This window comes from Lathyrus oleraceus, chromosome 3, assembly GCF_024323335.1.
Source record: "Lathyrus oleraceus cultivar Zhongwan6 chromosome 3, CAAS_Psat_ZW6_1.0, whole genome shotgun sequence".
Lineage (NCBI taxonomy): Eukaryota > Viridiplantae > Streptophyta > Magnoliopsida > Fabales > Fabaceae > Lathyrus > Lathyrus oleraceus.
Genome location: NC_066581.1, coordinates 308,447,718 through 308,591,896, shown reverse-complemented (window position 1 = coordinate 308,591,896; position 144,179 = coordinate 308,447,718). Strand labels below are relative to the sequence as shown.

The following is a 144,179-nucleotide window of genomic DNA, read 5'->3' as shown; positions in this document are numbered from 1 at the left end:
TCTGAAGTGTGTAAACCCAAGAAGTATGGGGTCTGGGAGTTAAAGATCTTAGACTAGAAAATCTATCTCTTCTTCCCATATGGACGTGGAGCCTCCCAGCTCCTCTGGTCTTTGGTAGGACATTCTATCAGACGGTTATGGTGCTTCTTATGTGTTCTCCTAGTGTGGGGGTAGGTCTTCAAGGAACTGTTCATGTTCTACCTAGTGGAGAGGAGTGACACTGCTTGGATCGAAGAAGGAAGATCCTCTAAATTGATTTGAGGAGGCATTCTATAAGAAGGTTGAATCAGGTTATTCTACCTCCTTTTATAAAGATCCCTGGCTTGGTAGTACTCAACTTATGGTTAAATTTCATAAACTTTTCCTTATCTCCAAAATTTAAGATAGGTTTGTGTTTGAGGTTGGAAGGTTGGAAGGTTGGATCATGGGCTATAATTTGGGATCCCAGATGGAGCTCTTCTTTTTTTGTTCACGAAGAACCTCTGGTTGTTGAGTTGTTCTCTTCCTTTCAAGAGGCGTGTCTCTCAGCGGAGCATGAATATTGGATATAGAGACATGCTAGAGATGACTCTTTCTCAATGACATCTACTTATCAAGCCCTTGCTGAGAGATATTCTTCACCTATTGAGAGTGTTGAGTTTGAGCTCTTAGGACATTCTATTATTTGGGATAGTTGGGGCCCCTTAAGGTACATGTTTTCTCTTGGCATATTCTACGAGATAAATTCCCCTTTAAAGAAAAATTATTTAAGCATAACGTTATTACTGATCTTGGTGAGAATTTGTGTACTTTTTATGGGGATCATGTATAGTTGACATATCATTTATTTTTGACTTATAATCTAGTTGATAATTCTGGTATATGACATTTAGGTGGTTAGGTGTGCATTTGGATCTTCCTAGGGATCTTTTTCTTGTCTTTGAGTTTCTTCTCTCATTGCATCCTAGGGATAAGGTGAGGAGTAAGTTTATTTTGATATCGCATGTTGTGGTGTAGACAATTTAGTTGGCTCGTAATGATAACCTTTTCACCTATGTATCATTTAATATGAAAGAGTTGGAAGATAAATGTATTTTGTTGTCTTGGAATTGACTCCACCATAAGTCCTAGCTGAACTCTTTATCATTTAATGACTGACTTCAGAATCCTATCATGCGACTAATCCAATAACGGATCGAGATTCTTGGCTTAGCTCCACGATTTTATGTGGCTGGTATTATTTTCGGTGGCTATGATTCTACTTTCGGTAGATCAGTGGTTTGGGATCAAGCTTAGTCCTATTGGGGTGGTTTGTTGATATGCAGTTGGTGTGGTTTCTCTCTGCTTTTTGTTTGCTAGTTTTGGTTGTGATTTATTATGGTGTACTTTTCTCTATTTTGTTGTTGGTTGTTGTTGGTTTGACAATAGTTTTATAACCTGGTACTTCATGTGCCCTTGTTCTCCTTATACTTTTATGTAGGCTCTATCCTTTTAATATTATATTATTTTACCATTAAAAGAAAATAGTTTCAACAAGAAGCCTAGGTTCCTTGGAAAGAACCATGTGCCACCCTAACCGATTAAAAATCCTAATAAGATAAAATGTCAAACTTAGCACAATTACACCTCTCAATAATTTATTATAAGATAAATAAAATCAATTCGACCATTGAATTGAAAGATATTCTCAAGTATATAAAGTTTATAAAATTTTATAGAATTTAAAAAATTATTTGATATTCTATCACATTAATTTAATTCTACTAATAATATGTTATTTGAAATATATGTAAATATCATCTACTAGAATATAAAGCAACGTTTAAATTGTTTGAAATTTAACATACATGGTCAGCATGATAATATTAGTATAATACCCTAATTTTGTTCAGGAAATTAAAATAAATCAAAAAAAAAAAAATATATATATATATATATATATATATATATATATATATATATATATATATATATATATATATATATATATATATATATATTTCATGTTTTTATTTTATTTTATTTTATTCATTTTAAAAGAATTCAAAAATATCTAAAAAAAAAAGGTTGCTTTTTGTCTTCTAATTTGACTTGTTGTTACATTTACTTATTTTCCTTCATAATTAAAAAAGAAACAATACACACTAGTTTATTATTTCTTTTTTGTTAAAGTTATTTTATTTTTTGGTGTGTTTTTATATGTGTGGCAATTTTTTTATTGTGATTAAATTTTGTTTGAATTTTCAAATTTTGACCACATATGAAAGAAGGGAAGAAAGGATTTTCACCTCCATGTCGAAGGATGTCATCTTTGTGCGTGACCTCCGTCAACAACCTATGCCAACACTTATCTACAGACTATGGTGTTTGGTCCTCAGTATGTTCTATACTTTCGATGAATTACCACCACTATGCACAACCCTCTATCTCGTAGTTATACTTGCGTTTACGATTCTCTTTCCCTCTTTTTTTGTATTTACGGTTTCTTTTTTCTTCTATGAGAAGTGAGAACAACAAGGTTTCTTTTTTCTTCTATGAGAAGTGAGAACAACAAGCCCACTCATTTTCTTTTGTGCGTTCACATTACTGCTTACTTAGGAATGTTATTATTAGTGATGTCAGTCAGCCATCATGTAATTTTACAAGAATTTTCATGTATTTTGAGGTGTTATTTATCAAGAAATTCATAGCTTTAGAGGAAAATTGAGCATTATTTAAGAAATGGAACAAAGTTGACGAAGGTTTGAAATCTAATAAAATTTGTTAAGATTTTGAATATTTTGCTACTAGAAAAATCGTGACACGATTTTGGCAAATTTCATAAATCACAATGCAATTAATTTATGCAATTTTTTAATTTGTGGGAAAATTTCAAACTGATTTATCTTTATCTTTCCTTAAACACTTCTTAAACTCAACCCATAATTTATTCCCTTTTTCATTCATACGGAAAAAAAACAACAGACGAATATATAGTTTATACACAGAAACAACGACTTGAGAGACAACTGTTTTGGACCAACCATAAAGGTTCTCAATCAACCATTCTGGAAAAGGGACAATCCATCTAACACCCTGTCAGCACGCAAGAGTTAACCCGCAGTTGAGTAAAAATGATCCAAGTCCTAGATACATCGTGTTGGACTCCTAACAAATAATATGTTGTTAAAACTTCTCTTTTATATATACCGAAAGGTGAATATTTTAATAGTATTTCATGATAAAGTTGAATGAACTTTTAATATCCATTTTTTTAAATAGAATATTTTTGCTTAAAGAAAAATATAAAACTTAAAAACCAATTATAAAAATTCTAAATTAATAATTAAATTGGTTATTAATATAATCGATTTTGAAAAAAATCCTATTATAAAAATATATTTATTATTCTTCCAAAATAATATTTAATAATTAGTTATAATAAATGAATCATAAATGATTATTATGTTAAATCGTCTATAATCAATCATATACTAAACTGTTTTCAAACTCCTAAAAAGGACAAACCTCATCAAACTTGTTTTTGTGTCTTTGTGCGCTTTTCTTTTCAGAGTCTTTTTTGAAAAGATTGACATTAGTCTATTCTTGTAGTGATACAAACCACTATACTACTACAATATGTTGAGAAATGATTGACATTTTCCACTTGAATATTGAGACATGCTTGTGAGAAAGTTTAAGTAAAAATCTTTCATATCAAGATGATGCAAATGTTCATTTCCTCATACTTGTGCATAGTAAATTGAGTTTTCCACTCGAATACGACTAAATGTCTTTTCAAATTAAAATCAATCAAATAAATGAACCAGCTTTTTCATAAAACACAGATTTGCAATGGAGTACCATAGATGTGACGGGTGTTAATATATTCCCCTTGCATAACCAACCCCCATATCCAGATTTCCCTTTTGTTTTACCTTTTTTCTATTTTGATTGACCTTTTTCCCTCTCCCTTTGGAAATAATAAAGTTTGTCGTGACTCTTGCTTTTCTGAGTTAAGTTAATCAATAGCTTAATCTCAAATATTTCCCGCCACGACAATAATAGTATTATAATATTAGTTATAAGAGTTTTAAAAACAATTAAAATATAATAAATTAAAATACCGAAAATGAGTTTCAAATGTTGTTAACATGTTATTATCCCTGGCAACATGAAGCTATTAAAATTCATTTCTAGTTAACCGCTTTTCATTATTTCATAGATAAACCTTCACATATGTTTCCTTTTTAATAGTATTATTCGACAAGTTTGATTCATATTCATTTATGCAATTTTTTAATTTGCGGCAAAATTTAAAACTAATTTATCTTTAATAAAGTTTCAGAGAGAGAGAGAGAGAGAGAGAGAGAGAGAGAGAGAGAGAGAGAGAGAGAGAGAGAGAGAGAGAGAGAGAGAGAGAAAACAACGGGAAAGGGTGCTTCTTGAAGATCGGAAGCTGGGTTCGCACCAATCATTGGAAAATCACGATTGAGGCATGTATATCTTTATTCTTCTCTTTGTATCTGGCTACCATGGGTAGATAAATCCCTTTCTTGTTGGGATTGGATGTAAGTTCGTCGTAACAGTATGTATTTTTATTGATCATGGCGTTGTATACAACCTCTTTATGAATCTATATCGATGTTATCTTTGTTTTCATGTTATTCTTATGATTTGAATTGATATTGAGAAATATGGTTCGAATCTTGATCTAAGATGATCATCTATTAGATTCTAAACTCTAGACATAGATTTAGGTTTAGAATTCACTTGAGTATCGAGTCTTAATGCTACCGCATTATTTATAGGCTGAGAGGCCGTCGGTTCAACAATACGGTTGAACTCTCGTCAGGAGTTTAGACATAAACACTGCCGACGAGCGATACATAATGATATTGATAAATCTTTAGATTGTGTATAAATGATTGATAAAATACATATTCTATCGATGGATCAAATCCAATCCTGACAAGCTCTCATCTCTCTGAAACTTTATTCACTACGCCAAAAACTGGAATAGACAGCGCACCTTAGAGGGCGCTTTCTTAAAGAAGCGCACTCTAAAGTGAAGAGAAAAATAAGGAGGAATAGACAACGCACTTTAGAGGGCGCTTTTGAAACAAAGCTGTAGTACCTCAAATTTGCACCCTACCATTTGTACATACATTTTCATATTAGGTCATTAACATAACATAGTTCATTGCATAACATTGCATGGCCATTTGCCCAAGTGCAAGTTCCTCAGACAAATTAGGTCAGACTGATCAGGAGAATCAGTCAATCAAGCAAGGGAGTGCCATTTTCATTGGGACAAGGCCCTAGGGTTGATTTATCAAGCTCATATGGTCCAAGGATCATTTTGAAGTGGTTTGGCCAAAGGTTGGATGCTCAGAAGTCACCAGTCATTGTTCAGTCAACCAGAAACCCTAGAAAGTCAACTGTGGTCAACTGTGCCCGATTTTATGGATTGGAAGGTGGGAAATGGTTTGAAAGGCCTCATTCATGTCCATATGAGTCTCATTTGACATATCAAAGACCAAGGTTGAAGATTTGGAGGTCAGACAGAAAGTTTCCAAAAATAGCAGGTGACCTGTAATTTCAGCTGCCCAAAATGGAAACTTTTTCCCCTCAAAATAACTTCATCCTACAAGCTTCAAATGGAATTTTGTCCAACATGAAAGTTGAAGAGCTTGACCTCACCTTTCCAAAAAGTCCAAGAACTTGAAAATCCAATGCATGGTTGGAAAATTAGGGCTCAGTGAATTTCAGAAATGACCCATAATCAGGAGGCCATAATCTCCACATGGTTTGTCCAAATTACAAGTTCTTTATATGCACAAACTCCATTTGACATGTACTTTCATGGTGCATAATTGGATTTCTTCAAAAGTGGCCAGTGCAAAAAGTCAAATTTCAACTGGACAGTTAAATGAACCAGGGGCAAAATTGTCCAACTTGTGAAATAATTGGAATTTTTGAGTGGGGATTTTTGCTACACCTCACAAATGGTATTTGAAACTTGTTGGAATCATCATTATATGGCTAGGCTTCATGGTTTGGAAATTGGCTTGTGGAATGAAATTGCAAAAATGGACAAAGTGCAATTACATGGTGAAAATGAGAAATATGCATCCAATGAGAGTGAAACAAGTTGCAACAGCTCACACATGTCATTTTGAGAGTGTGTGAGCTGTCAATGAGCTGGCATTGGCTTATGTGTGAAAGTACCATTTTGTCCCTTACTTGAAAATTAACCATTTCACTAATCATTCAATTTGGTTAATTAGCATGGTTAAGTGGTGATTAAGCACTCATATATAAACCTAATCCCATTCTAATCATAACAGAATACACACTTCCCAAAACTAGATCTGAAAATTCATCACATTCTCTCAAAATCTCAAGAACACCAAAACCTTCAACTTCATCAAACTTCATCAATTGTTGATCAATCTTCGAGTTTCTTTTTGATTTGAACTCCTCTCATCATCATCTCCAACTGTTTGTGAAGATTGGAAGGCAAGGAGTGTGGAATCGTGACTGTACAAGGATTCATCATCAATGGAAAATCGTGATTATGAGCACTAGGAGTGGAATCAAGCAAATCTGAACGCATCATTCACCTTCCTGAGGATTATGCTACATCTGTTTGAAGCCAAAACACACGAATCCATCCAATTCCAGCGCTGCAATTTCCAGGTTTTGCAATTTTTCGAATCTCAAGATTTGTTTAATGCTTATGTGCGTCTTAAAGTTCATTTCATGTAGAGCATCGTGATGCTTTCAGTTTTGCGAATAAATGACTGTAGCTCATGAAATCTGGAATTTAAGTTTCGAACCAAAACCCTAGGTTGATCGATTTGCAAGATTTAGGAACTTTTAGATGAAATTAAGTTGATATTCGAGATCCTCGTGCTTAGACGAGTCCAACGGCTATCCATTTGCTCATTTTGGTTAAGATTGATTGATCATCGATTTCTTGAATTTCTGGAATTTTGCTGAGTTGAAAACGATGAAGAGAGTGTGTTTGATCTGAAATGCTGTTTGAATTTTTGAATAATGTGTTTCCCGCTCCCGCGCCATGTATTTACAGGAATGCCACTGGATATTTTTAATTAATTATATTAATTCTAAAAATTCTAAAAAAATCATTAACATGTTAAAAAATTCATAAAAAATCATAGAAAAATCATAAAAATGTGTGGATTTTTTCTTTGACTTCCTTGTTGACTGTAGGATTTTTTTGACCTATTGGTTGAAGTTGTGCATGGTAGAAATTATGTGTGACCTAGGGTTCTTTAACATGTGCTACATTTTGATACCTTGTGCCAAATCCAATGTGAAATTCTCATGCTTACAAATAAATGTCTGAAAATTTTTGTGGTGATTCTAGACATATCAATGGAGATTTACATGTGCATTTTATGAATTTTGGATTCCTGGTCATTGAGTTACGAATTTTGGAACTTAGGTGTGACAATTTGTGTCACACCTCATTATGTCAATTTGCTGGATTTTTTTGAGTGACCTATACTTGTTGGATTAATGTGAAATTTTGCATGATTGTTGATTAACATGTTAAGAGGTTATGTGAATTTTTGTGGAATTTTATGTGGTATTTTCAATTTGATTGCTATTTTTCATCTCTGATGGTTGATTGTGCAAATTCATGTGACACATGTTTGAATATTTGATGTGAAATGCTCATATGGTATTGAATGATCATGAAACTTGGTATGCTTGTAATAGACACATGATGGAACATCCCTGTTTTGGTCCCATGCATTTCTTTATTGTTTTCATTGAGTTGTGAATTTTTGAAGTGAATGCATGTGTTGATGTTGTGATTTGGAGCATGTAATTGTGTCTGTTTTTGTTGATTTTCATTGACATAGTTCCCTTGGTCCAATTAGGCTAAAATTTGACATGCTAGACCTGGAATATCCCCTGTTTAGGTGTAAATTATTTGAGAATTTTTAGAATTGTTGTGATATGGATTTGAATGCAATAGTTCTGTTTGGATGTTTGGTGCTTCATTTGAACTAGTTTGCCTTGTTTGGTGCATGAAATAAATATAATGAATGATATGAACATGGGACTAATTGTGTTGGCTCTTGTTTGACATTAATTTGAGTTTGGTTAGAGATACCTTGCTGTTTAGGAATTTTTCTTGCCTTTGGACCCTAGGCTTGGCCTAGTGGTCTAGTTGCTAACATTTGATTGATTTTTCAGGATGAAAAGGTGTAATGTGAATGGAGAATGATCCAAGTCAATTCAATTGATGTTGTTTGATGTTTGTACACTAATATAACTTTGTTTTGTAGGTTGTGAAGTTTGGGATTAAGCTTTGAGCTTGCTTTGTTATGCATTAGTTTGTATAGTCTGGATGATTAATACTTGCTGTTTATCTTTGTCTGTCTGAGTACTAACTGTGTTTGATTGTTTCCAGGTACTTTTAGTTGCTCAGTTCCTTGTGAACTTTTGCTTTGCTTTGCTTAAGCAACTTGCATTGAGGTATAACTTCCTAACTTCATGTAGTCTGGAGACCCGGTCTGTTATTTGACCGGGCAAACTGTCTGAAGTCCTCCTTAAGAGGCGATGCTTGTGTATGTTTACATTTGTCCCAAGCAGGAAAAGTCCTTTAAAGAAGGCAATTGGTGGAAGGTAGGGATAAGCAATCTATCCCCCACTATTCTTAGAGTCTTCTCCTTGCTCCCATTACATGGTTGTAGCATTGAGATCCAAGCCCAAGATCTTGTGCAGTGCACATTGTGTCAGAGTCTCTGAGTATAGAAGGGTTCCCCCATTCTGGACCCATGCTCATTTGTCAGAAGCTCTCCCTGGTCAGGGATAAGAGCTGTGAGGTCTGATCCTCACTTCATCCTTTCATCTGCTTCACCTTAGCCCCTCAATGGCAAGGTTAAGAGCAAAAACAGCCTGTACAGATGACTTGCTGAGGCAGTCAAACCTATTGATTGAGCCCCCTTGTTTGGTTATAGCGTGTGTTATGTGGATATCTGATTGACATGCTTGTTTGAGATGCTTGTTCTCATTTGATGTGTGCTTGCTTCTTTCGTGCTTAGGATAGGTTGGTCCGTGTGCCAGTTAGCTAGAAACCTTAACTTAGGGTTGACTTTGCATGACAACATCTAGGCTCGAGTCGTAGTCTCCCTAATGTTGTGTCTCCCTCTGTTATCTGGTTAGGCTAGATCCTTGTCCCTGCGTAGGGGGACTACATCGCCCTGATCTTCACACCAGATGAAGTATGTAGGCAGGAGATTGAGCTGATCTCTCCGGGCGCCTTTTTCTTTTGTGTGTGTTGCTTGACAAAGGCTAGGCTCGAGTCCCTGACTCCTTAGCCAGTTATTGTTTGTTTGTTTGCTTGATTGTATGTTGTTTGGTGTTTTGGGTTCGGATGCTGACGTAAGTCCAGTGATTGGCTGTCGGGCTCCAGGTTCGCCCTTTTGAGTGTGTTTTGGTTCGGATGCCGACATAATTCCATCAATTGGTTGTCGGGCTCCATGTTTGCCCTTTTGAGTGTGTTTTGGTTCGGATGCCGACATAATTCCATCAATTGGTTGTCGGGCTCCATGTTTGCCACCCTTGTTTGTCTGTGTGTTCTGTGTTGTTTGGCGTGCGTAAGCCGAACTACAGCGGCTCTGATTCTTGTTCCAGACAAGATATGTAGGCATAAGGTGCGATACCTTATCGAGCTCTTTCCTCTTAATCCCACCTGCGTTCCTCGTGTGTGTTTGAGCAGTGTTTTTAGCAACCGTTTTCCTTCCTATTGTGCGTGGATCCCGTCGAGTACGACGGATGCGTAGGGGTGCTAATACCTTCCTTTCGCATAACCGACTCCCGATCCCATTCTCTCTGGTCGCGAGACCATGTTCTTTCCAGGTTTACTCTGAGCGTTTCCTTTCCCTCTTTTGGGATAAATAACGCACGGTGGCGGCTCTGTTGTTCTTCGTTTCCCGCCGGTTTTTCGCGTAATGCGACAGCTGGCGACTCTGCTGGGGATAAAGAGAAGTTGACCTGTGCTGGTCCTTCTTCCCTAAGCGAGTCTCTCCTAGCGCTCTCTAGGATTAGGATGTTGGTTGCTATATGCTGCTTTACTTATTGCATTCATTTCATTTACTGTTTGCATTCAATGTGTGCATTAATGTTTGCATTCATTCATTTCATCTGCTGTGCTGGCTGTGTGTTCTCTGATTGGGGGTGGGTGATACTCGAGGTAAAAGGCCCAATACCTAGGCTATGAGCGCAATCTAGGAAACCTAGGAATAGAGTGAGTCATGGGAAGCGGGTGGTATGCGCCACTTAGCGGAACATGGACGTCACGAGCGGTTCAGACCCTGGTGGGGTATCATCGTTGCATACTTCAGGTGTGTATATGATGGTATTCTGCGAAAGGTTATTTATGCTGCGTTTCTTTCGACTTTACCCTGGCCTAGATGACACCCGTGAGTGGGGAGGGAATGATCATTTTAACAGGTACAGATGGTGACTGTTGGTGACTCAGTGTGTTCCTGTTGGTGACTCAGTTTCTCAGATTGGGTTCAGATAACAGTTGATCAGTTGACTTTGGGTTTCAGATGAATTGTTGTTCAGAATTCGAGCCGAAGTTTCGATCCTGTGTTCAGAGATGCACAGCTTGCCAGTCATGTCTGCATTATGTGCATCATAGCATGTTTATTTTTCAAAAGAAATGCAATGAAAAAAAAAAACTAAAAAAAAAAAAGAAAAAGAAAAGACTAATCCCTGCATGCATATCATTTCTCAGGTACATTCCAGAGCTTGATTCATTGATAGAGATGGCAACAGTTCCCGAGCCGAAGCGGAAGACCTGTTCCTATAGCTTTCACCGTGAGCCTCTGACGTCTCTGATTGAGTTGAGCAGTTTTGTGACCAGTGATCATCTGAAGGGGTTCATTGATAAGTATGGGGATATTCTGACTCTGTTGAAGATGGTAGTCGACCCAGTGCCGTTGCAGACTCTTCTTCAGTTTTACGACCCAGAGCTTCGATGTTTCACTTTCCAGGACTATCAGTTGGCGCCTACTCTCGAGGAGTACTCCATCCTGTTGGGTGTCCCGATTCAGCATCAGATTCCTTTCTTGGACGTCCCGAAGGAAGCCGATTTCAGGGTTATTGCTAGAGCTCTTCATCTGAGTATCAGAGAGATCAGTGACAGTTGGAAGACCAGTGGAGATGTTGTGGGTCTACCTTTGAAGTTTCTGCTGAGAGTTGCTAGAGGAGAGGCGGAGAAGGGGAATTGGGAAGCTTTTCATGCCCAGTTTGCTGTCATGATCTATGGGATCGTTCTGTTTCCGAGTATGCCCAACTTTGTTGACTATGCTGCAGTCTGCATCTTTATTGGAGGGAATCCAGTTCCTACTCTGTTAGCTGACACTTACTATGCTATCCACAGTAGACATGGTAAGGGTGGGGCCATCAGGTGTTGTCTCCCATTGTTGCTCAGATGGTTCATGTCTCTCCTACCAGTCAGTGGGCTGTTTGTTGATGCTCAGAGCACTTATAGGTGGACTCAGAGGGTGATGTCTCTTACGTCATATGACATCAGATGGCATTCTTACCGGATGGATGTGCGAGATGTTATTATGAGTTGTGGAGAATTCCGGAACGTGCCACTTGTGGGGACCAAGGGTTGCATCAATTACAACCCAGTTCTTTCTCTTCGCCAGTTGGGGTTCATTATGAGTAGAAGGCCACTTGAAGCTGAAATAGCTGAGAGTGTGTATTTTGAGAAGCGTACTGACCTTGTTAGATTGGAGCAGATTGGGAGAGCTTGGAAGTCTATTGGTGTCAGAGACGGATCCGTTTTAGGGAAGAAGTTTGCCATTGCTATGCCTGATTACACTGATTGGGTGAAGAAGAGAGTGGAAACTTTGCTGTTGCCCTATGACAGGATGAACCCATTGCAAGTGCAACCACCCTTGATTCTTGCTGATACTGTGTCTGCTGAACAGTATAAGCAAGCTCTGATGGAGAATCGCCGCCTGAAAGAGAAAGAGCAAGATGCCCAGATGGAATTGTATCAAGCCAAAGCTGATAGGCTAAGTCTGACTCATCAACTCAGAGATGCCCAGAGTGCAAGTGTTGGTGGGGTGAGAAGCAAGAAGAGATCTTATGCAGAGATGGAGAATTTGCTAGATGCAGAGCACAGAGAGTGTTTGAGATTGCAGAGAGCTGAAGCCAGTTATCTGAAGAAGATCAAAGACTTGGAGAAGCAACTCAGAGCCAAAGATATCCAGATGAAGAAGGAAGTCGACCAGAGACTTGCATCAGAGACCCAGCTTGGGGCAGAAGTTGTCGAGCTTAGAAGACAGTTGAAGGAGAAGATCACTCCCTTGCCAGAATGTTCAGAGTGTGAACTGTTGATAGACCAGTGTCACTACTTGAAGACGCTCATTCCTGGAAGTAACTTGTCTTAGCTTGTATTTCCTGATGTTTATGTTGAGAATCACCCCCAGGCTTGTTGGGTGGGATTCTTTGTTGTACCTTGTTGGATATTTGGATCTTTGTTGTATGATTCAGTTGCTCATTTATAGATGAGATTTTTGGTTTCTCTTTACTCAGTACCCTGTTGTATGATGATGCTGTATCTCCCTGTTGCTTGGTGTTGTTGCAGGTTGTCATTTCTTGAGATGAATCAGGCTCCTTGAATGCCTGAGAAATGATCATTATCATGTGCATCATATGCATTAGCATCATAATCATAACATTTACATTTGCATAACAGGTGTTCTTGTGCCGACTTCTCACTCTGGTTCCTGTGTCAGGCAGGATAGCGGATCAGCGACCTCACCAGTATCCTACAAGACTAAATCAGCGAAGAAGTATGGATCAGGTTCAGACTGAACTAGCTGAGATGAGGGCGAACATGGCCCAGTTTTTGACTATGATGCAAGGGGTTGCTCAGGGTCAGGAGGAGCTCCGCGCTTTGGTTCAGAGACAGGAAACGGTTATTCAGGCGTCTAACCGTGGTTCACCTATTGCTCCACCTGGTTTCGAAACTGTTAATGTCAATGTTGCTGCTGCTCCTGGTCATGGTTATGCTACGGGAGAAGAACTCCAAGGCATAAGGATCAATGGTCAGCCTCTTGCTGCAGAGGTCAATGCCAGAGCTACCAGGGCTCCGGCACGTCATCCAGCTCCTCTTGTCGACAGACAAGAGGACATGTTCACAATGATGAGTGAGGACGATGGTGATGTTGCCAGAATGGAGGATAGGGATCGTAAGGTCGATGCCCTAGCTGAAAAAATCCGGGCGATGGAATGCCAGAACTCTCTTGGGTTCGATGTCACTAATATGGGGTTGGTCGAAGGTCTGAGGATTCCCCACAAATTCAAAGCGCCCACCTTTGACAAGTACAACGGTACTTCTTGCCCCCGCACTCATGTGCAGGCTTATTATCGGAAGATCTCGGCATATACAGATGACGAGAAAATGTGGATGTACTTCTTTCAAGATAGCCTATCTGGGGCATCTCTGGATTGGTACATGGAACTCAAGCGAGATTCTATCCGATGTTGGAGGGATCTGGGAGAAGCTTTTATCAGACAATATAAACACAACATGGACATGGCACCGAGCCGGACTCAGCTGCAGAGTCTGTGCCAGAAAAATAATGAGAGTTTCAAAGAGTACGCCCAGAGGTGGCGTGAGCTTGCTGCCAGAGTTCAACCCCCTATGCTGGAAAGGGAGTTGACGGATATGTTCATTGGCACACTTCAGGGAGTGTTCATGGACCGAATGGGGAGTTGCCCATTCGGAAGCTTCTCTGATGTGGTGATCTGCGGTGAAAGGACCGAGAGTTTGATCAAAGCTGGAAAGATCAACGATGTGGGTTCCTCTTCATCAAAGAAACCTTTCTCTGGGGCACCTCGCCGTAGAGAAGGTGAAACCAATGCTGTTCAGCACCGCCGAGGTCAGAACAGAAATCAGCATCAGTACAGACAGGTTGCTGCAGTGACCATTCCTGCACCGCAACAACGTCAACCTCCGCAACAACCCAGACAACAACAACAGCAGCAACGTCCTTATCAGCCGAGGCAGAGGCTGCAACCGGATAGAAGTTTTGACCCGTTGCCCATGTCGTATGCTGAGCTTCTACCTGAGTTGCTCAAATTGGGTTTCGTAGAATTGAGAACGATGGCTCCGCCAACTGTTTTGCCACCTGGGTACGATGCAAATGTCCGGTGTGATTTCCATTCCGGAGCACCCGGGCATAATATAGAGAAATGTCGGGCTTTTCAGCATAAAGTCCAAGATCTGATCGATTCTAAGGCGATCAATTTCTCCCCTGTGCCGAATGTTGTTAACAATCCCATGCCCGCGCATGGCGCTCACCGGGTAAACTGTATCGAAGGGGTTGAATCTGAAGATCTGGTGATCAGTGTGGATGAGATTCAGACTTCTCCGTTGGTTGTCAAAGACCGTTTGCTGAGAGCTGGTGTTCATCCAGGTTGTGCTGAAACTTGTTTGGGCTGTGCAGAGTCAGAGAATGGGTGTGAACTACTGAGGGCTGGTATCCAGGGTTTGATGGATCGAGGCTGTATTCAGTTTGGTAGGGCCGATAACAGAGATCATGGGGCAGTGTCTACTGTCACCATCTTTTTCAAGCCATCTGAAGGGCGTACGCCTACCACTAGTGGTAATCCAGTTACCATTTCCGCACCAGTTGCTGCCAACACTCCTACAACAATCGTCCCTCCGGTCAGAAGAGCCGAGAATAATAATGCTGTGCCTTGGAGGTATGATAATGCCTACCGAAGCAACCGGAGGGCTGAGAACAGGGTCAAGCCTTCGAATCAAGCGCCCGTGACAATTTATGCACCTGCTAGTAAAGCTCCGGTCTTTGCGAGTCCTGCTGTGGACAATGTGGGTGGACCAGGAGGCTTTACCCGTAGTGGTCGGTTGTTTGCGCCTCAACAGTTGAGGGATGCCAATGCTGAGGCATCTGTTAAAGCTAAGGGCAAACAGGCCGTTGTTGATGAAGTTCCTGCTCAAGCGAATGTGCCTGGTGGCTCGTTTGAAAAGGATGTGGAAGAATTTATGAGGATAATTAAAAAGAGTGACTACAAGATTGTAGATCAGCTCAATCAAACTCCCTCCAAAATTTCTATCCTGTCTCTGCTGTTGTGTTCTGAGGCACATAGAGACGCCTTGCTGAAGATGTTAAATATGGCGTATGTACCTCAGGAGATTTCGGTCAATCAACTGGAAGGTGTAATAGCTAATGTGAGTACCCGACACGGCGTGGGGTTCACAGATCTTGATTTGACACCCGAAGGTCGGAATCACAACAAGGCCTTGCACATCACCATGGAGTGCAAGGGGGCCGTACTATCTCATGTCTTGGTGGACACCGGATCTTCATTGAACGTGCTGCCGAAGCAGATCTTGAAGAAGATACCGATTGAAGGGGTTGTGCTGACGCCGAGTGACCTAGTGGTTCGTGCATTTGATGGATCCAAGCGTTCTGTCTTTGGTGAAATCACTTTGCCTATAAGGATAGGTCCGGAGGAGTTTGACATTGTCTTCTATGTCATGGACATCCAGCCTGCTTACAGTTGTCTTCGGGGACGTCCGTGGATACATGCAGCGGGAGCAGTCTCATCGACTCTCCACCAGAAGCTCAAATACGTCTGGAACGGTCAGATTGTGACCGTATGCGGTGAAGAGGACATCTTGGTGAGTCATTTATCCTCGTTCAAATATGTCGAGGTGGATGGCGAGATCCATGAGACTTTGTGCCAGGCGTTTGAGACTGTGGCGCTTGAGAAGGTAGCCTATGCTGAGCAGAGGAAGCCAGGTGCTTCGATCACTTCTTACAAGCAGGCTAAGGAGGTGGTTGACTCTGGTAAGGCCGAGGGCTGGGGCAAGATGGTGGACTTGCCCGTCAAAGAAGACAAATTTGGCATTGGTTATGAGCCTCTCCGAGCAGAGCAGGTGGCAGCAGGTCCTAGTACCTTTACCAGCGCTGGGCTGATGAATCATGGAGACGTCTTTGCAACCGATGTGGAAGATGTCGACAGTGATTGTGATCTCGACTGCTGGGTCCGCCCGAGTGCGCCAGGGGAGGTGATCAACAACTGGACTGCAGAGGATATAGTCCAAGTTACTATTCAGACAGAGTAATTTTCTTTTGTTTTTTTCATTCTGCATAAAACCCTACGTTCTGCCCAAGGCGTAGTGGTTCATTGTAGGGCCTCATGTTTTCAATGATTATCATTAATAAAGGACGTTTTGCAAACAATTTTGTGATCCCTGTCTTTCTATTTGTTTTTAATTTTCAAAAAAATAAAAATGGCAATGTTTTTGTTTTTGTGACTTTCTTGAACTCTTTTTCTAAAATAAAGCATTAACATGCAGAATTGATATGGCATCCACTATGAACAAATCTGTTATGGCTCAGTATGATTTCGACAATCCCATCTACCAAGCTGAAGAGGAGAGTGATGAAGACAGTGAACTCCCGAAAGAATTGGCTAGATTGTTGAAGCAAGAGGAAAGAGTCATCCAACCTCACCAGGAGGAATTGGAAATTGTGAATCTTGGTACTGAGGACGCCAGAAGGGATATCAAGATTGGGGCTGCTTTGAAACCTGAGGTCAAGAGCAGGTTGATTGAAATGTTGAGAGAGTATGTGGAGATATTCGCCTGGTCTTATCAAGATATGCCAGGGCTGAATACTGATATTGTGGTTCATAGACTACCTCTCAGAGATGATTGTCCTTCGGTTAAGCAGAAGCTTCGTAGAACGAGTCCTGATATGGCAGTAAAGATCAAGGAAGAGGTTCAGAAGCAGTTCGATGCTGGGTTCTTGTCAGTAACAACTTACCCGCCGTGGGTTGCCAACATCGTTCCTGTGCCGAAGAAGGATGGCAAAGTCAGGATGTGTGTCGATTACCGGGATTTGAACAGAGCGAGTCCGAAAGATGATTTCCCATTACCTCACATTGATGTATTGGTTGATAACACGGCTCAATCCTCGGTATTCTCTTTCATGGATGGTTTCTCGGGCTATAATCAGATCAAGATGGCGCCAGAGGACATGGAAAAGACGACATTCATTACACCTTGGGGCACGTTCTGCTATAAGGTGATGCCATTTGGGCTGAAGAATGCCGGTGCTACCTATCAGAGGGCAATGACGACTCTCTTTCATGACATGATGCACAAAGAGATTGAAGTGTATGTGGATGATATGATTGCGAAGTCGCAGACAGAAGAGGAGCACCTGGTAAATCTGCAGAAGTTGTTTGACAGGTTGGTCAAGTTCAAACTGAGGCTGAATCCGAACAAGTGTACGTTTGGTGTGAGATCAGGGAAGCTGTTAGGCTTCATTGTCAGTGAGAAAGGGATTGAGGTTGATCCAGCAAAAGTCAAGGCTATTCAGGAGATGCCTGAACCGAGAACAGAAAAGCAGGTTCGTGGGTTTTTAGGGAGACTGAACTACATTGCAAGGTTCGTATCTCACCTAACTGCCACGTGTGAACCAATATTCAAATTGCTTAGAAAGAATCAGGCGATCAAGTGGAATGATGATTGCCAGAAAGCTTTTGACAAGATAAAAGAGTATTTACAGAAACCGCCAATCCTGATCCCTCCCGTCCCAGGGAGACCACTGATAATGTACCTTTCAGTCACCGAGACTTCAATGGGGTGCGTATTGGGACAGCATGACGAGTCTGGTCGAAAAGAGCATGCCATATACTACCTTAGCAAAAAGTTTACCGACTGTGAAATCAAATATTCACAGCTTGAGAAAACTTGCTGTGCTTTGGCCTGGGCTGCTCGCCGACTGAGGCAGTATATGTTGAACCATACTACCTTGTTGATTTCTAAGATGGATCCAGTGAAATACATATTTGAGAAGCCGGCTCTCACTGGACGTGTTGCCCGTTGGCAGATGATCTTAACTGAGTATGATATCCAGTACACGTCTCAGAAGGCTATCAAAGGTAGTGTTTTGTCAGACTATCTCGCCGAACAACCGATCGACGACTATCAGCCTATGATGTTTGAATTCCCTGATGAAGACATCATGTATCTAAAGATGAAAGATTGTGACGAGCCGCTTGTCGAGGAAGGACCGGATCCTGATGACAAGTGGACATTGATGTTTGATGGGGCCGTGAATGTGAATGGTAATGGTGTTGGTGCAGTATTGATCAATCCTAAAGGTGCTCATATACCTTTTTCGGCCAGATTGACGTTTGATGTCACCAACAATGAAGCTGAGTATGAGGCTTGTATCATGGGAATAGAGGAAGCCATTGATTTGAGAATCAAAACTCTTGACATATTTGGAGATTCCGCTCTAGTGATCAATCAGGTCAATGGAGACTGGAATACAAACCAGCCGCATTTGATTCCGTATAGAGATTACACCAGAAGAATACTGACGTTCTTCAAAAAGGTGAAGCTGTATCATGTCCCCCGGGACGAGAATCAGATGGCTGATGCCTTGGCTACTTTATCCTCTATGATAAAAGTTCATTGGTGGAATCATGTGCCACATGTTGCAGTGAATCGACTCGAGAGGCCTGCGTATGTGTTTGCAGCCGAGTCTGTTGTTGCGATTGATGAGAAGCCGTGGTACTATGACATCAAGAACTTCCTCAAAACTCAAGAATATCCTGAGGGTGCATCGAAGAATGACAAGAAAACCCTGAGAAGGCTAGCTGGAAGCTTTTATTTGAATAAGGATGATGTGTTGTACAAGCGGAACTTTGACATGGTCCTGCTCAGATGCGTGGATAGACACGAAGCAGACATGTTGATGCAAGAAGTGCACGAGGGTTCGTTTGGTACCCATGCTGGTGGTCATGCGATGTCAAAGAAATTGTTGAGAGCCGGTTATTACTGGATGACTATGGAATCCGATTGTTTCAAGTACGCTCGGAAGTGCCATAAATGCCAGATCTATGCTGATAAGGTGCATGTACCACCAAGCCCGTTGAATGTCATGAATTCGCCGTGGCCGTTCGCCATGTGGGGCATTGATATGATCGGGAAGATTGAGCCTACTGCTTCGAACGGACATCGCTTCATTTTGGTTGCGATTGATTACTTCACCAAATGGGTGGAAGCAGCTTCCTTTACTAATGTTACCAAACAAGTGGTTGCCCGGTTCATCAAGAAAGAAATCATATGTCGTTATGGAGTTCCTGAGAGGATCATCACTGACAATGGTTCGAATCTCAATAACAAGATGATGAAAGAGCTTTGCAGAGATTTCAAGATTGAACATCACAATTCTTCTCCTTACAGACCGAAGATGAACGGTGCTGTAGAGGCAGCTAACAAGAATATCAAGAAGATTGTGCAGAAGATGGTCGTTACGTACAAGGATTGGCACGAGATGCTGCCTTTCGCTTTGCATGGGTACCGTACCTCAGTGCGTACGTCGACCGGGGCAACCCCGTACTCCCTTGTGTATGGTATGGAAGCAGTCCTGCCTGTTGAAGTGGAGATTCCTTCTCTGAGAGTATTATTGGATGTCAAGCTGGACGAAGTCGAGTGGATTCGTACAAGGTTTAATGAGTTAAGCCTTATCGAAGAGAGACGGCTAGCCGCTGTGTGCCATGGGCAGTTGTATCAGAGAAGGATGAAGCGGGCCTTTGATCAGAAAGTGCGTCCTCGGATATTTCAGACTGGTGATCTAGTTTTGAAGAGGATCCTTCCTCCCGGTACAGATAACAGGGGCAAGTGGACTCCTAATTACGAAGGTCCATATGTTGTGAAGAAGGTTTTCTCCGGTGGAGCCTTGATGCTTACAACAATGGATGGTGAAGATTTTCCGTCCCCTGTTAACTCAGATGTAGTCAAAAAATACTTCGCATGAATTGACCCGCTGGACAAAAAGAATAAAAGAGTCCAGGCAAAAAAGGGCATCCCGGCGAACCAAAAAACAGAAAGAAAAGGTTCGGGCAAAAGTTAGGGAATAAAATGAAAAGAATTTGTACACCTGGTAAGTCGAAAACCCGCAAGGGCGGCTTAGGCAAAAATGGGTATCCCGGTGGATTGAAAACCCGAAAGGGCGATCCAGCCAAAAGAGGGATTAAAGCGAAGACTACAGTCTGAGTTATCTGTACTTCATTGCGCTTCGTCAGCTGCCATCTTGAAAGATGTGATCGGTCCAGTCATTCTTCTCAGAAAGCAAGGAGTTGGGAGGAAAACTGATGATCTGTGGGTTATAACAGAATTGGGAAATAGTGGATGCCGTATTTACATTGCCATTAGGATAGTTTATTTTCCTTTTGTGCGCAATTACCTCTTTCTAGGAATTGCTTCCCAATGTATTTGCCTTTTCAGGCACATTTTCAATCAATAAAAGTCGTTATTCAGATAAATAGCTCTCTTGTTTTTATTTTTACTGTTTTGTTTGCAAAAACGTCCGAATTTTTGATAAACATTGCATATAATAAAACATGAAGGCTTAACAATAACTTGCAGGAGGATAAAACATTTGAGAATCATTTTGAATGTTGAGGACACTTGAGCATATCTTGTCCATGTACCCCTGGGGCATTGTGTTGTGCTGTCTTGCAGGTCGTCTTCTGTGATCATCTCCCCAGCAGGACCTTCTCAGAGCAAGTTTGAGAGCTGTCAGAGCTGTGTTCCCCTGCAGAGGTGCCTGTGGATGGTATCTTCTTTCCTCAGCAGGTCTAAGGATTGCCTACCTCTAGCAGGCTTGTGTTGGCAGGTTTCCCCAGATGAGATCCCCAATGAGTGCCTGGCAGACGTTTCCCCAGGAGTTCCCCCGGCGGAGTTTGTCATGAGAATGTTGTTCCCCATCAGTTGGGTTTGTGATATGTTATCCCCAGCACGGTCGTGAGTACTTCTGCCAGCAGGGTTGTGAAGGTCTATCTCCAGTATGATATGATGTGTTATCATCCCCACCAGAGTTGTTCTCCTCAGCAGAATGGTGTGGGTTTGTTCTTCAGCAAGTTCCCCGAGTGGAGCGGGTTTCGAAGAAATATTTCTCCAGCAGAGTTCATCCTACTTGTGGATTGGTTGAGTTCCCGTGGCAGATCAGTATTGGCATCCCCAGCTGAGTTTAGTCTACCTAGGGATTGTGTGGGTCGTCCCCAGTGGAGAAGAAGATATTCCTCAAAGCAGAGTGGTCCTACCTGAGGTTTGGTTAAGTCTTCCCCCAGCAAAGTGGTATATCATTCCCCAGTAAAGTGATCTTGTTACTCCTCAACGAGTGTCATCCCCGAAGAGTTGCTTGGTGTTATCTTCCCCAGCAGAGTATTGAGTGCTTCCCAAGCCGAGTCCCCGAGTGGATTGGATCCTGTGAAGGATATTCCCAGCGAAGTCTATCCTATTCCCGGCAACAGTTTTGTTTCTCCAGCATGAGTGAGAGGTCGGTGCTTTCTCCGCAAAGCATTCCTAGATGAGGGGTCTCCCCGCAAAGTTGGAGTACCTGATCTTTTGGCTCCGTAGCCAGGGTGCATTTGCATTTTGCATGTAGTAATCATTGCATCCTCAAAACGCGTAGCATTTCCATTCAATGTGGAGCATTACGCCATAGAAAAATTCAAACATATGCATTCATGTGTTCAAAACCCAATCAGACCGTATCCCCGGCAGAGGCGGATGTTTGTTCAACCTGTACGGCACGTTTGCTACAGTTGCTCCTGACAGCATTCAGGATTAATAATCCCCACAGAGGTTTATTTCCTCATCCGTTGGTGAAAGGAAAGCCTGTTTCTCTCCAGTGAGATCCCCTGCAAGTGTCAAGTCTCGCCCTGTCATTTGGTAAATTTCAGTAGCCTGTCAGCACCCGCGTGTGTTATTTTCTTTGGTGTCGGTAAACACCGTCTTTCGGTGATTTCCAGTCATGCGTAAGTGTCTGGTCTTCTTTGGTGTCGGTAAACACCATCTTTCGGTGCTTTCCCAGTCATGCGTAGTGTCTGGTATTCTTTGGTGTCTGTAAACATCATCTTTCGATGTTCGTAACGTCGTCCCTTCCCTAGTGAAGTTACTCCTCTTCGTTGGTGTCGATAAACGTCGAGTTTTTCCTATGCGTCCGTTGGCATATAGTTGATGTCTTTCCCCACAGGGTCATCCCTAGTGATTTTCCTCCTCTCCGTTGGTGTCGATAAACGTCGAGTTTTTCCTATGCGTCCGATGACGTCTAGTTGCTTATTCCCCGCAGATCATTTGGTAAGGCCAGATGATTCCCCTCAGAGTCTCCTCCTCTCCGTTGGTGTCGATAAACGTCGAGTTTTTCCTATTCGTCCTATGGCGTATAGTTGTACCCTTCCCCAAGTGGATCTACCTCCCCGTTGGTTTCGATAAACGTTGTGTTTTTCTCATTCGTCCGCGAACGTTTGATTGTGTACCCTATTCCCATTCATTCATTAATGTCTGGTTGATTTCCCAACCAGAATTCCTAGTAGACGTCCTATTCGGTTTCCGGTTGTGGTGCCTTTCCCTCGTGAAGTGGCTTTCTCCTTCTCCCTTTCGTCCTATGACGTCTGGCTGAGTTTTCTCCTTCTCCCTTTCGTCCGATGACGTCTGGTTGAGTCTCCCTTTCGTCCGTTGGCGTCTGGTTGAGTTTTCTCCTTCTCCGTTGGTGTCGATAAACGTTGAGTCTCCCTTTCGTCCTATGACGTCTGGCTGAGTTTTCTCCTTCTCCGTTGGTGTCGATAAACGTTGAGTCTCCCTGTCGTCCTATGACGTCTGGTCGAGTCTTCCCATTCATCCTATGATGTCTGGTTACCTCTCCGTTGGTCTTGGTAAACGTTGAGTTTTTCCCCATTACGTCCGCTGACGTATGGTTGTATCTCTCTTTCCATTCATCCTATGATGTCGGGTTACCTCTCCGTTGGTCTTGGTAAACGTTGAGTTTTTCCCCATTACGTCCGCTGACGTATGGTTGTATCTCTCTTTCCATTCATCCTATGATGTCTGGTTACCTCTCCGTTGGTCTTGGTAAACGTTGAGTTTTTCCCCATTACGTCCGCTGACGTATGGTTGTATCTCTCTTTCCATTCATCCTATGATGTCTGGTTACCTCTCCGTTGGTCTTGGTAAACGTTGAGTTTTTCCCCATTACGTCCGCTGACGTATGGTTGTATCTCTCTTTCCATTCATCCTATGATGTCGGGTTACCTCTCCGTTGGTCTTGGTAAACGTTGAGTTTTTCCCCATTACGTCCGCTGACGTATGGTTGTATCTCTCTTTCCATTCATCCTATGATGTCTGGTTACCTCTCCGTTGGTCTTGGTAAACGTTGAGTTTTTCCCATTACGTCCGCTGACGTATGGTTGTATCTCTCTTTCCATTCATTCATTAATGATTGGTTACCTCTCCGTTGGTTTTGGTAAACGTTGAGTGTTTCCCATTGCGTCCGCTGACGTATGGTTGTATCCTTTCCTGGTTATCCCTAGTAGAGTTGATTTACCTCTCCGTTGGTCTTGGTAAACGTTGAGTTTTTCCTAGTTGTCCGCTGGCATCTAGTTGAGATGTATGTTCCATTCATCGTGTGTTGATGTATGGATGTGGTTGTGCTTTTGAAAGAAGAAAAACAGAAAAGAGACGAATCCCAGCAGTGTGCAAATTTCTACGGTTCTTGGTATTCAATCCCTGTTTACCCTGAAAGTCTGACAGCCGTTGCTCTCATCCCTTCGGGTTCCCAGTTGATTGAATAGGGGCAGCTGTAGTACCTCAAATTTGCACCCTACCATTTGTACATACATTTTCATATTAGGTCATTAACATAACATAGTTCATTGCATAACATTGCATGGCCATTTGCCCAAGTGCAAGTTCCTCAGACAAATTAGGTCAGACTGATCAGGAGAATCAGTCAATCAAGCAAGGGAGTGCCATTTTCATTGGGACAAGGCCCTAGGGTTGATTTATCAAGCTCATATGGTCCAAGGATCATTTTGAAGTGGTTTGGCCAAAGGTTGGATGCTCAGAAGTCACCAGTCATTGTTCAGTCAACCAGAAACCCTAGAAAGTCAACTGTGCCCGATTTTATGGATTGGAAGGTGGGAAATGGTTTGAAAGGCCTCATTCATGTCCATATGAGTCTCATTTGACATATCAAAGACCAAGGTTGAAGATTTGGAGGTCAGACAGAAAGTTTCCAAAAATAGCAGGTGACCTGTAATTTCAGCTGCCCAAAATGGAAACTTTTTCCCCTCAAAATAACTTCATCCTACAAGCTTCAAATGGAATTTTGTCCAACATGAAAGTTGAAGAGCTTGACCTCACCTTTCCAAAAAGTCCAAGAACTTGAAAATCCAATGCATGGTTGGAAAATTAGGGCTCAGTGAATTTCAGAAATGACCCATAATCAGGAGGCCATAATCTCCACATGGTTTGTCCAAATTACAAGTTCTTTATATGCACAAACTCCATTTGACATGTACTTTCATGGTGCATAATTGGATTTCTTCAAAAGTGGCCAGTGCAAAAAGTCAAATTTCAACTGGACAGTTAAATGAACCAGGGGCAAAATTGTCCAACTTGTGAAATAATTGGAATTTTTGAGTGGGGATTTTTGCTACACCTCACAAATGGTATTTGAAACTTGTTGGAATCATCATTACATGGCTAGGCTTCATGGTTTGGAAATTGGCTTGTGGAATGAAATTGCAAAAATGGACAAAGTGCAATTACATGGTGAAAATGAGAAATATGCATCCAATGAGAGTGAAACAAGTTGCAACAGCTCACACATGTCATTTTGAGAGTGTGTGAGCTGTCAATGAGCTGGCATTGGCTTATGTGTGAAAGTACCATTTTGTCCCTTACTTGAAAATTAACCATTTCACTAATCATTCAATTTGGTTAATTAGCATGGTTAAGTGGTGATTAAGCACTCATATATAAACCTAATCCCATTCTAATCATAACAGAATACACACTTCCCAAAACTAGATCTGAAAATTCATCACATTCTCTCAAAATCTCAAGAACACCAAAACCTTCAACTTCATCAAACTTCATCAATTGTTGATCAATCTTCGAGTTTCTTTTTGATTTGAACTCCTCTCATCATCATCTCCAACTGTTTGTGAAGATTGGAAGGCAAGGAGTGTGGAATCGTGACTGTACAAGGATTCATCATCAATGGAAAATCGTGATTATGAGCACTAGGAGTGGAATCAAGCAAATCTGAACGCATCATTCACCTTCCTGAGGATTATGCTACATCTGTTTGAAGCCAAAACACACGAATCCATCCAATTCCAGCGCTGCAATTTCCAGGTTTTGCAATTTTTCGAATCTCAAGATTTGTTTAATGCTTATGTGCGTCTTAAAGTTCATTTCATGTAGAGCATCGTGATGCTTTCAGTTTTGCGAATAGATGACTGTAGCTCATGAAATCTGGAATTTAAGTTTCGAACCAAAACCCTAGGTTGATCGATTTGCAAGATTTAGGAACTTTTAGATGAAATTAAGTTGATATTCGAGATCCTCGTGCTTAGACGAGTCCAACGGCTATCCATTTGCTCATTTTGGTTAAGATTGATTGATCATCGATTTCTTGAATTTCTGGAATTTTGCTGAGTTGAAAACGATGAAGAGAGTGTGTTTGATCTGAAATGCTGTTTGAATTTTTGAATAATGTGTTTCCCGCTCCCGCGCCATGTATTTACAGGAATGCCACTGGATATTTTTAATTAATTATATTAATTCTAAAAATTCTAAAAAAATCATTAACATGTTAAAAAATTCATAAAAAATCATAGAAAAATCATAAAAATGTGTGGATTTTTTCTTTGACTTCCTTGTTGACTGTAGGATTTTTTTGACCTATTGGTTGAAGTTGTGCATGGTAGAAATTATGTGTGACCTAGGGTTCTTTAACATGTGCTACATTTTGATACCTTGTGCCAAATCCAATGTGAAATTCTCATGCTTACAAATAAATGTCTGAAAATTTTTGTGGTGATTCTAGACATATCAATGGAGATTTACATGTGCATTTTATGAATTTTGGATTCCTGGTCATTGAGTTACAAATTTTGGAACTTAGGTGTGACAATTTGTGTCACACCTCATTATGTCAATTTGCTGGATTTTTTTGAGTGACCTATACTTGTTGGATTAATGTGAAATTTTGCATGATGGTTGATTAACATGTTAAGAGGTTATGTGAATTTTTGTGGAATTTTATGTGGTATTTTCAATTTGATTGCTATTTTTCATCTCTGATGGTTGATTGTGCAAATTCATGTGACACATGTTTGAATATTTGACGTGAAATGCTCATATGGTATTGAATGATCATGAAACTTGGTATGCTTGTAATAGACACATGATGGAACATCCCTGTTTTGGTCCCATTCATTTCTTTATTGTTTTCATTGAGTTGTGAATTTTTGAAGTGAATGCATGTGTTGATGTTGTGATTTGGAGCATGTAATTGTGTCTGTTTTTGTTGATTTTCATTGACATAGTTCCCTTGGTCCAATTAGGCTAAAATTTGACATGCTAGACCTGGAATATCCCCTGTTTAGGTGTAAATTATTTGAGAATTTTTAGAATTGTTGTGATATGGATTTGAATGCAATAGTTCTGTTTGGATGTTTGGTGCTTCATTTGAACTAGTTTGCCTTGTTTGGTGCATGAAATAAATATAATGAATGATATGAACATGGGACTAATTGTGTTGGCTCTTGTTTGACATTAATTTGAGTTTGGTTAGAGATACCTTGCTGTTTAGGAATTTTTCTTGCCTTTGGACCCTAGGCTTGGCCTAGTGGTCTAGTTGCTAACATTTGATTGATTTTTCAGGATGAAAAGGTGTAATGTGAATGGAGAATGATCCAAGTCAATTCAATTGATGTTGTTTGATGTTTGATCGGTCACCATTTCTATTGAATTCCCGCCGTTAATCCGACGTATTTTCATCACTCTGGTAAGATTTATGTTTGTCTTTAGTTGCATTTGAGTCAAGTATCAAGTTTTGTTGGTTTGGTATTACATTACATTCGATTACGAGTTTAAGTCAAAAAGACCTTGTTTATGCTTCGTTTGGGTAGTGTCATTGTTCCAGGTTTAAAAAGCAAGAATGGTGAAGTTCGGGACACTCTGAAGGACGAAAATATGACAGAACAGCAGGTCAACACGGCCACCCGTGTGCCACCACACGGCCGTGTTGTTGGTCAAGCAGAGAAAAAGATGAAGCAGAAAACAGGGATCAACACGGGCACCCGTGTGTACACACACGGCCGTGTTGATTAAAACAGTGCATCTACACGGGCACCCGTGTGTAGGGACACGGCCCGTGTTGTTGCTACTGTAACAAATGCTGAAATTAATTAATGCAGGAGAAAAAACACGGGCGCCCGTGTGTACACACACGGCCGTGTTGATTGCACGCAGCTTGGAAAACCTAATTTTTCCTTGTGAACCGATTCTGATCATTAAGGGCAGTATGGACCTTTTGCTTAGAGAGGAGGCATATGAAACTATAAGAAGGCTTGGAAGAGAAGAAAAAAGGGACCTTTTGACAGACGAACGAAAGCATTACAGTGGAGAAGATAGCGAATACAACGGATTCGAAGACGGCGAGATTCAACGGTAGCCACCATTGAAGATCAAATTCTCCTAATTCTTTGTAATGTCTAATCTTTACTTTATGAATTCTTTAAGTACTATGAGAGGCTAAACCCCCTGATGCTAGGGGGTGGTCCTGATGTTATCGTATGTTATGAATGTGAACCAATGATTCCTTGATTACTATGTTATGTCTTTCAATTTAATTGTGTGATGTTATTATGCTTTTGTATCGGACAAATACAAATTAATCTATGACTTCCAATTACAGGACTGTGATTGGTAGGGTTTTCACACAATTGGGTTTATGAATGCATCATCTAGGACTAGTAACTTTCATAAATTACCGTAAACCTTGATATATTGTATGATTAAAACCAATGATTAATTGAATGGACATTTGAGTAAGAATTGGTAGTTTAATAGTTTCTCACTTAAGGACTTAAGTAAGAACATTCTGAGGTTAGGTGATTGAATGTATCATAGGCATTAAGGAAATCGGGATAAATTCATAACGGGCTAACTCAACCACTTACCCTAGCATCTTTTATCTTAATCAGTTATTTTTACTATCTTTGTGTCACTATTCGCAATTCCAAAACAAACCAACCATTATCTTTTTGTTTGAATAGAATCGAATTGAAATAAGTAATTCCTACGCAATCCTCGAGATCGATACTGGGAAATAAACTCCCTATTACTACATCGGTGAAAATAGTACACTTGCTATTTTTCCGATCAAGTTTTTGGCGCCGTTGCCGGGGAATGCCAAACTACATATTTTAATTTTCATTCTATCGAAATTTTGTTGTTTACCAACTAAAATTTATCTGTGACAATTTTGTGATTCAATTCTAATCGTTGTCTAACTTGTTTATGCGAGGTAAGGCCTCAGCTGATTTTCATTTTGACGCAGAACCAGAGAGAACATTGCGGGCAAAGCTCAGAGAAGCTAGAAGAAAGAAACTGGCAAACTCTGACAGCGAAGAACCGGCCACACCGAGAACACCAGCTTCTGTTCACTCCGAAAAATCTGAGTCAAACACAGATTCACATCCAGACACTGTTAATATGGCTGCAGACCCACCTCCACCAGAAAGACTTTTAGGTGACTATGGCAGACAGAATAATCCAGCAGTGCGGTTGACCATTGTGAATCAACCTGTTAATGTTGCTCACTTCCAGTTGCACCCGTCTACTATCCGCCAGTTAGAAAGCAAACCTTTTGCAGGAAAGATCAATGAGGATGCAAACAAGCATCTGCAGAGGTTTCTGACTATGACTACATCATTGAAAATTGATGGGCATTCTGAGGAAGCAAAGAGATTGGTCATGTTTCCATTCACGTTATCTGAGGACGCTGAGGAATGGTTTTATTCCCTACCTGCAGGAAGCATTACTACATGGCAACAAATGGAAACAGCATTCTTGAATGAGTATTTTCCTGCTTCTGTGTATATCCGTAAGAGGTATGACATTGTGAATTTTAAACAGAAAGAAGGAGAGACACTTGGAGATGCCTACAAAAGATTCAAAAGATGTTTAGTTGCATGTCCTACACATAATCTGGATGAAACTGAACAAATGCAGAATTTTGTGAATGGGCTGAAGATGAGAACTAAGCAACTCATTGATACAGCTGCTGGTGGCTCGTCTAATTTTTCTACAGCAACCGGTATCAAAAAAATCATCGAAGCTATTGCAGCAAATGAGCATTTGGAATTGTATGACCGTACTGTAAATCAGCCGGAGGGAAAAATTGACTTGAAATTAGCAAATCAGGTAGTGAAAATGGAAGACCAGATTGCTGCTGAGGTTGAAAGGAGATTGAAAGCTATGAATTTAGGTACCCAGACTGTTGCTCAAGTTCAGCCGGTTCCGACCATGATTTGTGAAATTTGTAGTGGACCACACTTTGCCATGCATTGTGTTGCAACCGCAGAACAAGTGCAAGCTATAAATTACCTGAGGCAGAATAATCCCTATTCAAATACATATAATCCGGGGTGGAAAAATCATCCTAATTTCTCTTGGAAAGATCAGCAACAGGTACCTCAGAAGGCAGATTGGGAGATTGCAATTGAAAAGATGGCAGCTCAAAATATGCAATTTGAAGAAGAGACTAGAAACAATCAGAAAAACACCACCGCCTCCCTAAGGAATCTCGAAGTTCAGCTGGGGTAGATAGCACAACAACTGTCAAGTTCTAGAACACCAGGTTCCCTACCAAGTGAAACAGCGCAAAATCCGAGAGGTCAGGAGAATGTTAACATTGTCACGACGACAGAGAAAGAGGTTGCTAAGAAGAAAAAAATTATATCACCGAGCGAGCCGACTAAAGAAGAAACTACAAAAGGAACTAAACCGGTGATTAAGTTGCCCTACCCTCAGAGAGTGACAAAGAAGGAACCTAGTGAGTCAGACTTCGAGAAATTCATAAAAATGTTTAAAAGGATTGAGGGTCATATGACTTTGTTTGAAGCACTTGAAAGGATGCCCATGTACAAGAAATTCGTGGAAGAGGTAATGGCTGAAAAGAAACCAACCACTGAAGAACAGGTATCTGGTAAGGAACAATATAATGCAAACTCCCTGGAGCATAACATTCCTAACAAACAAAAGGATCCAGGAACCGTCACAGTACCGTGCACAATCAAAGAAAGAACCTTCAAAAAGGTACTAATAGATTCGGGAGCCAGTGTGAACCTGATGCCATTATCGGTCTATCACAGGTTGGGTATTAAAAATATTAGTGATATAAAGACCAATCTGAAGTTTGCGGATCACTCAAGGAAAGATGCATATGGTATAGCTGCAGATGTGCTGGTAACAATAGCGGACTTGACTTTCCCAGTTGATTTTGTAATCCTAGACATACCTGAAGACAATGAGGCAACCATTATTCTGGGTCGACCTTTCATGAAGACGAGTCGATGCAAGCTCGACATGGATGAGTGCACGCTAACCTTGAAAGTTCACAACAAGGAAATAACATTGAATGCTATTGAAAATCAGGAGATGGAAGAAGATACAAAATCTCAGTATCAAGTAGGCTTAATCAAGACATTGAATACTATCAAAGGCTCACCACTGCCAGTAGCCACCCGAAATGGAAAGATTCCTAACACTGGAAGGATAGTTAAAAAGGAATCGTGGTACAAAGGAGTCCACACTGATAAAAGAGACAATTTCCGTGTTGTGGACAAGAGGTGCAACAAGGTTTTGAACCTGAAATACCCCCCATGATAAGGGAAATGAACCGTCGAGCCATGCGACGTTAAACGAAGCGCTTCGTGGGAGGCAACCCACGCGTTTGATTTCTAATTTATTTCGTTTTTATTTTTTGGTGTGCTAAAATTTTGTGTAGGGGAGGAGGAGAATTAAAAGGGCAAAGTTACAAACACCTCCAAGTGGAAGGAAATTACACAAGTGCAGTAAACCAACAGTAGTCGCTGTGAGTCCCCTTTGTATCTGGATTTAAACATTGAGGTCAATGTTTAGTTCAGGTGTGGGGAGGTTTTTCCTTTCATGTTTTATTTCCATCGCTTTTGTTTTTGTTGTTGTCGTATTGTTTTTGTTTGTTTTCGTTGTTTACTTGTGTGTACAGAGTGATGAGAAATGGTTGGACGAATCCGGGATCAATGGTAGTGGATGAATGACACCCCTCATACTTATTCTGATATGGCACCCCGGAAGTTGATGCAACCATGAGAAGGTAAAGTCGGACACAATTTGGTGACACTAGACCAAGAGAGCGGTATGGAAAGACCAAGTCAGGAAAGAACCACATAACACGAAGAGACTTCAGAGCTTGCAAGCTAACCAACATGGTGAGATCACAAAAAGCCAAACACGAAACATCAATATGAGAGTTCAGCCAGGTATAACTTTATCACTCTGATTTTGCGTATGTTCTGTTGACACGTCACAGCATGACGACACACACTGAGGCAAGTTGTTTGTTTAGCCAGGGCCTTTCTAGCCATCCCTATATGTATGTTTCCCTTCGTAAAACCCCGTTGAGCCTTAGCCATTTGTTCATTGTAAACCCCATGCTAACGTCAAGCATTATTCCTCATAAATCCATGTTAACTTTTAATTATCCATTCCCTTTTGTGTCATAACTCGGTATGATTGTGTGAATTGCAAGATGTGCAATGAAAATAAGTTTGGGGTGAAAATTTTGAAAGGGAAGGCAAGTGCATAAGATGAGATCATACAAAAAGAAAAACAGTATGTATGTCCTTTATAAGAAAAAAAATAAGAAAAGAAAAAAAATGCACTTGCCGAGACCTTAGAGATATGAAAGGCTCGGAAAGAGAAAAAAAAAAGAAAATAAGAAAAGAAAAAATGCACTTGCCGAGACCTTAGAGTCCAACAGATATGAAATGCTCGGAAAGTTGAGTAGAAAAAGAGTCAAAAAAGTTTTTACCCAAAAAAAATATATGTGATGCACAGGAAAAGAAGAAAAAGTACACAATATGATTACCGAGTTCAAAACCCTTTGTTACCCATTTTTTTTGTTTATCCCACCGTACCCAAGCCCCGTTACAACCTAAAAAGACCTCAAAAAGTGTGTGAAATTTGTTGTGGTAATGACATTAGAATGTGTTCAAAGTTAAGAGTCTGATACTGTATACTGTGCTGTGAGTGTACACACCTAACCCCGAGAGATATTGTGAGTGAGTGAAAAGCTTGCAGGTGAAGAGGTTTCTGATGTGGAAATATGGTAAACTGCCTGAATTGGAGAGACCTGAAACTCGATTGGAAAGGAAGAACACAAATGGTGAAAGACTAGGTTGCATTGTGGAAAACGAATTCGGAGGTGACCTTTGTTTGGACTCAATACATCACTTGAGGACAAGCAATGAGACAAGTTTGGGGTTGTGATCGGTCACCATTTCCATTGAATTCCCGCCGTTAATCCGACGTATTTTCATCACTCTGGTAAGATTTATGTTTGTTTTTAGTTGCATTTGAGTCAAGTATCAAGTTTTGTTGGTTTGGTATTACATTACATTCGATTACGAGTTTAAGTCAAAAAGACCTTGTTTATGCTTCGTTTGGGTAGTGTCATTGTTCCAGGTTTAAAAAGCAAGAATGGTGAAGTTCGGGACACTCTGAAGGACGAAAATATGACAGAACAGCAGGTCAACACGGCCACCCGTGTGCCACCACACGGCCGTGTTGTTGGTCAAGCAGAGAAAAAGATGAAGCAGAAAACAGGGATCAACACGGGCACCCGTGTGTACACACACGGCCGTGTTGATTAAAACAGTGCATCTACACGGGCACCCGTGTGTAGGGACACGGCCCGTGTTGTTGCTACTGTAACAAATGCTGAAATTAATTAATGCAGGAGAAAAAACACGGGCGCCCGTGTGTACACACACGGCCGTGTTGATTGCACGCAGCTTGGAAAACCTAATTTTTCCTTGTGAACCGATTCTGATCATTAAGGGCAGTATGGACCTTTTGCTTAGAGAGGAGGCATATGAAACTATAAGAAGGCTTGGAAGAGAAGAAAAAAGGGACCTTTTGACAGACGAACGAAAGCATTACAGTGGAGAAGATAGCGAATACAACGGATTCGAAGACGGCGAGATTCAACGGTAGCCACCATTGAAGATCAAATTCTCCTAATTCTTTGTAATGTCTAATCTTTACTTTATGAATTCTTTAAGTACTATGAGAGGCTAAACCCCCTGATGCTAGGGGGTGGTCCTGATGTTATCGTATGTTATGAATGTGAACCAATGATTCCTTGATTACTATGTTATGTCTTTCAATTTAATTGTGTGATGTTATTATGCTTTTGTATCGGACAAATACAAATTAATCTATGACTTCCAATTACAGGACTGTGATTGGTAGGGTTTTCACACAATTGGGTTTATGAATGCATCATCTAGGACTAGTAACTTTCATAAATTACCGTAAACCTTGATATATTGTATGATTAAAACCAATGATTAATTGAATGGACATTTGAGTAAGAATTGGTAGTTTAATAGTTTCTCACTTAAGGACTTAAGTAAGAACATTCTGAGGTTAGGTGATTGAATGTATCATAGGCATTAAGGAAATCGGGATAAATTCATAACGGGCTAACTCAACCACTTACCCTAGCATCTTTTATCTTAATCAGTTATTTTTACTATCTTCGTGTCACTATTCGCAATTCCAAAACAAACCAACCATTATCTTTTTGTTTGAATAGAATCGAATTGAAATAAGTAATTCCTACGCAATCCTCGAGATCGATACTGGGAAATAAACTCCCTATTACTACATCGGTGAAAATAGTACACTTGCTATTTTTCCGATCAATGTTTGTACACTAATATAACTTTGTTTTGTAGGTTGTGAAGTTTGGGATTAAGCTTTGAGCTTGCTTTGTTATGCATTAGTTTGTATAGTCTGGATGATTAATACTTGCTGTTTATCTTTGTCTGTCTGAGTACTAACTGTGTTTGATTGTTTCCAGGTACTTTTAGTTGCTCAGTTCCTTGTGAACTTTTGCTTTGCTTTGCTTAAGCAACTTGCATTGAGGTATAACTTCCTAACTTCATGTAGTCTGGAGACCCGGTCTGTTATTTGACCGGGCAAACTGTCTGAAGTCCTCCTTAAGAGGCGATGCTTGTGTATGTTTACATTTGTCCCAAGCAGGAAAAGTCCTTTAAAGAAGGCAATTGGTGGAAGGTAGGGATAAGCAATCTATCCCCCACTATTCTGTGAGTCTTCTCCTTGCTCCCATTACATGGTTGTAGCATTGAGATCCAAGCCCAAGATCTTGTGCAGTGCACATTGTGTCAGAGTCTCTGAGTATAGAAGGGTTCCCCCATTCTGGACCCATGCTCATTTGTCAGAAGCTCTCCCTGGTCAGGGATAAGAGCTGTGAGGTCTGATCCTCACTTCATCCTTTCATCTGCTTCACCTTAGCCCCTCAATGGCAAGGTTAAGAGCAAAAACAGCCTGTACAGATGACTTGCTGAGGCAGTCAAACCTATTGATTGAGCCCCCTTGTTTGGTTATAGCGTGTGCTATGTGGATATCTGATTGACATGCTTGTTTGAGATGCTTGTTCTCATTTGATGTGTGCTTGCTTCTTTCGTGCTTAGGATAGGTTGGTCCGTGTGCCAGTTAGCTAGAAACCTTAACTTAGGGTTGACTTTGCATGACAACATCTAGGCTCGAGTCGTAGTCTCCCTAGTGTTGTGTCTCCCTCTGTTATCTGGTTAGGCTAGATCCTTGTCCCTGCGTAGGGGGACTACATCGCCCTGATCTTCACACCAGATGAAGTATGTAGGCAGGAGATTGAGCTGATCTCTCCGGGCGCCTTTTTCTTTTGTGTGTGTTGCTTGACAAAGGCTAGGCTCGAGTCCCTGACTCCTTAGCCAGTTATTGTTTGTTTGTTTGCTTGATTGTATGTTGTTTGGTGTTTTGGGTTCGGATGCTGACGTAAGTCCAGTGATTGGCTGTCGGGCTCCAGGTTCGCCCTTTTGAGTGTGTTTTGGTTCGGATGCCGACATAATTCCATCAATTGGTTGTCGGGCTCCATGTTTGCCCTTTTGAGTGTGTTTTGGTTCGGATACCGACATAATTCCATCAATTGGTTGTCGGGCTCCATGTTTGCCACCCTTGTTTGTCTGTGTGTTCTGTGTTGTTTGGCGTGCGTAAGCCGAACTACAGCGGCTCTGATTCTTGTTCCAGACAAGATATGTAGGCATAAGGTGCGATACCTTATCGAGCTCTTTCCTCTTAATCCCACCTGCGTTCCTCGTGTGTGTTTGAGCAGTGTTTTTAGCAACCGTTTTCCTTCCTATTGTGCGTGGATCCCGTCGAGTACGACGGATGCGTAGGGGTGCTAATACCTTCCCTTCGCATAACCGACTCCCGATCCCATTCTCTCTGGTCGCGAGACCATGTTCTTTCCAGGTTTACTCTGAGCGTTTCCTTTCCCTCTTTTGGGATAAATAACGCACGGTGGCGGCTCTGTTGTTCTTCGTTTCCCGCCGGTTTTTCGCGTAATGCGACAGCTGGCGACTCTGCTAGGGATAAAGAGAAGTTGACCTGTGCTGGTCCTTCTTCCCTAAGCGAGTCTCTCCTAGCGCTCTCTAGGATTAGGATGTTGGTTGCTATATGCTGCTTTACTTATTGCATTCATTTCATTTACTGTTTGCATTCAATGTGTGCATTAATGTTTGCATTCATTCATTTCATCTGCTGTGCTGGCTGTGTGTTCTCTGATTGGGGGTGGGTGATACTCGAGGTAAAAGGCCCAATACCCAGGCTATGAGCGCAATCTAGGAAACCTAGGAATAGAGTGAGTCATGGGAAGCGGGTGGTATGCGCCACTTAGCGGAACATGGACGTCACGAGCAGTTCAGACCCTGGTGGGGTATCATCGTTGCATACTTCAGGTGTGTATATGATGGTATTCTGCGAAAGGTTATTTATGCTGCGTTTCTTTCGACTTTACCCTGGCCTAGATGACACCCGTGAGTGGGGAGGGAATGATCATTTTAACAGGTACAGATGGTGACTGTTGGTGACTCAGTGTGTTCCTGTTGGTGACTCAGTTTCTCAGATTGGGTTCAGATAACAGTTGATCAGTTGACTTTGGGTTTCAGATGAATTGTTGTTCAGAATTCGAGCCGAAGTTTCGATCCTGTGTTCAGAGATGCACAGCTTGCCAGTCATGTCTGCATTATGTGCATCATAGCATGTTTATTTTTCAAAAGAAATGCAATGAAAAAAAAAACTAAAAAAAAAAAGAAAAAGAAAAGACTAATCCCTGCATGCATATCATTTCTCAGGTACATTCCAGAGCTTGATTCATTGATAGAGATGGCAACAGTTCCCGAGCCGAAGCGGAAGACCTGTTCCTATAGCTTTCACCGTGAGCCTCTGACGTCTCTGATTGAGTTGAGCAGTTTTGTGACCAGTGATCATCTGAAGGGGTTCATTGATAAGTATGGGGATATTCTGACTCTGTTGAAGATGGTAGTCGACCCAGTGCCGTTGCAGACTCTTCTTCAGTTTTACGACCCAGAGCTTCGATGTTTCACTTTCCAGGACTATCAGTTGGCGCCTACTCTCGAGGAGTACTCCATCCTGTTGGGTGTCCCGATTCAGCATCAGATTCCTTTCTTGGACGTCCCGAAGGAAGCCGATTTCAGGGTTATTGCTAGAGCTCTTCATCTGAGTATCAGAGAGATCAGTGACAGTTGGAAGACCAGTGGAGATGTTGTGGGTCTACCTTTGAAGTTTCTGCTGAGAGTTGCTAGAGGAGAGGCGGAGAAGGGGAATTGGGAAGCTTTTCATGCCCAGTTTGCTGTCATGACCTATGGGATCGTTCTGTTTCCGAGTATGCCCAACTTTGTTGACTATGCTGCAGTCTGCATCTTTATTGGAGGGAATCCAGTTCCTACTCTGTTAGCTGACACTTACTATGCTATCCACAGTAGACATGGTAAGGGTGGGGCCATCAGGTGTTGTCTCCCATTGTTGCTCAGATGGTTCATGTCTCTCCTACCAGTCAGTGGGCTGTTTGTTGATGCTCAGAGCACTTATAGGTGGACTCAGAGGGTGATGTCTCTTACGTCATATGACATCAGATGGCATTCTTACCGGATGGATGTGCGAGATGTTATTATGAGTTGTGGAGAATTCCGGAACGTGCCACTTGTGGGGACCAAGGGTTGCATCAATTACAACCCAGTTCTTTCTCTTCGCCAGTTGGGGTTCATTATGAGTAGAAGGCCACTTGAAGCTGAAATAGCTGAGAGTGTGTATTTTGAGAAGCGTACTGACCTTGTTAGATTGGAGCAGATTGGGAGAGCTTGGAAGTCTATTGGTGTCAGAGACGGATCCGTTTTAGGGAAGAAGTTTGCCATTGCTATGCCTGATTACACTGATTGGGTGAAGAAGAGAGTGAAAATTTATTTTGAAAAATAAATAAAATTATTAATGATAAGTTTCTAATAAATTCAATACACATTTTCTAAGAATTTGTTTCTATATTCATCTCTTAACTTGTGCCCTTGGGGAACAAGTTAGCATTACCCAAAAAATAATATTCTGCTAAAATGTATTACGAAAAATAATATTATGAAAAATAATATTATGAAAAATAACATATTTTAATAATATATTATGAAAAATAATATTTTGTTTTTGAAAAAAATCTGTTTAAATTTATTGATAAATTAATTTTGGATTACCTATATATTTATTTTAATAAAATTCTGTTTTTTTATATATTATCCTACAATAACAACAACCAACAACTCAATATATATTTAAATCTGGAAAAAAATTGCTTAAACACCTGAATGGAGATAAAAATAAATTTGAATCTTGAAGCTTGAAAATTCTTTTTAACAGTGTTAGTTATAAAATAAAAAAATCAACACAATATTTAACAAATAAAAAACGAAAAACGAAAATGCAAAATTTGAGATGTCTTAAAATACATTTTAATTTGAAGATGAAAATTGAAAGCTGAAATTTGAGAAAGAAATAGGAAAATGTTGGAGGAGGAAAAATGTTAGAAGAGGAAAAATGGTGTGTACACATATTGACTTGAGCGTTGAAGTTTTAATCTTGCTGATCATCTCTTCCCCTTTGCACCAGAAACTCAAATCGTAATCCTCCATACTCACCGGTCACTACTCCATATCTGGTTTCGTGACAAAATAATATATATTGAAATTATTTAATTTTATAATTAATTTAATAATTTTATTATTATTTCATAATAAAGTTGAATGAACTTTTAAAATCCATTTTTCTAAATAAAATATTTTTGCTTAAAATCAATTTTAAAACTAAAAATTGATTATAAAAATTTAAAAATAATAATAAAATTGGTTATAATTACAACCAATTTTGAAAAAAAAATCCTATTATGAAAATATATTTATTATTCTTCCTAAAAAATATTTAATAATTAATTATAATAAATGAATCAGAAATGATTATTATGTTAAACCGTCTATAATATACTAAACACTCATAGTAGAAGTTGACTTTCATAGCTATGAGGACAAAACTTATTTAGCATTGCATGATTGATTTTTTCTTTCTTATTTACCATAAAAGGTTCAAGAGGTAAATAAAAATCTCCGTATATGCAAAGAGTCAATAAATCACGTTAAGCACTTAATTACGACACATGTAGTTTTTTTGATAATATGTTTGAAAATGACTGAATCCATCCTTATTAATGTGCAATGAGCATAAAAGGACCAGCATGACACTAAATGCGCATGATAGCCTAATTCATATCTACTTCTTTATTTCTATTTATTTTTAATGGTTATTTTTTGGTTTTTTATATTTAGATAATCAATACATTTTGTCCTGCTAGTTAGATGGTTAGAAAATGTAAAATAGGTATCTAAACATTTGTCGTGGTAGATGTTTGAGGTGGAAAAAAGCTAATTGAAACTCAAGTTGAATGGTATCTATAAATAGTCCTTAGGTATGCACCATAACACACTCATTCACATAATCGAAGTGCGAAGTTTTGGAAATCAATCATGGCTAACACAATGTTTGTGAAAGTTATTTTGTTGGCTATGACATGCTTCGTTTTAAGCAGTCCCTTAGCCAATGCAGCCCTTTCATGTGGTCAGATACAACTCAGTATAACACCATGCATTGGGTACCTTAGGAGCCCAACTCCAACTGTCCCTGCTCCATGTTGCAATGGAGTTAGAAATTTAAATAACCTAGCTAAAACTACCCCTGATCGTCAAGGTGCTTGTAGGTGTCTCAAATTCACTGCCACCCGCTTTCCTGGACTCAATCTTCCCGCTCTTGCTGCTCTTCCCACCAATTGTGGTGTCAACTTGCCCTATAAAATTAGTCCATCCATTGACTGCAACATGTATATCTCTTTTTCATATTATATCTGATTTAGAAAATGTGAAGTTTTCATACATATTTGTTTTTCATAGAAAACTAATGTCAACTTCATTTTGCAGAGTGAAGCACTGAGCAGCTTGCAGGTCATGCGCTTGATGAATAAGTATTTATTGGTTTGTGATGATAACCAAGAAGGAATAAAGATGTCTTCACTTATCTTGTTGCAACCGAATCCCCTATAGGGGATCACTATGTTTACTTTGTATTTCAATAATAATTAAAATAAAATCTATAATGTTTAATTCAAAATATTCATTATCCACTATCACATTTGGATTACAATAGCACTTTAATATGATCTTGAAGCTCCCACAGTTAAATGTTTTGATTTACTATAATATTTTAAGCGCTGTTATAATAATAGATATGGGAAACAACCTAACAAAATACATAACAAAGGTATTTATATATGCCAGTGAGGGGTCCCTAAAACAAAGAAGATAGCTAGATGGTCTACACAAACAACCTGAAAAATAAAAAGTGAACACAAATACCATGCTAACAGAAGATACTAACAACAAAATCCTCGTCCCATAATGAAAACTTTCTAGAACTCAAGCCACCTCAATCACCATCAACAGAAACAAGGATTTTCAAGAGTGACACCAAAACCACGATCAAATTTAAAACCAAGTCTTCAGAATCACCATCTTTAGAAACAACATTACAACAAAAATATATGTTATGTCAAACACGAATGAAAATTTACTTTGGTGATGTAAGTCAGGTAACGAAAGACGTTATAAAAATTTATCCCCTTTACCCCTCAATTTCTGAATAGTCGAGGAGATATTTGAAATGTTTATTGATTTGATCCGCAACAAAAACATTTTTTATATTTTCAAAACTCGTGTCACATACCTCTCGATTTATGATCAAAATCGAGAAAAAATATTTGTTAATACAAATTAAATTGTTTACATAGAATATTAAATTAAATTTCTAACAAATTATATTATTTACACAAAATATTATATTACATTGTTTAAGAAGAATATTAAAGTAAAAGTATATAATAAATTTTGAATTTGATTCATCGTCATCACTGTAGGTGAAGAACAAATGTTGGATCATCATTTCATTGAATCTTTGGGAATATCAAATATTGGATCTTTTATGCATTTTTTCGGATATAAAATAAAAAAGGGTTAGATAAATAAAATAAATATTTTGTTATATGATTATTTAAGAATATAAACGTTAAACCCAAATATTTGATCCTTAAACCCAAATATTTTTCCTGTATTTCAATCCATAATAGAAAACAATGTTTCAATGTTTCTAATATAAAACAAATAAGTTTCAATAATTTTATGACAAATGCTTTCATGATCAATTTTTTATATTCATAATGCTTTTATAATGTGAATATCTTTTAGGTTTTATGTGTATCACTAATGAGGGTGTCTTGAGCGTTGATACTCACTAAATAGACGACATAGATTTGTTTAAGGATTATGAAGAAACTCTATAAACACACTTATATTTCTCTTCGGTTTTAATCTCGGTTTCTAAGTATTTATTGGTTTGTGATGATAACCAAGAAGGAATAAAGATGTCTTCACTTATCTTGTTGCAACCGAATCCCCTATAGGGGATCACTATGTTTACTTTGGATTTCAATAATAATTAAAATAAAACCTATAATATTTGGTTCAAAATATTCATTATCCACTATCACATTTGGATTACAATAGCACTTTAAAATAATATTCAAGCTCACACAATTAAATGTTTTGATTTACTATAATATTTTTCGCGCTGTTATAATAATAGATATGGGAAACAACCTAACAAAATACATAACAAAGGTATTTATATATGCCAGTGAGGGGTCCCTAAAACAAAGAAGATAGATAGATGGTCTACACAAACAACCTGAAAAATAAAAAGTGAGCACAAATACTATGCTAACAGAATATAATAACAATAAAAACCTCATCCCATAATGGAAACTTTCTAGAACTCAAATCACCTCGATCACCATCAACATAAACAAGGATTTCCAAGAGAGAGGTCAAAACCATAATCAAATTTAAAACCAAGCCATCAGAATCACCATCAATAGAAACAACACTACTACAAAACATACATGTTGCACCAAACATGAATGAGATTTTACTTCGGTGATACAAACGATGTAACGAAGGACGTCATAAAAATTTGCTATTTTATCCCTCAATTTCTGAATAATCGAGAGGATATTTGAAATGGTAATAGATTCGATCCCCAACAAAAATATTTTTTATATTTTTAAAACTTATGCCATATACTTCTCGATTTATGGCCAAAACGAAGGAAAAATATTTTTTTAATATAAATAATATTTTTAATACAAATTAAATTAATTTATTACAAACTATATATATTTTGAGGAAGATCAAATGTTGGATATTTTATGCATTTTTTCTGATATAAAAAAAAGGTAAGATAAATGGACGATAAAGATTTGTTTAAGGCTAGCGAAGAAACTCTATAAATACACTTATTTTTCCTTTCGGTTTTAACATCGGTTTCTAAAAGAAACAAGGTAATTGATGACTTCTATTGCCAAAAAAATAGTGAATGGAAAAAAATGAAGTAACATGTATTGTTTACTTTTTAATAATCATTCACCAACTTCTTTGTGCGTTGCAATATGATTAAGAATAAATTTCTCAATGTTGTCAACCGAAGAAATCAATATATATTATAGAAAGTTTTCTTTGATTAACAACATTGAAAAGTTATTCCATTAAATATTGACGTGAACAACAACAATAACAACAACAACATTATTACGTGAGATAAATTGTAAGAATAGAAAAATGATTTGTTAAAGGTTAGGTTTAGCATAAAACTTAGTGAAGAAATCCTTTTATAATAAAACATGTGTATGATACCCCTCGGTTATTTGAGAAACTGAGAGAATATAATATTTAATAAAAAAGCTTAAGTAATAAGAACACTACAACAAATAACGCTTTTCATGACAAAACTTTCATCATGAAAAATATAAAACCGAGGTTGTATGTAACTTAGCTGAAGAATTTGAAGATCTCAAGCCAGACGCTGACCTGGTCAAGGTTCTCACTGAAGATTCTGATTTCAGCTTTGTGTTTCTTATCTTCATGCTTCATCAACTTTTCATCAAAAACCAATGAATTTGAAGATAAGATCAAAGTTGATACATGATCAAATAATACATAGTACAAATCAAAAATATTTTTTCCATCTTTGAAAACATCGACGAAGGACAATATTATTCATCATACATTTCACTAATTCGTTAGTTGACAACTTCTTTTAGGTATCCCAGATTTGCCCCCCAACGGTCTCTTTCTTATGCTATATAGGTAGGACTTGGAGACTAGAAGAAAATGCTAATGCTGCTACAACATTTTACAAGATTATTTCTACGTGAAAAGCTCTTTAATTTATGCATACTTTTCTTTAAGTGATTGCATTTCATTTGTGTAAAATATGCTTTTGTAGAAGCAACTTGTAACACAAAATTTGTATTCAAACTTGTTTGTTTCATTTCCTTAAGGAGACTAAGTTATATTTGGATACCTGAGAAGACAAAGAAAATTGTTCTTCGTGATTTCTTTAAGGAGACTAAGTTATAGTCAGATCCTTGAGAAGACAAAGAAAGTTGTTCTTTGTGATTTCATTAAGGAGACTAAGTTGTAGTCGGGTCCTTGAGAAGACAAAGAAAGTTGTTCTTTGTTATTTTTGTAATTTGTTTGTTTATAGTGGATTAAGTAATTGTGTATAAGGAGAAATAACCTTGGTAGGTGGACTGGAGTAGCTTTGATTTCAAGCAAACCAGGATACAAATCCTTGTGTCTTTCTCTCTTTGTTCTTTTGATTATGTGGGTTTTTTGAGTTGGAGAAAATATTTTGTTTTTTAAAACCCAATTCACACCTCCTTTCTCGTATTTTTTACACCTTTAACTCCCTTCACGTGGATGTCAAATGTCTTCTATTCCTGAGGTGCTCTCACCGCTAAGAAGGTTGTCACTATTGTCTCGGTGCTCAGAATATTCCTGAGTGGGAGAAGATGGAACTCGTCTCCGAAATTACTCAAAGTATGTTCAAGGACGCTTCTTTATTTTCCCTTGTTTCTGCTAGAAGGCCATACGTCTTGGCTTCAATTAATCCAACCAAGGAAAGATACACTTGGAAAGGGAAATGTGAAGCTATGGAAATGAGGTGATATACTCTATAGGAATAGCTTTTTGCACTGTAGGAGAAGGTCAAGGTTGTTGATTTTTTGCAAGAGGAGGTAAAAATTCATGGCTCCCCTAATACTTTGGTTTCTCGGGTAAATAAGCTAGACGATTCCCTCCAATTGGTGGAGAAGCGGTACCAAGACGCTTTTGATGTTGTTGAAGAGAAGGCTCGACAAGCAGATGAACATGTTGAGACCCGGAAAGCCCTTAAAGACGAAATTGCTGATATGAAGCAGGTGCTCTAGGATTCCCTTCAGTGGACTATGTTGGTCGTTCCTGGGATTCATGATAGGGTAATAGGGCAAGCATGGAAGTTTTTTCCTAATGTAATAATTTCAATCGAGGCAATTAACTTATTTCAGCCTGCTCTCGAGGTGACTCAGAAGGGTGATCCTGGTACCCCGGCTTTAGAAGCTTCAACTTGACTTTATTTTTACTTTGTATTTTTTAATTTCTTTCAACATTTCCCGGGATTTTGTGCCTTGGTTTTAATAATTATTAACATTTATATAAATTTTGCCTCATTGATTGATACATTCTTTATCTTAGAGCCCTGCTCTTGGCTCCATTTTATTATTATTTGTTATATTGCACTTTGGTTGTTTATAAATTACTCTGAAGCCGAGGCTTGCCTATTATCCTTGCAACACAAAGTTTGTGTGTCCCGACGGTATCACCAATGTTTATTGGGGTAGCCTTGAGTCCGCTCCATGATAGTTTTAAGGTGATGTGAACTTTTATGAATAGCAAATAAAATAAGAGAATTTTATTGCAACGGATTTACAAATGTGTTCTCTCAGATTTTCTGATTTTTGATTTGTAATTTGGCATACTTTATGATGTTAGCTACCATTTTTGGTTTCTATGTTTTTTTTTTTTTTTTTTATATAAAACAGAGCAAAGTTAAATCCCTAAGTCCTTGAAATGGTTAGTACAATGTTATGATGTCATGATGTTATGATGTTATGATGTTATGAGGTTAAATAAATAACAGGCACAAGCAAGTCACACAACCATCATTCCTAGGTTTTAAGGCTTGCATGAGTTCCATAGGTAAGTACCCTCCCCACTGAAGTTTGGTTGGTTCAACCTGTCCTAGAATAGTAACCGGTTTCTATAAGGATCTCAGATCATCGACCTTTCTTTAAGTCCGCTTCAGTGCAACACCGAGTGGTTGACCGAAGCTTCCCTAAAGTCCAATCTCAAAGAGTGTAGTATCGAGTCTCAACCAACTCCAGTCGGAACCGAAGCCAGTTATCTCACTACTTTCTAATGGCCAGGATGAGTCAATTAGGGTTCTAAAGGTCTGGTTAATGCTTTTATGACACCACGCGAATGCCAAATATTTCCTCAACTAACATGAGGAACATCAGGACATCCAAAGTGCCACATTAACCGTAGCCATCATTTTGACCATTCCAGTATACGCCGGACAGTCGCGATGATCTCTTGCTACTTACCTAAGGTACACTAGATCCGGGTGTAGGATCTTTCACTCAAGCATAACATACCCAAGCAATCCCTTAAAAGTAAATCAGACAATTTTAAATAAGTGATCTTGTTTTTTAAGGTAACCTCTCTTTTTAAAGAGTCCCCAGCAGAGTCGCCAGTTCTGTCATACGGTGAACTGACTTGGGGTTTTGCTTTTTATCGCAATGTCGCGGATAGCAAGAGTCGCCACCGACTTTTCTTTTATCCAATAAGGAAAGGTGGAAAAGAACAGGAAAGACCTCAATAGATTTTGGGTTCGGGAGGTACATTATACAAAGGGAAGGTATTAGCACCCTTTGTATCCATGGTTATCCATGGGCTCTTAATTGCTGGATCACTTATATTTTTGTCTGAAAAAAGTGTTGGTGAATTGCTTAAAAAAATGTTTGAAAGAGAGTTTAACTTTGTAATGATTCTCGTATGAATGTATACGAAGTATTTATCTCGTTTGATTTTGAAAGCGGTTTAGAAAAGGTTTTGAAAAGAGAGTTTAACTTTGTAATGATTCTCGTATGAATGTATACAAAGTGTTTATCTCGTTTGATTTTTGAAAACGGTTTAGAAAAATGTAACTTGGTAATGATTCTAGTATGAATGTATACCAAGTGGTGATTTTCTAGGATTTGCAAAGTGTGAGGGGTGGAAAAGGTTTTAGGTTATGATCCAGCAATTGAGAGTTATACCTTCCTAAGGTCGTTATGGGCTTTTCCTATCCTTATGAGGGTAAAACTGTCCTTACTATTGAGAAGTAAGTAGTTTTATCCTTTGGATGTTTAAGGGTCATCGTAGGGTCATCGATTGGTCATTGAAGGCAACAGTTATGAGGATACCTTAGCATTCGAAGGGACGATCATCATTTAACCGTAGGCTACACCGAAGGGTCATCGAGGGACAAAATCGTATTTCCGAAGGCAACATCCGAGGGACCATGATTTATTTTATGATGATTTAACCGAAGGGTCTTTGCTAAGTGTATCCCTACATTCGCGGGACATGACCGTTATACCGTAATGTCGTAAGGCAAAAAAGAGGTCCAAGATCACATATTTAAAGGCCATATTTTAAAGTTAAGTAGGTAATTAGGATGAGCCTCCACATTAAAATCAATACATTAAAATTACATTAAAATTAATTATTAAAATTAACACATTAAAATTAATTATTAAAATTAACACATTAAAATTAATTAGGCAATTTAGGGTGAGCCTCCACAATGGTATCCCACAAATAAAGTGGAAGACCTAACGGCAATCTTTTCCTGGGCCATATGAACCTTTGCAAAATTCAACAAACGGGTTAGTATACCAAAGCAGGGTGTAATCGAGGAGTTGCACCAAAGCAGTAATAGTATCAGGTAAACAAAGCATGGTTATAATAAAACAGGTCAGAAGGGCAAAGATCAAAACAGAACGAAAAAACAGCGGCATCCATTACAACAATTCAAGGTATCCAGGCATACTTAAGTCTACATACAGAACCTCAAATATATTTATGAATTCAATTATAATATCACATGGGAATCCGGAACGTAAAGCGGCGATAGTAACGCAAACCTGTTTGCAATTGAATTGTAACCTTGAATTGGCACTCTTAGGGTTGATGCCGGATTGAGTTGAGCGGTGCCGCCGGCTTTTCCTTCAGGGTTTCCTTTAAACAACAAATTAAAACGAAGGAAATAAACTAAATCCTAACGTAAGGTTAGATTCGGTAGAAAGGTGCACAATAGTTTCCGTTGCAGAAACTATTGTGCGAAAAGAATTAACTAAATGCTAAAAAGGGAATGGGAACTTGCAAGGGGAGCAGTGTAGAACTCGTAATAAACAATGACTAAGCTACTGGAAAAGAAACTATGCAAAAGCAAAAACGGCCAAAGGAAACAAAATGTGGAAAAGCCCCCCTCTCTAGGTTTTCTTCGTGGCTATTTATATATGCTTCAGTAACCCGTTGCCAAAAGGTCTTCAACGTGCGCGTGGATATAGGGCCCAACATTCCTCAAGTCTCTTCAAGTCTCTGAGGCGTTACTGGCGCCCAAAAAGTAGGGGAATGGTGTGACGTTCGTCACACCATGTGTGACGTCCGTCACAGGGATGCGCAAGGCGTGACGCTCGTCACAGCCTCTGTGACGCTCGTCACAGGTGCAATACCTGAGTTCTTGTATTTTGGGCTGGGCCTTGCTATTTGGTTCGTTTTTCCTCCTTTTTGTACCTCTTTTCCTCCAATTCTACTTGTGTTTCCAAATAAGCCACCTGAGACAAATAGGAAGAAAATACCGCGTAATATCCAATAATATAAAGTGACCTGAAATAAATGATGATAAAATTTAATTGAATTAAGCCTTAAAATATGATATAATTTCATGTTATCACTAGGCGAGCGTGTAGCGAACAGGCCAGTTTGGGCCATTTTCATTCGTGAGCTGGGCCTTCGTTCCTTTGAGATCAGTGTCATAAAAATGATTCGGCATGCCTTGAAAAGTGTCTTGAAATATTAATGGGCAAATTTTGGGGTATGACAGCTGCCCCTGTTCAATATTCTTGAACCGAGAGAGTAGAATGGTATGTGCACCATTCGTGGTCTGGAGGTGGAAGATTATTGAACACTAGAATGCCCCGAAAATTTGCGCTTGTCAATTGGTCTTGATGGAGATGGGCTTAAAGATGCCATCCAGGAAGTTTGATGATGGGAGCTTCAGACTGTGTCGTACGTTAGACGATATCTGAAGACATGGGTGTCATACCGGGTCATACGCTAGACCGTATGGTGAGTCATCCATTAGGCTGTCGACTTCGCCGGGGAGTCGGAGTATGCTATATACTGCTGGGGATAAGGGATCAGAATGGATCATACACTGGACCGTATCTGAATACCAGAGTGAGCTGTTCGTTAGGCAGATGACTTTGCCGAGGATGAAAAATCAGAACGGATCGTACGCTAGATCGTCTCTGAGTAGACTGGGCCGTCCATTAGGCTGAATCTGATGATAAAAGGGGGTAGTCGTACACTAGACTACACTTCAGAAATGTACCGTACACTAGGTAGCATCTGAGCAAGGGAGTAGCCGTATACCCGACTACCATTCAGGAATCTACCTGTCCGAAGGTAGCACCTGAGCAAGGGAGTAGCCGTATACCAGACTACCATTCAGGAATGTACCTGTCCGAAGGTAGCACCTGAGCAAGGGAGTAGCCGTATACCAGACTACCATTCAGGAATGTACCTGTCCGAAGGTAGCACCTGAGCAAGGGAGTAGCCGTATACCCGACTACCATTCAGGAATGTACCTGTCCGAAGGTAGCACCTGAGCAAGGGAGTAGCCGTATACCAGACTACCATTCAGGAATGTACCTGTCCGAAGGTAGCACCTGAGCAAGGGAGTAGCCGTATACTAGACTACCATTCAGAAATGTACCTGTCCGAAGGTAGCACCTGAGCAAGGGAGTAGCCGTATACCAGACTACCATTCAGGAATGTACCTGTCCGAAGGTAGCACCTGAGCAAGGGAGTAGCCGTATACCAGACTACCATTCAGGAATGTACCTGTCCGAAGGTAGCACCTGAGCAAGGGAGTAGCCGTATACTAGACTACCATTCAGAAATGTACCTGTCCGAAGGTAGCATCTGAGTAAGGGAGTAGCCGTATACCAGACTACCATTCAGGAATGTACCTGTCCGAAGGTAGCACCTGAGCAAGGGAGTAGTCGTATACTAGACTACCATTCAGAAATGTACCTGTCCGAAGGTAGCATCTGAGTAAGGGAGTAGCCGTATACCAGACTACCATTCAGGAATGTACCTGTCCGAAGGTAGCACCTGAGCAAGGGAGTAGTCGTATACTAGACTACCATTCAGAAATGTACCTGTCCGAAGGTAGCATCTGAGGAGATAAAGGTCTAACTTGGTCGTACATTAAACCTTATCTGAGTTGTCCGAGGACTTGACGGTCTAACTTGGTCGTACACTAGACTGTCACTGAGCAGAATCCGGTCTAACTTGGTCGTACATTAGACTGTATCTGCAGAATCTGACTTGAAGGTCTAACTTGGTCGTACATTAGACTGTCACTAGGCAGAATCTGGTCTAACTTGGTCGTACATTAGACTGTATTTGAGTGGTATTTGAAGATTTGAAGGTCTAACTTGGTCGTACATTAGACTGTCTTTGAGTTATTAAAGGTCAGAATGGATCGTACGCTAGATCGTATCTGAGTTGAAGGAGTCATGTGTTGAGATGAATCAGGATGGACCGTATGCTAGGCAGTACCTGAGAAGTGAAGGTCCAACTGGGTCGTACATTAGACCGTGTTGGGAGTAGTTGAAGATCAGAATGGATCGTCCGTTAGATCGTATCTGAGTGGAAGGAGTTATATGTTGAGCTGAATCAGAATGAACCGTATGCTAGGCTATATCTGATAGTATTTGTATATGTAGTATTTGCAATGAATATTTGGGATGGGCTTATAGATGCCATCGTTAGGAGGATGTCAGAATGAATGTTGTCATGGAGTGCATCTGAAAGATGTAGTTGAATCCTGAATGTAATTGATAAGGATGTCCGTCTGAATGGACCTTTGTTTTGATTGTATCAAGAGGATAATTAACCTGAAAAATAAAGTTAGCTTCATGCTATGTCATGATGCATGAGATGCAAATGTTGTATGCATGCGTGTGCTGTGAAATGATGTAATGAATGAATTATGCGTCTGAAATAACTGCGAACATTGTATGCATGTATAGGTTATGAAATGATGTAATGTATGCACTATGCGTCTGAAACGTTCTTCCAGGGAACTCTACTGGGGAGATAAGTCTCAGTCTGCTGGTCGGAGACATTGGTATTGATGACCCGGTCTCGGCTGGGGGATACTTGATTTCTGTCTGACGATGGAAACACTCAACAGAGCCTGGCTGGGGGTGGAAGAGATGACTAGTCTGTCTGGTGATGCCAACCTCTTATGGGGAATAATTGGCGTTGCCGGGGAATCGAATTAGCAACGGATTCATTGGAAAGCATGGTTAGACCTTCTCCTCGATCCTGAAGTCGTGTAGTAATTGTCATTGTTATTTTATGCATGTATTTTGATAAACATTGATCATATTCAAATGCATATATCAATTCAAGTTAAATCAATGGACGTTTACGCAATCAAAACAGAGAGGGTAAAAACAAAAGCATCTTTTTGGAAATGAAATTGTATTGATTTTGAAAGAGAGCCTATAAACAGGCAATTTGAACACAAGGAGACAGAAATCCTAGTAAGAGGAAATTGTCAGGCAAGCAAAGAGAAAGCTATGCAGAAAAAGTCCTATCGATTCTAATTCCACCACTGTCATTATGTCTTCAAGCATCTCATCTCCTGTTGTCGGATAAAAGTGATTGGCTTGTTCAGTCCCTTGAACTTGGTTGAAGCTGACAGAGAACGGGACATAGTCATACGCTTTAATCCCTAATTTTTGCCTGGACCACCTTTTCAGGTTTTCAGTCCACCGGGATACCCCTTCTTGCCCAAGCCGCCTTTTCAGGTTTTCGACTTGCCGGGTGTACGTCTTTATATATTTATCCCTAATTTTTGCCCGAACCCTTTTGGTTCGCCGGGATGCCCTTACTTTTGCCTAGGTACGTCGACCTAGCGGGTCTCTGTTATGCGTAGTATTTTTTGACTATGTCCGCGTTCACAGGATGCGGGAAGCCTTCGCCATCCATTGTAGCAAGTATCATGGCTCCACCGGAGAATACCTTCTTAACTACAAGTGGCCCTTCGTATGTGGGAGTCCATTTGCCCCTGGGATCACCTTGTGGTAGAATGATACGCTTTATTATCAAGTCGCCAATTTGATACACCTGTCTCTTGATTCTTTTGTTAAATGCCTGAGTCATGCGCTTCTGATATATCTGCCCATGACAAACAGCCGCAAGCCTTTTCTCCTCAATCAAATTTATCTGATCGAGTCGAGTCTGAATCCAATCCTCTTCATCTAAGCCCGCCTCTTTCATGATTCTTAGAGAGGGAATCTGAACCTCCACTGGTAAAACGGCTTCCATTCCATAGACTAAAGAGAAAGGGGTTGCCCCTGTCGAAGTGCGGTAACCATGAAGAGCAAGAGGTAACATCTCATGCCAGTCTTTGTACGTTATGTCGTTTTTTGTATGATCTTCTTGATATTCTTATTAGCAGTCTCCACGGCGCCGTTCGTCTTTGGCCGGTACGGAGAAGAGTCATGGTGCCTAATTTTGAACTGCGTGTAGAGTTCAGTTTAGTACCATTATCAGTGATAACTCTCTCAGGAGACAGCAGGTTTCTCAGATGTATATTTGATAGAATCCATCTTAGAAATCAATAAAGTGGTATGATTCAACATATACTGTCTTAGTCGGCGAGCAACCCAGGCCAAAGCGCAACAAGCTTTCTCGAGCTGTGAGTATCTTGTTTCACAGTCGGTACCTTTTGCTAAGGCAGTGTATGACATGCTCTTTTCGACCAGACTCGTAATGTTGCCCCAGCGCACCTTATTGAATTTTCTAACACGGCCAAATACATGATTAGAGGTCTTCCTTCAACTGGCAGCATCAGAATTGGAGGTTCTTGGAGATACTTCTTGATTTTATCATTCATCATTCCATACCATCTCTTGATTTTTCTTTTTTTAGTAATTTGAAGATGGGTTTGCAAGTTGCAGTCAAGTGCGGGATGAATCGGGCAATGTAACTCGAGTGCCCCCAAGAAACCTCTGACTTCTTTCTTGTCTATTTCAGTACCCATTGCAATTTCAATTGATTCCTCCTTCGGCTGTATGGTCTTTTATTCTTGTAGTAACAGTCTGGCAAGTTCTCCAGGGACTTTACAACCTTCCTCCCTTCCATCCTCGGCTTGGTAGATCGGATTTTCAAAGTCATAATGAACAGTAGTAGAACTATTATCAACAGGATCCAGAGTGGATATGGATCGACAAATTGTTACGTGGGTGTGTGCAAGAAAACATAACTTGTTTGAAAAATGACAGGAAAGATAAAGAGCGCAATATTTGAATGCAAAAAGTCCATTGATTTATTGAATATGAATATGCTTATGAAAATGACAAAACCCTTAACAAATTAGCTATTGTGCCCCGGGCATAGACACAATGCTTTGAACCACAAAAATAGCAATAATAATTACTCCTGACTAAAGGAAATCGGGATAATGTCTTCAGCCTTCCGATTATTGAGTCTGTCACCAATTGTTGGGAAAATCTAGCTATCCAAGTCATAATCATTATCAGTATCTTCCACAGCATTGACAGTCTTGTCATGATTAGGCAGAGGGGTAGTGATGACATTAGGAGTCTCCGGAGGCTCGAACTCAATTTCCCCAGCGTCGATCATGTCCTGAATTTTGTTCTTCAACAACCAACAATCGTTTGTATCGTGCCCGGGGCTATCGGAGTGATATGCACACCTGGCATTGGGATTATAACGAGGCGAAGCAGTGTTGACATTTGCAGGAGGACCTCTGAGAGTGATTAAGTTTACCTTTAGCATACTTTGCAGTGCTTGTGCTAAAGTCATATTGAGCTTGGTAAACTGCCTTCTTGGTCTGTCTGGTCTTTGCTGGAAGTTTTGAGCTGGCGGGGCGGCGATTGTCACTGCTCCAACGGCATGATCACCATTTTTCTTGTTATGATTCTTTTGACCATACACAGCATTCGATTCATTCTTCCCATGGTAGGACTTTTTACTGCTTGTAGAAGTAGCTGCCTGTAACTTTCCACTTCGAATGCCGCTCTCTACCCGTTCACCTGTCAGTATAAGTTCAGTGAAACCTGATGAAGAACTCCCCAGTAGATGGCTGTAGAATGGGCCAGTCAGGGTACCCATGAACATGTCCACTAATTCTCGGTCAGTTATAGGGGGTTTGACTCTGCCAGCCAAATCTCTCCATTTCTGAGCGTACTCTTTGAAGCTTTCTTTGGATCCCATAGTCATATTTTGCAACTGTAGCCGAGTAGGCGCTAATTCAGAATTGTACTGGTACTGCTTATAGAAAGCTGTTGCTAAATCAGTCCAGGTGCGGATGTCAGAGCTCTCGAGCTGATAATACCATTCCAACTGAGTGCCAGACAGACTTTCTTGGAAGAAATGGATCCATAGTTTCTTATCAGTGGTATGCGGCTGGATCTTTCTCACATAAGCCCTTAAATGCATCTGAGGACAGGATGCACCATCGTACTTAGTGAAAATGGGGATTTTGAATTTGCGGGGAATGGTCACATCGGAGACCAGGCCCAAACTTTCGAAATCTAGACCAGGCGCCTTCTGACCCTCCATGGCTAGCATGCGTTCTTCCAGCAACTTGTACTTATCATCTCTCGGAGAGTATTGTTCATTTTCATAGTTCTCATCGTCATCCTCAGGGTTGGAGAAATCAGCGTTCTCTTCCTCTGAGTCATTCTCCGCCCCCTCCTCTGGACCATTCGGGATTCCAAATTTGATTCCCGTAGCCTGTCCTTTACGCCTTCTTCCTGGGTTAATGAAACTCACAGCTTTCTTGTCTTTCTTCTTTTCGACCAGAAGAGCCTTCAGTTCCTCCTGCCCCTTGGATAAGCTTAGCATCATCTCCTTGAATTGAGCATTCTGAGTCTGGAGATCTTTGACAGTTTGTTCGAGATCCATTTTTCTGTTTGGAGGAAAACCGTGAGAACACTGATCCCTTTAGAGTACCTGTTATGCAATGTTATGTTATGATATGCAATGTATGAAATGTTTTCAAGGACTTTTGGAATTTAACTTTGCATAAACTACCAAAACGGGAAACTTTTTTTTTTTTTTTTTTTTTTTATATAAAACAGAGCAAAGTTAAATCCCTAAGTCCTTGAAATGGTTAGTACAATGTTATGATGTCATGATGTTATGATGTTATGATGTTATGAGGTTAAATAAATAACAGGCACAAGCAAGTCACACAACCATCATTCCTAGGTTTTAAGGCTTGCATGAGTTCCATAGGTAAGTACCCTCCCCACTGAAGTTTGGTTGGTTCAACCTGTCCTAGAATAGTAACCGGGTTCTATAAGGATCTCAGATCATCGACCTTTCTTTAAGTCCGCTTCAGTGCAACACCGAGTGGTTGACCGAAGCTTCCCTAAAGTCCAATCTCAAAGAGTGTAGTATCGAGTCTCAACCAACTCCAGTCGGAACCGAAGCCAGTTATCTCACTACTTTCTAATGGCCAGGATGAGTCAATTAGGGTTCTAAAGGTCTGGTTAATGCTTTTATGACACCACGCGAATGCCAAATATTTCCTCAACTAACATGAGGAACATCAGGACATCCAAAGTGCCACATTAACCGTAGCCATCATTTTGACCATTCCAGTATACGCCGGACAGTCGCGATGATCTCTTGCTACTTACCTAAGGTACACTAGATCCGGGTGTAGGATCTTTCACTCAAGCATAACATACCCAAGCAATCCCTTAAAAGTAAATCAGACAATTTTAAATAAGTGATCTTGTTTTTTAAGGTAACCTCTCTTTTTAAAGAGTCCCCAGCAGAGTCGCCAGTTCTGTCATACGGTGAACTGACTTGGGGTTTTGCTTTTTATCGCAATGTCGCGGATAGCAAGAGTCGCCACCGACTTTTCTTTTATCCAATAAGGAAAGGTGGAAAAGAACAGGAAAGACCTCAATAGATTTTGGGTTCGGGAGGTACATTATACAAAGGGAAGGTATTAGCACCCTTTGTATCCATGGTTATCCATGGGCTCTTAATTGCTGGATCACTTATATTTTTGTCTGAAAAAAGTGTTGGTGAATTGCTTAAAAAAATGTTTGAAAGAGAGTTTAACTTTGTAATGATTCTCGTATGAATGTATACGAAGTATTTATCTCGTTTGATTTTGAAAGCGGTTTAGAAAAGGTTTTGAAAAGAGAGTTTAACTTTGTAATGATTCTCGTATGAATGTATACAAAGTGTTTATCTCGTTTGATTTTTGAAAACGGTTTAGAAAAATGTAACTTGGTAATGATTCTAGTATGAATGTATACCAAGTGGTGATTTTCTAGGATTTGCAAAGTGTGAGGGGTGGAAAAGGTTTTAGGTTATGATCCAGCAATTGAGAGTTATACCTTCCTAAGGTCGTTATGGGCTTTTCCTATCCTTATGAGGGTAAAACTGTCCTTACTATTGAGAAGTAAGTAGTTTTATCCTTTGGATGTTTAAGGGTCATCGTAGGGTCATCGATTGGTCATTGAAGGCAACAGTTATGAGGATACCTTAGCATTCGAAGGGACGATCATCATTTAACCGTAGGCTACACCGAAGGGTCATCGAGGGACAAAATCGTATTTCCGAAGGCAACATCCGAGGGACCATGATTTATTTTATGATGATTTAACCGAAGGGTCTTTGCTAAGTGTATCCCTACATTCGCGGGACATGACCGTTATACCGTAATGTCGTAAGGCAAAAAAGAGGTCCAAGATCACATATTTAAAGGCCACATTTTAAAGTTAAGTAGGTAATTAGGATGAGCCTCCACATTAAAATCAATACATTAAAATTACATTAAAATTAATTATTAAAATTAACACATTAAAATTAATTATTAAAATTAACACATTAAAATTAATTAGGCAATTTAGGGTGAGCCTCCACAATGGTATCCCACAAATAAAGTGGAAGACCTAACGGCAATCTTTTCCTGGGCCATATGAACCTTTGCAAAATTCAACAAACGGGTTAGTATACCAAAGCAGGGTGTAATCGAGGAGTTGCACCAAAGCAGTAATAGTATCAGGTAAACAAAGCATGGTTATAATAAAACAGGTCAGAAGGGCAAAGATCAAAACAGAACGAAAAAACAGCGGCATCCATTACAACAATTCAAGGTATCCAGGCATACTTAAGTCTACATACAGAACCTCAAATATATTTATGAATTCAATTATAATATCACATGGGAATCCGGAACGTAAAGCGGCGATAGTAACGCAAACCTGTTTGCAATTGAATTGTAACCTTGAATTGGCACTCTTAGGGTTGATGCCGGATTGAGTTGAGCGGTGCCGCCGGCTTTTCCTTCAGGGTTTCCTTTAAACAAAAAATTAAAACGAAGGAAATAAACTAAATCCTAACGTAAGGTTAGATTCGGTAGAAAGGTGCACAATAGTTTCCGTTGCAGAAACTATTGTGCGAAAAGAATTAACTAAATGCTAAAAAGGGAATGGGAACTTGCAAGGGGAGCAGTGTAGAACTCGTAATAAACAATGACTAAGCTACTGGAAAAGAAACTATGCAAAAGCAAAAACGGCCAAAGGAAACAAAATGTGGAAAAGCCCCCCTCTCTAGGTTTTCTTCGTGGCTATTTATATATGCTTCAGTAACCCGTTGCCAAAAGGTCTTCAACGTGCGCGTGGATATAGGGCCCAACATTCCTCAAGTCTCTTCAAGTCTCTGAGGCGTTACTGGCGCCCAAAAAGTAGGGGAATGGTGTGACGTTCGTCACACCATGTGTGACGTCCGTCACAGGGATGCGCAAGGCGTGACGCTCGTCACAGCCTCTGTGACGCTCGTCACAGGTGCAATACCTGAGTTCTTGTATTTTGGGCTGGGCCTTGCTATTTGGTTCGTTTTTCCTCCTTTTTGTACCTCTTTTCCTCCAATTCTACTTGTGTTTCCAAATAAGCCACCTGAGACAAATAGGAAGAAAATACCGCGTAATATCCAATAATATAAAGTGACCTGAAATAAATGATGATAAAATTTAATTGAATTAAGCCTTAAAATATGATATAATTTCATGTTATCACTAGGCGAGCGTGTAGCGAACATGCCAGTTTGGGCCATTTTCATTCGTGAGCTGGGCCTTCGTTCCTTTGAGATCAGTGTCATAAAAATGATTCGGCATGCCTTGAAAAGTGTCTTGAAATATTAATGGGCAAATTTTGGGGTATGACACATTTCATCCATTCTACAAGTGAAGGTTTGGTTTTGAACTTTGAACTTGTGAATCTTTGGCTTCATCTACAAGCATAACCCATAATCATCCAACAAAGAATCAAGGCTTGTTTTCTATCAAGGTTTACTCATTTTATTTTCAATCAATCATCGTGGTGCCTTTTAAATATAGAAACATCAAATTTGCATTTTTAGGGCATGTTGGTTGGTCATGTTTTGGCAAGTTTGGCCTACCATTTGGTCCAAACCCCATAACTTTTTCATATTTTAACCTTTTAAGGATCTTCTTTTAGCCGAATATCCTAAATGAACTCCTATTCAACTTTTTTTCAAGGCCCAAGACCTAATTCATTGCTCAAGGACCTCAAATTGTGGATTGTCCAAGCTGGTCAAGTTGCCTAGTCAGGCCTAAAAACATGTTCATGACCTCCACTTTACACCAGTGCCATTTCCATATAACAACTCCTTTTGACCTGGTTCTTTTGCAATGTGTTAAGGGTATGGCAAAGTCTAATTGGCCTAAGTTTTACTCAAAATGCACAAGCCTATTTTAATTGGCCCAAGTGCAAAGTTGAGGTTTCACCATGATGTACACAACCAGACCACTCCAATCAGATCATGCATAATCATGCACCAGACCTCTAACCAATGTTGTTTCACTTCCTCATTATCCCAAACACATGTGGTGACACTTTGTGACACATTTTCAATCCAACTCGAGTGTAACCAAGGGACATGGGAGAAAACCGAGGAAAAGTCAAGACAAACCCACCTCAGCATATGTTGGAACCATCATGCTTCACCATAAGCATGCTAATTGTAAAGCAAATTGGAGGGAGGCGAATTTCTGACCAAACACAAGCCACACTTAGCTAACAAGGTTTCACTTTTGTCATTTTTCGGGCTCAAGTGAAATCTGACCTTTCCCCCCTAAAGCTCCAAGCCAACCATTCCATCACCTTCCCTATAAATAGATGTTCATATTCACTTCATTTTACAAGCTCCCAAGCCAGAAAAACCATGCGGAGATTACCCTCCACCTCCCTCAAAAATAGAGTTATCGTGTTTGAACTTGGAGCCATTTCCAGCACAACAAAAGCATACAAACACCTTCACCCAACATCCCTGAAGCTAACTGGAACCTTGGAACCATCTGCAACAACCTCACCTGAGCTACCTGAATCCATCAGAATCACCAACTAAAACCGATTCTGACGAGGTAGTAACACTCTCATTTCCATCCAAACAAGTTACCATTCCATTCCTTATGATCCACTGATGCTAAGACTCGAGGTTTGAGCTCCAATCATTTAGTATACACAATTTAATTTAATTTTTAGGGTTGACTATTCGTTCGAGTTCATGTGAAATACTACATACTCAGAGCCAATAAATGGATCATGAGTATAGATAAGGCAACGATGACTCAAGTTAGGGTGGAATCCATGTTTGATTCCAGCAAAAACTTCGAGTTGCAGAGGTTTAATTTCTGAAAATCCAAGGTTGAAGACGATGAACTCGTCATTGCTTCATGCGTTATTTTATTTTTAAATTTTAAAAAATGTGTTATTGTGTTCTCCTTGGTTGTTATGTATGACTGGACTCCTTATGTGTGTGTGTTCCCCCAAGTCAATGCGCGTTGATGCGCTTCATGATCAGAACCTTTCATTTTGATTACTTTCATTAAGTGACTAGATCCAAGGGTTGGGCTTTGCGCGCATGTTATTTCTGATTGGATTTTATTATTTATTTTTATGAAGCGCATTTGTTAACACCAAGGGCGCTTAGCCCAATGGTAAAGGGGTTGAACCTTGACTCTAAGGTCAGGGGGGTCAACCCCCAGTGCCCCCCCATTGTTCTTTTCTTTTTCTTTCTTTTCCATTTTATTCCTTATTTTCTTTTGTTTTATTTATTTTCTTTTAATTTTAATTTCTTTTCCATATTTTTTTATTTTAGCCAAATATTTTGTAAATACACTTCATCATAATATTCTTTTTATTTTATCCATTATTCATTTTTATTTTTTTATCATTTTTATTGGCATTTTTACCCTTGTTTTTGATTCGTGGTTGATGACATTCTATTTTATCATGGTAATGGATTTTAGGGTTGATAAAATCTTCAACATTTTAAATATGTTAATGAATGATCAATGGATCGTGCATGACAATTTAGGGTGTTGATAAATTACCCCTATTTGAACATGTTTAAACCATTCGATGCATATATGAGACCCTCACTTGTTGATCCTTACTTATTTGATCCTATTTGGTTATATTGTATCCATTTACCACTAACCATTAAACACTTAGACTTGAATGCTTAACTTGTATATGTTCAACTTTTAACTTGTAGATATTTTGGTGATATAATCTTCCACTTTTCAAATCATTAATAGATGGACTTGGGGTTGTATAACTTTCTTTGATCCAAATCTATTGTTAGATGATCATAGATCATCTTCAATACTTTGTGTCAATGATAAGTTATCCCTTTATGCACCATATTTTGAGTCCTTTGACTTATGGATAGGTAATCCCTAAGGTAGTTACCTTATGCAAATTGATTACTAACCATTAACTTTCATTGCTACCCATTTGATTCTTGTTGACCTAATTTGTAATTTGTCATTTACTTTTCTTGTCAATTTATTATATTATCATTTAATTTCAATCACCCATCATCATATTTATCATTGTAGCGGGGTATTCGTTACCATTAGAGATATTGACTAAATCTAAGGTAAACCATACAAGTCGAGTCGCCACCGCACTTCTATTTATCCAAAGGAATGGTTAGAAAGCGAACAAAAACCTAAAAGTTTTATCAAATCAAAAACTAGTAAAAATGTCAGAGATCTGGGTAAGGGGGTTGGTTATGCAATGGGAAGGTTTTAAGCACCCGAAACATCCTAGGTACTCCTAGGGAGCCCTTCTCATATTTGTTGTAAGGCTGGTATTTTGTGAAAATTTATTTGTGCAAACATGATTGAAGAGATGAGAAGAGAATATACAAGTTATTTACAATTTTTTTGTGTTTGAATGGATAAACCCATTGCCTACGTACCACCTTAAAAGAGATTAGGATCAAAACCTCGTAGTTCGGGGTAAAAATCTCAAAATGAGTTGGTGAATTGATTGGTCCAAAAGCCTTAAGGTCTTTTGTCATCCAAGGGAGAAAACTCAACCCAAAACCACAAATCCACCATGTGAGGATAACTTCAACATGCTAGTGAGGGGTTAACCCTATAATAAGCATGGAAGACTCATTGTCCATCACTAAGGATATAGGTGAGTGTTACATCTACCTCAAGGATAACTCAAACCTAATAGCTAAAGGTTATGAAAATTTTTGATTAAGGAAGTGGCCATTGAAACCACAAAAAGACATTTGAATGGGTTATATTTACCAATGAAAGGTATGTACAAAATATGGTCAAAGTTGACTTAAAAGTTCAATTCAAAATAAGTGTTATGAAAAGAAAGTTTGAAAATCAAAAGCATAAGGCTTAGGTTTCTAATGTTTGAAAACAAGTGTTAAATGTTTGCACAAAAGTTTTGGCTTGGGTTAGAGTGGAGGGAAGAAGAAGAATGACTAAAGTCCTAATCATGCAAGAGATAAGGGATAAGAAGTAAGACCACAAATGGAGTTCCTCTCTTGAGATCATATTGATGATCCAAGTAGCTCTCATCCTTTGGAATATGCAAGCAAGATAATAGTAAGCTCAAGCAAGCAACACAATCTAACAAGCTCTTGGAGAATTCCTCAATGGTTCTTAGATCTCTCCCTCTTAGAAGCTTATGGAAATGGTTCCTCAATTTGGCTCAATGTTGGAATTCCTAGCACAAGAACACACATATCAAAAAGTTCTATCAAACAAACAAAGAATGAACAAGAAGGAGTTTAGAGATTTGTCCTTTCAAAGTCCTCTTCAACATTCATGGCATTCTAAAGGCTCAATTGCTTAGTTGCTCTTTGACTTTTATAGCATTCTAAAGGCATGAGGCCTAGTTGCTCTTTAACTCCAAATTTGCATAGGGAAAGTCCTAAAGTCTAAGTCCACTTGTCCATTTCTTTGCATTTGGTCCACAACAATCAAAATAAAACACAAACACAATGATATATACACAATTATGTGCTCAAGTGAGCAAAAGGCAAATTGCATTAACATAAACATGTGCTCAAGTGAGCAAAGAAAAAAGCAAATGGATAATATGTACAAGAATAATAAATTGCATAAATGTAAAGAGCAAAAAGTAAATGTTAATAGTTAATGATTAGTGTTAGTGGTTAGTGTGTCATAAGGCAAATTTAGCGCTATGTTAAGCAATCGTAATTGGACTTATGTAGAAGTCACAACTATCTGAGGCCGGTCAATAATAATGTAGGGAATAACACAAGTTAGAAGTCTTGATTAGTGAACCAAGTTCCAACAACTTGCCATGCCAAAAAGAAGATGAGAAATGATCTTGTATTGGTTTAAGTCCTTTGCATGATTTAAGAAGCAATCTATCCTTAATGCAAAGTCATTCACTTGATCAATTGATCAAGATGAATTAGATTTGAATCAAGGAAGATTAAACCTCCCTAATCAATGCTAACTATCAACCTTTAACTCATTGATCAAAGAGTAAAGAAGAAGGAGAAAAAGATGGATAATGGAAATGAAGAAAATAAAGTGCATTAAGTGAAATGGAATGTACCAATCCACAAATGTTGACCAAAGATAGGGAAGATCAAGGTCAAACCATAAAAAACAGAAATGAGATGAAGATTGGAAGTCAAGAAATAAACAAAATATTTTTTGCATTTTTAACATTTGAAAATAAACTTGAATTAAAATATTAAAGAAATGTCAAACTTCAAATTCACTTCAAATCAACTTTGAAAAGTCCAAGTGAATTATCCCAAGTTCAACAAGGTCAAACAAAGTTTGACAAAAAATTTCAGCATTTTTAAAAGTCAGAAACTATTTTTTAATCAATTAAAAATGAAGAAAAATAACCTAATTGAACTAAAATCTCAAATAAATCTCAAATTAATTAATAAATTGATGAGAATATTTTTCATAGATCCATCATCATTCAAAGAAGTTAGAAAAATATTTTTGTATTTTTTGAATATCAAAAACTATTTAAAATGAATTAAAAATAACCAGAAAAGAGAAAATTATTAAAAAAATAGCAAATGATAAAATAAAAAATATTAAAAATAATTTTTAGAAACTAGAAATTAAAAGAGAAATAATGCAATTGGTCCCATATTTTTTGGACCAATAATAAAAGAGATATGGATTTTAGAAAATGAAATGTAATTAAAAAATGAAATAGAAAATAAAATCAGAATTAAAAAATGGAAAAAGCACGAGCCCTTGGATCTGAGCTCATTAATTGAGCTGGCAGATCCAAGGATCCACAAGCGCGCGCCTAGTGTAGTCCACAGTCAATGCAACCACATGGATACTAAGAAAAAGTCATAACAATGGAGCATGGAGATTAAATCTGGAAAATGCATCGTGTGGCTCAGATTGGATCTGGCAAACAGACGGTGGCCAGCGCCACCGTCTTCTCCGGTGAGCTCCGGTGGAGACCAAAAAATGCAGAGTTTCAAATGTTAACTAAAATGCACGATCCATGCACCATTCGAAAGGTGAAGTGATGTACATCACTCCTATGCCACTCAATTCCACTCCAGATTCCTATTAAGAGAGAAATCAGAGATGGAAGTTTGGTGGTGTTCAACTGAACTTACTCGATTCCAACAATTAAACACACAATAATGATGTCTCTATAGAGAGGACTTTAGACAACACAAGATCAAGGCAAATGGAGCAAAGTATAATGAGATTCGAAGCAAATTTCAGTCGAGCAAAACCTTTGGATTGTGAAGAAATGAGTCACTCTTTTTGGTTCCTTTTGCAAACAGAAGCTTCAATGGATCAAATGATGAAGGTCTAGGAACTTAAGATCTTAAAATTCAACCAAATGTAATTGAATTTCAGATCTGAAAATTTGGAGAAAAATGGAGTTGTTCCTTTAGGTATGGCTAGGGATTCAATCTTGCAGCACTTCAGGCGCCTTCAGGTTACCTTTCAAGTGAAGTAATGCATTCTATTTATAGCTGGAGCTGCAAGGAGAGTGTGATGAATCCGTGTGCATGGGAATTGGGTCCTCCATGCATGGGCCTGTACAGGCGTATGTGAGGCCCAAAATCAAATGGTTTGCATGCTGAACTCAAATGAATCAACTTTGGACGTGTAAATTGAAAGGCATTGGCTTGTGCATGAAGATTCATCATGAAATGCATAAATGGTCACAAAACTTCAAGTCTTCGAAAATCCCTTTTGCAAAATGGAAACATAGGCATGTGGGTAATGGTTGGAAAGGTCTTGGCATAAGGAGCAAATGTTATGTTGGACAAAAACTCATTTGGAGTGTGGAATTTTATGAAAACATGCCATGAAGTTCAATGTACAAAATATGCCTTTGAGAATTTTTGTCAAAATGAACCACCTTCAAGCCCTTCTGTTTTGATGATGCATGCTTCAAATGGAAAAGCCTCCAACATCAAAGTTGTATATCTTTTCAAGAAAATAAATTTGGACTTAAATTTTGCATCATTTGGATTTTTGATGAAGAGGTTATGGGCACTTGAAGTTGGACTTTTTCACATTTCAATGCATTTGGTCCAAAGTGACCTATAATGTTTTGCATTATCACATGTATTTATTTTGGGATTATGAAATTTTACCCAACATAACACTTGAAGTAGACATCTTAAGCTTTCCAATTAATTTGGTCCCACCTCAAAATCATAAAAAATGAATGAGTTATGTTCTTGGGAAGTTGACCCAAAACTAGGGTTTTAGTCAAAATGACCTATAATGTCTTGGAATGGAAGATGACCTTCCAAGCTTCAAATCAAATTTTTCTGAACATGAAAGTTGTTCATATTGTCCCGAAGAACATTTTTTCTCTTGGGGTCATCTCCATTTGACCAACACATAAAAAGTTAGGTCTCAGTACATTTCAAGATAGTCAGATGGATTGACTGATTAACTTCTCAAGTCCACAACTCGTATCTTGATGAATTGATGATTGAGGGCACTCAAATAAGTTAAAATATGCATGAAATGATGAATTATAGAACTTTCCTTGATTTTATTTGACCATGGGTTGAGGTTGCTTAAAGAGCAAGGCACAATTGATGAACAAATGAATTAGGGTTTCCTTTGGAAACAAACCTCAAACCCCTTGACTTGCTTTGATCAAAAATGATGAATTTAGATACTTGGGAGGCATATTTTATGGATGAGAGATTTGGGAACCATTACCATTCTTGCTTTCATCTTCTCTTGACCATATCAATGCACATAAGATCTCCTAGAAACTTTGGATCTTGTGACTGCTCAAGCTACAAACAAAAGATGTTAGTGACATATTTTTGTGCTTTTGGTTAGTGAATAAAATGAGAAAAGCAATAATATACAATTCAAGCATGCTTAGTGATCTCAAACCATTCACAAGGGATCTCATCCAAAGGCAAAGGGAACCAAGATGCTTAGGATCCTTGAGGCTATGCAAATGCAATGTTATGATGCCATGAGGGATCTTAGGGTCAAAATTGGGATCTTACAATCATCATTGTACATATATCTCTCATGCATCCTTTATCATTTGTCATTTACTTATTGCCATTACATAATCATCAAAAACAACAAAAACATGATAAAATCAAAAGACAAAAAGATGCATTCATCCGTGATCAACTGTTGGACTTAAAGGATTTCATTAGGACCCTTGCATGTGGACTTTTCCCTAATTCTTGACCAAATGCACCAAATTGGATTTTCATCTATAACTTGCAGTTTTTATTGTAAGAATGGAATTCATGGCACTACCCTAGGGAGACATGCTTTTAAGACCATTATCCACTTGTTAGCATAGGTCACTTTGCACACACAAAGCTTTCTCTTGGGCTACCTTATAATGAGACCCTTTATTTCTTGCTTTGTTATCTTGTGAATATCCATGTATATCACCATTTTAAAATCAAAAGTAATAAACCATTGATCCAATGTCAAGTGGCATTTTCTTAATCAAACTCAAAAACACTATAAAAATATCATTAGAATTGTGCACCACAAGCCTTAAGTGGTGGGGAATGAGTAAGGATGGAGCTTTCCTACCCTTACTCTGAGTATTTTGGACACAAGACGCTTGGCTTGTTTGTTTGAAATATTTGCCTTCGCCCATAGTCTTTAGTGCAATTCTAATAAAAAACATCTCTTTTCAAAAAAACCTAAAACAAACACAACCCCATCAAGCCTTATTTTTGCGCCTTAGGGCATCACTCCGAAAACCCTTCTTCAAGGTAAAATCAACCAACACACAAATATTTTCTACTCCGAACAACGCAACTCTGATTCTTCATCCCCCGATGAATGATACATAGGCACAAGGGCCCTAATCCATGGAGAGCACAATAATAAAAAATCCAATCTCATTTTTCCCCATTTTTAATAATGATAAAGATAAACTTAAAAAAAAGATAAATACTCACGCACGCAGATATCTTAAATGGTTCCTATGGAGTACCATGGACGTGAGGGGTGTTAATACCTTTCCTTTCTGTAATCGACTTTCGAACCCATATTTGGTTGTGAGACCAATCGTTTTCCATATACATTTCTTTGTATTATCTATAACTATATATAAAGGGGATAGGTGATTTTGGTATGGCCTTTTTTTTTCTTCCAATTTTATCCTTTATCAATTGTTACAATTACTATCAATTATTAAATTAAAAAAAATACAAAAAAAAAACTCATTTATTAAATATGTAACCTCCATGAACACATCAAATAACTTCCTGCAACACATCAAGTATACTAAATAACTTCCTCCAACACCACTATATATGATAACTGCATATTTCAAAAATAAAAACATTTTTTTCTTTCTCTCTCCACGCCAAAGTTAGGAGAAAAATTCATAATCATACCAACCCCACATTTGCCTCCTTCCTCTTTTCCTATATATCTCTCTTCCATAACCAAATCATTTTCTCAAATTCATTTTGAAATAAGAGGTACGAGTGTGTTTGAAATGAATACGAAAATTGTTCATTGATTTAACTTTTTGATATATGGAGGATTATGTGGTTTAGGTTTTGATTTCTATTACTCTTTTTCTGTGTTTTATCACTTACTTAATTTGGCCTAAAACGGATTGCAGTGTCTGTTTAAATGGATGGATTGAGTGATGGGTGTTATATTAAGATGTGTGAGGTTAGAGATAGTTGTTCTTATTGTCTAAGGTGAAACACGGTGATGTATTTCTAAATATGAAGGATATGTCATCAGATCAACTTCCATTGTTGAATTTTTGACTTAATTAATGGTAATTGTGAAAGACGCAGAAATCAATTGAATATTCATGTAGCTTTTTATAAGGACTGAAGTTATACTATGGATATTTTGTTGCAAAAAAATGTCATGGATTGTGTAAAATGTGATATCTTTTTGTCATAATCTTGATCTGATTATAATTATAAGGATTCATTGTAGGTCTATTTCTTATGTCCTTAACTGACTTGCTCAATATTTATCTGTTGCAGGGAGATGTTTTGAAAGTGAAAGTAAACAAATTAACATCAATAAAGACCCAGCTCCCATACTCATATTATTCACTTCCTTATCCTGCACCCAAAAAAATACAAGATAGTGCAGAAAATCTTGGGGAAGTGCTTCGCGTTGACCGCATTGAAAATTCACTCTATGTGGTCAGTTTCACATGTTAATTCTTGAATCTTTATCAATTTATAAGAAAGGAATTCTTAATGAAATATATAGCTTTGGAAACATTTAACCTCGAATTGGTTAGCCACCATGTTTGAAGGGTAGTTAGTTAATGGATAATCACTCTTTAATTAATTTAATTAATTATATTTAATTGATTTAGTGGATTGTCATGTCCACAGCTTCTAGAATCATATTGGTTGTTATATTTTATGAAAAATGTAAAGGAAAACAAGAGATCAAATGACTGCCACTACATATTTTCTTTTAAAAGAAAACATAATAATAATGCAAAAAATAGTCAAAACCTATAACAACATACAAAATCACCTCTCTTAAATTTTGGAATATAAGCTTCCAAATTTATGGTATATATAATAGTCATAAGAGAGAAGCTTACCGATAAGAAGATTTCCTGCTGCATCTATTGTTGCTGTCATTGAAACTGATAAGTTATGTTCATTTTCGGATGATTCCAAACCAGAAATAGATGGATGGTCAACATAACCTGCCTCCATCAAGCCATGGTTCAATTGAAGAGAATTGAAGTTCTGAAGTGCGAGTAGGTGACCCTTCACGCCAAACAGAATAAATAAAATAATACAGAAAACAATCAGACGACAAAATAAATTGATCAGATCAAAACATTTTATTCATTTTAAAAGGTTTAGTTTTACTCATGATACGACAATATTATATTTGCATGACCATGAACTTATAGGATCAACAATCCAAACATTTTTGTTTCGGCACCGACATGTTTTAGATGAGTGGCTAGAATGCCCTAGCAGGATTTCAGAATCCAAAAGTCAAAGCCAACTAATATCCTGAAAGTCCTATGACATAACAAAACTCAAAATACAAAATCAAGTAAGACTATGAATTGAAATTTAAAACCATCCCACCTTTAATTTTAATTTTGGAGAGAAGCATTATTGTAGAAAAATGAAAGTTTAGAGGGAAATTTGAGATTTGAATGTTGAGAATGATTTTTCAACAGAGTACAGATAAACAAATTCCACAAGTGCGCTTTTATGATCATCAGCGAATTGCAGATGTGTTAAATAATGAACGCAACTCCAAAACAATGCTCACACAATTCTTTGCATTGAATCTACGAGATCCACAAGCAAGAAAGTATCTGTATAGAGAGATTCCAGAGCATTATTGTTGGAACAAGCGGGATATGGAATGGCATCGTAGGCGATCAACAAGAAAAGTTATCGGGAGAATCTATACGGTATCACCTTCAGAGGGAGATAAGTTTTACTTGCGACTGTTGTTATCGCATGTCACAGGTCCAACCAGCTGGGAGTATCTTCTTACAAATAATGGCATGACTTTCAGTACATTCAAAAAATCAGCCGAGGATAGGGGATTTCTAGAGACTAATCATAGTATTCGTGATTGTTTGGTTGAGGCTACGAGTCTCCGAATGCCATATGCTTTACGAAGGTTATTCGTGACGATTTTAATATTTTGTGAACCTACTGATGTTAGAGCCCTTTGGAATGAGTTTTTTACACATATGGTAGAGGATTATCAAACAGCTAACAATGTTGTGGAATCAAACTTAACTAATATGTTGTTGAAGGACTTGAATGAACTCTTAAACCTGCACGGTAAAAAGATTGATGATTATGATCTCCCATCTTTACCCCCTAATACAATAGACAGAGGTGCAGTTCCAAGTATCATACAAGAGGAGTTAGCGATCGATATCCCCAATGAAGATATTGAATCTATTGCTATGTTAAATAATGATCAAATGATTGCATTCAACACCATTATGAATGTAATTGTTCAAAAACACAGTGGAGTATTTTTTGTTGATGGTCCAGGAGGAACAGGTAAAACATTCCTTTATAGAACATTAATGGCAAGTTTAAGAAGTAGAGGAGAAATTGTCTTAGCAACTGCATCATCTGGTATAGCTGCAACATTGTTACCCGATGGTAGGACTACACACTCTCGATTTAAGATACCTATTGATATTCAACCGAGTTCCATTTGTGGTATTGAAAAGCAAAAGGATCTTGCAAATCTCATTAGAGTTGCTGCCGCAATAATTTGGGATGAAGCACCAATGACAAACAAAAATTGTTTGGAAGCCTTAGATCGATCATTACAAGACATTTGTAGCAACAGTGCTCCATTTGGTGGAAAAGTTCTGATCATGGGGGGGAATTTTCGTCAAGTCCTTCCTGTTGTAAGAAAAGGTACTAAGGCACAAATGATTTCAGCGTGTATTGTTCAGTCTCATTTATGGAATCATACCAAGATTTTTCATTTGCGTCAAAATATGCGATCATTGCATGATCAAGAGTTTGCAGAATTTCTTATTCGCATTGGTGATGGTGTCGAACCTACCAAACCAGATGACATGGTGAGGTTACCTTTACATATTGCAATCCCATGGGAAGGTGAACATTCCATACAAGTACTTATCCAACATATTTTTCCTGATCTAGAATTGCATGGTTGGGATGCCCCATATATGGTACAAAGAGCTATTTTGACACCAACAAATGATGATGTCCAGAAATTGAATGATATGATTATCGATCAGTTTCCAGGAGAAGAACATAATTTATTATCGTTTGACGAGGTTGAAGGAGATAATCATGATTTATACCAGCAAGAATTCTTAAACTCAATTGCACAAGGTAGTTTGCCACCTCATATTCTAAAGATAAAAAAGGATGCACCATTGATGTTGTTACGAAATCTAGATCCTAGATATGGATTGTGTAATGGGACCCGGTTATTATGTCGTGGTTTATTTATGAATATGTTGGATGTGGAAATCCTGACAGGAAGCAACGCAGGAAAACGTGCTTTTTTGCCTAGAATTAAAATAAAAACATCTGCAAGTGATGGACTGCCTTTTGTCCTTAGTAGAAAGCAGTTTCCTGTGCGACTAAGTTTTGCAATTACAATAAATAAATCACAAGAACAAACCATTCCAAATGTTGGAATATATCTTCCACGACATGTTTTTAGTCATGGACAGTTATATGTGGCTTTATCCAGGGGTGTTTCACAGACTACAACAAGAGTTTTAACCAGGGAAGGAAAATTGAAAGGAGAAGATGGTGACTACACAAAAAATGTAGTCTACAAACAAATTCTTTTATCGCACCCGCAGGTATTTATTAAGTACATTGAAAAAATTGCTCACACGTTGATTCCCATTTTGGTTATACGACATACCAAGCTTATATTGTATTTTATTTATATCATAGATAGATAATAACTAAATATAATTTTCTTTTGCTTTAATATACATCCAAACTAGAACACGATGAAATCTTCCAATTATGTAGGGAGTTGAGACGAAAGAATGTTGAAACTTGCTTCGACATGAAAGTAAGTTATACTTAATCATTTATTTTATGCTTTTATGTTAGATATAAATGGGGTGATAGTTATTCTCACTATTCTTATACAATAAATTTTAGATAACAGACTTTGAAGATAAATGGAACACGTGGAAGGATGAACAAAGTATTTCATCCATCGGCAAACTCGACAATAAGGTGTATTTATCTTTTCCGTAATACGTATGGAAAAAATTCTTGCACTTTCATCACTCTTTCACTAACATTTTTATCATCCTCATTGAAACAGGTCAAACGTTTGAAAATTTACTCCATCGGTTGGAGCTCCACGGTGATAACAGATAAAACACAACTTTGGAAAATGGTGAAAAGAGAAATAATATCTCAAAGGATGGAGAGGTTTTTATTTAATTCATTTAAGAATATATTTACTCTAGATTATTTTTGAATGCATGAATTTAACTGCTATTTGTGGTTTATATAAATAAAACCATGTATATTTACTAAGTCCATTGTTTTCCTTATTTACCAGAAATTCAGGTAATTCAGAAACAAGTCATAATTGTTGTTCTACGAAATCTAGACTAAAACAAAGTATCTCCATTCTCCAGGTATTATTTGAGTCGCAATAAACCATATTATATTCAAACGAGTCAAGTGTTTTGAATGTATTTCTTTTATAATATGACATTCCATCATGTATTTGTAGTTTTTTAAATCTCAAGAGCGCATTGATAAAGGGATGTACGAAGAATTGATTCGAATCTTTATAAGGTAAGCAAAAGCTATATTACACTACTTACTATTATTTTTACTATCTTTTTCTTTAAAAAAAGTCTAATTTAAGAGTCTTACATTTTTTCTTTACTACGGAAAAAAATTGCAGGGAAAAATAAAATACTTCGAATAGAGATTTCATGTTCGGCATTCCTCTTAAAGAACGTCATTGATTACACAGTATCAATATTACTTTGCATGTTTCGATATAACTTTGAATATCTTTATTTACCGTTTTCAAAATATATTAATATTATTTTTAATGCGACCTACAGTAAAAAGCTCATAAAAAGAAAACAAATATTTATTTTCCTCTACGCTGTGCACATTAAAAAAAGCGGGCAGACGGGCACGGGAGTGCCCGTCTGAACGCTAGTTTCTTATAAGGGTTTTATAGTCTATTCTCCCTTTCCTCTTTAGGAATAAATAAAATTCGATGGCGAATCTGTGTCATTTGAGTCGGTTTTTTTCGCAATAGTGACAACCCTACTATGGGCGGAAGATGTCCTGAGTTTCCAATGCCTGTCCTCTTTTGGGGCTCTAGAAAGCGTGCTTTCTTCTTTATGTTATCTCCTTCAATCAGACGAAATTTGAAGGCACCCCACCATATATTTACTTGCCAATGTATCATTAGACGACCGGCTTCATCAGGAATGTAGCTTGAGGATGATCATTGAAGCCTTAGGACCCCATAGTTACCTTTCTTGAATGCTCTAATGATTTGCTTTCTCATCACTAGGGTTGAAACGTCTCGTTTTACGTCTTACTATGAAGTGGATATTCACCTAAACTGGTCAACAAGTGGGCGACGATTGTCTCATGTGAAATTCAGCCTCGTGGTCATCTCCCTTGGGATCTAGGAAGATGGTCGGATGTGCATGACGCTCCTTGAGAGACTTTCCTCCTCGACCATTAGTTTGGGCTCATATTGCTTTTCCTATCTAGTCTTTCCTTTGAAAAGTTGATACTTGTCACAAATCTGAGACTGCTTCCGACCAGTCCCTAAACGGATGATGGTGATGAATCGACAGTGTAAATCTTTTTACACTGACAGTGCATAGTAATTAATATCTCTCTCTCTCTCTCTCTCTCTCTCTCTCTCTCTCTCTCTCTCTCTCTCTCTCTCTCTCTCTCTCTCTCTCTCTCTCTCTCTCTCTCTCTCTCTCTCTCTCTCTCTCTCTCTCTCTCTCTCTCTCTCTCTCTCTCTCTATATATATATATATATATATATATATATATATATATATATATATATATATATATATATATATATATATATATATATATATATATATATATATTAATTACTATGCATTGACAGTGTAAAAAGATTTATACTGTCGATTCATCACCATCACCAGTTTGCATTAGTTTATAGGTTTATAAAATAAAAGTCAAACTTATTTCAATATCCAACGTTTAAGATTAACAGATAGTGTAAAATCCTTTAACACTGTCAATGTATTTCAATTTATATATATATATATATATATATATATATATATATATATATATATATATATATATATATATATATATATATATATATATATATATATATATAATTTAATGAAGATGTCCCCTCTTAAAGTTGAAGTACAAAGTTATTTATAAAATTGATTATCTTGAGTTCAGTAAGTAGATTAAGCAAATGGCTTGAATGTGAGGTTTCATTCTATTTTATATAACTTCATAGTATTGACATTGGTACACCTTAGCAACTTAGAAGAATAACCACCCCACATTCTCAATTATTTAAACCTCTTGAGAACCGCTTAAGCTTCATGGTGGGTTAGATTGTAATTATTCTTTGGTTTTAATAATTTTCATTTCTAAGCCTTCCGCATAAAAAAAAATTAGTTATAATTTCCTTTATTGTAATAAAACTATAATAAATTTAAGAGATTAATTATTATGCACGGTAAGTATAAAAAGATTTACACTGTCAATTCATCACCATCATCCGTTTGTATTACTTTATAGATTTTTAAAATAAAAGTCAAATTTATTTCAATATCCAACGCATAAGATTAACTGATGGTGTAAACTCCTTTTACACTGTCAGTTTATTTCAATTAAATCATAAACTTAAATAATTTTTATAACAAAATGATTATTCAAATAAGGGCCAAATTAGTTTTTTTAGAAAGATGAAAGGCTAAAGTTTCCTCAAAAATGGCTAGTTTCAAATTAGTATAAGAAACTCAGAATTTTAGAAAAATAGAAAACTCACTCTCGGAGGAAATGGCAGTCGCAAAAGCCTGAGGGAAAACTCGTTGTGGTCTTTTTATCCCCAAATGAATCAGTTTCTATGACAAATTACACCATGAAATGAGAGAACTCATGACAGAGAAAAAGAGAGAGAACTCATGACAGAGAAAAAGAGTTATTAAAGAAAGAGGAGAACCATAACATATATTCGTTGAAAAACTCATTAAAGTTATAAAGATATTGAAGAGATGACCTATTTAGTTCAAGGAACATCATGTGCAAAGGATAGCTTAAAATCTGTCCTCTTTTCAATTTTGGATTCACGCAATTGGAGGTAGAGAGAGAGGAAGAGTGGTGGCAATAAACTAGGGTTACATGAGTGAGGGAGATGGAGTTCATGTTTTCTCTTTTCTTGTGTTACTAAAAATTGAAAGGGAGGTATTAAGATTAAACATAAAGTTTTGTTTCAAAAAAAATTGTGATAAAGTTATCTTTAGTGAATAAAAAAGAATACAATGAGTACAGAATTGTTACAAATAATTGCGGGTCAAACCGCCATTATATACGGTAAATTACACAATTAACTAAACTACTGTTATTTAAAGTCTATTATAAAGGTTTTTATAACCGCCATAATAAAACTAGCACAATTTCCAAGTTTTTTGTAGTTAAAGAAAATCACATCGTAAAACTTTGTTCGTAAGTAATATAGAAAGTCCATTCTCTAATCCATAATATTTTTAAATCATCAATTAAAGGTTATATAAACATCAATTCTTGATGTTGGATTCAACGGTTCCGGAAAGAGAGTTTAAAAACATTAGATTTTTGTCATGCACATCTAAGGAGAAAGTTTGAAAAAGGTAATAATGATAGGTCAACAAGAATATATCGATGTTAATAGTTTGATATATAGAGTAAAATCATAAGAGACAAATCCAAGTCTAATATATTTGTGTTTTGTAGCAAATTCAAAATATATTCGATAAAAGTGCTTCCATGCTTCATCTGCATATGGAGGTTGCAACATGTTTAAATTTATTTTATTTGTATAATGTCATGTAATTCTATTTGAAGTAAGCATTGGTGCAAACATTCAATGTAATCTTAGTATTATTTGCAAATAAAACATGGGTTTGATTACAATTGTTTTTTACTTACTATCAATGGTTTTACTACAAATACAATATACCTTAGAGAGCAAGTTTGTTTCCGCAATATGATCGATTAAAACTTCAAACTCAAACAAAAAAACAGGATATAATCAGGAAATCCATATATTCAAGTAAAATCAAAGCCACTTAGAAGAAAAATTCAGAATTTTCAACACAAACAAATGTAGGACCTACAAAGTAAAACAAGAACGCATCCTCTCTGCAGATTCCAATATGACCAATGAAATAAATGAACCAAGAAATTACAGGAAATGGTGACCACACATTGAAGCACAAAAACCAAACTCTCCTTGGATCAATTTTCATGGTAGTATTCCTTCAAAACCCAAATTCAATTATAGTGTTCTGGATCCAAATCTAACTATGTTTCCATTGTATAAATTGGAAGTACACTCATTTTGCCTATACATAACAATCATTAATTTAAAAAATCTTGAGTATAAGAAATTGAAAGAAAAGAATTGTGTAAAGAATTCATACTTTACTCATTAGTTACTCTCATATATATATATACAACCCAGGTAATCCTAAGTAAATCTAAATGGAGTGAGTCAGGCAAACAACTTTCCTATAAACTCTCCACTCATTAGTTGAGTGAATAATGGGTCAATATCAGATTTTCAAATCATAATAATTAAAGAAAATTAAATTCTAATTATTATTATTATTATTGATATCCTCCCGCAAGTTGTATGGTCTGAATGAGAGATGCAACTTGGATAGTAAGTAATCGAACTGAGGACGAAACAGAGGTTTGGTTAGAATATCAGCAAGTTGATACTCGGTAGAAAAAAAGGATACGCGAAACTTGCCATGTTGAACATTTTCTCAGACAAAGTGGTATGGTAAGGCTATATGTTTCACCCGAGAGTGAAATACAGGATTAACACTAAGATGGGTAGCACCGAGATTGTCACAATAGATGACTGGATTAGCTGTTGGAGTGTGCCCAAGTTCGGTGAGTAGGGAAAGGACCCATAGCAGCTCACTCGTCGTGTCAGCCAAGGCTTTATATTCTGCTTCTATGGACAATCGAGCAACATAACGTTGTTTTCGAGAGCTCCAAGAGATGGGTGTGCTGCCAAGATATAATAGGTAGCCAGTGGTAGAAATATAATCATCCTTGTCGCCCGCCCAGTCCGCATCCGAGTACGCGTGGAAATTTAGTGGGGCGGTCGCCGAGATGAAGACACTTTGTCACATGAACCCGCCAAGTATCTGAGCACTCTTTTGAGTGCAGTCCAATGCGTCGTTCTGGGGTTCTGCATGAATTTGGCTAGTTTATTGGTGTTGAAGGCAATGTCTAGGCGAGTAAGGCTCAAGTATTGGAGGCTGCCAACGAGCGCTTGATACTCGGTTGGGGAGGGTAGGAGATTGCCTGAATCCTTGAGTAACTTATATGTGGTAGACATTGGAGTGGATGTTGGTTTCGTATCTATCATGCCTGATTTATGTAGTAGTTCAGTGATATATTTCCTTTGTGAAAGGAATATACCCGTAGTAGAGGGAATCACTTCGACCCCTAAGAAATAGTTAAAACATCCAAGATCTTTCAAAGAAAAGCGAGCGGCAAGGGTGTCGATGAGTGTGGAGACCTCTACAGGAGAACTCCAGTAATAATGATATCATCAACATATACTAATAAGTATAATGTAACTCTTAGTTTGTGGTGGATGAATAAAGAGGCATCAGAAATGGAGTTGACGAAGCCAATGGATAATAATATTAAGAATAAATGTTGGAGAATAAAATGTTGAATCTGATTCATCATCGTCGCTGCTGGTGAAGAATAAATGCTAGATGTCTTGGAGAAGAGAAAATGTTGGGGATCATCGTTTCATTGATCTTGAGGAAGATCAAATGTCTGATATAAAACAAAAAAAAAGTTAGATAAATAAAATAATATTTAGTTATATTATGATTATTTAAGAACACAAACCTTGAACTCAAATAATTTTTTGCTCTTGTAATCCATCCTTGAGAACTTTTCTCAGACAAAATAAACGTCTTTTTAAGTTTCAAAATTTTCATATCAAATGTTTCATTATTAATTTTTAATATTTAGAATGCTTTTATAATGAGGGTTTTAGATTTCACGAGGATCACTAATGACAGTGTCTTGAGCGTTGATACTTATTAAATGGATGCCAAGGATTTGTTTAAGGACGGTGAAGAAACTGAATAAACACACTTATATTTTACCTCAGTTATTACTCAAAAACGAGATCAAATATGTTTCTTTTTAGAAAAAAAAATAATAAAATATGTTCCACCACAAACACCACATACCTCTCGGTTCTGTTAAAAACCGAGGGGAAAAAGTTTTTTTTTTTATAATTACATTGTTTACACATAATAACATATTTACAATGAATTCTAGGAGAACAACATATCTTTTCAAATTTATGATAAGTTATTTTTTCCAACTAAGAGAATTTTTTTTTTGAACTTGGAAATCATCCCAGAGAGATTTCATTATCTCGAGCAAATATGTTCTTGACAAATACTTTCACATGAAAGAGAACATGAAAAAGAAATGAATGATTGTGTTTATGAATAAATTTCTCAATGTTGTCAACCGAGGAAAGCAATAAATTTCTCAATGTTTTCTTTGATTGACAACATAGAAAGATTATTATAAAAATACAATAACAACATCAACATCATTATGTGAGATAGATTGCAAGGGTATAAAAAATGTTTTGTTCAAGACTGAAGAACATTTAAGATTTTTTCTGTCTCTCAATTCATCCCAAAGAATGATTCGTAAGACTTTAGAGCGGTTACGTATAAGTTACGTTTAGAATAAAATTTGATTAACAAGTTATTTTATAGTAAAATATCATAATCTAATATCTCGGTTATTAAATATAACCGAAGGTATAGATCATTCATTAAATATTTGAAAAAGAAAAAAGAAAAGAAAAGAAGTGCATCACTTTTAAAGAAATGAAAACATAAATGTTGTTGATGGGATTTGAAGCATGTTATGAATTATTTTTCTCCTCAGTTATATTTCTAAACCGATGAAATATGTGATATTTATTTTTAAAAAATAAAATATGACGTGTCTCGGCATTTTACCTCAGTTTTTTGTTGGTTGAGGAGAAAGATTTGTCATGAAATATATTATTTGTAGTAGTGATTGAAATAATTAAAAAAATAATAATCAAATACAACACAAGAGGCGTGAGGGATGATGCATGCTCTTAATGTTTGCATGACACTAAAGCATGCTCTAGAGGCAATGGCGCCTAAGAACAAATTAAAATGCATCCGTCAGTGGCGCATCCTTTATTTGACAAAAAAAATTGTTTCAAAAGTGATTAGTTTGGTAAATTTTTATAACCACCAGACGAGGGTATAGACCTCTCAACGGGCTAACTAGAAAGAACAATCCAACCCATCACGATTTATTCAACAATAAGGCCTGATACAATACTCATTAGTTATAATAAAGTGCAATCATTAGAATAAATAATTGATATAATATTAATTTGAATTAATTAATTAAATTTTTCCATAACAATATTCAACAATCTCCAACTTGGATGACTTTAATTAATCATTAAAATACAATAATAAAATGATTAGAATATCAATTATTTGCAATATCATCTTTAATTAAATCATTATAAGAAACATAAGATTTAGCAACACAGAAATTATATCCGATAGAAAAACAAATCATATATGCTAAATACATACATTTCACATAAGAATAATGAATATGAATTATTATGATTTAAATAAAAGAGTTTATAATCCAAGAATGGTCCAAACATCTTAAATTCCGTAAGACGTATGATTGTAGAATTTGGCTTCATCTGATACACATCTCATTAAAATAAGAATAAGAATAATAATTAAGCAATTAAATCAATAATTTAGACTCCCGCTAATCTAAAATATCAAATGACTTAACCAAATCCATATTGGTAATATGCTTTTAAAAAGCTACAATAGTTAAGCCTTTGGTTGGTGATCTGCAAACATATTTTTTATTGGAATATGCTCAAATAGAGCATGAAATTTGATGTCAAAATGCTTTAAGTGTGAAGAGCTCTTAGTGTTTTGAGAGAAATTCACAACAGCAGTATTATCGCAGTATATCACAAGTGATCTAGATATATTTTCACAAACTTTGATGTGAGAGATTAAGGTTTCCAACCACATAACTTAACAAGTAGCCTCATCATAGCTAGCGACATACTCTGCCTTCATGGTAGAGGTAGATGTAAGAGTTTGTTTAACACTCTTCCAATAATTAGCTCCCCATATCATCATAAATGTTAAGTAGAGAGTATAATTTCGGTTGTCAGGGCAACCTTCATAATTTAAATTAGAATAACCAATTATCAGAAGCTGATCAGGATTCTTATAGGTTTACTAATAATTTAGGGTTCCCTACAAATATTACATGACCTTATTAACGGCTTTCAAATGATCCATACTAGAGTCACTCAAGTATCTCTCTAAAGAAGTAATTGTAAAAAACAATTATGGAAGAGTATACACTTGAGCATTCATTAAATTGTTAACAGCAGAAGCATAAGATACTTTAACCATTTCAATGATTTCTTTATCATTTTCTGTGTATAAAGCCATCATGAAAAGTTCTATAACCAACAACGATAGATTTAAGGCAAACAACCATATTTTCATAACCAACACATTCATTCGAAGTTGAAATGAAAAATTAAAATTCTTCTCATGGAAGTTACATAACCACATATTTCAAAATTAAAATACGTCCAAAATGTAAGAAACAAATCATATTCCTAGCACATATACTTTAGCTTCATCTCTCAAACGAACTTAGCTTCAGTGTCACTAGGTTTCCTCAGGCTTCTGATCCTCTTACATATCAAGTTTCCTTTTTAGAAAGAAGCAGTTATCCATCTTGTGGCCATACTTATTACAGAACTTACAATTCCCTTTATAAAACTTTGTCTTAAAAGGTTTCTTATTAGGCTCAAAATATTGAGTCATTTTTCCATTTTTCTTGTCATTAGAATGATATTTTCCTTGATGATAGTTTTTCTTCATATCCTTTGTGCCTGAGGTAGAAGCAACAAATTGAACACTTTGAGATTTATCCTTCTTGAGAGATTCCTCTTCTTGGGTTACTATTCAAATCATATCATCAACAGTCCATTCAGCTTTCTGGGTATTATAAGACGTTCTCATAACTTAAAACTTAGGAGGCAAGGATTCAAGGATCCTCCAAATCAAAGTACTCTCTCCAATTTCAACCTTGAGAGCCTTTAACTTATTATAGTAATGTTCCATCTTCATTATATGCTCTCGCATCCCACTGACACCATCATACTTTGTTTTGTCAAACAGAGAAAGGTACTTACACTTCTTAGCTTTGTCAAAACGAGTGAACTTCTCACGAACAGACTTTAGATAATCCTTAGTACTCTCATTTTGTGGTATGCTTTGTCTAATAGATTTTTATAAAGTGTAACATATCACTTTAAGGCACACTTTGTTAGTGTTCCCATTTTTCATAAAGAGTCCTCTGAGATTTAATAGACGCACTAGTAATAGTGTTAGGCTTTTCTGTTCTCAAAGCCAAATCAAGATTGGTTATGGCCAACTAAAGTTCGAGAGACTCTTTTCGGTCCTTATAATTAGTCCCGTTTAGAGTGTTCACAGAGTTAGGACAAAAGATTGTCACAGAAGAATAAAGAAGCATTTAAGAGAATTATGTATGAAAAATAATTCCATGTATGTGAAGCCAAAATAATCCATAATAAAACTCTTTTACACTTTATACCTATAACATAAAGTACAATAATAATAGTAACTTATATCTCAATTCTAATATCGATAGGATATTTGAAAATCGGCGAATATAAATAAATGGGAGTAAATAATATATTATACCATAACAAAATTATGCTAAAAATAATATACCGATAGAATATAATTATTACTAAAATAATATACATCATAATTATTAATAAATAAAATTTTACTTAATTAAAATTTATATCAATATAATAATATATCAATATGATATAATTACTATCTTATATATAGAGTTAATTAGTAGTAAAATAATTATCAATCATGCAACTAAGATATAAGATTCGTGCAATTGTGCTTGCGATAGGCGAAGTAACATGAATTAAAATATTTATGTTTAATAGAATATGATAACATTTTATCATGCTAGTACATATTATTACATATACAAGTTTAAGTTTTATTTAAGTATGATTAATTGACTAGTAGAATATTACATATAAAGAAATCATTAAAATTGTATGAAGTACTATAGAAAATTTGAAAATAAATATTATATTTATAATATTTTTAATTCATTTTTTTTTAAATTAATTAATTAATAAGAGTAATTATACATGTTAAAATTTAAGAGAGAATAAAGATTAATAAATTGAAAACAAAATAAGGTTAAAAGACATGTTGCGCCAGAACTATCAATATGGAGATTCTAATAAGGAAAAAATAGTCTATCGGTCCCACTAAATTAACGAGTTTTTGGTTTTTATACTTATAATTTTTTTTATCTGAGTTCCTATATTTATTTTTTGTGTTAATTTTAGTCCCTAAAATCAAAATATACAGGAATTCTGCGGAATTTACTTGTAGGAATTAAAACCAAGACAAAAATAAGATATATAGACTCTGACGGAAAAAAAATTACAGAGATCAAAATCAAAAGCTCCTTAACTTACGCAATCAAAAGACTATTTAAGTCTTCTAATTAATATATTGTTGTTAAATATTATTATTATTATTATTATTATTATTATTATTATTATTATTATTATTATTATTATTATTATTATTATTATTATATTCCAACTAATAAGGAGGTCAGAAGTGAAATGCTTTATTGTCAGCCTACTTACCAACGAACCGCGGAGCTTACGAGAAAGTTAAACATAAGCCGACATTGTAAATAAAATGTAACTAAATAGCCACCACTAATGACAAAAATTGGATAGATTGTAAGAAAATAATAATAACAAATAAAAAACTTATGAGAATTGAAATATCTATGTTGCCACAATATGGATTGAGAGATGAAAGAGGCAAAGAAAAAAATTCTTATAAAGAAAAGAATAACAACTTTGTAACTTAATTTAATAATTTTGTAAATTTCTCTCGTAATAACATATACAAATTTAATATATTATTCTAAAGGTTAATGAATAGTATAACATTCATTATGAATAAATAAATAAATAAATAAATAATATATATATATAATATATATATATATATATATATATATATATATATATATATATATATATATATATATATATATATATATATATATATATATATATATATATATATATATATATATATATATATATATATATATATATCAAACCGTGAGAAAAAAAGAAGATAAAAGCATCATAGTGGCTCACTAATTAATATATCAATAAATTAGTTTTGAATCAGATATAAAAATTATAATTAATTTAAATTGTGATTATAAAGGTCAGCTATATTGTCAACAATTGAGAATAAATGGCAATATAAAATATATCAATAAATAAGAAGTTGTCAATAATTGTCATTTACATTTTTTTCAGTAAAATATGTAATATTGGCAATTATGATAAATAAAAAATTAATGTGAGTTATTGAAATAAAAAATTTGATGGCAATTTTGAAACTTTTGAGTAAAAGTAATGCTTGATTTTTTTTTTAACAATATTATACTCTCTCTATTTTTTATTATAAATCGTTTTTAACATTTCACACGTATTAAGAAATGTAATAACGGTAGGATAAAAAAGAAAAATTATGAAGAATTTTATAAAATTGTCCTTCATTAGTGATATTGAAAAAATAAATTGATATAATTGAAAGATGAGAGAATAATAAATATTTAAGGGTATAATAGAAAAAATAACACTAATGACTCATTGATATTATGAAACGATATATATTATGATCCAAAATATTTTCTCAAAATGATTTAGAATAAAAAACGGAAGTAGTACTACTACATTTTTTTTGTCACTATTATAAATAAATTTGACTATTTTGATATATTTGACAGTCAAATGTATCTAGTCCGTATATATTAACAGTTAAATATATCAAAAATGTCAAATTTACTTATAAAAGTTATGAGAAAATATATTATTTAAGAGATATAATTGAAAAAAGAAAATGACCACTCTTTGGCCATGCTTTCATCTATTTTAAATCAATTTCAAGAATTATATTGTAAAGAGAGAAATTATTATATTTTGGAAGTAATGAAAATTTTTATCCAGTAATGCAAATTCTTGGCATGATAGTGGAAAAAAAAGGGAAATTTAATAATCACACAGTAGAACGTATTTTACAGACGATGGTAAAATAAATAATCACATAATAACACAGTACATATATATACTTCACACACTATGATAAATAAATTAATAGTCATAAAATGTCTAAAATTGATTTTGATACCGATTGATAAATTTAAGTCGTAATAATAGACACATAATATAGCATATATAATTTAAATTATTACTACTTCCGTTTTTTTATTATAAGTCGTTTTAAAAAAATATTTTGTATCACAATATACATCATTTAATAATATCAATGAATCATGAATGATATTTTTCCTATTATATCCTTAAATATTTATTATTCTCTCACTTCTCAATTATGTTAATTTATCTTTCTAATACTATTAATGAAATATAATTTTATAAAACCCTTCATAATTTCTCTTTTTATACCACAATTATTATATTTTTGAATAAGTGTGAAAAGTAAAAAATGACTTATAATAAAAAACAGAGGGAATAATATATAAATTTGGTGTACTTGTACTGGTATTGTTGACTTTATTGAGGCAGGAAAAAAGACATGAGAAGTGTACTTCCCTCTTACTTATGGTTGGTTATTAGGCTTAATCTGACCTAACATGATAATTCAAATTTATAACCACCAGACGTAAAGAACTCTCAATGAGTTAACTAGAAGGAACAACCCAACTCATCACGAATTAATCAACAATAACGCCCGATACAATATTCATTAACTAAAATAAAATGCAATAATTATAATAAATAATTGGTATAATATTAATTTTAATTAATTGATTAAAACTATCCATAATAATATTCAACAAAGAGTTTTTTGTGGATTGATGTGTTGACAATATCTTGAGCGTTGTTACTGTATGAATATATGACATGAATTCAGTGTAGATTAACTGAGTAACTATACCTCTCAGTTCTTTTATAAAGTCGAGGAAAAATATTATTTCTTTTTAATGAAAAAAATAGGAACTTTCCCTTTGGCTTTATAAAAGAACCGATATAACATATTACTTGCAAAACAAAATGGTGAATGGTAAATAATTGACAGTAACATGTATTTTTTTCTTTTTCAATTTTTTAGCACTCATCATTTTCTTTGTGCCATACAATATTCAAGCAAAGGATTACATTCAAAATAATTTTTTCAAGATCTTGTACTGTGAAACAACATTGTTTGCAATTTCAATATATTTAGAAATAAATTTCTCAATATGGTTAACCGAGAAAAATAATAAATTACAAACTATTTTTTTTACTGACAACATAAAAAGGTTATTCAAGTATATAACAATGATTTTGCAAGAGATGGAAACAACAACAACAATATTATGTGAGATAGATCGAAAGACTAGAAAAAAATGTTTTGTATAAAGTTGGTGTTAGAAGAACAACATACCACATAAAAACTTGAAGATTTTTTCTATCTTGCAATTCATCCAAAAAAATAATGTGTACGAGTTTGAATCGGTTATATATGATTTAGGTTTATGTTGAAATTTACTGAACGAGTGTTTTTATAGTAAAATATGATTATCTAATCCCTCGATTATTTGAGAAAATTAAGGAATAGATCATTTAATTTACAAATATAAAATAAAATAAAATAAAATAAATACACATTTTAAAATAATAAAAACAAATTGCATTTGTTTGGATTTGAAGTCTATTATGAATTAATTTTTTCCTTGATTATATTCGAAAACTAAGAGAATATATGATATTTAAAATAAATAAAATATGATGCGGTCATACCTTTTTGTTTATGAGATAAAAACTTTATGGTAAAATATATTATTTATAATAGTATATTTCAATAAAAAAAGAATTTAAAGAAAGACAACTCTCGCATATTCTTTATAAATTTGTCTTCAAAACTAAATATAACGATCTAAAATGAACTCAATCTGTAATATTGAAAGTTAAGTTAACAAGAGAATCTGCACAACTATTCATTTTTCTATAAATATAAAAAATAATCAAAAAAAAAATATTTGTAAAGTGATATATACCCATTTATTTCATCTTGTTCGAATTTACATAGTTATCCTTAAAGCTTTTAATTGAGCGGAAAGTGACAACTACTTATAAGCATTTTGGGGAAGGCATGAACTTGACAAGAATTTATTAAACCACATGGTTTACATGTATAGAAACGATAGGTGCTCACTCTCATGTAGCTTCTTAGGCACCCGTCGGTGGTCATTATGAATCAATAACTAAGTTGGTTTATAAGTCGATTTGATAACGATGGAGTTAGACCCAATTTTTAAAAAGTTAAATTTGTTTCAAAACATTTATGTGAATTGGATTATACAAAATTGAACCGTCAATTTTAAAGGTGTTTGAGTCAATTTCTTATAAACCAAAATTTTATGTTGAATGTGTTAACTTTTTTTTTAATAAACTCAATTTATCAAAAAAATAAAATATAAATCCTGAAAAAAAATGTTACTTAATTAATCAAAAAATTAACAAAAATAATAATTAGATATACGTGAAGGAGAAATGTCATCCAAGGCGCAACGGAATTTAAAATTTTCTCCATTTAGTAATCTTTACGAATGGGCATGATCAGTGATAGAATCGTTACCTCTTGTGGCGATCACGAACGTTGAACGATGACAACGTCTCTACTCAGTCCACACAAACGGATTCCTTCAATCTCAGTGCTAGCTGTCACGAATGAAGGCTTTGAGTGAGAGAGATACGAAATTCAAGCAAGAGTTACAATGCTTCTACCCAAGGATTCTATTTATAAAACCACTTGGGTGGGCTTCAAGCTAAAAAGCCCACTTAAGTGTATTTTGGCCCATATCTTATAATATGCCCAAAATCACTTAAGTATTTGGTACCTTACCATATTTCGTATTCTACTTAAGTACACTGTACCTTATGATGTTCTATAATTCACTTAAGGTAACCGTACATTACAGTATTCCTTAATTACTCTATCTCTCATCAATTCGTCCTTTGTGTGTGACCCTATAGGTTTTCGCGGCGTTGACAATTATATTAAATCACGTATTTAACATAATAAACAATTAGCGGTATCTAGCAACACATCACTGCTACCCAAGACATAAAAATATCATGTGATCTGACAAGTCCTTCTGTGATAATAATTATGTGTATAATTACTCTTTTTCCCTTATGTCTATATTGAACACAAGGCCTAGACCGTGTCATCCTTGTCCAGTTCAATATTGGGCCCATAGACATTTATCCTGTTACATAGGATGGGCAAATTCCATCTAAGTCGCTCATGTCCCTCTACATGCTTCGTGGAGTACCCATCAACTGTCTTTATGGTTATCCAGTTACGGACAACGTTTGATCAGCAATAAAGCACTTGACTCTACATCTAGGGTCCATAGTGGTTTCAGGTCGAAGAGTGGTATACACCATTATCACCATGAGAATAACTTATGACACTTTGCATAACGTTCTATATAGTATTCTCATAGTGGGTCAATCCGGTATAAATATTACTCTTAATATTCATACCTATGTTTAAGACTTGATAACTCCTTATCCATGATCCATGAGATGTGATCATCAGTCTACAAACATAATAGTCTTCATGCTTTAATGTTATCCCACCTCACAATAAAGTTTGACTACGAATACTTTAAGAATAGTGTCCTTATGTTTAATGTGATCTCATGATTAAGTCATACTTGATACATTAAACGGACTATCTATTCTAGGGACTTTATTAAACAAACATAATAAAGAAAAAATATTTTATTATTAATAAATAATTCGATACAAGTACCAAAGTAATGGCCTCTAGGGCTTACACCAACAATATGTTCAAACTATCTCTAAAAAACTTTAAAATATACAAATAAAAAACGTCAACTCCTTATTAACCAAATTAATTTTTATTGATGTTTTAATAAAAGTATTTGTTTTCTAAAAAAAATATCCAAAGATATTAAACATAATAGAAAAATAGTACAAAATAGAGAAATGACCAATCAATATCCTCTAATTGTTATAAAATTTATAATAAGGCCTGCCACTCATATTTTTATCATAATGCCAAGACATAACATAATTATTTAGGCATTAATTCCCTTCTCTAAAAATATTTGACACGTCTAACAAATCAAAATTGTTTGTTAATTGATATATTAACTTAAAATTTATGGTTTAATGGTGATACTTGTCATTAGAAACATATCATTTTCTGTGCTCATAATTTTAATTTTCTTTAGCTTGCGTCTCTTTCTTTTAGTTTTTTTGTTGCCATTTTTTTGTGTTGATTGTGTTTTATATTGTGCCGCTTCTCAATTTTTTTTATTTGTATCCTAGATTTCCATTGCCATATTTATATATATATATATATATATATATATATATATATATATATATATATATCAAGATGTTAAATTTAGTAATATAACATCTTCAATAACTCTTCACTATATGTTCCTATAAAAAAATTCATCGTTGGACTAAAAGTTATTATCATACAGATCACACCTATTAAATTTCACACTAATAAAAAAATATTTGATATGTTAAAGAGAATGATAAAAATTAACGGTTTCCATAAAGTTTTGTAAGACATTCGTTTTTATGTATCTTGTTAACATGTCAAATGATTTTCAATTGATATTAAATTTTATAAACATGATTTACATGATAATAGATTTTAATCTAATAGTGGATTTTGTTATACGAATAGGCGGTAAAGAGTTATCGAATGTGTCATGTTATTAAGTTTGACACATTTATGTCATTTGATCCTGATTATATATATTAGATCTTGCGTTAGAGGTCTGCTGCAAAACATGAACAAGAAGAAGATGAAAATGGTATAATGAAATTGGCACCAATAAATTTCAAAGCGTGTGTTTACACTAAGCTTTAGGTTCGATTTGCCCCCATAAGTTTAGGAAAATTGGAGGCGAATGGGTAGTCCAGTGAATCTCCTCCGGGATACTTTGTAAACCTTAACATGAATCGCACATTCACATTAAGCATGTCAATCAACGATATTTTATAGAATAAAGTTCTCTTATTTATTCTCGTGCACTAGAAAAACAAAAGAATAACTTAGAAAAACAAATTTGTAACCACCAGACGAGGGTATAGACCTCTCAACTGGTTAACTAGAAAGAACAACCCAACCTATCACAGTTATTCAACAATAAGGCCCGATACAATATTCATTAATTAAAATAAAGTGCAGTCATTATAATAAATAATTGATATAATATTAATTTTAATTAATTAAGTAAAATTATCCATAATAATATTCAACAGAGTTTCTTATGGATTGATGTGTTGAAATATCTTGAGCGTTTTTACTTTATGAATATAGGACATGGATTCATTGTAGGTTAACTGAGTACCTATACCCCTTAGTTCTTTTATAAAGTCGAGGGAAAATATTATTTCTTTTTTAAATAAAAAATAGGAACTTTCCCTTCGGCTTTATAAAAGAACTGATGTAACATATTACTTGCAAAACAAAATGGTGAATGATAAATAATTGAAAGTAACATGTATTTTTTTCTTTTTCAATTTTTTACCATTCACCATTTTTTTGTGATACAACATTCAAATAAAGGATTACATTCAAAACAAATATTTCAAGATCTTGTATTGTGAAACAACAACATTGCTTGCATTTACAGTATGTTTAGGAGTAAATTTCTCAATATTGTCAACCGAGAAAAACAATAAATTATAAAGTGTTTTTTTACTGACAATATAGGAAGGTTATTCAAGCATATAACGATGATCTTGCAAGAGGTGGAAACAACAACAACAACAATAACAACAATGTGAGATAGATTTGAATACCAAAAAAAATATTTTGCATAAAGTTGGTGTTAGAAGAACAACATACAACACAAAAATTTGAAGATTTTTTCTATCTTGATATCTATCTAAAATAATGATGTGCACGATTTTGAACCGGTTATATATGAGTTGAGTTTAGGGGGAAAGTTAATGAACGAGTGTTTTTATAGTAAAATATGATTATCTAACCCCTCAGTTATTTGAGAAATCGAAGGAATATAGCATTTAATTTATAAATATAAAATAAAATAAAATAAATACATATTTTAAAGAAATAAAAATATAAATTGCATTTCTTTGGATTTGAAGTCTATTTTGAATTATTTTTTTCCTTAGTTATATTCGAAAACTAAGACAATATATGATATTTAACAGAAATAAAACATGACACGTTCTAGAATTATACCTTTTTATTTGATAGGTGAAAATTTTGTTATAAAATATATTATTTATAATAGTATATTTCAATAGAAAGACAACACTCACATATTCTTTATAAATCTGTCTTCGCAACTAAATGTAACGATCTAAAGTGAACTCAATCTGTAATAGTGAAACTTAAGTTATCTATAAATGTAAAAGATAACAAGAAATATATGTGAAGTGATATTTACCCATTTATTTCATCTTGTTCGAATTTACATAGTTATCATTAAAGCTTGTAATTGAGTGGAAAGTGACAGCTACTTATAAGCATTTTGGGGAAGGCATGGACTTGACAAGAATTTATTAAACTACATGGTTTACATATATAGAAACGATAGGTGCTCACCCTCATGTAGCTTTTTAGGCATCTGTCGGTGGTCATTATAAATCAATAATTAAGTTGGTTTATAAGTCGATTTCATAAAGATGAAGTTATGGTTTATAAGTCGATTTTTTTAAAGATGAAGTTACACCCAATTTTGAAAAAGTTAAGTTTTTGTTTCAAAACATTTATGTGAATTGGATTATACAAAATTGAACCCAATTTAAAGGTGTTTGAGTCAATTTCTTATAAACCAAAATTTTATGTTGAATGTGTCAACTTTTTTTTTAATAAACTCAATTTATCATACAAAAAAAATATAAATTTGAAAAAAAATGTTACTTAATCAATCAAAAAATTAACAAAAATAATAATTAGATATATGTTCAAACTATCTCTAAAAAAACTTTAAAATATACAAATAAAAAACGTCAACTTCTAATTAACCAAATTAGTTTTTATTGCTTAGTGATTTGAGAACCATATTTGACATATGAGTCAATAGTAGCTGTCGCATTACGCGAAAAACCGGCGGGAAAACAAGAACAACAGAGCCGCCACCGTGCGTTATTTATCCCAAAAGAGGGAAAGGAAACGCTCGAAGTAAACCTAGGAAAGAACATGGTCTCGCGACCAAAGAGGATGGGTTCGGGAGTCGGTTATGCGAAGGGAAGGTATTAGCACCCCTACGCATCCGTCGTACTCGACGGGATCCACGCACAATAGGAAGGGAAAATAGTTGCTAAAACACTGCTCAAAATAATCATCTACACAGGCTGAAAGAGACACAAGAAAACAGACTGAAACTGACTCGGCAAGATATCGCATCCTAGGCCTACTTAGTCTATCAAGCATAGACATCAGAGTCAAAGTAGTTCGAACTGGGGAAACGACACATGCTCGCTAGGATATCGCATCCTATGCATACGTATCTCCTTTGGACGAAGGAGAATCAGAGCATTCGTAGCTCGGCTAACACGCACACAAACAAACACAGGCAAAGGCAAACGTGGAGCCTGAATGCCAATCACTGGGCTTACATCAGCATCCGAACCAAAAACACACACAAGGAGGCAAACGAGGAGCCTGAATGCCAATCACTGGGCTTACATCAGCATCCGAACCAAAAACACTCAAAAGGGCAAACATGGAGCCCGACAACCAATTGATGGAATTATGTCAGCATCCGAACCCAAAACACACTCAAAAGGGCAAACATGGAGCCCGACAACCAATTGATGGAATTATGTCAGCATCCGAACCCAAAACACACTCAAAAGGGCAAACATGGAGCCCGACAACCAATTGATGGAATTATGTCAGCATCCGAACCCAAAACACTCAACAGCATGCAACAAGAAGAAGGGTCTCGATTGCAACTAAGGCAAGAGAAGGGGGAGGTCTCAATCGCAACAAGGGCGAGAGAAAAGAATTAGTGTTAGTTGTTAGTCAAACTCGACAAGACATCGCATCTCGTGCCTACGTATCTCACCTGAACATGAGAATCAGAGTTGCCGTAGTTCGGCTAAACTATTCCTGTTGGTTTGTGTTTTTTTAAGTGGACAACGTCACTACGCAATCTACCGGATGCTCGACCTTGGGAGACTTACTCACCTGTAGTAGAAGGAGTGGACGTATCCTTAAGAGGGGATAATGTTTGTTTGTGTTTTAGGAAAGCTCAAGCAAGAAAGGAAGTCCTATACGAAGGAACCGTGCTACCTTAATTGTCATGCAAACGAGACTACGCGGAGTCTAGCAAACCTAGGGGATACAATCACACCACACAAACATATACAGCATGAAATAAACACACCAACAAGGAGGCTCAAACATCGGGGCTAGGCTTTAGTCAAGGGGTCATATCAACCTCAACAAACAAGCCTCTGTATCGGGGTCAGGTTAGCTCTTAACCTTGCCATTGAGGGGCCAAGGTGAAGCCAGATGAAAGGTGATGAGGGGTGTGCCTCATTGCTTCTATCTCAAGTCAGAGAGAGCATCAGACAAAGGAGCGTGGGTCCAGAATGGGGGGACCCTTCTACGCTCAGGACATAGACTCGACTGTACAATGTACAAGATCTTGGGCTCGGATCTCAATGCTACAACTGTAACACCCCGATGAAATTAAGATAATTGTTTAAATTAAGTTAATATTTTATTTATTAATTTAATTGAATAATTAGAAAATTATTGGATTATTAATATTATTTTGGGATTATTGAATTATTATTATTATTGGAATAATAATATAATTTGGAAAATATATAAGTTGGAAGTTAGAAAAATCCCATTTTTTTGGTAAAAAGTTATTTTTTCACGTGAAAAGGGAAAAGAGGCAGAAAGGGCAAAAAGCAAAAGAACGAAGGTTGAAGGAAGGGAAAGCTTGGAGCGCAGAGACTGCCGGATTTACTCAGGTAAGGGGGGTTTATCATCGTTTGATGGGTCTTATGGGATAGCATGTAATGGGTAGTGATGAACCTCTGAATTTGACTCTGATTGAAATGATATGTGATGAAACTGTGAAATATTAATGAACGAAATTGGATGATAATTGATGAAATTCGTAGGAATTAGGTGTAGTAAGGTTAGCGATTTGAGAAGTTGAATGTATCTGAGTTGTAATTGATAAAACGAACGAACGTGTATGAAAAATTGGACTGTGAGAGGTTGGATCTGAAGGATCTCGTAGCAGAGAAAACCCATAGCAGATCTGGAAAACTGGATTCTGGTCATACGCGTATGGCACTAGGCAATACGCGTATGGGATGGCTTGAAAATGGGGGTTTTGGCGCTGGTACGCGCCATACGCGTGTGATACGCGTATCCCTGGAGTGGTACGCGTATGGTGTATGCTATACGCGTATGAGTCAAAGAGGTGATGTTTTGAACGGGAAAACGTCTCTGTTGGTACGCGTATGAGGATGTGGTACGCGTAGCATACGCGTATGGGCGTGGGCGATACGCGTATGGGTTGGGCGAGGAAATGCGCCATACGCGTATGGGCATAGGCGATACGCGTATGGGCAGACTTGTGGTTTTCTGAACTGTTGTTGTGCAGTTTTTGGTTGATTAGGCTGAGTGATGTAACTTAGCTGATGTATGGCGTGGTAGGGATCATTTCCCGTTGTTGTGAGTAGTATAGGTATTAGTAGAGTGTGCTAATACTGTGTTGATGACGAGGCATGATATGATATGCCTTTGTGATAAAATGTGTTGAGGATGCTGTGAATGTATCAGTTATGTATGCATTTGTGAATAGACCGTTTTATGGCTTAGAGTGTGAGCATACGTCTATTCTTGTGTTGTTGTTGTTGTTGCATTGCTAGGTGATTAGCATGCATATTGTGGCCCATTTGGGGTGGTAGCTAATTCCCATGGTGAGGAATTAGTGAGTAAATCATTTTGATTATTGTTGATGTTTGCATGCTAGGTGATTAGCGTGCATAGCATGGCCCATTTGGGGTGGTAGCTAATTCCCATGGTGAGGAATTAGTGAGTGAGTCACTATGTCTCAAATGAGTGGGACTAGTGAGCTTGGTAGCCGTGCCTGGATTTGGACGGTGAGGTTGAACTATATGTTCACAAATAGTCGGTACCGCATGCATGGAGTCTCATTGCATAATATATGTATGGCGTGTAATATGAATGGATGTATTCCAATATTACACGTGTATTTGTGTTGGTATTGTTGTGTTGTTATGGAGTATGATGTTGAATTAATATGCTGTTCCTGAATGGGTGTTTTGATTAGGGTGATGAAGTGTGTTGAATCACTTAACATAACATGATATTTTCTAATACTCATTATATTGATTGAGGAACTCACCCTTACACTATTTTTCAGGTAACGAGAAATGAGTTGAGTAGAAGCTAATTGTTGGAGTCTAGCGTAGTCCCCGTAGTGGGTCGTGCTCTGATAGATGTAACATCGGGATGGGTTGTCTTAACTTGTTTTGAATGTTTTATTGTTGGTCGAGAACCATTTTCCATGTAATGTTTTACATGATTGATGAAATTATATCCGCTGTGTTTTATGCAATTGTTTAAGTTTTAAATTAATAAAAGAGCATGACCTTTATATTGTTGAATGGTGTGAATATTATGTGTGACACCCTTGAAGTGCATAATTACTCTGAATTGTTATATGTTTATTATTTTAATTTAATTATTGGGGTATTTTAGAAGGGTGTTACATTAGTGGTATCAGAGCATAGTCGGTCGAGTCGAGTCGTAATTATTCTGTTTCCCCTGTACGAGATAGGTGTTGTGTAACCCTATCAGTACTTATTGTTTTAGTTTGTTGGGTTTTCAGAATAGAGATGGCTGGAAGAGGTAGAGATGATGCTGCGATTGCTGAGGCTCTGGGTATGCTAGCTGGAGTACTTGGAGGAAATCCGAATGTTGTGGGAATGGGAGCTGCTCGTCAACTGAGTGAGTTCCAGAAGAACAATCCTCCAATGTTCAAGGGAGCATACGATCCAGATGGCGCTCAGAAGTGGTTGAAGGAGATCGAGAGGATCTTCCGAGTAACTGAGTGTGCCGATAACCAGAAGGTCAGGTTCGGTACGCATATGCTGTCAGAAGAAGCTGATGATTTGTGGGTTGCTACCCGCACTGAGTTGGAAAATACTGGGAATGCTGAGATCACTTGGGCTGTGTTCAGAGAGAGATTTCTGAGGAAATATTTTCCAGAGGATGTCAGAGGAAAGAAAGAGATAGAGTTCTTGGAATTGAAGCAGGGTAACAAGTCTGTTACGGAGTATGCTGCTAAGTTCACAGAACTGTCAAAGTATTATACTCCCTATAATGAGGCTGCTGGAGAATTTTCAAAATGTGTGAAGTTTGAGAACGGGTTACGTCCCGAGATCAAACAGGCTATTGGATATCAGAGGATCAGAGTGTTTTCTGACTTGGTTGACTGTTGCAGGATTTTTGAACAGGATTCCAAAGCCAGAGCAGAGAGCTATCAGCAAAGGGTTGATAGGAAAGGTAAGAGTCAGAATGATCGTGGAAAACCGTATGCAGCTGGCAAAGGTTTTCAGAGACAGAGTGGGATGAAGAGACCTAGTGGGGGAGACTCTAGTGCTCCTGCTAAGTGTTATAGATGTGGTCAGGCTGGGCATCGTATCCATGAGTGTACCAGTAATGAGAAGAAATGTTTCAAGTGTGGAAAAGGTGGTCACTTGGCTGCAGACTGCCGGTTGAAGACTGTGACTTGTTTCAACTGTGGAGAGTTGGGTCATATCAGTCCACAGTGTCCTAAGCCGAAGAAAGAGAATCAGTCAGGAGGCAAGGTCTTTGCCTTATCAGGTTCTGAGACTTCTGCAGATGATCGTTTGATCCGAGGTACGTGTTATATTAATGGCTTTCCTCTTGTAGCTATTATTGACACCGGTGCTACTCATTCCTTTATATCTTTGGATTGTGCTGTGAAACTTAAGTTAGAGATGTCTGAGATGCGTGGTAGTATGGTGATTGATACTCCTGCGAAGGGTTCAGTGACTACTACTTCAGTTTGTTTGAATTGTCCTTTGAGTATTTTTGGTAGAGACTTTGGGATAGACCTTGTGTGTCTTCCACTAGTACAGGTTGATGTTATCCTGGGTATGAACTGGTTGGTGTTTAACCGAGTCTATATCAACTGTTTTGATAAGACTGTGATTTTTCCTGAGATTGAAGAAGGAAAGAGTTTGTTTCTATCTGCAAGGCAGGTGAATGAGGAAGTAGCAGATGGGGCAGAGTTGTTTATGCTGTTAGCGACTTTGGAGGCTAAAGATAAACTGATGATTGGTGATCTGGCTGTGGTGTGTGATTTTCCTGATGTGTTTCCGGAAGAGGTGAATGAATTGCCGCCAGAGCGTGAAGTTGAGTTCTCGATTGATTTGGTACCTGGTACTAGACCGATATCGATGGCTCCATATCGTATGTCTGCTGTTGAGTTAGCTGAATTGAAGAGTCAGCTGGAAGATCTGTTGGATAAGAAATTTATTCGTCCGAGTGTGTCACCGTGGGGTGCACCAGTGTTGTTGGTTAAGAAGAAAGAAGGTACTATGAGGTTGTGTGTGGACTACAGGCAACTGAATAAAGTGACGATCAAAAATCGGTATCCTTTGCCGAGGATTGATGATTTGATGGATCAATTGGTTGGTGCGAGTGTGTTCAGCAAGATAGATTTGAGATCTGGGTATCATCAGATACGTGTGAAAACTGAGGATATTCAGAAGACTGCTTTCAGAACAAGGTATGGACATTATGAGTATTCTGTAATGCCTTTTGGTGTGACTAATGCGCCTGGAGTATTTATGGAGTATATGAATAGGATTTTCCATCCGTATCTAGACCAGTTTGTTGTGGTGTTTATTGACGATATTTTGGTGTATTCGAAATCTGAAGAAGAGCATGCTGAGCATTTGAGAGTGGTTTTAGAAGTTCTCCGAGAAAAGAAGTTATTTGCTAAACTGTCTAAGTGTGAATTTTGGTTAGAAGAGGTTAGTTTTCTTGGTCATGTGATTTCAAGAGGTGGTGTTGCTGTTGATCCTTCTAAGATAGAAGCGGTATCTAAGTGGGAAGCTCCGAAGTCTGTTGCTGAGATTCGAAGTTTCCTTGGTTTGGCTGGTTATTATAGGAAGTTCATTGAGGGATTTTCTAAGTTGGCGTTACCGTTGACGATGTTGACTAGAAAGGGGCAAGCGTTTGTTTGGGATTCGAAATGTGAAGAAGGTTTCCAAGAGTTAAAGAGAAGGTTGACTACTGCTCCTATTCTGATATTACCGAGTCCGTCGGAATCATTTGAGGTTTACTGTGATGCTTCATTGTTGGGCTTGGGTGGTGTGTTGATGCAGAACAAGCAGGTTATAGCTTATGCCTCGAGACAACTGAGGATTCATGAGAGGAACTATCCGACACATGATTTAGAGTTGGCAGCTGTGGTATTTGTTCTGAAATTATGGAGACATTACTTGTATGGGTCAAGATTTGAGGTTTTCAGTGATCATAAAAGTTTAAAGTATTTGTTTGATCAGAAAGAGCTAAATATGAGACAGAGGAGATGGTTAGAATTTCTGAAGGATTATGATTTTGGTTTGAATTACCATCCGGGTAAAGCAAACGTAGTAGCTGATGCATTGAGTCGGAAATCATTGCATATGTCTATGTTAATGGTTAAAGAGTTGGATTTAATTGAGCAGTTTAGAGATTTGAGTTTGGTGTGTGAGAGTACTCACAATAGTGTTAAATTGGGAATGTTGAAGTTGACGAGTAATATTTTGGATGAGATCAGAGAGGGTCAGAAATCCGATATGCTTTTGGTTGATAAGTTGACTTTAGTGAATCAAGGTCAAGGTGGTGAATTCAGAGTTGATGAGAATGGTGTTTTGAAATTTGGTAATCGGGTGTGTATTCCGGACGTTACCGAACTTAAGAAGAGTATTCTTGAGGAAGGACATCGTAGTGGCCTGAGTATTCATCCTGGGGCTACGAAGATGTATCATGATTTGAAAAAGCTATTCTGGTGGCCGGGAATGAAAAGAGAAATTGCGAGTTTTGTTTATTCCTGTTTGACTTGTCAGAAGTCGAAGATTGAGTATCAGAAGCCGTCTGGGCTAATGCAACCGTTGGCTATTCCAGAGTGGAAGTGGGATAGTATCAGTATGGATTTTGTTTCGGGTTTACCGAGGACAAGTAGGAATTTTGAAGCTATTTGGGTGATAGTTGACAGATTGACGAAGTCGGCTCATTTCATTCCGATCAGAATGGATTATCCGTTAGAGAGATTAGCCGAGTTGTATATTGAGAAGATTGTAAGTTTGCATGGTATTCCGTCGAGTATTGTTTCGGACAGAGATCCTAGATTTACATCGAAGTTCTGGGAAGGTTTGCAGAAGGCTTTTGGAACTAAGCTGAGATTGAGTTCTGCATATCATCCGCAGACTGATGGTCAGACTGAGAGGACGATCCAGTCATTAGAGGATCTTCTGAGAGCTTGTGTTTTGGAGAAGGGAGGTGCTTGGGATTGTTATTTGCCTTTGATTGAGTTTACCTACAACAATAGTTTTCATTCGAGCATTGGTATGGCACCGTTTGAAGCTTTGTATGGTAGGAGATGTCGGACACCGTTATGTTGGTATGAGTCCAGTGAGAGTGCTGTGGTTGGACCGGAGATTGTTCAACAAACTACGGAAAGGATTAAGATGATTCAGGAGAAGATGAGAATTGCTCAGAGTCGTCAGAAGAGTTATCATGATAAGAGGAGGAAGTCACTTGAGTTCCAAGAGGGAGATCATGTGTTTCTTCGTGTTACTCCGATAACTGGTGTTGGTCGAGCTTTGAAGTCGAAGAAGTTGACACCTCGATTTATTGGTCCTTATCAGATTTTGGAGAGGATAGGAGAGGTAGCCTATCGTATCGCTTTACCGCCGTCGCTTGCGAATTTGCATGAAGTTTTTCATGTGTCTTAGTTGAGGAGGTACATTCATGATCCGTCGCATGTAGTCCAAGTAGATGATGTACAGGTGAGAGATAACCTGACTGTTGAAACATCACCTATGAGGATCGAGGATCGAGAGTTGAAGCAGTTGCGGGGTAAAGAGATCGCCTTGGTGAAGGTAGCTTGGGGAGGACCAGCAGGTGGCAATGTGACTTGGGAACTGGAGAGTAAGATGAAGGAGTCTTACCCAGAGTTGTTCGCTTGAGGTATGTTTTCGAGGACGAAAACTCTTTTAGTGGGGGAGAGTTGTAACACCCTGATGAAATTAAGATAATTGTTTAAATTAAGTTAATATTTTATTTATTAATTTAATTGAATAATTAGAAAATTATTGGATTATTAATATTATTTTGGGATTATTGAATTATTATTATTATTGGAATAATAATATAATTTGGAAAATATATAAGTTGGAAGTTAGAAAAATCCCATTTTTTTGGTAAAAAGTTATTTTTTCACGTGAAAAGGGAAAAGAGGCAGAAAGGGCAAAAAGCAAAAGAACGAAGGTTGAAGGAAGGGAAAGCTTGGAGCGCAGAGACTGCCGGATTTACTCAGGTAAGGGGGGTTTATCATCGTTTGATGGGTCTTATGGGATAGCATGTAATGGGTAGTGATGAACCTCTGAATTTGACTCTGATTGAAATGATATGTGATGAAACTGTGAAATATTAATGAACGAAATTGGATGATAATTGATGAAATTCGTAGGAATTAGGTGTAGTAAGGTTAGCGATTTGAGAAGTTGAATGTATCTGAGTTGTAATTGATAAAACGAACGAACGTGTATGAAAAATTGGACTGTGAGAGGTTGGATCTGAAGGATCTCGTAGCAGAGAAAACCCATAGCAGATCTGGAAAACTGGATTCTGGTCATACGCGTATGGCACTAGGCAATACGCGTATGGGATGGCTTGAAAATGGGGGTTTTGGCGCTGGTACGCGCCATACGCGTGTGATACGCGTATCCCTGGAGTGGTACGCGTATGGTGTATGCTATACGCGTATGAGTGAAAGAGGTGATGTTTTGAACGGGAAAACGTCTCTGTTGGTACGCGTATGAGGATGTGGTACGCGTAGCATACGCGTATGGGCGTGGGCGATACGCGTATGGGTTGGGCGAGGAAATGCGCCATACGCGTATGGGCATAGGCGATACGCGTATGGGCAGACTTGTGGTTTTCTGAACTGTTGTTGTGCAGTTTTTGGTTGTTTAGGCTGAGTGATGTAACTTAGCTGATGTATGGCGTGGTAGGGATCATTTCCCGTTGTTGTGAGTAGTATAGGTATTAGTAGAGTGTGCTAATACTGTGTTGATGACGAGGCATGATATGATATGCCTTTGTGATAAAATGTGTTGAGGATGCTGTGAATGTATCAGTTATGTATGCATTTGTGAATAGACCGTTTTATGGCTTAGAGTGTGAGCATACGTCTATTCTTGTGTTGTTGTTGTTGTTGCATTGCTAGGTGATTAGCATGCATATTGTGGCCCATTTGGGGTGGTAGCTAATTCCCATGGTGAGGAATTAGTGAGTAAATCATTTTGATTATTGTTGATGTTTGCATGCTAGGTGATTAGCGTGCATAGCATGGCCCATTTGGGGTGGTAGCTAATTCCCATGGTGAGGAATTAGTGAGTGAGTCACTATGTCTCAAATGAGTGGGACTAGTGAGCTTGGTAGCCGTGCCTGGATTTGGACGGTGAGGTTGAACTATATGTTCACAAATAGTCGGTACCGCATGCATGGAGTCTCATTGCATAATATATGTATGGCGTGTAATATGAATGGATGTATTCCAATATTACACGTGTATTTGTGTTGGTATTGTTGTGTTGTTATGGAGTATGATGTTGAATTAATATGCTGTTCCTGAATGGGTGTTTTGATTAGGGTGATGAAGTGTGTTGAATCACTTAACATAACATGATATTTTCTAATACTCATTATATTGATTGAGGAACTCACCCTTACACTATTTTTCAGGTAACGAGAAATGAGTTGAGTAGAAGCTAATTGTTGGAGTCTAGCGTAGTCCCCGTAGTGGGTCGTGCTCTGATAGATGTAACATCGGGATGGGTTGTCTTAACTTGTTTTGAATGTTTTATTGTTGGTCGAGAACCATTTTCCATGTAATGTTTTACATGATTGATGAAATTATATCCGCTGTGTTTTATGCAATTGTTTAAGTTTTAAATTAATAAAAGAGCATGACCTTTATATTGTTGAATGGTGTGAATATTATGTGTGACACCCTTGAAGTGCATAATTACTCTGAATTGTTATATGTTTATTATTTTAATTTAATTATTTGGGTATTTTAGAAGGGTGTTACAACAACCATGTAATGGGAGCAAGGAGAAGACTCACAGAATAGTGGGGGATAGATTGCTTATCCCTACCTTCCACCAATTGCCTCAGATGAGGACTTTTCCTGCTTGGGACAAATATAAACATACACAAGCATTGCCTCTTAAGGAGGACTTCAGACAGTTTGCCCGGCCCGGTAACAGCCGGGTCTCCAGACTACATGAAGAAGAAAGTTCTATACCTCAATGCTAATTGCTTATAAGCAAAGCAATGCAAGTTCTTAAGAGAACTGAGCAACTAAGTGTACCTGTACAAAAGTCAAACAGAATCAGCATCCCATTCATAATCAGACAACAACAATAAGAATCAATAATGTACAATCAAACAACAATGTGCAAGGCACAAGGCTCAAAGCTCAAATGCTATGCATCCTACAAAACAGCCACATTAGTTTACAAGTATCAAGCAAAACATCCCAAATGTGAAACAATATCCTTAAGCCTTAACTCCTTAACCTGAAAAGCCACAATCACATTCAAATGTAAGTAACATGACCACTAGGACTAGCCTAGGGTCCAAAAGAAGGAAAAATCCTAAAACAGCAACCAATTCATGATCAAAGTCAAGATATTTCGAATACTAAGGGATCCCAATTGGTCCCATATCCAAACTATACACCTATTTCAATTTATACGACATGTAAGGCAAAGTGAGCAATGTTAAACCACATATGAGCAATCAGCAAGATCACATCACAAAAAATACCAAAACAGCATGGAAAATTCCACAAAAATTATATCCTAAACAGAGGACATTCAACAAGTTACATGTCAATTTTCATACAATTTGGCCTAGTGGAACTATGGGAATTAATTCAACTTGACAAGGCATGCAAAAACACAATCAAATGAAGCTACAAAATGTACATTAACTTCAATTCAATGGTAAACAGTGACATTACATGGGAAATTAGTAGGACCAAAGCCAAATGAAAGCTACACATGTCAGGAACTATTCTACCAAATTTCATGGTCATATCATTCATCATGCTCATTCTATGCACAAAATAAGGCAAACTAGTTCAAAGGAAGCACTAAGCCTACAAACAGAATTATTGCATTCAAACCCACATCAACACAATCCCAAAAATTCTCAAATAATTTAAACCTAAACAGGGGATATTCAAGGTCTACCATGTCAAATTTGAGCTCAATTGGGCAAATGGAACCATGTCAATGAAAATCAACAAAAACAGACACAATTATAGGCTCCAAATCACAACATCAATACATGCTTCCACTTCAAAAATTCATAACTCAATGAAAACAAAAAAGAAATGGATGAGATCAAAACAGGGAGGTCCTAACAGGTGTCTACTACAAGCATGTCAAATTTCATGATCATACAGTACCATATGAGCATTTCACAATGAATCTACCAACCTATGTCACACAAGCTTGCAAATTCAATCATCAGAAGTGAAAAATCATGATCAATTAGAAAACACAATGAACAATTCCACAAAAATTCACAAAGGATCCTAACATGTTAATGAGCATCCATGCCAAATTTCAATCAATTCTAACAAGGATAGGTCATGCTAAAAAATCCAACAAATTGGCATCAAGAGGTGTGACACAAATTGTCACACCTAAGTTTAAAAATTCATAACTCCATAGCCAGGTATCAAAAACTCATAAAATTTATATGGAAATAAGCATCATCCAGTCAACAACCATCACAAAAATTTCCAGACATTTATTTTACAATATGAGAATTTCATGATCAAATTAGTCTAAGGTATCAAAATATACACATGTGGAAGAAACCCTAGGTCAAACGAAAAATATTCCATGCACAACTTTGACCAATAGGTCAAAAATCATCTACAGTCAAAGACAAAGTCAACAAAATTATTTTCACAATTTTCTGATTTTTCTATATTTTTCGGTGATTTATTGAACATGTTATGTAATTTTTTACAAATTTTTAGGATTAATTGAATTAAATAAGTTAAATAAAGGAAATGGCATTTTGGTAATTCTTTGCGCGGGGGCGGGTAACAGCGAATTCAAATTTTCAAAACGTTTTATGGATCAAACGACTCAATCTCATCATCTTCAACTCACAGATTTTCCAGAAATATGAACAAGGCTCAAGAACACGCATTCTCTAAATCCTAACCAAAATAAACAAGGATACATCCGTTGGAACCGCACGAGCACGTAGAACACGAATCTCAACTCCAATTAACCTAACAATCACTAAATCATGCAAATCAATCGATCTAGGGTTTTAGATTCAAACTTCGAGTTACGATTTCTAAGCCTACAATCAACCATTTGCAATTCTAAGAGTATCCTCGTGATCTACATAATATTCACTACAACACGCACATAATCATGGATCGAATGGTGAGATTCGAATCTGGAGGTACTTGGAGCTCGCAGTGATGAGATCAATGGAATTGGCGCGTGTTTTGATGAAACAGAAACAGCATGGACTCGTGGCAGCAGGATGTGAAGCTCCAACTCACTCAATTGTACTCCTAATGCTCGGATTCGCAATTCACCATGGATGAACCTTCTTTGGACAGTTGCAAATCGTGAATCTTTTGGAGCCAATTCACCAAAACAGTCGAAGAAGATGTGGAATGGAAGTTGCAGCACGAAGAATTTCTCCAATTGATGAAGAATTGAGAGAGATCCAGTCCAATTTGCAATGATGTGTTCGTGAGGAAAATTCAGAAAATGGAGAGAATTTTGATCTAGATCTGTGAAACTGTGGATTCTGTTATGTTTAGGAGATGTTTAAGCTTATATACCATGCCACTAATCCATGATTAAACAAGTGATTAACCAAATTGGTGTTTTAAGCAAATTGCATTTTTCACTCAAAATGGCCAAAATACCCTTCCTTCAAAACAGTCCATGTATCAGCTCAATTTTGGTTCAAGCAAGTCCAAAATACCACATATGATGTGTAGAAACAATTCTCCTTTCCATAGGCCATGTAATTTGCAATTTCATCATGTGGTAGAAAAATGCCTAATTATGCACTTTCATTCTTCAAGCCAAAACTCAAATTATGAGACCTAGCCATGAAATGATGGTTCAAACACATTCTAAATGCCATTCCTGAAGTGTTACAAAGAGTCCCATCTCAAAATTCCAAATATTTTGACATTTGGACAATTTTGCCCCTGATCCAGTTTAACAGTCCAGTTGAAAAGTGACTTTTTGCCTTGGCCACTTTTGGAAAAATCCAATGATGCACCCTTGAAGTACATGTCAAATGGAGTTTGTGCATATAAAGAACTTGCAATTTGGACCAACCATGTGGTAGTTATGGTCTCCTGATTACGGGTCTTTTCTGAAATTCACTGAGCCATATCTTGTCAACCATAAATTGGATTTTTGAGTTCTTGGACTTTTTGGAATGGTGAGAACAAGATCTTCAACTTTCATGTTGGACAAAATTCCATTTGAAGCTTGTATGATGAAGTTATCTTGAGGAGAAAAAGTTTCCATTTTGGGCAGCTGAAATTACAGGTCACCTGCTATTTTTGGAAACTTTCTGTCTGAGCTCAATTCCTTCAACCTTGGTCTTTGTCATGTCAAATGAGACTTATATGGACATGAATAAGGTCTTTTAAACCATTTCCCACCTTCCAATCCATAAAATCGGGCACAGTTGACCACAGTTGACCACAGTTGACTTTCTAGGGTTTCTGGTTGACTGAACAATGACTGGTGACTTCTGAGCATCCAATCTTTGGCCAAACCACTTCAAAATGATCCTTGGACCATATGAGCTTGAAAAATCAACCCTAGGGCTTTGTCTCAATGAAAGTGGCACTTGCTTGTTTGACTGACTGATTCTCCTGATCAGTTAGACCTGATTCATCAACTGAGCTTGCACTTGGGCAAATGGACAATGCAATGTTATGCAGTGGACATTGTTAATGCTATGACCTAGTATGCAATGAATGTACACAATGGTAGGGTGCAAATTTGAGGTGCTACAGCTGCCCCTATTCAATCAACTGGGAACCCGAGTGGATGAGAGCAACGGCTGTCAGACTTTCGGGGTAAACAGGGATTGAATACCAAGAACCGTAGAAATTTGCACACTGCTGGGGATTATTTGTTTTTGCTTCTTTCTCCTATCTTCTCTTCAAAAGCACAACCACATCCAGACATCGACACACGATGACTGGGATCAGAAATCTCAACTAGATGCCAGCGGACAACTAGGAAAAACTCAACGTTTACCAAGACCAACGGAGAGGTAAATCAACTCTACTGGGGATAACCAGGGAAGGATACAACCATACGTCAACGGACGAAATGGGAAAGACTCAACGTTTACCAAGACCAACGGAGAGGTAACCAGACATCATAGGATGAATGGGAAGAGATATACAACCCTACGTCAGCGGACGTAATGGGGAAAAACTCAACGTTTACCAAGACCAACGGAGAGGTAACCAGACATCATAGGATGAATGGGAAGACTCGACCAGACGTCATAGGACGAAAGGGAGACTCAACGTTTATCGACACCAACGGAGAAGGAGGAAACTCAGCCAGACGTCATAGGACGAAAGGGAGAAGGAGAAAGCCACTTCACGAGGGAAAGGCACCACAACCGGAAACCGAATAGGACGTCTACTGGGAATTCTGGTTGGGAAGTCAACCAGACATTAATGCATGAACTGGGAATAGGGTATACAATCAGACGTTCATGGACGAATGAGAAAAACACAACGTTTATCGAAACCAACGGGGAGGTAGATCCACTTGGGGAAAGGTACAACTAGACGTCATAGGACGAATAGGAAAAACTCGACGTTTATCGACACCAACGGAGAGGAGGAATATTCTGAGGGGAATCATCTGGTATTACCAAATGATCTGCGGGGGACAATCAACTATACGTCATAGGACGCACAGGAAAGACTCGACGTTTATCGACACCAACGGAGAGGAGAAAACTTCTGGGGACGACCCTGTGGGGAAAGATATCAACTATACGCCAACGGACGCATAGGAAAAACTCGACGTTTATCGACACCAACGGAGAGGAGGACTCTTCTAGGGAGAGCGAACACAACCAAATCATCAATGGATGATGGGGAAAAACTCGACGTTTATCGACACCAACGGAGAGGAGGAACTCACTAGGGAAGGGACGACGTTACGAACATCGAAAGATGATGTTTACTGACATCAAAGAAGACCAGACACTACGCATGACTGGGAAAGCACCGAAAGATGGTGTTTACCGACACCAAAGAAGACCAGACACTACGCATGACTGGGAAATCACCGAAAGATGGTGTTTACCGACACCAAAGAAACAACACACGCGGGTGCTGACGGTATACTGACATCTACAAGATGACAGGGCAAGGCCACATACTGGAAGGGGGTCTCACTGGGGAGAACAATCTTTCCTTTCACCAACGGATGAGGAAATAACCTCTGTGGGGATTAATCCTGAACACTATCAGGAGCAACCGTAGCAAATGTGCAGTACAGGTTGAGCAAAAAATCCGTCTATGCCGGGGAGTACTGTCTGATTGGTTTCGAACACATGAATGCATATGTTGGAATTTTTCTAGGGCGTAATGCTCCACATTGAATGGAAATGCTACGCGTTTTGAGGATGCAATGATTACTACATGCAAAATGCAAATGCACCCTGGCTACGGAGCCAAAAGATCAGGTACTCCAACTTGGCGGGGAGACTCTGACTGAGGGATACTCTGCGGGGAGAGCCTTCATCTGGGAATGCTTTGCGGAGAAAGCACCGACTTCTCACTCATGCTAGAGAACCAAAACTGTTGCCGGGCATAAGATAGACTTCGCTGGGGATATCCTTCACAGGATCCAATCCACTCGGGGACTCCACTTGGGAAGCACTCAATACTCCGCTGGGGAAGTAGACCAAGCAACTCTTCAGGGATAGTACTCGCCAGGGAGTAACAAGACATCTTTACCGGATATTGATATACCACTTCGCTGGGGGAAGACTTAACCAAACCTCAGGTAGGACCACTCTGCTTTGGGGAATAACTTCTACTCCCCTGGGGACGATCCACACAACCCACAGGTAGACTAAACTCAGCTAGGGATGCAAATACCGATCCGCCACGAAAACTCGTCCAATCCACAAGTAGGATGAACTCTGCTGGAGAAATATTTCTTTGAAACCCGCTCCACTCGGGGAACACTGAGGAAAAACCACACCATTCTGCTGAGGAGAACAACTCTGGTGGGGATGATAACACATCATATCATACTGGAGATAGACCTTCACAACCCTGCTGGGAGAAGCTCTCACGGCCGTGCTGGGGATAACATATCACAAACCCAACTGCTGGAGAACAACATTCTCATGACCAACTCCGCCGGGGGAACTCCTGGGGAAACGTCTGCCAGGCACTCAGTGGGGATCTCAACTGGGGGAAATCTGCCAACACAGGCCTGCTGGGGATATGCAGTCCTTACATCTGCTGAGGAAAGAAGATACCATCCACAGACACCTCTGCAGGGGAATACAGCTCGGACAGATATCAAACTTGCTCCGAGAATAACTTGCTGGGGAAAAGCTTACAGATGTCGACCTGTAAAACAGCAAAACACAATGCCCCAGGGGTACATGGACAAGATATGCTCAAGTGTCCTCAACATTCAAAATGATTTTCAAATGTTTTGTCCTTCTGCAAGTTACTGTTAAGCCTTCATGTTTTATTATATGCAATGTTTATCAAAAATTCGGACGTTTTTGCAAACAAAACAGTAAAAATAAAAACAAGAGAGCTATTTATCTAAATAACGACTTTTATTGATTGAAAATGTGCCCGAAAAGGCAAATACATTGGGAAGCAATCCCTAGAAAGAGGTAATTGCGCACAAAAGGAAAATAAACTATCCTAATGGCAATGTGAATACGGCATCCACTATTTCCCAATTCTGTTATAACCCACAGATCATCAGTTTTCCTCCCAACTCCTTGCTTTCTGAGAAGAATGACTGGACCGATCACATCTTTCAAGATGGCAGCTGACGAAGCGCTATGAGGTGCAGATACCTCAGACTGTAGTCTTCGCTTTGATCCCTCTCTTGGCTGGATCGCCCTTTCGGGTTTTCAATCCACCGGGATACCCATTTTTGCCTAAGCCGCCCTTGCGGGTTTTCGACTTATCGGGTGTACAAATTCTTTTCATTTATATCCCTAATTTTTGCCCGAACCTTTTCTTTCTGTTTTTGGTTCGCCGGGATGCCCTTTTTTGCCTGGACTCTTTTGTTCTTTTTATCCAGCGGGTCAATTTACGCGAAGTATTTTTTGACTACATCTGAGTTAACAGGGGACGGAAAATCTTCACCGTCCATTGTTGTAAGCATCAAGGCTCCACCGGAGAAAACCTTCTTCACAACATATGGACCTTCGTAATTAGGAGTCCACTTGCCCCTGTTGTCGGTACCGGGAGGAAGGATCCTCTTCAAAACTAGATCTCCAGTTTGAAATGTCCGAGGACGCACCTTCTGATCAAAGGCTCGCTTCATCCTTCTCTGATATAACTGCCCATGGCACACAACTGCTAGCCGTCTCTCTTCGATAAGGCTTAACTCATTAAACCTTGTACGAATCCACTCGGCTTCGTCCAGCTTGACATCCAATAATACCCTCAGAGAAGGGATCTCCACTTCAACTGGTAGGACTGCTTCCATACCATACACGAGGGAGTAGGGGGTTGCCCCGGTCGACGTACGTACTGAAGTACGGTACCCATGCAAAGCGAAAGGCAACATCTCATGCCAATCCTTGTACGTCACGACCATCTTTTGCACAATCTTCTTGATATTCTTGTTAGCTGCCTCTACAGCACCATTCATCTTTGGTCTGTACGGAGAAGAATTGTGATGTTCGATCTTGAAATCTCTGCAAAGCTCTTTCATCATCTTGTTATTGAGATTCGAACCATTGTCAGTAATGATTCTCTCAGGAACTCCGTAACGACAGATGATCTCCTTCTTGATGAACCGGGCAACCACTTGTTTGGTAACATTGGCATAGGAAGCTGCTTCTACCCACTTGGTGAAGTAATCAATCGCGACCAAGATGAAGCGATGTCCATTCGAAGCAGTAGGCTCAATCTTCCCAATCATGTCAATGCCCCACATGGCAAACGGCCAAGGCGAGTTCATGACATTCAACGGGCTTGGTGGTACATGCACCTTATCAGCATATATCTGGCATTTATGGCACTTCCGAGCGTACTTGAAGCAATCGAATTCCATAGTCATCCAGTAATATCCGGCTCTCAGCAATTTCTTTGACATTGCATGACCACCAGCATGGGTACCAAACGAACCCTCGTGCACTTCCTGCATCAACATGTCTGCTTCGTGTCTATCCACGCATCTGAGCAAGACCATGTCAAAGTTCCGCTTGTACAGCACATCATCCTGATTCAAATAAAAGCTTCCAGACAGCCTTCTCAGGGTTTTCTTGTCATTCTTCGATGCACCTTCAGGGTACTCTTGAGTCTTGAGGAAGTTCTTGATGTCATAATACCACGGTTTCTCATCAATAGCAACAACAGACTCGGCTGCAAACACATACGCAGGCCTCTCGAGTCGATTCACAGCAATGTGTGGCACATGATTCCACCAATGAACTTTTATCATGGAAGATAAAGTAGCCAAAGCGTCAGCCATCTGATTCTCATCCCGGGGGACATGATACAATTTCACCTTCTTGAAGAACGTCAGTATTCTTCTGGTGTAATCTCTATACGGAATCAAATGCGGCTGGTTCGTATTCCAATCTCCATTGACCTGATTGATCACTGGAGCAGAATCTCCAAATATGTCAAGAGTTTTGATCCTCAGATCAATGGCTTCCTCTATTCCCATGATACAAGCCTCATACTCAGCTTCATTGTTGGTGACATCAAACGTCAATCTGGCAGAAAAAGGTATATGAGCACCTTCAGGATTGATCAATACTGCACCAACACCATTACCATTCACATTCACAGCCCCATCAAACATCAGTGTCCACTTGTCATCAGGATCCGGTCCTTCCTCGACAAGAGGCTCGTCACAATCTTTCATCTTTAGATACATGATGTCTTCATCAGGGAATTCAAACATCATAGGCTGATAGTCGTCGATCGGTTGTTCGGCGAGATAATCTGACAATACACTACCTTTGATAGCCTTTTGAGACGTGTACTGGATATCATACTCAGTTAAAATCATCTGCCAACGGGCAACACGTCCGGTGAGAGCTGGCTTCTCAAAGATGTATTTCACTGGATCCATCTTAGAAATCAACAAGGTAGTATGGTTCAGCATATACTGCCTTAGTCGGCGAGCAGCCCAGGCCAAAGCACAGCAAGTTTTCTCAAGCTGTGAATATTTGATTTCACAGTCGGTAAACTTTTTGCTAAGGTAGTATATGGCATGCTCTTTTCGACCAGACTCGTCATGCTGACCCAATACACACCCCATTGAAGTCTCGGTCACTGATAGGTACATTATCAATGGTCTCCCTGGGACGGGAGGGATCAGGATTGGAGGTTTCTGTAAATACTCTTTTATCTTGTCAAAAGCTTTCTGACAATCATCATTCCACTTGATGGCCTGATTCTTTCTAAGCAATTTGAATATAGGTTCACACGTGGCAGTTAGGTGAGATACGAACCTTGCGATGTAATTCAATCTCCCTAAAAACCCACGAACCTGCTTTTCGGTTCTCGGTTCAGGCATCTCCTGAATAGCTTTGACTTTCGCTGGATCAACCTCAATCCCTTTTTCACTGACAATGAAGCCTAACAGCCTCCCTGATCTCACTCCAAACGTACACTTGTTTGGGTTCAGCCTCAGTTTGAACTTGACCAACCTGTCAAATAACTTCTGCAAATTAACCAGGTGCTCCTCTTCTGTCTGCGACTTCGCAATCATATCATCCACGTACACTTCAATCTCTTTGTGCATCATGTCATGAAAGAGAGTCGTCATAGCCCTCTGATAGGTAGCACCGACATTCTTCAGCCCAAATGGCATCACCTTATAGCAGAACGTGCCCCAAGGTGTAATGAATGTCGTCTTTTCCATGTCCTCTGGCGCCATCTTAATCTGATTATAGCCCGAGAAACCATCCATGAAAGAGAATACCGAGGATTGAGCCGTGTTATCAACCAATACATCAATGTGAGGTAATGGGAAGTCATCTTTCGGACTCGCTCTGTTCAAATCCCGGTAGTCGACACACATCCTGACTTTGCCATCCTTCTTCGGCACCGGAACGATGTTGGCTACCCACGGCGGGTAAGTTGTTACTGACAAAAAACCAGCATCGAACTGCTTCTGAACCTCTTCCTTGATTTTCACTGCCATATCAGGACTTGTTCTACGAAGCTTCTGTTTGACCGAAGGACAATCATCTCTGAGAGGTAGTCTATGAACCACAATATCAGTATCCAGCCCAGGCATATCTTGATAAGACCAGGCGAATATCTCAATATACTCTCTCAGCATCTCAATCAACCTGTTCTTGACCTCAGGTTTCAAAGCAGCCCCAATTTTGATCTCCCTTCTGGCGTCCTCAGTACCAAGATTCACAATCTCCAATTCCTCCTGATGAGGTTGGATGACCCTTTCCTCCTGCTTCAACAATCTAGCCAATTCTTTCGGGAGTTCACTGTCTTCATCACTCTCCTCTTCGGCTTGGTATATGGGATTGTCGAAATCATACTGAGCCATAACAGATTTGTTCATAGTGGATGCCATAAGATCATTTCTGCATGTTTAATGCTTTATTTTAGAAAAAGAGTTCAAAAAAAGTCACAAAAACAAAAACATTGCCATAACAGATTTGTTCATAGTGGCACTTGCTTGTTTGACTGACTGATTCTCCTGATCAGTTAGACCTGATTCATCAACTGAGCTTGCACTTGGGCAAATGGACAATGCAATGTTATGCAGTGGACATTGTTAATGCTATGACCTAGTATGCAATGAATGTACACAATGGTAGGGTGCAAATTTGAGGTGCTACAGTAGCTTGAGACTCTTTGATTTAATGGGAGTGTTTTGTTGCTCAGTGAAGATTGATGCCTTTTTTGCGGAACAAGCAGATTTAACTGGTCAATAATCTTTTTTGGTGAGTCAAGCCCTTGAACTCTATAAAGTGATACTATTTTATTCTCATATAGGTAGATTATATCAGAAATGCATCCATAATTATGTATTACAACAAACATATGCTATATGTCTATTAAGAGAAAAACATCATCCTACCACACTTATTCTTATGGTCCAAGTAATTTTATCCTTTGAGATGTATTTATCATCAAATACTTCAATCACTCTATAGTTTAATTTTATTATTGAACTCAAGACTTGACGTTAATCAAGTGTGAGTTGAGTTTTACTATCGATGATTAATTAGATATAGGCTTGTTCCACATCCCTAATCATTTCTTCATTATATTCAATTATATCCAAATACATCATACATTTGTCAATTCTTTCGTCAAAGAATTGCAAGATTTTCCATCTTCAATAAACTTTGAATATTCAATCTTTCAACTAGTCATGTATATGATTACTTTATGTACTCTTGATAGTATTTACCATCTATCATCAAACCATGACACTTTTGTCTTATTAATACAATTATCATATACAATATATATTCTATATTTTTGATATTTGATAAACTATCACCAAGACAATTTTGTCATTCATTTTATCATATACACAAATTTTATATCATTGTTCATTTTCTAACCTTTTTACTTTGAAGTTTTACTTCCATTTAAATATATTCAAAATATATTTAATGTATTAAACATATATAGCAATCGACTATATATTATGATATACATATAATATGAAATAAATTATTTAAAATTTAATAAATTCTTACACAAACTAAAATACAATGTAAACATGTCCTTGAGATTTTTAACATTGTATTTACATCATTTTATGTTACCAATATGCGCACCATAAATTCAAATTCATAAAAAAGACTAATTTAATTTTTACCAAATCATTTCGTCAATAAATAATGCATTATTAATTAAAATAAATTACTTACACTAAAGAATAATATCTAACATGTATTTTACATTCAAGTATACACCATAAATCAAATATATTCTTAAATATTCAAACCACTACAACAAAAACGGATTTAGGCAACAACGGAAAACTGTCACCTAAAGGTAGAAAACTGTGGTCTAAGTCTTCAAGGGACAGTTTATCAAGCGTGGAATAAACGGTTTAGGCAACAACGGAAAACCGTCACCTAAAGGTAGAAAACCGTGGTCTAAGTCTTCAAGGGACGGTTTAGAGTTAACTCACATACTTGAATAATTTATAAATCATGCATACATAATTTTATTGCACATGTTAAACTTAACATAAATATAAATTATTTTCAACATATTTTACATAGATTATAATATATATTTATTTAACAATTATATATATTTCACCATAGTTATGAATAAACAAACATGTATGTTTATCTCTCTTTCACCATCATTGAACGTTATTATCATTTTCTTTAAAGTTTAGATCTTGTGTTAGGGGTATGCCTGCAAAACATAAATAAGAAGAAGATGAAAATGGTATGATGAAAGTGAAACAAATAAATTCTAAAGCATGTGTGTACACTAAACTTTAGGTTCGATTCGCCCCTTCCAATTCCAGAAAATTAGACGCGAATGAATAATTCAGTGAAAACCTAAACATGAATCACACATTCACATTAAGCATATCAATCAACGATATTTTACATAATAAAACTCTCTTATTTATTCTCGTGCACTAAAAAAAAAAAAAATACTTAAATATAATTTTTGGCACAACTTATAACAATTAATGAGGAGAACTTATGTTTCTAAAGTGTTTCATCATGATCATTCATGAACAAATATATATTAATAACAGTCAACAATTTGATTAAATATTTTGTTGGTTCGGTGGCTGGGGCGCCTACCCACCATCCCTTGTGTCCCGAGTTTGATTGAAACTATTTTACAATACTTTTACTATTTTAAATTAAATAAAAAAATAAAAACATAAAAATAACAGCACCAAGGCTTAAACTCCAAACATCAACATTGTTACTATCTACTTTAATCACTATTCCATTTTCTTCCTAATTAATTGACTTATATATATATATATATATATATATATATATATATATATATATATATATATATATATATATATATATATATATATATATATATATATATATATATATATATATATATATATATATATATATATATATATATATATATATATATATATAACAGTTGAAATTATTTTACAATATTTGTACTATTAAAAAAAAAGTTAAATACAAAAACACCAAAGCTTAAACCCCAAACATCAACATTGTTACCATCTATTTTAACCACTATTCCATTATATATATATATATATATATATATATATATATATATATATATATATATATATATATATATATATATAAATAAAAGGTGAAACTATTTTACAATATTTTTAGTATTAAAAAAATTAAAAAAAACTAAAACATAAAAATAACAACACCAAAGCTTAAACCCCAAACATTAACATTGTTAACAATCCATTTAACCACTATTCCATTTTATCATATATTTAGTGAAAAAATATTACTCTTCATTTAATTAAGAAAACTGCAAATAAAAAAGTGAGTTTCTTTTACTCAATTACATTTATCAAGTATTGCTAGATTCATAATTATCATAAATATAGTGTTAAATTAATATTAATTAGAGAAAAAATAAAATAGTGTTTCAATGAAAATTAAAAATAATACCTTATTTTAAAATAATTTTTATTTTTATAAATGAATTTCTTATTATGAGAAGAAAGAATTTTCTCCCAAGATGATGAGACAAAAATAATAGTTAATGAACTTTTTCTTGTGTTGGATATTTACTCTTGAGAGTTTGATTGGTGTAGAAACTGTCCTCTCCTCACACATTAAATAGTGTTAAACATTGGGACCAAGGTTGATCAATTCTCTATAAATAGTCCTTATAGCTATGTACCTTAACACATCCATCACCTCCACCCTAACTCACAAAACAATCAATGGCTACCTCAATTATGGTTACTTCCTTGGCTATGATATGCTTGGTTTTGAGTGCTTCCTTAGCAAATGGTGCCCAATCATGTGGCCAAGTGCAACTAACTGTAGCACCATGCATTGGTTACCTTAGGAGACCAGGTCCATCTGTTCCAGCACCATGTTGCAATGGAGTTAGAACTGTGTTCAACTTAGCCAAAACTGTATCTGATCGTCAAGCTAACTGTAGGTGCCTCAAATCCACTTCACTCAGCTTACCTGGACTCAATCTTCCTGCCCTTGCTGACCTCCCTAGAAAGTGTGGTGTCAACGTGCCCTACAAAGTTAGTCCCACCATTGACTGCAACAAGTAACTACATCTCTCACCTCTCTTTCTTTCACTCTTTTTATATATTGTTAATCATATATTGAACTAAAATTTGTAAGCTTTTCTTAAAGATGATAGATGGATTTACTTTACTCTTTGCAGGGTTACGTACTGAGGTTCTTGCAGGGCTTGCGCTTGATGAATAAGTATTAAGTAATACTTGGTTTGTTGTATAAACAAGCCAGAATAAAGGAAGTGATTTAATTTCTCTTGTTGTAATTGAATCCTTGGCCTAGGGATATATATATACTATGTATTTGGAAAATAATTAAAATAAAACCCACCATGTTTGGATTTACTATCATCTCTCATGGTTCTAACTCTGAATTTTGAAAGAGTGTTATGTTTTTCATTAAGGAAAAACTACACATACATTGGTCTTTCAGAATGACATGGAAACGCCTCTCTAAAAAAAATGAATGATATGGAAACTCTTCACTAGTTTTGAAAAACATCATTTATTACGAATCAATTCTTTTTAAATTAATTCACATTTCCATATATTTCCCAAACTAACCCACTTAAAAAAAATTAACACACAGGTGACGTCAATTCAATTGACGACAGTGTACAAAAATTAAGAGAAGTCGCCAATTTAATTGGCGATCGTGTACAAACACAAAGGAGAGAGAATATAGTCTTTCCTATGTATTTGTACATTGTCGTCAATTGGATTGACGACTCCTCTTAATTTTTATACACTATCGTCAATTGAATTAACGTTATCTTTGTGTTGATTTTTGTTTGTTTTAAAGTGAGTTAGTTTGAGAAATACGTGAAAATGTGGTTTAATTTAGGTATTTATTTGAAAAAGTTGGTTATTTTAATTATTTTATCGGAGATCAATATATAACCGATATATTTTTTGTAGGAATTATTTATAAGAATTATATTGTTGTTTAATATGTTAGATGGTTCACCTTTTTATAAATATACATTTAAATAAATTTCCTTATTTAAAAATGTTCAAACTTTGAATTAAACTTTGAATTAATCTAATAAGACACACCCAATACAATGATTATAAACTAAAGACTAGAGCGGAAGGGAAATAATCATATGATAAGATATATAAATTAGTATCTTCATTATATATTTATTAGAGATTATAGAAATATCTGAATCTATGAAAAAAACTATAGGCAGTAGATGATAATCCTCATGTCTTAGTCATTTTCATATGGGTGAGAGATATACTCAAGTGTATGATATATTGAGAGTAATAACTTATATAAAATATGGTGCACAATTACAAATATCATTATTTAAAAATAGGTCATTGAAATTTCCACTCTAACAGATTATTAAATCAATACTCTTAATTAATAAATGTGATATAATTAAACAAGGATATATGCCTACATAATCATATTGCAATACTACGAACTATAAATTTCATAATGTACTTTCACTTCAGTCATACTGCAATTATAATTGTAATAAAAAAAACTAATTTACGCATGTTTCTTCTTTTTAAAATAAAAATGAAATAATATTTCATTGTAGCCAGATTTATCAACTGTGGAGATATATGGTGTATTTTTTTTTAAATAAACATTAATTAAGATTTCACCACAATCAAAGTTTTTAGGGAAATATCTCTTTTAGGGACCCACTTTGAATCTCATTGCGTATAATTCTTTTTTCAATCATTTTAAAGACATTTTTACATTGTAATATTGTTTTGCCTATATGTCTTGAAAACACTGGCTTTGAAGATTAATGTTAAATTTTGAGTATATTGTTTAATTGATAAAATGAAACTTGACATTAATCTTTAAACCAAAATTTTCAATATACTAATTTAGTATCTTTAAATCCTAAACCTATAGGATCATGATACAACAATGCAAGAAGATTCGAAGACGAAGTTTGAAGGTCGAATAAGTTAGGATTAGTGAAAAGGTGAATGAACATGTTGAGTCTTTATATAAAAAAAATAATTAGACCATTATCACCACAGTTATTTTGAGTACCATGGTGAAACGTATTCCTTTTTAATTGAAAATAAAAAGCTAAAATTTATTTCCCCCATAACTGAACATCACCTTAAGCGAAAACCCTTAAGACTAGAACAACTCCCTAGCAAAAATCCATATTCACTAAACTCATTTCTTCGATAACCTCAATCATATCCGGTACAAATCAAGAAAACACTACTACAAAAAATACATGTTATACAAGCGAGATAACGAAGAATATCATGAAAACTTGCCAATTTATCCATCAGTTTCTGAATAACCGAGGGGATAGTTGAAATAGTCATTGGTTTGTTCTTCAACATCAATATTTTTAGAGTTTTAAAACTAGCGTCATGTACCTCTCAGTTTATGACCAAAACCAAGAAAAAAATAACTTTTTAAAAATACCAATTACATTATTTACATATAATATTAAATTAAATTATTTACAAATTATATTGTTTACACAGAATATTAAAGTAAACTTATATAACAAATTATGAATCTGATCCATTGCCATCAGTGTAGGCGAAGAACACATGATGGATCATCATTTCATTGAATTTTGGAGAAGATGAAATGTTTGATATTTCATGCATTTGTTTTTAATATAAAATAAAAAAGGGGTTAGATAAATAAATTAAAAATATTAAGTTATATGATTATTAAGAATACAAACCTTAAACCCAAATATTTTTTTGCTCTTTCAATCCATCATAGAGAGCATTGTTTCAATATTTCTGATATAAAATAAATAAGTTTCAATGTTTTCATAACAAATGCTTTCATGATCAATTTTTTATATTCAAAATGCTTTTATAATGTGGCATGAGCCTTCTGAATTGATGTCTTTTAGGTTTCACGTTGATCACTAATGTCAATGTCTTAAGTGTTGATACTCACTAAATGGACGACACAAATTTGTTTAAGGTAAAAAAAATCCTTATTTGGTACTTTTAACTCAATAAACACCCTTATTTTACCCTTTGATTGTAAATTAAACTCGAGGTAAAAAAATCTTTTAAAATAAAAATTACAATAAATTTGATACTTTTAACCCCGATTTCTAAAAGAATCAAGGTAATAAATGACTTCTATTGCCAAAAGAAATGGTGAATGGGAAAAAATTGAAGTAACATGTATTGTTTCCTTTTAATTTTTTTTATCATTGATCAATTTCTTTATGTGTTGCAATCTGATTAAGAATAAAATTCTCAATGTTGTCAATCGAAGAAATCAATATATATTATAGAAAGTTTTCTTTGATTAACAACATTGGAAAGTTATTCCATTAAATATTGGTGTGAACAAAAAGAAGAAGAATAACAACAACAACATTAGGTGAGATAGATTGCTAGAATAAATAAATGATTTGTTAAAGGTTGGTGTAAGAAGAACAATAACATATAACCTAATTTTTTTGTCTAGCAATCCATCAGACAGAATGATGTTTAAGAGTATGGAGCAGCTGAACTTGTGAGTTAGGTTTAGGGTAAAACTTAGTGACAAAATCCTTTTATAGTAAAACTTATGTATGATACCCCTCGATTATTTGAGAAACAGAGAGAATATAATATTTAATAATAAGATAAAATCTTAAATAATAAGAAATGTGTCACTTTTAAAGAAAAAAAAACAAAAATTTTAGTTACCGGGACTCAAAGCATGTACCTTAAATTAGTTTACCCCTCAGTTTTTTCTTAAACCGAGAGAATAGATGATAATTTCTTGAAAAAAAAATAACATAGCGTGTCATGGAATTTTACCTCAGCTTTTTGTTGGATGACGTAAAAGTTTTTTCATAAAATATAATATTTTTAGTAGTGAAAGGAAAGTCAAATCTCACAAGAAGGGATCACAAAACTCGGTTTTGACTCTTCTTTACCTTTATGGTACATGAAACATTTCATCAATGTTAATGTTACATTATTATTGTTATTGTTGTTCTTGAGACCCTAAAACCTAGAGTTTTAATGTTGAATGTTATTGTGTTTTTGTTGTTGTTATTGTTTAATGTTATATGTTGTTGTGATTGAGTGAGATTGAGATAGTCTTTGTGTTGTTGAGAATGTTTTATATTGTTGTTGTATTTGTTTTATTGTTATTGTGTTGTTGTATTGTTGTATTATTGCTATATACTATTTTTCTATATTGTTGAAAAGTGACTTAGTAAGTTGTTGTATTTACATTGTTATTGTGTTTATGAGAATATTGTTGTTGTATTGTTAAATGATTTTAGAAGAATTTGACATGAATTTCAGAATGTATTATTGATCGTAGTTGGATGAAGTCTAATAGGTTAGGTATGGTGTATAGGAAATGAGTTCTTGAATTCCTTGAATTACACGGGTTAACCTTGGCAAGACAACTTATATGATCGAACCATTCTACATGACATTTCAAGCAAAACAAGTATTTTATGTCACTAAATCTTATTAAAAAAGATGATCAACTGTTCTCTAAGAAAAATACATTCCTCATAGTGATGAGAATCAATATTTAAATTTTGATATTCCTAAGACACCTTCTTTTGCAACACATGTGCCTACTTCATATGAAAAAGTTGATATAGGTGATGTGTGTGTTATTCGTTATTATCATGAAGAAGGCATATGAGAAAACAGAAAAAATAAATATTTTTTATTCTTTATTCATAATTATTTTTTGATATAAATTATAAGAGTTTATACATGTGTGCCAACAAGTGTTATACTAACAAGTATTATTAATTGAAATTATAGGTGTTAAGAGACAATACACCAAAAAACGTATGGTCACGTTGTGCATCTTGCTTCCTTCAGAATAATGAATCTAGTGCACAATAATTTTGTATGTTAGTTGTATAATTTTTTGATATGATTATGCATATAATGTATGTCATTTTGATGTCATTTGGCTTTGATGTAATAATACATATGTTTTCTTCATAATAGTTGCCAATTTGATTTGATTCACAAGTGTAATATTGATGTATTCTGATATGTTATGATTCCCAAAAATACAGGTTATAATAATTAGATTTTCGTAAAATCAAAAAATAAATATTAAAAAAAATTATTTCACTCTGGTTGGTTCTTTCAACTAAGGTGATAAGTAACACGATATCTAGTTTTAAAAACAACAAAAATGATGTTGTTAGGTATCAAACTTATGACCTTTCCACTTTTCACTATATTTGGATATTTAAACCATGGTGAAAAGTAGTGTGCTTTCCAATTTATTATCACGACCAATAACCTGTGGTGATAAGTAGCCCACTTAATATCACGATGTTGTTACCACAGACCATCACTCGTGGTTAAATCTTTGTTCCAAATGTTGCAAAATAATTTTTTTTAGTAGTGTTGGAATATAATATTTAGATTAAATATTTAAAAAAATATATTCTAACAACCTCCCAGTTGAGCAATATATCAGAATATTTACACCAAAAAATTGTAGGCATTCATCTGAACGTTATTTGTCTATTCTATAATAAAAGAGAATAGATTTTCTAACGAAGTTTTACCCCAGACATAGATTTCATTGAGGTGAAATCCAATCAATTAGAATCCCATTACTTTATTTTAATTTTTAATTAAAAATAAATAGTCTATTACCTCATTTGTTATGAATAACCAAGGAAAAAACTAACCCAGTGACACGCTTCAAAATATCAGCAATTGCATTTTATATTTTTATGTCTTTTAAAATAGTGCAATTATTATTTTTTAAATTAAATATTAAGTCATTTATTCCTTCAGTTAGATAACCAACCGAGGGGAAATCATTTGTGTTGTGAAATGATGTCGCCAATAACATAACAAAGTTATGAGATAAAGATTGAGTGTCTTGAACAAACACAAGAAACCCTATTAGATTTTACAAAAGAGAGAGAAGAGGGAAGAAGAATAAAATAATTGGTTAAAATTACTTTGCTATTCACTTACTCAATAAGGCTTCAAAGATTACAAGTGAATAACAATAATTAATCTCTCTCAATAACCTGAGATAACTAATATATTTATAGACTACTAAGCTAACTTAAGCAACAAGTTAACTTAAACAATTGTGCTTAAACAAAGGCCCAAGTTGACATACTAACTTAGAATACAAGTTAACATATTTCGATAACATGCTTGAATAGACTTCAACAACAATATGCATAACTCATTTGGAAACATCAAGTTATCCTTGTCGAGATTAGAGTTTGATCCAAATTTTCACAAATCTCCACCTTGGAACAAACTCCACAAACATCAAGCGAACAAATTAGCCTTCTTCATATAGATTTATCAACTACATATAGTGGAAAAACTTTCAGCTTGGCAATGTCTTGGTGCTCATATCAGCATCATTGTCTTCAATTAAAACCTTCAGCACTTGGACTTCTCCATGCTCGATTATCTCTCTGACATAATGCATCATCACATTGATGTCCTTGGTTTGCTCATTATAGGCTGAATTCTTCGACAATTGTATTGCACTTTGACTATCACATTTAACAGTGATAACTCGACCTTGAAATTTCAGCTCCTTAGAAAAATCTTTAAGTCACAATGCTTCTTTCACAGGTTCAATAAGGGCAATATACTCCATTTCAGTGGTTGATAAGACAACAACCTTCCGAAGTGTCTCTTTCCAACTGATTATTGTGCCAAATATAGTGAATACATATCCAAAAATAGATTTTCTAGAATCCTTACGACCTACATAATCAGAGTCGACAAACCCTTTGATTTCAACTTTGATATCATCACGAAAGGCTCCACCATAATAAGTACTTTGTTCAGAGACCCATTTATGTACCTTAGAATCCACTTTAATGATGACTAGTGTGTCTTCCCAGGATTGGCCATATACCTACTTACAAGGCTCACAATGTACGTTATATCCGGCCTCGTACATACCATAACATACATCAATGAACATATTATACTAGCATATGGAATCCTATTCATATAGACTCTTTCGACTTCAGTACTAAGACTTTGAGTCGAACTCAGTTTGAGCTGAGGATTAGTCGGTGTTACCACACACTTTGAATTCGACATACCAAACTTGTCGAGAATCTTCTTCAGGTATGTCTCTTGAGATAAACATAATCTCGACTTCTTTCTATCTCTCGGATGTCAATCCCAAGAATCCTAGAGATATCTCCCAGATCCTTGATGTAGAACTCCTTATCGAGTTCATCCTTCACCTTTGTAACATCCCTAACACTATTGCTTGCTATGAGGATGTCATCCACATACAACAACAAAATAACAAGTAAATTTCCAGGTCGAAATTTGAAGTAAACACAGTGGTCAAACTGGCTCATAGTGAAACCTATGTGTGCCATGAACTTGTCAAATATCATATTCCATTGTTGAGGAGATTGTTTCATATAAAGACTTATTTAGCTTGCACATATAATCTTCCTTTCCCTTTTCTGCATACCCTTCAGTTTGCCTCATCAGGATTGTTTCATCTAGATCACCAATCAGGAAGGCAGTCTTCACATTGATATGTTCAAGTTCTAGGTCGAACTTTGCCACCATAGAAAGAAGCATTCGAATGGATCTATGCTTTACAACAGGTGAGAACATATAATTGAAATCGACACCTTATTTCTGAGTGAACCCCCAAGAAACCAACCTTTTCTTAAATCTCTTCGACATCACTCCTTCAATTCCTTCCTTAACCTTGAAGACCCACTTACAGCTGACTAACTTGCCCCTAGCGGGTTTCTAGATCATCTCCCTAGTGTTTTTAGCAAGAAGAGATTTCATTTGATCTTCTGTGGCTTTCATTCATTCAGTCTTGTTTCTACTCCTCACAACTTCCTTGTAATATATAGGTTCTTCATCAAGGACCTCACTTGCAGAGATTAAGGAAAGTTCTATGAGATATGCATAACCAAGTCTCTGAGGTCGATTGATGACTCTTCCTAACATGTCTCTTGCCAGCAGGTAGTCATTATCATTGTCCTTATCTTCAACAACAACTTCTGTTTCTTCTTTGACTTCATATGGGTTATGCAATTCAACATTAACATGTTCCACCTCAACAAGAATCTCTTCCTGTTCTAGCTCTTCTTCAGAGATCTTGGTACTTCGACTAACTTTATCAATTTTCCTGAACGCCATTTCTACTTCATTAAAAATTAGATCTCGATTGTGATACACCTCCTGTGACCTAACTCTACGCACCACAACCTATAAACTTTGACTCTTCAAGGTATCCAAGGAACATACATCTCAGAGCTCTAGGTTTGACTTTGTCTCGTATAATGTGAGCATAGGCTAAACAACCAAATACTCTAAGTATGTCGAGATTAGATGCATGTTTCGACCAAACTTCTTCAGGTGTCTTCATCCCCAAAGTTGTTGAGGGACACTTACTTATCAGGTAAGCTACAATCATGACTACCTCAGGCTAAAACACCTTCTTTAATCCAGCATTAACCAGCATGCATCTAACCCTTTCCAATTTTTTTTGATTAAACCTTTCAGCCAAACCATTTTATTGGGGAGTACGTGCGATAGTTATGTGTCTACAGTACTAGACGCAACATAATAACTGTCGAAAGCCTCATTACAAAATTCAAGACTATTGTTCGCCCTCAACCTCTTGACCTTCCTTCCAGAATAATTTTCGATCAGGGTCTTCCAAATCTTGAAATTTTCAAAAGTTTCATCCTTAGATTTCTGAATGAATACCCATAACTTTCAAGAATAATCATCAATTATGGATATGAAATACTTTGCACCTAAGTGTGAAGGATTCATTGCACGCCTCTAAAGATCAGCATGAATGTAATCAAGGGATCCATGTGTTCTTTGTTTACCTTTGTTAAACTTTATTCTATAGAATTTACCAAAAATGCAAGGTTCATAGAACTCTAGTTTTTCAAATTTGTCACCATACAACTGATTTTGTTTTGACAATTTGACCAGGCATGTTTCATTAACATGACCAATTCTCTTGTGCCATAACTCAATATTGAATACTGGTTTTGTGGATGTCACATCTACTGAACCACTTACAGCCTCATCCTCAAGGGTATATAAGCCTTGTTTCTTCACCCCTCTCAAGACTTCCTTCGACGCCTTCATTACCCTTAGGATATTTTGATCTCCTTTGAAAATATATCCTTTCTTGTCGAATTCACAAAGGTAAGTTAAATTTCTCTTAAGATCAAGTAAATACCTGACATCAGTCAATAGCCTTATTGACTCATCATGGAGATTGAATCTTACAGATCCAATACCTATAATTTTGCATGCTTTGTTATTTTCCAGTAGCACTGATCCACCATCTTGATCACATAATTCCTCAAACACATTCTTATTTGGATTTATGCTCCAAGTACAACCTAAATCTATAATCCACTCCTTTCTAGAGTCGCTGCTTGAAACCACCATGGGGCATCAGATGATTCATAACCATCTTACACAATGGTTGCATCACCATTATCCTTTCCATCATGATTGTTCATTTGATCAGGTGTTAGATGCCCAAAAGTGCTTATTTGAGCTATCAAATATGGGTATCTTTCACTCCATTTCCTTGCTAAAGTGTTCGAAACCACCTTTGTTTTAGATGAAATGCAATACAATGATAAACGATCTTGGTACCTTTGATTTGTGTGTTATTGTGCAGGAAGTAGGCATGAAATAATAGAAAATGAAGACACAAGAAATTTGGCAAAGGGATCAAATAAAACAAGCATTCATCAGCTTGCTCGCTAGGCGAGGGCTGTGGCGAAGGACTCGCTAGGCGAGCGTCCAGCGAGAGCCCATCGAAAAGCTCCAGTAAAACATCACCACACTCGCTAGGCGAGCTTCCAGCGAGGTGTGTGGCGAACACGTCCAGACTTGGTGAAAAGCGCAGCCAGCACTCACTCGCTAGGCGAGCCTTTAGCGATCTCCCAGCGAGCATTCCAGTAGCAAAACCTCTCAAGCTCGCTGGAGCGAAGGTTGAAGCGTGACCTTCGCCTAGCGAAGGTTTTGTTCGCTCAGCGAACATGACAGTCTGGCAATGGTTGTTTCTCTGGGCGCAGGTGCCTCAGGTGCCTCATTTAGGGGCTCGCTAGGCGAGCCATTCTGCTCGCCTAGCGAGCATGACAGCTCAATAGCAGCTCTATAAGTAGCGAGGGCTACTTTTTGGAACCATACCTTACTTTCCATACTTTTGTACTTTTTTAGATATTTTCCAGCATTGCTCTAAGGATCTTTTGTGACCTAGAAACCATTTATCTTCATCTCTTAACAATCTTTCACAAAAAGAAGGTGGATTCCCATCCAATCTCGATTATTCGACTCGAATGTTGATCAACCTTCTTCCGAAACTTGTTGAACAAGCTACCATGAAAATGAGTAGATAAGTCCTTCATTTTGTCAAGGTTAGATGTAGATGATCATTAGCTTTGTGTGTAAATGTAAGGATCTTCCTTTGTAAACTCTTTAATGGTGAATATATGGTGAAAACTTTGTTCTTATTGAAAACTCTTTGTGTTGGTTTATGATCGAGAGATGTTTACCAACTCTTAACCTAGGTTTTCATCCAATCTTGTTTGTTAGCTAGAGATAGTAATGAATGATTTTGTTCACCATAAGGTTGAACCAAAAAGTTGTCATTTTGATAGATTGTGTTAGAGATAAACAATGGATCAAAATGGGAAAACTCACAATGTATGTTAGAGATAAACACATTGGGAGGACTTTGTGAAATAGTTTATCATCTAAAGGAGTTTATAATTTTTTTTGATCGAACATATACATGCAAAGTGATCGTCGAACCCTAACTTTGGCAATATTTCTCAAATATTCAAACCAAAACTTTTACAGCATTTTATTACACTTTTATGCAAGATACCGTGACAAACACCAAAACCCCATTCTTACCTTAAGCTAAGAATTAAAACAATTGTCGAAAGGCGGTGATATCTCACAATCCCTGTGGAGACGATAACAAAAACCCGACACTTAAAATTACATTCAATAAAATGGCGCCGTTGCCGGGGATTGTGAATTGATATTGCGAGCATCGCAATGGTTGCTTAATTTTTAGCTTTTGAATTTTTGACTTGTGCTTGTAATTTGTTTGGTTTAGTGTGCAGGTTACGTTTTATGCGAGGGCAAATCTCTGTGGACGAACTTCTTTTTGATCCCGAGATCGAGAGAACCGCAAGGAGGCTTAATAGCAAAATGAGACAAAGGAGGCAACAGGCCTGACAACGTCAAGAACAAGGAGAAAGTTCTTCTACCACACATCCACCACCGTTCATACCTACCATGGAACCACCACCACCGCCCATTTCCACTCCATGCATAAACAGTCCAAGAAACACTGCTCAGTTTGCCAACCACACGGGAAGGCAAGCTGAGATGAAAACGGGAACTCTCAATTTATTATATGGAAGTCCATTCACCGGAATGGACCATGAATATCCCTTTGCTTTTCTCACAAAATTTAATGAGATAGCATTGGCGGCCGGAGTGGATCAGGCTCAGGAGCTACCGTTGTTCAGAAGATTATTTCCCCACGCTTTGCTCGGCAAAGCAAAAGATTGGTACTTAGATCAAACACCAGCCGTCATGACAGACTGGAACGTGTTAGAAGAGAAGTTCATCAAAAGATTCTTCTCCCATAACCGGTTCATGGAATCCAAGACGGCCATCTCAGTGTTTGCACAAGGAATCAATGAATCCTTAAATGAAGCGTGGGAAAGATTCAAATCCATGCTTCGGAAGTGTAAAGGGCATGGATTTGATGAATTGACTCAAATCCATATTTTCAAAAATGGACTTCAACCAAATTGCAAGACGTTGTTGGATGCTACCTCGGGTGGCTCTTTATTGTCTAAAAGTGCCGAAGAAGCTACAAATATCATAAATCGAATGGCTCTAAATGATCTTCAGAGTCAAAGTAGAGGCAACTCTTTGAAGAAGCCGGGAGTGCTTGAACTTGGGACGAACGATGCCATCCTTTCCCAAAACAAGCTCATCTCACAACAAGTGGAACTCTTAACGCAGCAAATAAAAGAGTTGAGAGAACCTTCTAAAGCTAAACAAATAGCTTGTTGTGAGCTTTGCAAAGGTGAGCATAACACCGGATTCTGTCCACCTCCGGGGTTCGAAGACGTAAACTACATGGCAAACCAACGGGACTACCAACCGAGACAACAACAACAACAACCTTATCAACCACACCCTCAAAATCAACAACAACATTTCCAAGGGAACCAAGGGTTCCAACCTAGGAGTAACTATTACCATAACCAAGGTTATGGAGGTGGTCCTTCTAGCCGTCAAAATCCTCCCCAAAATCCTTATCAACCTCAACAACCGCCGATCGTAACTTCTAAGTTGGAAGAGACATTGACACAATTCATGCAAATGTCAATGGCAAATCAAAAGAGCAACGACGCGGCTATAAAAAATCTCGAGACTCAAGTTGGACAACTTGCTAAGCAACTCGCAGAACAACAACCCGGTCCTTCATTTTCGGCAAACACGCAAACAAATCCTAAGGAACATTGTAAGGCGATCATGAAGAGAAGTGGGAGGGAGTTGATTAGTGAGAATAAAAAAAGAGATGAGAAAGAAAATGAGGAGGAAATTTTGGAGGAAAATATTGATGGTGAAGTGGGGGAGTGGAGTGAGGAGGAAAACATTGAAAAGAACGAAAAGAATGGTGAAGTTGAAAAGAAAGAAAGTGTGAGAAATAAGAGTGATGAAATAAGGGGGGAGGAAGTGAAAAAGCCTAGATGGAGGAGTTCTAGAGTTGCAAAGGGAAAGGAGGTAGTGAGCACTACTCCAATCCAAAACCTTCCTTATCCTCATGCCCCGTCCAAAAGGGAGAATGAACGGCATTACGCCCGGTTCATGGATATTTTTAAACAACTACAAATCAACATTCCGTTTGCCGAAGCCTTGGAGCAAATGCCCAAGTATGCCAAATTCATGAAGGACATACTTACAAAAAAGCGGAGGTATACGGAACCGGAGACCATCGTCCTAGATGCGAGTTGTAGTGCCATTATTCAAAGGACACTTCCAAAAAAAGAGGTTGATCCGGGAAGAGTTACTTTGCCAGTTAAAATTGGTGATATCTATGTCGGGAAAGGACTAATTGACTTGGGGTCAAGCATTAATCTTATACCTTTGTCTATTATAAAGAGGCTTGGCAACATTGAAATTAAGTCCATCCGAATGACGTTGCAATTGGCAGATAAGTCGACTACCCATCCTCATGGCGTAGCCCAAGATGTTTTGGTTAAAGTCGACAAATTCTTTTTCTCGGTCGATTTTATTGTTATTGATATGGAAGAAGATGATGATGCTCCGCTCATCCTGGGCCGACCATTCATGAAAACCGCGCGAATGATGATAGACGTTGATGACGGTTTAATGAAGGTGAGAGTCCAAAATGAGGAAGTAACATTCGATCTATTCGAAGCAATGAAGCATTCAAAAGATAGAAATGATAGCTTTCGCATCGATGTGATCGAAGAGGCAATTTTGGAGGTTTCTAAGCATATTCATGAGATATCTCCTATGGAGTTAGCTCTTGACGACTCATTTGAAGTTTTCACTGCTGAAGAAGAGCAAGCTCTGGATGAATGCTTAAGGGAACTTGATGGTTTAAATGAACTACAACCGTGGGAAGTTGAAGAAGAAGACTTGAAGAAGGAGGTTAATGACGAAAAAGCGCCTATTGAATTGAAAATACTACCTTCTACTTTGAAGTATGTATTCCTAGATGAGACCGAAGCAAAGCCGGTCATCATAAGCAACCTTTTGACAAATGATGAAGAAGCCCGTTTGATCAACGTGCTGAAAAAAATCAAGAAGCCATGGGTTGGACTCTTTCCGATCTAAAAGGAATTAGTCCTTCCTATTGCATGCACAAGATCTTGATGGAAGAGGATTTTAAGCCGGTAGCTCAACCACAACGCCGCTTAAATCCTACCATGAAGGAGGTTGTTCGAAATGAAGTTGTAAAGCTGTTGGATGTTGTTATACGGTGAACTGACTTTGTGTGTTTTTGCTTTGGAAAGCAAATGTCGCGGATAGCAAGAGTCGCCACCGACTTTTCTTTTATCCAATAAGGAAAGGTGGAAAAGAACAGGAAAGACCTTGATTAGATTTTGGGTTCGGGAGGTACATTATACAAAGGGAAGGTGTTAGCACCCTTTGTATCCATGATTATCCATGGGCTCTTAATTGCTGGATCACTTATGTTTTTCTTGTCTGAAAAAGTGTTTGTGAACTGCTTAGAAAATGTTTTGAAAAGAGAGTTTAGCTTTGTAATGATTCTTGTCCGAATGTATACAAAGTATTTATCTCATTTAATTTTGAAAGTTATTTAGAAAAATATAACTTGGCAATGATTCTAGTATGAATGTATACCAAGTGGTGATTTTCTAGTAGATGTTTTGCAAAGTGTGATGTATGAAAAATGTTTTAGATTGTGAGTCAGCAATTAAGAGTTATACCTGCCCAAGGTCTTTGTGGGTATTTCCTATCCTTATGAGGGTAAAACTGTCCTTACTATTGAGAAGTAAGTAGTTTTATCCTTTGGATGTAAAAGGGACATCGTAGGGTCATCGATTGGTCATTGAAGGCAACATTTGTAAGGATACTTTAGCATTCGAAGGGACAATCATCATTTAACCGTAGGCTACAACGACGGGTCATCGAGGGATAAAATCATATATTCGTAGGCAACATCCGAGGGACGATGATTTATTTTATAGGGACATGATGATTTAATCAAAGGGTCTTTGCTAAATGTATCCCCACATTCGCGGGACATGACCATAATACCGTAATACCATAAGGCAACAAAGAGAGGTCCAAGATCACATATTCAAAGGCAATATTTTATAATCAATTAGGTAATTAGGATGAATCTCCACATTAAAATCAATTAAGTAATTAGGATGAATCTCCACATTAAAATCAATTAAGTAATTAGGATGAATCTCCACAAGGTTATCCCACAAATAAAGTGGAATACTTAGCAAGCTACCTTTTCCGGGAGTGTGTGAACCCTTACAAAATTCAGCAAACAGGTCAGAATACCAAATCAGGGTGCAATCGAGAATTGCACCAAACAAAAGGAATCCCAACAGTACTGATGTCAGGTAAACAATGCATGGTGATAATAAAACATGTCAGATGAGCAAAGATTAGAACAGAAAAGTCAGCGACTGTCATGTTCGCTGCTGCCTCGCCTAGCGAGGGCCTGGCGAACACTCGCTACATGTTCGCTTAGCGATGTGCTAGCGAACGGCTGCGGGTTTTGAATTTTAGAACAGTACGATTTCAGCAAGCTTCAAACCCTATGGCATCCATTATAGCAATTACATGGTTAAACATTCAAGATATTCAGACATATTTAAACCCACAGGCAAAACCTCAAATATATTTATGAATTCAATTATGATATCACCTGTAAATTAAGAACATAAAGCGGTAATAGTAATGCAAACCTGTTTGCAATTGAATTGCAATCTTGAATTGGCAAGTCACTTTTAGGGTTGGCGCTGGATTGAATTGGACGGAGGTAACCTTTGTGCAGATGAGTTTCCTTCAGGGTTTCCTTTAGGGTTGCTCTGAATTCTCTGGGTTAGCCTCCAGGGTTTGATGTTCCTTCTCTCTGTCTCCCCTCCTTTTTTCTGACTGAAGTTGTGGTATTTATAATGATTTCTTGTGACCTAATGGGCTCAGAATGAAGCCCAAAATTCTGGTATTAGCAAGCTTCGCTAGGCGAGTGGTGTAGCGAAGGGTTCGCTAGGCAAAGGATTTGCCCGCCTAGCGAGCATGCCAGTTTAAGCCCTTTTCTGGATTGGGCCACCTGTGTGCTGGGCCTTCGTTCCTTTAAGATCAATGTCTTGAAAAATGTGTTGAAAGATTAACGGGCAGATTTTGGGGTATGACAGCTGCCCCTGTTCAATATTCTTAAACCGAGAGAGTTAGAATGGTATGTACGCCATTCGTGGTCTGGAGGTGGAAGATTATTGAACACTAGAATGCCCCAAAATTTTGCACTTGTTAATTAGTCTTGATGGAGATGGGCTTAGAGATGCCATCTGGGAAGTTTGATGATGAAAGATCGGAATGGATCATACGCTGTTGGGGATAAAGGATCAGAATGGATCATACGCTAGATCGTATCTGAATAGCAGAATGAGTCGTCCGTTAGGCTGTATCCGGAGAAATAAAGGTCAGAATGGATCGTACGCTAGATCGCATCTGAGTAGCAGAATGAGCCGTCCATTAGGCTGTAGCTGGAGAAATAAAGGTCAGAATGGATCGTACGCTAGATCGCATCTGAGTAGCAGAATGAGCCGTCCGTTAGGCGGGCGACTTCGCTGGGGATGAAAGATCAGAATGGATCGTACGCTAGATCGTATCTGAGTTGCAGAATGAGCCGTCCATTGGGCTGTATCTGAGGATGAAAAGGTAGTCGTACGCTAGACCACGTTTCAGAATGTACCGTACGCTAGGTAGTATCTGAGGAATAAAGATCAGAATGGATCGTACGCTAGATCGTATCTGAGTGGCAGAATGAGCCGTCCATTAGGCTGTATCTGAGGATGAAAGGGTAGTCGTACGCTAGACTACATTTCAGAATGTACCATACGCTAGGTAGTATATGAGGAATAAAGACTAGAATGGATCGTACGCTAGATCGTGTCTGAGGGGATGAACATCCAAATGGGTCGTACGCTAGACCGTATTGGAACAGTTGGAGGAACCATACGTTAGGCGGAATCAGAATGAACCGTACGTTAGGCTATATCTGACAATATTTGTATATGTTTTATTTGCAATAAATGTTTGGGATGAGCTTAAAGATGCCATCACTAGGAGGATATCAGAATGCTTGTCAGAATGAATGTTCATATGGATTATATCTGAAAGATACATCTGAATCTCGAATGTAACCGCTGAGGGTGTCTGTCTGAATGAACCTTTATTTTGACTGTATCGGGAGGATAATTAACCTGAAAAAAGTTAGCCTCATACCATGTCATGATGCATGAGATGTTTTATGCTTTTGAAAATAAATGCGAACATTATATGCCTGCATATGCTGTGAAATGATGTAATGAATGAATTATGCGTCTAGGAAGTTCTGCCAGGGGAAAATAAATCCCGAGATTCCGGTTGGAGACATTTGTGTTGATGACCCTTTCTCAGCTGGGGGTATTTGATTTCTGTCTGATGGTAAAAACATTCAACCGGACCTGGCTGGGGATAAACAGATGACCAGTTGTCTAGTAATGCGGTAGAATTAGCAACGGATTCATTGGGAAGCAAGGTTAGACCTTATCCTCGATCCCGAAGTCTTTTAGTAATTGTGATCTCTATTTTATGTATGTATTTTGGTAAACATCGATCATATTCAGATGCATATATTAATTCAAATTAAATCAATGGACGTTTACGCAAACAAAACAGAGAAAGTAAAACAAAAGCATCTTTTTGGAAATAAAATTGTATTGATTTTGAAAGAGGGCCTATAAACAGGCAATTTGAATACAAGGAGACAGAAATCCTAGTAAGAGGAAATTGTCAAGAAAGCAAAGAACAAGCTATGAAGGAAAAGTCCTATTGATTTTAATTTTGCTACTGTCATTATGTCTTCAAGCGTCTCATCTCCTGCCGTCGGATAAAAGTGATTGGCTTGTTCAGTCCCTTTGACTTGGGTGAAACTGACTGAGAACGGGACATAGTCATACGCTTTAATCCCTAATTTTTGCCTGGACCGCCTTTTCAGGTTTTCAGTCCACCAGGATACCCTTTTTTGCCCAAGCCGCCTTTTCAGGTTTTCAACTTGCCGGGTGTACGTTTTTATATGTTTATCCCTAATTTTTGCCCGAACCCTTTTGGTTCGCCGGGATGCCCTTACTTTTGCCTAGATACGTCGACCTAGCGGGTCTCTTTTATGCGTAGTATTTTTTAACTATGTCCGCGTTCACTGGATGCGGGAAGTCTTCGCCGTCCATTGTAGCAAGTATCATGGCTCCACCAGAGAATACCTTCTTAACCACAAATGGCCCTTCGTATGTGGGAGTCCATTTGCCTCTGGGATCACCTTGCGGTAGAATGATACGTTTGATCACCAAGTCGCCAATTTGATACACCTGTCTCTTGACCTTTTTGTTAAATTCCTGGGTCATGCGCTTCTGATATATCTGCCCATGACAAACAGACACAAGTCTCTTTTCATCAATCAAATTTATCTGATCGAGTCGAGTCTGAATCCATTCATCCTCATCTAAGCCTGCCTCTTTCACGATTCTTAGAGAGGGAATCTGAACTTCCACTGGTAACACGGCTTCCATTCCGTAGACCAAAGAGAAAGGAGTTGCCCCTGTCGAAGTGCGCACTGAAGTGCGATAACCATGAAGAGCAAAGTGTCATACCCCGATTTTGGCCCTGAAAATTTTTCCCCATCAATCACTCGTTTGCATTCTTTCTTCATTCACATTCATATCCTTCATTCATGTTCATATTTACTATTTCATATTTTTACGTTTTTCACATTTTCAAATTTTGCATTCATATTTTATCCACTTCACATTGGAAAATTTTCCATTTATATTCAAGAATTTCCACATACTCATTCATAGTTCGATTACTTCATTCATTCATTCAATCATTATCATCCATGCACATCGCATATGAATAACTTATAATAAAAATAAAAATAAAAACATCTCATCAAATGAATACATGAAGTCTCTAAGATACAAAGAAAGATTTTGGACTTGCTACGAGAAACACCAATTTTTCATTCATATAAATGTCATATTCATTACAAATCAATAACTTGTCCGAAACATACATGATTTACAAAGGTGGCACTTAAGTTTTAATTACAAGGAGGAAATTGCCGACTTCGCTCATAATGAACAATGGAAGCATGAGAAAGGTTTTACAAACTATTCACAAAATAAACTTCAGAACCAACACAAAAGCCTTATGCTTCATAGGTGTGGGATAATGAAGATGCATCAAAGAAATGAAGGAAACCGCCAAAGCATTCCTTGGCAAGACAATTTGTGATGATGTCGTTACCACCCCAGCTTATTTCAATGATGCTCAGAGACAGGCCACCACGGATGCCGATGTCATTGCCGGTTTCAATGTTGCTAGAATCATCAATGAACTCACAACTGCTACCATTGCTTTTTGAATCTATTCCACGTACTCTGGCACAAAATTGTGGAGGAAATGCATCAGGACAATAACTGCACTACAAATAAAACATGCGAGATCTGTGATGTGTTATTGCACCGGCATCATCATCATCCAATTGATGATATTCAGAAATGGAGGATTAAGGATCTTGCAAAAACGTCTAGAGGAGGCAATGTTAAAAGTTGCTTCCTCTAAGAAGGACTACATGAACTTGGAAACGCTAGAGAGTCGTTTTTCTAATTTCCTTCGACGAGCAACTATGAATAATAACAGCCAACAATATCCTTAGTTTATTAGCTCCTCTCCCATTGGTACAATGATACCAGCCCCTGGTTTGTCGCATGGTCCAAATTCAAGCATGGTGGCTGCATCTTCTATAGATGCCTCAATAATATCTTCTAGTGGGGTCTTCTACCAACTTTTCTGTTGGCTCGGAAGGGAACATGCCGTCAATGGGTGTGCCGAGAATTTCAAGCCAAATGATTCCTACGCCAGGATTTACAGTTAACAGCAATCACTCACATATGAATGTAGATTCATCTTCTAACGGTAATATCTTTTCTAGTGCAGTGGTCTTGGCCAGAGTTTGCTGCATACTGTGTAGAAAAGAGAAGGTGCACCTTCTGAAGTATCGAAACATCGGCATCATAAGAAACTCGGGGCTAAAGACATAATCCTCATTGAAACAAGAGTGTTATTTGTGGTCCTGATAACAGTGTGTTGTATTTTGTTCTTCTTCCTGTTCCGGAAGAGAAAAACATCGAATGACGAGGAGGGGCACGTTACTGCGAGATCAGCAGCGACTTCTGCAAGGACAGGAAATGGAGTCTCTCCTATCGGCGGAGAACTTGAAGCGGGCGTTGATGTTGAAGGCAAACCTAATAATAAAATTCCCGGCGTTCTCCCCCATTCCGAGCATTCCGAGATCACTCTCGCGTTTGACGAATCTAACAACTTTGGATTTGTCTGGAAACTTGTTGTCAGGTTCCATTCCAGTAGAGCTTGGAGATGCTGTCACACTCCAAGGTTTATATTTGGGACATAATCAACTCTCAGGTACCATTCCTGGTAGTTTCGGAAAGTTAACTAGTTTGTTGAAGCTGAATTTGACAGGAAATATGTTGTTTGGTTCAATTCCAATTAGTTTTGGGAACATGAAGGATTTAACTCACTTGGATTTGAGCTATAACGTGCTCAGCAGCGAACTTCCATCAATTATGTCAGGCGTGCAAAGCCTTGTCGGTTTTTACGTCCAGAATAACAGGCTTTCAGGCCAAGTGGGGAGCTTTTCTCAAACTCCATGACATGGAGGACCGAGACAATGAATTTAAGCCACAATTGCTTTGACGAAAACTTGTCGTGGTCTTTGGGAAATCTTTCATATTTGACGAATTTAGATCTTCATCAGAATCAGTTGACCGGTGAGATTCCTTCAGACCTTGGGAATCTAATGCAACTCGAGTATTTTGATGTTTCGGATAATCATTCATCTGGAAAGATTCCAGAGAAGTTATGCAGCCTAGTTAATTTGAATTACCTAGATTTGTCGCAAAACAGATTGGAAGGGCCTACTCCAAGAACCGGTATTTGCCAAAACCTTTCAAGGGTTCAATTTATGGGAAACATAAACCTTTGTGGCCAGATGTTGGGTACAAATTGTGAGGTCAAAAGCATCAGTAGATATGCATTGTTTAATGCATGGAGGCTTGGTGGAGTCGCCATTACGGTTATATTAATAATCTTGATCTTTGCTTTTGTTCTGCATAGATGGATTAACAAGAAGCATGCCGACTCAGCTTGGAGATTTGAAAAAGCTTAATGCTCTTGCTCTAAGTCAGTTTCAGGGAAGAACTTGCAGAAGAGCTTGAGCGGATGCGTGGTTACAAGAACCTATACAAAACAACTTTTAGAGGCGCTTGAATATCTTCACAATAACAAAATTATTCATCGGGATATTAAGGGTGCAAACATTCTAGTTGATAACAAAGGGTGTATTAAACTCGCAGACTTTGGTGCATCCAGGAAAGTCGTGGAATTGGCTACCATAAATGGAGCAAAGTCTATGAAGGGCACCCCACACTGGATGTCACTTGAAGTTATTTTACAGACAGGATATACCACCTCTGCTGATATATGGAGTGTTGCATGCACTGTGATAGAGATGGCCACGGGAAAGCCTCCATGGAGTCAATAGTATCCCCAGGAGTTGTCAGCTCTTTTCTACATTGGGACAACTAGATCTCATCCACCAATACCTGAACATCTGTCTGCTGAGGCAAAGGACTTTTTGCTGAAATGCTTTCACAAGGAACCAGATTTAAGACCTTCTGCATCAGACTTATTACTGCATCCATTCATCACATGCGAGTATCAGGAATCTCATTCAATATCACGCAGCTCAGTCAAGGACTCTTGCAATCGGATGGCTAACAGTTGAAAATGCAGTGTCACCATTGGCTGCTCAGAGTTTCCCGTCCATTGTGTCAGATACAATAACTCAGCATGTCCTCCTGTAGCATCAAACGCAACGAGTTTTTGCGTAAATTCACCAAGTTTCGATGTACTAAGATGGCATGAACAAAGAAGAAAAAGCTTACCGTAAGTGAATGTCGGCATGGTGACTACAGCAAACACAATTGTGGCCCTGCAAGAATTAAACCAAATCACAATGCTCTATCTGATATATATTCTCATGGGATGACATCTGAATTATCGGATAGAATAATTACTGAATTTACAGCAACCGACGACGCTGAGCCGGTTGACGAGGTCATTAAAAATCAGGGCCCAGTTAGTGAATTTGCACCAAATCATGGACATATTGGTGATTTTGTGCCAGCGGAAATGAGTCGAGAAGATCCTCAAGGGGATAGTCAAGTTGTGGTATCTCAGTCTAATGCAGGGGCTAGTAATTTGGCAGCCTTTAATCAAAGTCCATCATTAAGGAGTCCACCAATTTTTGTTGGCCAAGTATTCAAAACCTGAATGCAGCTGCCCACAAGGAAAAATGCGGATGGTGCTTTTCTTGCAAGGTTGCAAATGATGACAGATTGCATATACCTTGTTGTCAGTGGATTGTAGACTGATATATTCAAAATCAACTTTCGGGCTACTTGGATTATAACTGTCATAGTGATAGTCGCTTTTCTTGCAAAGATCATTGCTGTTATTTAGCCAGGTTACAATTGGGACCAGTTCAGAGTCTCAAGGAGGGACAAACGTGGAAAGCAACAATGAACTGCATGAGAAAAGTGGTTCGCCAAAGGACAGTGATACAACACAAAGGGTTGTAAGAAAAACCATTCAAACTTCAAACGGAAAAATCCCAAAACAGGTTTGACAAAGCATATTTCTTCACCACTTCAAATTGAAGCTCAGTTAGATGGTCCTAACATGAACAAAACCAATTCTAGAGTGCTTGATGAGTCTCCTGGATTTTCAAACCAAAATGATGTAGTAGAGTCAGGCTGCCAAAGACTGGACAAACTTGAAACTAACTCTCGCACTGTTAAAGGTGCAAAAGTATTTGGTCAAGACAATGAAGCATATGGATTTGTTCTACAACCCCTAAGATGGTCGAAGGGATCTCAAAATATTTGCAGTGATCAAGATCTTCCTGCTTCAAACCAGTCATTAAGAATTCTCAAATCTAGTTGATGCCGGTGTCTTCAATTCCACTGGACAATTAGACGAACTCATAAGTGAGCTTCTTTTGTTTACCAGATCTGTTGTAGCAATGAAGTCTGTTGAAGTTTTGACCTGTTAACAAAGGGTTTCTCGATCACCAAAGTTTTGCTAGATATTGGTGGGAAATTCTGTTCAAACTCATATACAAACCACTGGGTTGAATTGATTGAAATCTATTCTCAGGTTGTAACTTCCACAAATGATGGATCAGGAAGAGTTCTGTATGAGCCTAGTGCTTGCATTTCAGTCATGTTGTCTAAGTTGCTCAGGTGCTTAAATCATCTCAAATTTCAAGCTTTGAGACATTGAACGAATCAGCTAACAGAATTATAGAGCATGCGGAAACATTTGTTTTAATTGACCGTTTGTGCTCGTGCTTAGCGACTTCAGGTTCAGGTCTTATTGCAGGTTCTTCCAATATGCTACAGGCTGCTTCTGAAGCATGCATGGCTGCGTGGTCGTTGATTAATATTCTGGATGTCCTTTTTAACAGAAATAGTGCCATTTTGTTTCCCATCAGTGCATTGCGGAGAACATAAATTATGGATCACCGACAAGATCCCTTGTTTGATGAAGAATCAACAAAAAAACGGCTGATGTAATCACAAGAGCATCCCTGAGATCCGAAGCTGTTCAGGTTGCCGTGTATTATTGTTTTCACCAACGGATTGAGTCTGCAATGATTTGTGGTCTTCGGCTTTTGTCAAGTTCCTCTCTCAGCAAAAATGCACCCAGATTGCAACCATACTTCGGATTATACACACCTCCTTCCTGCAAGCATCAAATAATACATATCATATTCAAGTGAATTCGCAGCAGTGAATAGCTTTTTACCGGCAGTAAAAATCCACAAGCAAAAGGGAATCAAAGTATTTTCAGAAGAAGGTACAAGGTACAAGTTACGTTTTTTCAGAGTAAGCATCAAAATGGGGTAGACAAACTGGCAACATCACAAGCATTTCCAATTCCAATACTCTTTTGATCTCAGCTGCCAATTCAAAACCCTAGCAGTGGGACTATAAAAGGGGCGGGGATACTGTTCACAGAAAAAAGGAAGATTGGCGGCTACTGTTCAAGAAGAAAAACTCCTAAGAATCCTTTGACGGTGAAACGGCAAAAACAACCCTCCATACTCCACACTTCAGCTGTAAAAACCACAAATCCCTTAAGCTCTCCTCTGCCACCCTTGTTACAACCTGAAAGGCTGCAACCGGAACCGTCATATCACAACTCGACGTTCTTCCGGCAACAACACCAGCATTCGACTCAGTTCCGTTACAGAGTTCCGTTACCGGTAGCAACAACAACGCAAAGCGGTAGCAACCTTGGTATTTCGGTAACTCACATACTCGAATTCTCTTTTTTTTTGCGTTGTTTCCATGTGCATCATTTGATTTTTCTTTTGCGTTCAATCTTCATTTCATTTGATACTGCTACTGTTACTGTTACTGCTACTCTTATGTTTGTTATTTAATTATATTCAGTGCCTGTTTATTATATTTATAGTAATGCAGGCGATGTTTGAATAACAAAATAGTTCTAGCCTAGTGGTAGAAACATTGTTTGTTAAACCCTAGGTTCTAGGTTCAATCCTTGGTTTTCACTATTTTTCATTTTTAACATATTTTCTATTTTCTACTAGTTTTTATTATTATTACCATTTTTTTTATTATTTTAAACCTTTTATTTATTTTTTATTTTTATTTTTTTCCCTTTTTTAAACACTTGTTGATTTTAATGTTAAACATCGATTTTTAATTTATGGATTTGACAATTTTCTTGTTATTTATACATGATTATTTTTATCGATATATTGATAGTATTTCGCCGCGTTTCGATTAATCGCATATGACATTTTAATTGTTGTCAATATGTGCAAACCGACTTTGAGCATATTATTTAGGTTTTGTGTGTCCCTCAATGTCCATCCGTACAAATCCCGATTTTACCCTTTTTTCGATTTAATTTTTAAGTGTCTTGTAAATATAACTTGTTGTGTTATTTTCACATGGCTTACTCTTGGGCCTTCTTACAATGAGACAGTTCTCTTGCACTTACACTCATTCATTGCATTATTTGTTGTTTGGGACCGATTTAATTATTTCATGATTTTGAATCCCCATTTGACAAAATGTACCCCACTCCCCCGATGTGTAATAATTTTGTACTGATTTATTTCTTTGTTTGTTTGACTGTTTAGTTAGATACTAACACAAGAATAAAATCAACCATTTTCAAAAGATCAAAAATAATGACTCGATCCAACATCGAGTATTTTCTCAATAAACAAATCAATTCATTTCTCCCTCCTATTCCATTCCATCTCTTTCAAACTTTCATCAAACGCTTGATTCAACGTCAAGCCATTTTTCCTAATAAAAACTCAAAAAATATTAATTCATAGTTAAGACTTTTTCAATAAAGATGGAAATGGAACGTGGTGTATACCGCGCACTCCTGAGACTAGAATTCGAGATGTATATCTCGCCAATCCTAGCTCTCGCCATCATCCAAATTTATCCACTTTGTCTTCTCTCAAACACTCATTCAAATTTCTCTTAAACGTCCATCAATACTTGATCTAGTGTCAAGTCATTTTTTTACAACAAAACTCAAAATGCCTAATTCTTATTTAACACTTTTTCAATAAAGGTGGAAATGGAACATGGTGTATACCGTGCACTCCTGAGATTAAGATTCGAGACGTATGTCTCGCCTATCTTAGCTCTCGCCATCGTCTAAAATTGTCAATGCGGTTTCTTCAAACCCTTTCTCAATCAAATTCCAAAATACTTAATTCCTATTTTAACCTCTTTCAATAAAGATGGAAATGGAACATGGTGTATACCACACACTCCTGAGACTAGGATTCGAGATGTATATCTCGCTCATCCAAGTTCTCGCCATTATTCAAAACACATCAAACCAATCAATTTCTTTCCTCGCCGCCGTGCGATTGATCTCTCAAACCTTTTCACAAACGAAAGGTACTTTGTTTCAAAACAATGCAAGGCAATGTTTCTCCACCCGTTTTGGGTAGTCTAATAATGTTTTCGTCGATTTGACACAAAGTAGCTTTCGCTAAAATCGACCAACAAACAAACATTTTTCTACCCAGAACTACGTAAGCCTTGATTTCTCTGTTGAGATACGTAGGAGCAGGATTTGTAAATCTTGTCAGGCCCACTAATAAAAAACTTAGGTTTAGTCCTTCGTCGAAAAATCCAAAAAAACATTTTTTCTCTCTTCTATTCTTTCTTTCCCACCTAATAACTTGAAAAGCCTAACATTTCAAACTAACATTAACGCGCACAACTGACCTAATGGTTCCCGTTGAGTACAACGGACGTAAGGGGTGTTAATACCTTCCCCTTGCGTAATCGACTCCCGAACCCTGATTTGGTTGCGACGGCCATAATCATTGTCATTTTGTCTTGGGTTTTATCGATATTTCCCCTTTCCTTTTTAGGAATAAATAAATTTCGATGGCGACTATGTTCAGTCCATCATTGCGAGCGTGTGATTGCGCTTCGCTAGGTCGTATCCCCATTTTTTCATTGAGGTACGACAGATGGCGACTCTGCTGGGGACAATACCCAATCCCTAAGTGAGTCTAGCCTAGTTAGGACGTTTGTGTGCCTTTGTTTGTTTAACTGTGTGGCTTTTCCTTATTTATTGCTTTTATTATCTTTATTGTTATACTGATATTTGTTGTATATTGGTTCCATTGTGTTGGGTACTTGGGTATTTGATTGCAAACCATGTGGGAAGGACTCTACACCCGAGTCTAGAGTGAAAAAAACATAAGATAGGATGATGGTTGAGTAGTACGGACTCCCGAGGTGAATACTTCGTAAGAGTCGGTATGAGAACCTCACTTAGAGTAGATCCTTTTGCAAATATTGTTGCCCGAGGTGTATACCTCGTAAGCTTCAATGTTTCAAAGGGGTCCATGACTCTAAGAACCTTTTAGAACATTGAACCTCTGGCCAACTAGAAATGATGGTTGCGTAGTATGGATTCCCGAGGTGAATACTTCGTAAGAATCGATACGAGAACCTCGCTCAGAATAGATTCTCTAGATGGAGTTGATGATCGGAAAGTATTTTCCGTAAGCGTCAAACAGTCTTTTGAATCCATGACTCTGAGTACCTTGTCTAGAACTGAGTCGATGGTTGCGGAGTACGGACTCCCGAGGTGAATACTTCATAAGAGTCGGTACGAGAACCTCACCCAGAATAGATTCCCTTGATGGAGTTGACGACCGGAAAATATTTCCCGTAAGCGTCAAACATTCTTGTGAATCAATAACTCTAGGGATCCTTTGTAACAAAGCCCTAGATCATACCCGGTGAGAACCCCGTTTTGGAAAAGCAATCAAATTTATCCATACCTCCGACCTTTGAACCTATCCAAAGAAAAAACAAAAACCATTGCATCCATCCATTCATTGCATATGCATAAAAAGCAAAACACTTGGTTTTTATCAAACAAAATGCATCCATACATGCATTCATACATTTTCCCAAATAGAGTCTCACTCCGCCTTTTCTTCCACCAGTTTCACGCTGAATTTTCAACACCAGTATAATACTCGCGCCAGAGCAAGACAGAGAATGGCTGAACAAGAACAAGAGAGCGCCCGAGTTAGAGCTGAACTAGACGAAATCAAAGGAGGCATGTCCCAGATGCGAGAAATGTTGCAAGCTTTAACCTTCAGGTTCGAGATTCCACAAGCGACCGTGATTTCAGAGACCATGGGCCCAGCAGTGGAAGTCCCACCTCAGAGGACGTTACCCTCAACCCTTCCTCCATATGGGCTACCCTATGACTTCGTCCCCCGAGCGGAGGTGGTGCACGACATGGGGCAATCTGTCCAACAAGCCGTGCCATTACCGGTTTACACCGACGCACGTCCAGTCATCCATACTGTGGTTCCACCAGCCGCCTATGCTAGGTATGTTCCTCATTATGAAGATCAAAACCACATGTATCAGACTGTTGACTCAACTGTTGCTGGTGACGAAGTAAGGTTTGAGGACTTCAGGGAGGTAAAAGAGAACATGCAGCTCCTTGAGAAGAAATTCCGAGATCTAGAAGGAGACCACGTCTTTGGATCTGCTGCCAAAGAAATGTGCCTTGTATTCGGGTTGGTGATTCCAGCAAAATTCAAAACTCCGGACTTCGACAAATACAAGGGGCATACTTGTCCAAAAATCCATCTCATCATGTATTACCGCAAAATGGCTGCACACATGGAGGACGACAAGCTAATGATCCACTGTTTTCAAGACAGCTTGAGTGGGGCTCCTTCCAAGTGGTATTTGAGCCTGGATCAGAATAGGATCAGGTGTTTCCAAGACCTGTCAGACGCGTTCATAAAACACTACAAATACAATATGGACATGGCGCCTGACAGAAGACAGTTGCAGAGCATGTTCCAACATGACAAGGAGTCCTTCAAAGAATATGCTCAAAGATGGAGGGAGTTGGCTTCTCAAGTTGAGCCACCTCTAGCTGAGAAGGAATTGGCTGAACTGTTCATCGACACTGTCCAACCCCAATTCTACGAGAAGATGGTTGGAAGTGCTTCTTTGGGATTCTCCGAGCTTGTTGCTATAGGAGCTCGCGTCGAATATGGTGTAAGAAATGGAAAACTGGCGGTTGTAGCTGGAACTTCAAATGTTAATCCAAAGAAGTTCTCTGGAGTGTTTCCTAGAAAGAAGGAAGGGGAAACGAATGTTGTGACTGATGGTCAAGGAAGAGCTCCTCCAAGAAGGAGACCATAACAATATCCACCTCAGTAGTATGTTCAACAACCAATTCCCTATCAACAACCCATGTATCCCGTCCAGTATGCTCCGCAACCATACGTAGCTGCTGTGACGCCTGCGTTCAATCAACAGCCTGCTCAGGCTTATCAAGCGCCTCCAGTCTATCGACCAACTCCAGTTCAACAACATGCTGCGGCTCCTCCAGCTTATCAACAAGCACCAGCAGCTCCTGTTTATCAACAACCGAGAGCTCAAGCGCCGAGGCAAAATGCTCAAAACCAAAACAGAAGGCAAGGGGAGAGGGCGACCTTCAATCCAATCCCAATGTCGTACACTGAGCTTTATCCCTCCTTGTTGCAAAAGGGTTTGGTGGTTCCCAGACCCATGGGACCTCCACCTGATCGTCTTCCTCCATGGTACAACCCTAATGCACACTGTCCTTTTCATGAAGGTGCCGCCGAGCATGACTTAGAGGGTTGCTACGCTCTGAAGCATAGGGTACGTGAATTGATTGAGAGCAAGATCTTGTCTTTTAAGGACATGGGACCGAATGTGAAGAACAATCCCCTTCCTCCCCATGAAAATCCTGGAGTCAACGCCATTGAAGACGCTTCTGTTGGTGTTACGGTTGATAAGGTGGAGGATGTTAAGACTCCTTTGGCAGCATTCCATGCCCGATTGGTGGAAGCTGGCCTGGTTAATGTTGATCATGACAACTGTGAAGAGTGTGCCACACACCCAAGAGGATGTCAGGTGGTACGAGACAATATCCAAAACTTGATGGATGAAGGAGTGCTTCAAATATCCAGTGTTGTGAAGAACGAGGATGTGTTGGTGATTGAACCTTGTTTCAATTTACCTGAACCAGTTGAAATCCCATATTATAGTGGTGGAGTGGTCCCGGTGAACAGTACGCCGTCGTCTGTCGAGATATGTATGCCCACGCCTTTTCCATACGAGAGCACCAAGGCTGTACCTTGGAAATATGA

The 144,179-nt window shown here is 37.4% G+C and overlaps 6 protein-coding genes and 1 pseudogene across 6 annotated transcripts in view; all 7 read left to right on the top strand.

Moving 5' to 3' along the window:
• Nucleotides 1-39,016: 39,016 nt before the first annotated feature.
• LOC127127315 (non-specific lipid-transfer protein 1) lies at nt 39,017-39,739 on the top strand. Its single transcript, XM_051056466.1, has 2 exons — nt 39,017-39,419; nt 39,517-39,739. The coding sequence occupies exons 1-2, from the start codon at nt 39,070-39,072 to the stop codon at nt 39,527-39,529; spliced, it is 363 nt and encodes a 120-aa protein (XP_050912423.1). The 5' UTR covers nt 39,017-39,069; the 3' UTR covers nt 39,530-39,739.
• A 26,601-nt stretch (nt 39,740-66,340) lies between these two features.
• On the top strand, nt 66,341-88,527 carry LOC127131008 (uncharacterized). Its single transcript, XM_051059956.1, has 10 exons — nt 66,341-66,382; nt 66,712-66,876; nt 67,056-67,113; nt 68,191-69,736; nt 69,791-70,040; nt 70,354-70,431; nt 70,523-70,632; nt 70,766-70,844; nt 70,943-71,007; nt 88,449-88,527. Exons 1-10 carry the CDS (start codon nt 66,341-66,343, stop codon nt 88,525-88,527), a joined length of 2,472 nt encoding a protein of 823 aa, XP_050915913.1.
• Nucleotides 88,528-114,145: 25,618 nt separating this feature from the next.
• On the top strand, nt 114,146-114,880 carry LOC127127313 (non-specific lipid-transfer protein 1). Its single transcript, XM_051056464.1, has 2 exons — nt 114,146-114,564; nt 114,685-114,880. The coding sequence occupies exons 1-2, from the start codon at nt 114,221-114,223 to the stop codon at nt 114,695-114,697; spliced, it is 357 nt and encodes a 118-aa protein (XP_050912421.1). The 5' UTR covers nt 114,146-114,220; the 3' UTR covers nt 114,698-114,880.
• Nucleotides 114,881-134,493: 19,613 nt separating this feature from the next.
• On the top strand, nt 134,494-135,033 carry LOC127131007 (leucine-rich repeat receptor protein kinase EMS1-like). Its single transcript, XM_051059954.1, has one exon. It carries the CDS (start codon nt 134,494-134,496, stop codon nt 135,031-135,033), a length of 540 nt encoding a protein of 179 aa, XP_050915911.1.
• Nucleotides 135,034-135,050: 17 nt separating this feature from the next.
• Nucleotides 135,051-135,923, top strand: LOC127131006 (leucine-rich repeat receptor protein kinase EMS1-like). Its single transcript, XM_051059953.1, has 3 exons — nt 135,051-135,378; nt 135,497-135,562; nt 135,736-135,923. Exons 1-3 carry the CDS (start codon nt 135,051-135,053, stop codon nt 135,921-135,923), a joined length of 582 nt encoding a protein of 193 aa, XP_050915910.1.
• Nucleotides 135,924-136,426: 503 nt separating this feature from the next.
• Nucleotides 136,427-138,224, top strand: LOC127131005 (serine/threonine-protein kinase TIO-like; annotated as a pseudogene).
• A 5,032-nt stretch (nt 138,225-143,256) lies between these two features.
• The window catches only part of LOC127131003 (uncharacterized), a 1,735-nt gene continuing 812 nt past the window's right edge, over nt 143,257-144,179 (top strand). Inside the window, exon 1 of the mRNA XM_051059952.1 lies at nt 143,257-144,179. This exon is cut by the window's right edge and continues 622 nt beyond it. Coding sequence (XP_050915909.1) covers nt 143,257-144,179 — 923 coding nt within the window.

Bases quoted from the DNA above. Each gene is read 5' to 3' on its own strand.
- LOC127127315 (XM_051056466.1), top strand. From the start codon at position 39,070: ATGGCTAACACAATGTTTGTGAAAGTTATTTTGTTGGCTATGACATGC.
- LOC127131008 (XM_051059956.1), top strand. From the start codon at position 66,341: ATGGATGGATTGAGTGATGGGTGTTATATTAAGATGTGTGAG. The intron at 69,737-69,790 runs GCCTAGAATTAA...TTTTGTCCTTAG, and splicing joins GCAGGAAAACGTGCTTTTTT to TAGAAAGCAGTTTCCTGTGC. The intron at 70,432-70,522 runs GTGTATTTATCT...TCATTGAAACAG, and splicing joins TCGGCAAACTCGACAATAAG to GTCAAACGTTTGAAAATTTA.
- LOC127127313 (XM_051056464.1), top strand. From the start codon at position 114,221: ATGGCTACCTCAATTATGGTTACTTCCTTGGCTATGATATGCTTGGTT.
- LOC127131007 (XM_051059954.1), top strand. From the start codon at position 134,494: ATGACGAGGAGGGGCACGTTACTGCGAGATCAGCAGCGACTTCTGCAA.
- LOC127131006 (XM_051059953.1), top strand. From the start codon at position 135,051: ATGAATTTAAGCCACAATTGCTTTGACGAAAACTTGTCGTGGTCTTTG. The intron at 135,379-135,496 runs GTACAAATTGTG...TGTTCTGCATAG, and splicing joins CCTTTGTGGCCAGATGTTGG to ATGGATTAACAAGAAGCATG. The intron at 135,563-135,735 runs GTCAGTTTCAGG...TTAAACTCGCAG, and splicing joins GCTTAATGCTCTTGCTCTAA to ACTTTGGTGCATCCAGGAAA.